We start from the raw sequence: 144,179 nt of genomic DNA on the forward strand, positions 1-144,179 counted from the left end.
TATTCTACTTCTTCATCATATTCTCATTTGTGACAGGCATTCCCGTAGTTGTTATCTATAAAAGTTTGAAGATTACACCTTCCGTTCCGCCTGTCACAAAAGTTACATTTGTCCGCGTTCAGTTTGGCCTGCAGCATCAGGCTTTATCCAGGGGCACCACGAGGAGGAAAGGACTCACCCCCATACACTGCTTAGTCTTCTTCTGCTTATAATTTAGATAATATCTTTTGCTCTGATATTTAGTGTTATGCTTAATGTTCTTCTGCTCTTTGTTCTGCAGCCTCTTGTTCTTCTGCTTCTCGGTCTTCCATGTTGTCAAAGGCACAGCAGGGGGAGCAGAGTGTAGGCCGAAGACTGCACTGGAGGCAGTTTTAGGTCTGTTGTGTCTGCGTGGCATTTGCAGGACACGATGCCGGCTACACAGCAGGGGAACAGCTGGCGTTGCTGAACCCCACTGACACATTAGCGGGTGTTTTTCTCTGTGCAGCTAGCACTTCTGGGCACCAACTGGCGGTGTTAGAGCCCAGGGTCAGCAGGAGGAGCAGAGGAACAGAGTGTAGGCTGAAGCCTACTTTGAGAAAGTTGAACGGGAACCTTTAACCCCCCCCCCAGGCGTTTGTTGCTGAAAGGACCAAATTGTGCATCACAAATGCTGCAAAAGGAAAAGGTGGCTCTTTTAATTATGCTCCTTGCAAACGCGGAACTAAACACTTATAAAATGTGTCCCCTGATACTGTGAAATCGGCCCGGAGGTGGGACTTTCCTTCTTGGTGGGGCGCAGCACCAACGTTATTCCTACCCCCCTTGGCGGCGTGCGGCGCATCCTCAGCATTGTTGGAATCTGTCACCGAGCTGGCGCTGTTATGCTCAACCTCGGTCATGCGCAGTTAGCGCTGCCCATCTTTTGACATCACTTGGTGTCAGGCGAGCTGTGCCTGTGCTTTTGCGCTGCCCTTGATCCCACCTGGCTGTGTAGTCTAATGTAATCCCACTGCTGGCCTCGGATCCATGGGCATGTGCAGTGCATATCCTCGCCTCACACTACCTTCCTTCCAGCTTCTTCAGACTGTGCGGCGTCACGGCCGTGGCATGCTATTAGGGATCAGCTGACGCCGCACATTCTGAAGAAGCCGGAAGGAGGGGAGTGTGAGGTGAGGATATGCACTGCGCATGGCCATGGATCCCAGGCCCGCAGTGAGATTACATTAGACTACACAGCGAGGTGGGATCACGGGCAGCGCGACCGCACAGGCCCAGTCCACCTGATACCAAATGATGTCACAAGACGGGCAGCGCAAACAGCGCATGGCCAAGGTTGAACATAACAGCGCTGGCTCGGTGACAGATTCCAAGAACGCTGAGGAAGCGGCGCACGCCACCAAGGGGGGTAGGTATAACTGTTGTGAATTCTGTTGTCAAGCTCCCTCCTGTGGTCATGAATGGTACTTCGGCTGGTTCTGTCCATGGGCTTCCTCTGGTGGTTGTGAGTGGGGCTGCGGCTTCTGAGTTTCCTTCCACAGGTGACAAGGTTAATTCGTTAGCTGGCTGCTCTATTTAACTCCACTTAGATCATTGCTCCATGCCACCTGTCAATGTTCCAGTATTGGTCTAGTTCGCTCCTGGATCGTTCTTGTGACCTGTCTTCCCAGCAGAAGCTAAGTTCCTGCTTGTTTTCCTTTGTTTGCTATTTTTCTGTCCAGCTTGCTATTTTGATTTTTGTCTTGCTTGCTGGAAGCTCTGGGATGCAGAGGGAGCGCCTCCGCACAGTGAATCGGTGCGGAGGGTCTTTTTGTGCCCTCTGCATGGTCTTTTGTAGTTTGTGTGCTGACCGCAAAGTTACCTTTCCTATCCTCAGTCTGTTCAGTAAGTCGGGCCTCACTTTGCTAAAACTATTTCATCTCTGTGTTTGTAATTTCATCTTATCTCACAGTCATTATATGTGGGGGGCTGCCTTTTCCTTTGGGGAATTTCTTTGAGGCAAGGTAGGCTTTATTTTTCTATCTTCAGGGCTAGCTAGTTCATTAGGCTGTGACGAGTTGCATAGGGAGCGTTAGGAGCAATCCACGGCTATTTCTAGTGTGTGTGATAGGATTAGGGATTGCGGTCAGCAGAGTTCCCACGTCTCAGAGCTTGTTCTATATTATTTGTAACTATCAGGTCATTCTGTGTGCTCTTAACCACCAGGTCCATTATTGTCCTAGCCACCAGGTCACAACAGTACAGGTAGCCCAAAGTAGTAATGCAGCTCAATAGAGGGATAAGAGAAGTTCTGAGACCATTTTGTTTTCTTTGCAGTGTGTTTTTTCTCTCTTTTCCCCTTTACCTCTGGGTGGTTCAGGATACAGGTGTAGATATGGACATTCAAGTTCTGTCCTCTTATATGGATAATCTCACTACAAGGGTACAAAACATTCAAGATTTTGTGGTTCAGAATCCGATGTTAGAGCCTAGAATTCCTATTCCTGATTTGTTTTTTGGGGATAGATCTAAGTTTCTGAATTTCAAAAATAATTGTAAATTGTTTCTTGCTTTGAAACCTCGCTCCTCAGGTTACCCTGTTCAACAAGTGAAAATCATTATTTCTTTGTTACGTGGCGACCCTCAAGACTGGGCATTTTCCCTTGCGCCAGGAGAGTCGGCATTGCGTGATGTTGATGCGTTTTTTCTGGCGCTTGGATTGCTTTATGATGAATTTAATTCAGTGGATCAGGCAGAGAAAATCTTGCTGGCTCTGTGCCAGGGTCAGGATGAGGTAGAGATATATTGTCAGAAGTTTAGGAAGTGGTCTGTACTCACTCAGTGAAATGAATGTGCCCTGGCAGCAATTTTCAGAAAGGGTCTCTCTGAAGCCCTTAAGGATGTCATGGTGGGATTTCCCATGCCTGCTGGTCTGAATGAGTCTATGTCTTTGGCCATTCAGATCGATCGACGCCTGCGTGAGCGTAAAGCTGTGCGCCATTTGGCGGTATTATCTGAGCATAGACCTGAGCCTATGCAATGTGATAGGACTTTGACCAAAGCTGAACGGCAAGAACACAGACGTCGGAATGGGCTGTGTTTTTACTGTGGTGATTCCACTCATGCTATCTCCGATTGTCCTAAGCGCACTAAGCGTTCGCTAGGTCTGCCACCATTGGTATGGTACAGTCGAAATTTCTTTTGTCCGTTACTCTGATCTGCTCTTTGTCATCCTATTCTGTTATGGCATTTGTGGATTCAGGCGCTGCCCTGAATTTGATGGACTTGGAGTTTGCTAGGCGCTGTAGTTTTTTCTTGGAGCCCTTGCAGTATCCTATTCCATTGAGAGGAATTGATGCTACGCCTTTGGCCAAGAATAAGCCTCAGTACTGGACCCAATTGACCATGTGCATGGCTCCTGCACATCAAGAGGATATTCGCTTTTTGGTGTTGCATAATCTGCATGATGTGGTCGTTTTAGGGTTGCCATGGCTACAGGTCCATAATCCAGTATTGGCTTGGAAATCTATGTCTGTGTCCAGCTGGGGTTGTCAGGGGGTACATGGTGATGTTCCATTTTTGTCTATTTCGTCATCCACCCCTTCTGAAGTCCCGGAGATTTTGTCGGATTACCGAGATGTATTTGATGAGCCCAAATCCAGTGCCCTACCTCCTCATAGGGATTGCGATTGTGCTATCGATTTGATTCCTGGTAGTAAGTTTCCTAAGGGCCGACTGTTCAATTTATCTGTGCCAGAACACGCCGCTATGCGGAGTTATATAAAGGAATCCTTGGAGAAGGGTCATATTCGCCCGTCGTCGTCACCATTGGGAGCAGGGTTCTTTTTTGTGGCCAAGAAGGATGGTTCTTTGAGACCTTGTATTGATTACCGCCTTCTTAATAAGATCACAGTCAAATTTCAGTACCCTTTGCCGCTGCTGTCTGATTTATTTGCTCGGATTAAGGGGGCTAGTTGGTTTACCAAGATAGATCTTCGTGGTGCGTATAATCTTGTGCGTATTAAACAGGGCGATGAATGGAAAACAGCATTTAATACGCCCGAGGGTCATTTTGAGTACCTGGTTATGCCATTCGGGCTTTCCAATGCTCCATCAGTATTTCAGTCCTTTATGCATGACATCTTCCGAGAGTACCTGGATAAATTCCTGATTGTATAATTGGATGATATTTTGGTCTTCTCAGATGATTGGGAGTCTCACGTGATGCAGGTCAGAATCGTGTTCCAGGTCCTTCGTGCGAATTCTTTTTTTGTGAAGGGGTCAAAGTGTCTCTTTGGAGTTCAGAAGGTTTCATTTTTGGGTTTCATTTTTTCCCCTTCTACTATCGAGATGGACCCTGTTAAAGTCCAGGCCATTTATGATTGGACTCAGCCGACATCTGTGAAGAGTCTGCAAAAGTTCCTGGGCTTTGCTAATTTTTATCGTCGCTTCATCAGTAATTTTTCTAGTGTTGCTAAACCGTTGACCGATTTAACCAAGAAGGGTGCTGATGTGGTCAATTGGTCTTCTGCGGCTGTGGAAGCTTTTCAGGAGTTGAAGCATCGTTTTTCTTCTGCCCCTGTGTTGTGCTAGCCAGATGTTTCACTCCCGTTTCAGGTCGAGGTTGATGCTTCCGAGATTGGAGCAGGGGCTGTTTTGTCGCAAAGAAGTTCTGATGGCTCGGTGATGAAACCATGTGCCTTCTTTTCTAGAAAGTTTTCGCCTGCTGAGCGCAATTATGATGTTGGCAATCGAGAGTTGTTGGCCATGAAGTGGGCATTCGAGGAGTGGCATCATTGGCTTGAAGGAGCCAAGCATCACGTGGTGGTCTTGACGGATCACAAGAATTTGACTTATCTCGAGTCTGCCAAACGGTTGAATCCTAGACAGGCTCGTTGGTCGGTATTTTTCTCCCGTTTTGATTTTGTGGTTTCGTACCTTCCGGGCTCTAAGAATGTGAAGGCTGATGCCCTGTCAAGGAGTTTTGTGCCCGACTCTCCGGGTGTTCCTGAGCCGGCGGGTATTCTCAAAGAGGGGGTAATTTTGTCTGCCATCTCCCCTGATTTTCGGCGGGTGCTGCAAAAATTTCAGGCTGATAGACCTGACCGTTGCCCAGCGGAGAAACTGTTTGTCCCTGATAAATGGACTAGTAGAGTTATCTCTGAGGTTCATTGTTCGGTGTTGGCTGGTCATCCTGAAATCTTTAGTACCAGAGATTTGGTGGCTAGATCCTTTTGGTGGCCGTCTTTGTCGCGGGATGTGCATTCTTTTGTGCAGTCCTGTGGGACTTGTGCTCGGGCTAAGCCCTGCTGTTCTCGTGCCAGTGGGTTGCTTTTGCCCTTGCCGGTCCCAAAGAGGCCCTGGACGCATATTTCTATGGATTTTATTTCGGATCTCCCTGTCTCTCAAAAGATGTCGGTCATTTGGGTGGTTTGTGATCGCTTCTCTAAGATGGTCCATTTGGTACCCTTGTCTAAATTGCCTTCCTCCTCTGATTTGGTGCCATTGTTTTTCCAGCATGTGGTTCGTTTACATGGCATTCCGGAGAACATCGTTTCGGACAGAGGTTCCCAGTTTGTTTCGAGGTTTTGGCGAGCCTTTTGTGCTAGGATGGGCATTGATTTGTCTTTTTCCTCGGCTTTCCATCCTCAGACAAATGGCCAAACCGAACAAACTAATCAGACTTTGGAAACATATCTGAGATGCTTTGTTTCTGCTGATCAGGATGATTGGGTGTCCTTTTTGCCTTTGGCTGAGTTCGCCCTTAATAATCGAGCCAGCTCGGCTACTTTGGTTTCGCCGTTTTTCTGCAATTCTGGTTTCCATCCTCGTTTCTCTTCAGGGCAGGTTGAGTCTTCGGACTGTCCTGGTGTGGATACTGTGGTGGATAGGTTGCAGCAGATTTGGACAATGTGGTGGACAATTTGACATTTTCTCAGGAGAAGGCTCAACGTTTCGCTAACCGCCGGCGCTGTGTGGGTCCCCGACTTTGTGTTGGGGATTTGGTCACAAGAACGATCCAGGAGTGAACTAGACCAATACTGGAACATTGTCAGGTGGCATGGAGCAATGATCTAGGTGGAGTTAAATAGAGCAGCCAGCTAACGAATTAACCTCGTCACCTGTGGAAGGAACCTCAGAAGCCGCAGCCCCATTCACCACCACCAGAGGAAGCCCATGGACAGAACCAGCCGAAGTACCATTCATGACTACAGGAGGGAGCTTGACAACAGAATTCACAACAGTACCCCCCCTTGAGGAGGGGTCACCGAACCCTCACCAGAGCCCCCAGGACGACCAGGACGAGCCAAATGAAAGGCAAGAACCAGATCGGCAGCATGAACATCGGAGGCAAAGACCCAGGAATTATCTTCCTGACCATAACTCTTCCATTTGACCAGGTACTGGAGTTTCCGTCTCGAAATACGAGAATCCAAAATCTTCTCCACCACATACTCCAACTCCCCCTCAACCAACACCGGGGCAGGAGGATCAACGGATGGAACCACAGGTGCCACGTATCTCCGCAACAATGACCTATGGAATACATTATGGATGGCAAAAGAAGCTGGAAGGGTCAAACGAAACGACACAGGAATGAGAACCTCAGAAATCTTATACGGACCAATGAAACGAGGCTTAAGCTTAGGAGAGGAAACCTTCATAGGAACATAACGAGACGACAACCAAACCAAATCCCCAACACGAAGTCGGGGACCTACACAGCGCCGGCGGTTAGCGAAACGTTGAACCTTCTCCTGGGACAATGTCAAATTGTCCACCACATGAGTCCAAATCTGCTGCAACCTATCCACCACAGTATCTACACCAGGACAGTCCGAAGACTCAACCTGCCCTGAAGAGAAACAAGGATGGAAACCAGAATTGCAGAAAAATGGCGAAACCAAAGTAGCCGAGCTGGCCCGATTATTAAGGGCGAACTCAGCCAAAGGCAAAAAGGACACCCAATCATCCTGATCAGCAGAAACAAAGCATCTCAGATATGTTTCCAAAGTCTGATTAGTTTGTTCGGTTTGGCCATTTGTCTGAGGATGGAAAGCCGAGGAAAAAGAAAAATCAATGCCCATCCTAGCACAAAAGGCTCGCCAAAACCTCGAAACAAACTGGGAACCTCTGTCCGAAACGATGTTCTCCGGAATGCCATGTAAACGAACCACATGCTGGAAAAACAATGGCACCAAATCAGAGGAGGAAGGCAATTTAGACAAGGGTACCAAATGGACCATCTTAGAGAAGCGATCACAAACCACCCAAATGACCGACATCTTTTGAGAGACAGGGAGATCCGAAATAAAATCCATAGAGATATGCGTCCAGGGCCTCTTCGGGACCGGCAAGGGCAAAAGCAACCCACTGGCACGAGAACAGCAGGGCTTAGCCCGATCACAAGTCCCACAGGACTGCACAAAAGAATGCACATCACGCGACAAAGACCGCCACCAAAAGGATCTAGCCACCAAATCTCTGGTACCAAAGATTCCCGGATGACCAGCCAACACCAAACAATGAACCTCAGAGATAACTCTACTAGTCCATTTATCAGGGACAAACAGTTTCTCTGCTGGGCAACGGTCAGGTCTATCAGCCTGAAATTTTTGCAGCACCCGCCGCAAATCAGGGGAGATGGCAGACAAAATTACCCCCTCTTTGAGAATACCCGCCGGCTCAGGAACACCCGGAGAGTCGGGCACAAAACTCCTTGACAGGGTATCAGCCTTCACATTCTTAGAGCCTGGAAGGTACGAAACCACAAAATCAAAACGGGAGAAAAATAGCGACCAACGAGCCTGTCTAGGATTCAACCATTTGGCAGACTCGAGATAAGTCAAATTCTTGTGATCCTTCAAGACCACCACGCGATGCTTGGCTCCTTCAAGCCAATGACGCCACTCCTCGAATGCCCACTTCATGGCCAACAACTCTCGATTGCCAACATCATAATTGCGCTCAGCAGGCGAAAACTTTCTAGAAAAGAAGGCACATGGTTTCATCACCGAGCCATCAGAACTTCTTTGCGACAAAACAGCCCCTGCTCCAATCTCAGAAGCATCAACCTCGACCTGAAACGGAAGCGAAACATCTGGCTGGCACAACACAGGGGCAGAAGAAAAACGACGCTTCAACTCCTGAAAAGCTTCCACAGCCGCAGAAGACCAATTGACCACATCAGCACCCTTCTTGGTCAAATCAGTCAACGGTTTAGCAACACTAGAAAAATTACTGATGAAGCGACGATAAAAATTAGCAAAGCCCAGGAACTTTTGCAGACTCTTCACAGATGTCGGCTGAGTCCAATCATAAATTGCCTGGACTTTAACAGGGTCCATCTCGATAGTAAAAGGGGAAAAAATGAAACCCAAAAATGAAACCTTCTGAACTCCAAAAAGACACTTTGACCCCTTCACAAACAAAGAAACAACGAAGGACCTGGAACACCATTCTGACCTGCTTCACGTGAGACTCCCAATCATCCGAGAAGACCAAAATATCATCCAAATATACAATCAGGAATTTATCTAGGTACTCTCGGAAGATGTCATGCATAAAGGACTGAAGTACTGATGGAGCATTGGAAAGCCCGAATAGCATAACCAGGTACTTAAAATGGCCCTCGGGCGTATTAAATGCTGTTTTCCATTTATCGCCCTGTTAAATACGCACAAGATTATACACACCACGAAGATCTATCTTGGTGAACCAACTAGCCCCCTTAATCCGAGCAAATAAATCAGACAGCAGCGGCAAAGGGTACTGAAATTTGACTGTGATCTTATTAAGAAGGCGGTAATCAATACAAGGTCTCAAAGAACCATCCTTTTTGGCCACAAAAAAGAACCCTGCTCCCAATGGTGACGACGACGGGCGAATATGACCCTTCTCCAAGGATTCCTTTACATAACTCCGCATAGCGGCGTGCTGTGGCACAGATAAATTGAACAGTCGGCCCTTAGGAAACGTACTACCAGGAATCAAATTGATAGCACAATCGCAATCCCTATGAGGAGGTAGGGCACTGGATTTGGGCTCATCAAATACATCTCGGTAATCCGACAAAATCTCCGGGACTTCAGAAGGGGTGGATGACGAAATAGACAAAAATGGAACATCACCATGTACTCCCTGACAACCCCAGCTGGCCACAGACATAGATTTCCAATCCAATACTAGATTATGGACCTGTAGCCATGGCAACCCCAAAACGACCACATCATGCAGATTATGCAACACCAAAAAGCGAATATCCTCCTGATGTGCAGGAGCCATGCACATGGTCAATTGGGTCCAGTACTGAGGCTTATTCTTGGCCAAAGGCGTAGCATCAATTCCTCTCAATGGAATAGGATACTGCAAGGGCTCCAAGAAAAAACCACATCGCCTAGCAAACTCCAAGTCCATCAAATTCAGGGCAGCGCCTGAATCCACAAATGCCATAACAGAATAGGATGACAAAGAGCAGATCAGAGTAACGGACAAAAGAAATTTCGACTGTACCGTACCAATGGTGGCAGATCTAGTGAAACGCTTAGTGCGCTTAGGACAATCGGAGATAGCATGAGTGGAATCACCACAGTAAAAACACAGCACATTCCGACGTCTGTGTTCTTGCCGTTCAGCTCTGGTCAAAGTCCTATCACATTGCATAGGCTCTGGTCTATGCTCAGATAATACCGCCAAATGGTGCACAGCTTTACGCTCACGTAAGCGTCGATCGATCTGAATGGCCAAAGACATAGACTCATTCAGACCAGCAGGCATGGGAAATCCCACAATGACATCCTTAAGGGCTTCAGAGAGACCCTTTCTGAAAATTGCTGCCAGGGCACATTCATTCCACTGAGTGAGTACAGACCACTTCCTAAACTTCTGACAATATATCTCTACCTCATCCTGACCCTGACACAGATCCAGCAAGATTTTCTCTGCCTGATCCACTGAATTAGGTTCATCATAAAGCAATCCGAGCGCCAGAAAAAACGCATCAACATCACGCAATGCCGGATCTCCTGGCGCAAGAGAAAATGCCCAGTCTTGAGGGTCACCACGCAACAAAGAAATAATGATTTTCACTTGTTGAACAGGGTAACCTGAGGAGCGAGGTTTCAAAGCAAGAGACAATTTACAATTATTTTTGAAATTCAGAAACTTAGATCTATCCCCAAAAAACAAATCAGGAATTGGAATTCTAGACTCTAACATTGGATTCTGAACCACAAAATCTTGAATGTTTTGTACCCTTGCAGTGAGATTATCCATACAAGAGGACAGACCTTGAATGTCCATATCTACACCTGTATCCTGAACCACCCAGAGGTAAAGGGGAAAAGAGAGACAAAACACACTGCAAAGAAAAAAAAATGATCTCAGAACTTCTCTTATCCCTATATTGAGATGCATTAGTACTTTGGGCCACCTGTACTGTTATGACCTGGTGGTCATGACAATAATGGACCTGGTGGTTAAGAGCACACGGAATGACCTGATAGTTACTGATAATATAGGACGAGCTCTGAGACGTGGGAACTCTGCTGACCGCAATCCCTAATCCTATCACACACACTAGAAATAGCCGTGGATTGCTCCTAATGCTCCCTATGCAACTCGACACAGCCTAAGGAAATAGCTAGCCCCAAAGATAGAAAAATAAAGCCTACCTTGCCTCAGAGAAATTCCCCAAAGGAAAAGGCAGCCCCCCACATATAATGACTGTGAGTAAAGATGAAAATTACAAACACAGAGATGAAATAGATTTAGCAAAGTGAGGCCCGACTGTTATGATAAAGTAATTCAGTACCATAATGGACAAAGAAGTCAGAGCACATACAGTGACCTGACAATAACCCAAAAACATAGAACGAGCTCTGAGACGTGGGAACTCTGCTGACCGCAATCCCTAATCCTCTCCAACCACACTAGAGGCAGCCGTGGATTGCGCCTAACGCTCCCTATGCAACTCGGCACAGCCTGAGAAACTAGCTAGCCTGAAGATAGAAAATAAGCCTACCTTGCCTCAGAGAAATACCCCAAAGGAAAAGGCAGCCCCCACATATAATGACTGTGAGTTAAGATGAAAAGACAAACGTAGAGATGAAATAGATTTAGCAAAGTGAGGCCCGACTTTCTGAACAGAGCGAGGATAGGAAAGGTAACTTTGCGGTCAACACAAAACCCTACAAAAAACCACGCAAAGGGGGCAAAAAGACCCTCTGTACTGAACTAATGGCACGGAGGTACACCCTCTGCGTCCCAGAGCTTCCAGCACGCAAGAAAAAACAAATAGCAAGCTAGACAGAAAAAAACAGTAATCAAAATAGCAAAAGCGGAACTTAGCTATGCAGAGCAGCAGGCCACAGGAACGATCCAGGAGGAAACAAGTCCAATACTAGAACATTGACTGGAGGCCAGGATCAGAGCACTAGGTGGAGTTAAATAGAGCAGCACCTAACGACATCACCACATCACCTGAGGAAGGAAACTCAGAAGCCGCAGTACCACTCTCCTCCACCAACGGAAGCTCACAGAGAGAATCAGCCGAAGTACCACTTGTGACCACAGGAGGGAGCTCTTCCACAGAATTCACAACAGTACACCACCCTTGAGGAGGGGTCACCGAACCCTCACCAGAGCCCCCAGGACGACCAGGATGAGCCATATGAAAGGCATGAACAAGATCGGGAGCATGGACATCAGAGGCAAAGACCCAGGAATTATCTTCCTGAGCATAACCCTTCCACTTAACCAGATACTGGAGTTTCCGTCTTGAAACACGAGAATCCAAAATCTTCTCCACAATATACTCCAACTCCCCCTCCACCAAAACCGGGGCAGGAGGATCAATAGATGGAACCATAGGTGCCACGTATCTCCGCAACAATGACCCATGGAATACGTTATGTATGGAAAAGGAATCTGGAAGGGTCAGACGAAAAGACACAGGATTAAGAACCTCAGAAATCCTATACGGACCAATGAACCGAGGTTTAAACTTAGGAGAGGAAACCTTCATAGGAATATGACGAGAAGATAACCAAACCAAATCCCCAACACGAAGTCGGGGACCCACACAGCGTCTGCGATTAGCGAAACGTTGAGCCTTCTCCTGGACAAGGTCAAATTGTCCACTACATGAGTCCAAATCTGCTGCAACCTGTCCACCACAGTATCCACACCAGGACAGTCCAAAGACTCAACCTGCCCTGAAGAGAAACGAGGATGGAACCCAGAGTTGCAGAAAAACGGCGAAACCAAGGTAGCCGAGCTGGCCCGATTATTAAGGGCGAACTCAGCCAAAGGCAAAACGGACACCCAGTCATCCTGATCAGCAGAAACAAAGCATCTCAGATATGTTTCCAAGGTCTGATTGGTTCGTTCGGTCTGGCCATTAGTCTGAGGATGGAAAGCCGAGGAAAAAGACAAGTCAATGCCCATCCTTGTTGTGAATTCTGTGGCTGAATTCACTCCTGTGGTCACAAGTGGTACTGCAGCTTCTGAGCTTCCTCCCTCAGGTGTTCTGGTGAGCTCGTTGGCTGCTTTGTTATTTAACTCCGCCTGATTCTGTCTTCCTGGCTCCTTGTCAATGTTCCAGTGTTGGATCTGAGCTTCTGGATCTTTCCTGTGGCCTGCTGCTCTGCTTAGATAAGTGCTTCTTTGCTTTTGTTGCTACTTTTTCTGTCCAGCTTGTCAATTCGTTTTGCTGGAAGCTCTGAGACGCAAAGGGTGTACCGCCGTGCCGTTAGTTCGGCACGGTGGGTCTTTTTGCCCCCTTTGCGTGGTTTTTTGCTTTAGGGTTTTTTGTAGACTGCAAAGTTCTCTTTGCTATCCTCGCTCTATCTAGAATATCGGGCCTCACTTTGCTGAATCTATTTCATCCCTACGTTTGTCTTTTCATCTTGCTAACAGTCATTATATGTGGGGGGCTGCCTTTTCCTTTGGGGTATTTCTCTGAGGCTAGTCAGGCTTGTTTTTCTATCTTCAGGCTAGTCAGCTCCTCAGGCTGTGCCGAGTTGCATAGGTAGTGTCAGGCGCAATCCACAGCTGCCTTTAGTTGTGTTTAGGATAGGTTCAGGTATTGCGGTCTACAGAGATTCCACGTCTCAGAGCTCGTTCTATTGTTTTTGGGTTATTATTAGTGTTGAGCATTCCGATACCGCAAGTATCGGGTATCGGCCGATATTTGCGGTATCGGAATTCCGATACCGAATTCCGATACTTCCCGCGTATCGGATACCGGAATCGGAAGTTCCCAGAATTCAAACTGAACGCAGCAGCCAATGAGGAATGATTGGAAGTGTGGGCACATCCTGTTTAGCATGGTGGGCATGTAAGTACTGGCAAGGCTTGGATTGGCTGCTGAAATGATGTCACTCTGCACTATAAAAAACGCTGCCGCCATTTTGCGCTCACTCTGCTGTGATTTCAGTTAGGGACAGGACGCTGTGTTCTAACTGAGGGCCAGTCGAGCTAGCTAATTGCTTTATTTTCCTTTCCAAAGGCTAATTTAGCAAAACGCTGTGTGTTCTTCACTGTTCACCTTGCTCTTGCCTTGCAGCGCTGTTTTAACAGCGTTCTGCAAGGTCTCTGTGTGTGTGTGTGTGTGCAGCTCACTCTGTAGTCTGTGTGCAGCCATATACCCGGTTGTATTCAGCTCAGGGGGGTTCACACTGCCTCACACAGTTGTCCTTTTTTGCTCTTAGTGCAGCCTGCTGCACATTTTTTCTCAAATTTCCTATTAGTGTTTTTCCACCAGTCTCCAGCTCTATTGTGGAAAAACACTACATAGGATAACCTAGAGGGGGTTTTTGGGCCTTGCAGCGCCGTTTACGGCTGTCTGCACGGTCTCCGTGTGAGCCCAGCTCGCCCTGTAGTCTGTGTGCAGCCATAGCCGGTTGGATTCAGCTCAGGGTTCATTACTGGCTCATACCTTGAGAAAAATTTTACTTTTTTTCAAATAGTGCAGCCTGTTTAAAATTTGAAAAAAAAAAATTCCTATTAGTGTCTTTCCACTCGTATCCAGCTAAATAGTGGAAAAACACTATGTAGGATAACCTAGAGGAGGGTTTTTTGGCCTTGCAGCGCCGTTTACGGCTGTCTGCACGGTCTCCGTGTGAGCCCAGCTCGCCCTGTAGTATGTGTGCAGCCATAGCCGGTTGGATTCAGCTCAGGGTTCGTTACTGGCTCATACCTAGAGAAAAATTTTACTTTTTTTCAAATAGTGCAGCCTGTTTAAAATTTGAAAAACAAAAATTCCTATTAGTGTCTTTCCACTCGTATTCAGCTAAATAGTGGAAAAACACTATATAGGATAACCTAGAGGAGGGTTTTTTGGCCTTGCAGCGCCGTTTACGGCTGTCTGCACGGTCTCTGTGTGAGCGCAGCTCGCCCTGTAGTCTGTGTGCAGCCATAGCCGGTTGGATTCAGCTCAGGGTGTGTTACTGCCTCATACCTTGAAAAACAATTTCCTTTTTTTCAAATAGTGCAGCCAGTTTAAAATTTGAAAAAAAAAAATCCTATTAGTGTCTTTCCACTCGTATCCAGCTAAATAGTGGAAAAACACTATATAGGATAACCTAGAGGAGGTTTTTTTGGCCTTGCAGCGCCGTTGACGGCTGTCTGCACGGTCTCCGTGTGAGCCCAGCTCGCCCTGTAGTCTGTGTGCAGCCATAGCCGGTTGGATTCAGCTCAGGGTGTGTTACTGCCTCATACCTTGAAAAACAATTTCCTTTTTTTCAAATAGTGCAGCCAGTTTAAAATTTGAAAAAAAAAATTCCTATTAGTGTCTTTCCACTCGTATCCAGCTAAATAGTGGAAAAACACTATATAGGATAACCGAGAGGAGGGTTTTTCGGCCTTGCAGCGCCGTTTACGGCTGTCTACACGGTCTCCGTGTGATTTAAACTAGCTCTGTAGCCCGATCTGCACCAAAAAAAAAGTTAAGTTCACCAAACACAACTTAACACTTGTGTAGGCCACATTTGAAAAATAATAAAGTTTAGTCCACAATTTACAACATTAGTGTTTCTTACACCTGTTAGGAGGAGCATTTCAGGAATAAGCACAGTAAGGCCTTAGTACTTTTCTGCTTATCTTTATCTGTCAACCAAGATGAAGAGGGCAGGGAGTAAGGCACGTGGGCGTGGGCGCGGAGCAGGGAGAGGAGCAGGGAGAGGACGTGGTGATTCTGTGCCTGCTGCGGGCGCCGGTGACTCGTCGTCACTCAGTTTCAGCAGGGAACAGTCCTTCATGCGCAGCTTTGTCGGAGAGCGCCGTGCACCGCTGCTACGTGAAGACCAAATTGAAGCCGTTGTTGGGTGGATGGCAGCTAACGCCTCGGCATCGACTTCAGTTAGTGCCACATCCTCTCAGGCACAGAGCACTGGAGAGCAGCCATCTGTCTCTTCACCACCTGCCAAATTGGCCAGGCAGTCAGAGAGCCCAGGACAGGAGCCGTCTCTACTTCTGTTCTCTGAATCTCTTGGCTTGGAAACAGGGGGCCAGCCAAGCAGCATTGGAGAAATGGAAGAAGAGGCAGTGTGCAGTGATGCCCAAAAGCTTTATCTCTCTGACTCTGAAGAGGCAGGTGGGCCAGTGCCTCCGGTGACCACAGCGCAGTACGCATCTGATGATGAAACTCAGGTGCCGCTTTCTGATGCGTACTGTGCTGCCGAGACTACCCAGGAGGAGCAGTTGGTGGCAGAGGGTAGTGGAGATGATGAGGTCCTTGACCCATCGTGGCGTGAGGAACAGGAAGGTGGTGGGAGCAGCTCTGAGGAAGAGCTTCCCCTTACGGGCCAAAGAGGGAGAGGGAGGGGGAAGACTGCGGAGCCTGTAGCCTCCACTTTGGCACCCGTTAGGAGCCTGTCTCTTTCCAAAGCCAAAAAGGGCGCTCCCAAGACTTGCAGTGCCTGGTCCTTTTTTGACACAGTTGCAGATGACATTTGTTTTGTCAAATGCAAGCTGTGTCATCAGAAAGTAAAAAGAGGTAAAAGTGTCAGCAACCTCAATACCACAAATATGTGGAAACATGTGCGGAACAGGCACGCGGTGGAGTTACAGAAACACAGTGAAGACGTAGGCCAACCAACAGCGGCAGCTACCACCTCTTCATCTCGTGTTGCCTCTTCCTCCACTGTTGTCCAGAGACCTAGTGTAATTCCACCCACAGCACCACCTTCCCAGTCATCCTCACACTCCCAGTCTACTCTACAGCCATCGGTAGTCCAGGCATGGGAGAAAAGGCGGGCATTCTCGGCCAACCACCCCCGAGCACAGGCTCTGAATGCAGGCATTGCCAAACTGTTGTCCCTGGAAATGCTCTCGTTCAGGCTGGTGGAGACTGACAGCTTCCGTGACTTGATGGCATTGGCAGTCCCACAGTACAAGGTGCCCAGCCGCTTTTACTTCAGCAGGCAGGCTGTCCCTGCCCTGCACAGGCATGTTGAGGCAAACATAAAACATGCGCTACTGAACGCCGTCAGTAGCAAGGTCCACCTCACCACCGATGCGTGGACCAGTCAGCATGGACAGGGGCGATATGTTTCCCTCACTGCCCATTGGGTTAATGTTGTTGAGCCAGGTACAGATCGTGCGAGTGGCGCAGGACGTGTCCTGCCCACTCCAAGGATTGCAGGAATCCAGTCTGTACGCATCGACTCCTCCTCTTACACCAGTTCCTCTGATTCCTCTCTGCAGGATCCGTCACAGTCCACCTCCACATGGACCCGTGAACGTTTACCTATGACCGACATGAGCACAGCCGTGGCCAAAAGTCAGCAGGCCGTCTTGAAACTAGTTTCATTGGGGCATCGAAGCCACACAGCGCAGGAGCTCTGGAATGCCATCAAGCAGGAGAGCGATGTGTGGTTACTGCCAGCGAATCTCCAGCCAGGCATGGTAGTGTGTGACAATGGCCGAAATCTGGTGGCAGCTTTGGCCCTTGGCAACCTCACTCACATCCCATGTCTGGCACATGTGCTCAATTTGGTTGTGCAGAGTTTTCTGAGGGACTATCCGGATCTTGATGCCCTGCTGCACAAGGTCCGCCTAGAGTGTGCTCACTTGCGGCGTTCCAGCTTGGCCAGATCCCGCATTGCTGCTCTGCAGCGCCGATTCCGCCTTCCGGAACACCGCATCATATGTGACCTACCTACCCGGTGGAATTCCACGTTACATATGTTGGAGCGGTTGTGTGAGCAGCAGCAAGCAGTTATGGAGTACCAGCTGCATCAGGCGCAAAGAAGTCGCAGTCAGCGCCGATCAGACTTCACAACCACAGAGTGGGCCACTATGAAGGACGTCTGAAAGGTTTTGCGTCCTTTTGATTATTCCACGCGGATGGCAAGTGCAGATGATGCACTAGTCAGCATGACTGTCCCCCTTATCTGCCTGCTTCAGCAAACTTTGCAAGGGTTAAGGGATGATGTGGTGGAAGAGGTGGAGGATGAGGAGTCACCTTTTCCATCAGCTTCTGGAGAGTCAGCGCCACGTGGTTCCTCACAAAGGGGTACGCAGGGGCCAATTTGTGAGGAGGATGAGGAGGAGTCAATGGAGGAGGAAGAGCTCCGTCCAGAGGAGGGAGCGACACAATTGTCCAGTGGTCAGTGTGTACAGCGAGGGTGGGGTGATGACGAGCGGGCAGAGATCATGTCTCAAGCAGGGGACAGCGTTTCTGGGCCAGTTGGCACTCTGCAGCACATGGTGGATTTCATGCTGCAGTGCCTGAGAAACGACCGCCGCATCGACCACATTCTCAACATGCCTGATTATTGGGTGTTCACCCTCCTCGATCCTCGCTACCGGGACAACGTCCAAAACCTCATCCCTGCGTTGACCCGGGAGCGTAAATTGCGGGAGTACCACGACACACTGGTGAATTCCATCATCTTCTCCTGTCCAACTGAGAGGAGTGCTGCTAGTGCTTTACAAAGCAGCTCAGTGCGTCGAGGCAGTGGGGGAGGCTCTGCCCAAAGAGGGAGCAGAAGCAGTGCCTCTGCCCAAGGCAAGCCCAGTATGGCACAACTCTGGCACACTTTTGTGTGCCCGCCCCAAATGTCTACACCATCACCGGCGGCTCCAGTCAGCAGGAGGCAACGGTTCCGTCAGATGGTGACAGACTACATGGCTTGCCCTCTTACTGTACTCCCAGACGGCTCTTCCCCGTTCAAGTTTTGGGTCTCTAAGCTGGATACATGGCCAGAGCTAAGCCAGTATGCATTGGAGGTGCTGGCTTGCCCTGCGGCTAGTGTCTTATCGGAACGTGTCTTTAGTGCCGCAGGTGGTGTACTAACAGACCGTCACATGCGACTATCCTCCGATAACGTTGACCGGCTTACTTTCCTGAAAATGAACCAGGCCTGGATCTCGCAGGAATTTGCCACTCCTCTGCCTGATTAAGTAATTGGGTGTCATCCAGGTCTCCTGCTGTGTTCATCTTTCTACCACCTGAACTGCTATTCCTGGGCCCCAACACCGCCAGTTGCGGCTCAGAAGTGCAGGCTGCACAGTAAAAACAGACGACCCAGTGTTATTGGGTTTCAGTAACGTCAGCTGATCCCCAGCTGTGTAGCCGGCAATGTGTCCTGCAACCGCCATGCTGGCACAACAACCTAAATGTAAGGGAACCTGTCCTCCCCCCCCCCCCCCGTCGTTTGTTACTGAAAGAGCCATCTTGTGCAGCAGTAATGCTGCACAAGGAAAAGGTAGCTCTTTTTTTTTAGCTCTTTGCACACGCAGAACTTAACACTTAACACATAAAATGTGTTCACTGATACCGTTATACCGTCCCGGAGCTGGGACTTTCCTTCGTAATGTGACGCAGCACAGCCGTCATTCCTACCCCCTTGGTGCCATGCGCTGCCTCCTCAGCGTTGTTTTAAGCTGTCACGGAGCCTGCGCTGTTCTGTTATCCCTTGGGCATGCCCTATTTGCGCTGCCTGTCTTCTGACATAATTTGGTGTCAGGCTGGCTGCGCCTGTGTGGCCGCGCTGCCCGAGATCCCGCCTCGCAGTGTCTTCTGATTGAGTCACACTGCGGGCCTGGGATCCATGGGCATGCGCAGTGCATATCTTCCCCTCGGGCTCTCGCTCATTTCCCTCCGCCTTCTTTAGACTGTGCGCCGTCAGCTGATCCCTAGCATGCCACGGCCGTGACACCGCACAGTCTGAAGAAGAGGGAAGGAGGGGAGTGAGAGTCGAGGTTATGCACTGTGCATGCCCATGGTTCCAAGGCCCGCAGTGGGATTACGTTAGACGAGACTGCGAGGTGGGATCTGGAGCAGCGTGGACGCACAGGCACTGACAGCCTGACACCAAATTATGTCAGAAGACAGGCAGCGCTAATTGAGCATGGCCAAGGGCTAACAGAACAGCGCAGGCTCCGTGACAGCTTAAAACAACGCTGAGGAGGCAGCGCACGGCATCAAGGGGATAGGAATGACAGCTGTGCTGTGTACCATTACGAAGGAAATTCGCACCTCCGGAACGGTTTAACGGTATAAAGGGACACATTTTTAGTGTTTACTTCGGTGTTTGCAAGGAGCATAATTAAAAGAGCAACCTTTTCCTTTTGCATCCTTAGTGCTGCACAAGATGGCTCTTTCAGCTACAAACGTCTTGGGGGGGGGGGGTTAAAGGTTTCCTTTCAACTTGCTCCAATCAGGCTTCGGCCTACACTCTGTTCCTCTGCTCCTCCTGCTGGCCCTGGGCTCTAACACCGCCAGTTGGTGCCTGGAAGTGCTGTGTGCACAGTCAACAGTCGCTCCTCTGTTATTGGGGTTCAGTAACGTCAGCTGATCCCCAGCTGTGTGTGCGGCAATACCTCCAATCTGCTCCTCCTGCTGTCCCTGGGCTCTAACACCGCCAGTTGGTGCCTGGAAGTGCTGTGTGCACAGTCAACAGTCGCTCCTCTGTTATTGGGGTTCAGTAACGTCAGCTGATCCCCAGCTGTGTGTGCGGCAATACCTCCAATCTGCTCCTCCTGCTGTCCCTGGGCTCTAACACCGCCAGTTGGTGCCTGGAAGTGCTGTGTGCACAGTCAACAGTCGCTCCTCTGTTATTGGGGTTCAGTAACGTCAGCTGATCCCCAGCTGTGTATCCGGCAACGTGTCATGCGACCGCCACGCTGGCACAACTAAAATGTAAGGGGACCTGTCCCCCCCCCCCTAGGCATTTGTTACTGAAAGAGCCACCATGTGCAGCACTAATACTGCACAAGGGAAAGGTCGCTCTTGAAATTATGCTCCTTGCAAATGCTGAACTACACACTCATGTAATGTGTCCCCTCACACCGTCCAACCGTCCCGGAGGTGGGACTTTCCTTTGTAATGTGACGCAGCACAGCCGTCATTGCTACCCCCTTGGCACCGTGCGCTGCCTCCTTAGCGTTGTTTGATTCCGTCATGGACCCTGCGCTGTTATGTTATCCCTTGGCCATGCACAGTTTGCGCTGCCCGTCCTCTGACATCATTTGTTGTCGTCCTGGCTGCGCCTGTGCGTCCACGCTGCCCGAAATCACACCTCGCAGTGTCGTCTAATGTGATCCCACAGTGGGCCTGGTATCCATGGCCATGCGCAGTGCATATACTAGCCTCTCACTCCCCTTCTTCACGCTTCTTCAGACTAGGCGGCGTCAGCTGATCCCTAATAGCATGCCACGGCCGTGACGCCGCACAGTCTGAAGAAGCAGGAAGGAGGTGAGTGAGAGGCGATGATATACACTGCGCATGCCCATGGATCCCTGGCCCGCAGTGGGACTACATTAGATGACACTGCAAGGTTGGATCTCGGGCAGCTTGGACGCACAGGCACTGCCAGCCTGACACCTACATGATGTCAGAAGACGGGCACCGCTAACTGTGCATGGCCAAGGGATAACATTACAGCGCGGGCTCCGTGACAGAACCAAACAACGTTGAGGAGGTGGCGCCCGGCACCAAGGGGGTTGGAATGACGGCTGTGCTGTGTCACATTACAAAGGAAAGTCCCACTTCCGGGATGGTTTGACGGTGTGAGGGGACACATTATATGAGTGTGTACTTCAGCGTTTGCAAGGAGCATAATTTTCGGAGCCACCATTTTCCATGTGCAGTATTACTGCTGTACAAGATGGCTCTTTCAGCAACAAATGCCTGGGGGGGGGGGGTTAAAGGTTCCCTTTCAACTTGCTCCACTGCAGGCTTCGGCCTACACTCTGCTCCTCTTTGATTCCCTGGGTTTCAACACTGTCAGTTGCCACCTGGAAGTGTTGTCTACACAGAAAAAACACTAGGTGATGTGTCAGTGGGGTTCAGCACCGCCAGCTGTTCCCCTGCTGTGTAGTCGGCAACGTGTCCAGCACAAGCCACGCTGGCACAACAGAACAAAAGCTGCCACCAGTGCAGGCTTCGGCCTACACTCTGCTCCTCTCCTCCTCCTGCTGACCCTGGGCTCAAACACCGCTAGTTTTTGCCCGGAAGTGCTAGCTGCACAGAGAAAAACACCAGCCAATGTGTTAGTGGGGTTCAGCAACGCCAGCTGTTCCCCTGCTGTGTAGCCGGCAACGTGACCTGCAAACGCCACGCAGGCACATGAACTGAAATTAAAGGGAACCTGGCCCCACTCCCCCAGGTGTTTCTATGTATAACAGCCACCTAGTACAGCAGTACTGCTGCATTTGTACAAGGTGGCTGACTTTTTCTCCTTGCCCACGTGGAACTCAACACGTACAAAATGTGTCTCATTGAGACCATTCCACTGTCCCTGAGGTGTGACTTTCCTTTCTAATGATACGCAGCACCCCCCTTGGTAGCGTTTCCCGTCTTTTGTCATCATGGTTAGCTGGCTGCGTCTGTGCATCCGCCCTGCTAGAAACAACGCCCCTCGTTGTCATATTTATTTTGTCAGCAAGGGTGTGGTTTATGGGCACGAGCAGTGCATATGTTCGCCTGTCTTAACTCATCTCCTTCCGCCTTCTTCAGACTGTGCGGCCTCCTGGCTGTGGTAGGCGATAAGGGATCAGCTGAGGCCGCCCAGTCTGGAGCAGGTGTAAGGACATGTGTAAGCGGCAAACCTATTTACTGCACAAGGCCACGAATCCCAGCCACGCAGTGTGATTTTTTGAAAACACAATGTGGGTCTGGGATTCATGTCCATCGCTAACCGCAACGGCCGAAATGAAATGAGGTCAGAAGACAGGAAGCGCTCACAGCGCATGGCCAAGGGATCACAATAGCGCAGACTCCTGTACAGCAAATAACAACGCTCAGGAATCTGCGCCCAGTACCTAGGTGCAAATTTTGACACCTGTGCTGCGTCTCCTTAAAAAGACAAGTCACGCCTCCACAACTGTTTGACAGTATAATGGGCTAAATAGTGTACGTGTTTTAGTCAGCGTGTGCAAGGAGCAAAACAAATAGATCAACCTTTTACTTGTGCAGCATTAATGCTGCACAAGGTGTGGCTCTTGTACCTTGCAACACCTGAGGGGGGTTAAAGGTAACCTTTGAAATTGGTTCAACTAGGCTTCGGCCTACACTCTGCTCCTCTCCTGCTGACCCTGGGCTCAAACACCGCTAGTTTTTGCCCGGAACTGCTAGCTGCACAGAGAAAAACACCAGTCAATGTGTTAGTGAGGTTCAGCACCGCCAGCTGTTCCCCTGCTGTGTAGTCGGCATCGTGTCCAGCACAAGCCACGCTGGCACAACTGACCAAAAGCTGCCACCAGTGCAGGCTTCGGCCTACACTCTGCTCCTCTCCTCCTCCTGCTGACCCTGGGCTCAAACACCGCCAGTGTCTGCCCGGAAGTGCTAGCTGCACAGAGAAAAACACCAGCCAATGTGTTAGTGGGGTTCAGCACCGCCAGCTGTTCCCCCGCTGTGTAGCCGGCATCGTGTCCAGCACAAGCCACGCTGGCACAACTGACCAAAAGCTGCCACCAGTGCAGGCTTCGGCCTACACATTGCTCCTCTCCTCCTCCTGCTGACCCTGGGTTCTAACACCGCCAGTTTTTGCCCGGACATGCGAGCTGCACAGAGAAAAACACCAGTCAATGTGTCGGTGGGGTTCAGCACCGCCAGCTGTTCCCCTGCTGTGTAGCTTGCAACGTGACCTGCAAACGCCACGCAGGCACATGAACTGAAATTGAAGGGAGCCTGCCCCCCACCCCCAGGTGTTTCTATGTAAAACAGCCACCTTGTACAGCAGTACTGCTGCATTTGTACAAGGTGGCTGACTTTTTCTCCTTGCCCACGTGGAACTCAACACGTACAAAATGTGTCTCATTGAGACCATTCCACTGTCCCTGAGGTGTGACTTTCCTTTCTAATGATACGCAGCACCACCCTTGTTAGCGCTGCCCGTCTTTTGACATCATTGGTTAGCTGGCTGCGCCTGTGCGTCTGCCCTGCTCGAAACAACGCCCCTCGGTGTCTTATTTTTTTGAACAGCGAGGGTGTGATTGATGGGCATGTGCAGTGCATATGTTTGCCTGTGTTCACTCATCTCCTTCCGCCTTCTTCAGACTGGGTGTCCTCATGGCCGCGGCAGGCGATAAGGGATCAGATGAGGCCGCCCAGTCTGAAGCAGGTGTAAGGACATGTGTGAGCGTCAAACATATTTACTGAACAAGGCCACGAATCCCAGCCACGCAGTGTGATTTTTTGAAAACACACTGTGGGTCTGGGATTCATGTCCATCGCTAACCGTAACGGCCGACATTAAATGAGGTCAGAAGACAGGAAGCGCTCACAGCGCATGGCCAAGGGATCCCAATAGCGCAGACTCCTGTACAGCAAATAACAACGCTCAGGAATCTGCGCACAGCAGCTAGGTGTAAATTTTGACACCTGTGCTGCATCTCCTTAAAAAGACTAGTAGTCACGCCTCCACTACTGTTTGACAGTATAATGGGCTAAATAGTGTACGTGTTTTATTCAGCGTGTGCAAGGAGCAAAATTAAATAGAGCAACCTTTGACTTGTGCATCATTAATGCTGTTCAAGGTGTGGCTCTTGTACCTTGCAACACCTGAGGGGGGGGTTAAAGGTAACCTTTGAAATTGGTTCAACTAGGCTTCGGCCTACACTCTGCTCCTCTCCTCCTCCTGCTGACCCTGGGCTCAAACAACGCCAGTTTCTGCCCGGACATGCTAGCTGCACAGAGAAAAACACCAGCCAATGTGTTAGTGGGGTTCAGCACCGCCAGCTGTTCCCCTGCTGTGTAGTAGGCATCGTGTCCAGCACAAGCCACGCTGGCACAACTGACCAAAAGCTGCCACCAGTGCAGGCTTCGGCCTACACTTTGCTCCTCTCCTCCTCCTGCTGACCCTGGGCTCAAACAACGCCAGTTTCTGCCCGGACATGCTAGGTGCACAGAGAAAAACACCAGCCAATGTGTTAGTGGGGTTCAGCACCGCCAGCTGTTCCCCTGCTGTGTAGTCGGCATCGTGTCCAGCACAAGCCACGCCGGCACACCTGAACAAAAGCTGCCACCAGTGCAGGCTTCGGCCTACACTTTGCTCCTCTCCTCCTCCTGCTGACCCTGGGCTCAAACAACGCCAGTTTCTGCCCGGACATGCTAGCTGCACAGAGAAAACACCAGCCAATGTGTTAGTGGGGTTCAGCACCGCCAGCTGTTCCCCTGCTGTGTAGTCGGCATCGTGTCCAGCACAAGCCACGCTGGCACAACTGACCAAAAGCTGCCACCAGTGCAGGCTTCGGCCTACACTTTGCTCCTCTCCTCCTCCTGCTGACCCTGGGCTCAAACAACGCCAGTTTCTGCCCGGACATGCTAGCTGCACAGAGAAAAACACCAGCCAATGTGTTAGTGGGGTTCAGCACCGCCAGCTGTTCCCCTGCTGTGTAGTCGGCATCGTGTCCAGCACAAGCCACGCTGGCACAACTGACCAAAAGCTGCCACCAGTGCAGGCTTCGGCCTACACTTTGCTCCTCTCCTCCTCCTGCTGACCCTGGGCTCAAGCAACGCCAGTTTCTGCCCGGACATGCTAGCTGCACAGAGAAAAACACCAGCCAATGTGTTAGTGGGGTTCAGCACCGCCAGCTGTTCCCCTGCTGTGTAGTCGGCATCGTGTCCAGCACAAGCCACGCTGGCACAACTGACCAAAAGCTGCCACCAGTGCAGGCTTCGGCCTACACTTTGCTCCTCTCCTCCTCCTGCTGACCCTGGGCTCAAACAACGCCAGTTTCTGCCCGGACATGCTAGCTGCACAGAGAAAAACACCAGCCAATGTGTTAGTGGGGTTCAGCACCGCCAGCTGTTCCCCTGCTGTGTAGCTGGCAACGTGTCCTGCAAACGCCACGCAGGCACATGAACTGAAATTGAAGGGAGCCTGCCCCCCACCCCCCCAGGTGTTTCTATGTATAACAGCCACCTTGTACAGCAGTACTGCTGCATTTGTCCAAGGTGGCTGACTTTTTCTCCTTGCACACGTGGAACTCAACAAGTACAAAATGTGTCTCATTACAGACCATTACAATGTCCCTGAGGTGTGACTTTCCTTTTTAATGACACGCAGCACCCCCATTGTTAGCGCTGCCCGTCTCCTGACATCATTGGTTGGCTGGCTGTGCCTGTGCGTCCCCCCTGCCCGACACAACGTCCCCCGTTGTCTCATATATTTTGACTGCGAGGGTGTGATTGATGGGCACGAGCAGTGCATATGTTCCCCTGTCTTCACTCCCCTCCTTCCGCCTTCTTCTGACTGTGCGGCCTCATGGCCGCGGCATGCGATAAGGGATCAGCTGAGACCGCCCAGTCTGAAGCAGGTGTAAGGACATGTGTGAGCGGCGAACATATTTACTGCACAAGGCCACGAATCCCAGCACCGCAGTGTGACATTAGGAAAAGCCACTGTGGGTCTGGGATTTATGGCCATCGTTAACCGCAACGGCCAACATGAAATGAGGTCATGAGACGGCCTGCACTAACAGGGTATTGCCAAGGGATAACACAAGAGCGCAGTTTCCTGTACTGCAAATAACAACGGTAAGGAATCTGCGCACAGCACCTAGGTGTAAATTTGTACACCTGTGCTGCGTCTCCTTAAAAAGACTAGTAGTCACGCCTCCACTACTGTTTGACAGTATAATGGGCTAAATAGTGTACGTGTTTAATTCAGCGTGTGCAAGGAGCAAAATTAAATAGAGCAACCTTTGACTTGTGCATCATTAATGCTGTTCAAGGTGTGGCTCTTGTACCTTGCAACACCTGAGGGGGGGGTTAAAGGTAACCTTTGAAATTGGTTCAACTAGGCTTCGGCCTACACTCTGCTCCTCTACTCCTCCTGCTGACCCTGGGCTCAAACACCGCTAGTTTTTGCCCGGAACTGCTAGCTGCACAGAGAAAAACACCAGTCAATGTGTTAGTGGGGTTCAGCAACGCCAGCTGTTCCCCTGCTGTGTAGTCGGCAACGTGTCCAGCACAAGCCACGCTGGCACAACAGAACAAAAGCTGCCACCAGTGCAGGCTTCGGCCTACACTTTGCTCCTCTCCTCCTCCTGCTGACCCTGGGCTCAAACAACGCCAGTTTCTGCCCGGACATGCTAGCTGCACAGAGAAAAACACCAGCCAATGTGTTAGTGGGGTTCAGCACCGCCAGCTGTTCCCCTGCTGTGTAGTCGGCATCGTGTCCAGCACAAGCCACGCTGGCACAACTGAACAAAAGCTGCCACCAGTGCAGGCTTCGGCCTACACTTTGCTCCTCTCCTCCTCCTGCTGACCCTGGGCTCAAACAACGCCAGTTTCTGCCCGGACATGCTAGCTGCACAGAGAAAAACACCAGCCAATGTGTTAGTGGGGTTCAGCACCGCCAGCTGTTCCCCTGCTGTGTAGCTGGCAACGTGTCCTGCAAACGCCACGCAGGCACATGAACTGAAATTGAAGGGAGCCTGCCCCCCACCCCCAGGTGTTTCTATGTATAACAGCCACCTTGTACAGCAGTACTGCTGCATTTGTACAAGGTGGCTGACTTTTTGTCCTTGCCCACGTGGAACTCAAAACGTACAAAATGTGTCTCATTGAGACCATTCCACTGTCCCTGAGGTGTGACTTTCCTTTCTAATGATACGCAGCAACCCCCTTGGTAGCGCTTCCCGTCTTCTGACATCATTGGTTGGCTTGTTGCGCCTGTGCGTCCGCCCTGCCTGAAACAATGCTCCTCGTTGTCTTATTTTGACTGCGAGGGTGTGATTGATGGGCACGAGCACTGCATATCTTCACCTGTCTTAACTCATCTCCTTCCGCCTTCTTCAGACTGTGCAGCCTCATGGCCGCGGCATGCGAGAAGGGATCAGCAGAGGCCGCCCAGTCTGAAGCAGGTGTAAGGACGTGTGCGAGCGGCCAAAATATTTACTGCTCAAGGCCACGAATCACAGCACCGCAGTGTGACTTTATGAAAAGGCACTGTGGGTCTGGGATTTATGGCCATCGTTAACCGCACCGGCCAACATGAAATGAGGTCATAAGACGGGCAGCTCTAACAGGGCATTGCGAAGGGATAACACAAGAGCGCAGACTCCTGTACAGCAAATAACAACGCTCAGGAAGCTGCACCAAGCACCAAGGCGTTATTTGGGACACCTGTGCTGCGTCTCCTTAAAAAGCCAAGTCACGCATCCACTACAGTTTGACTGTAGAATGGGCTAAATTGTGTACGTCTTTCATTCAGCGTGTGCAAGTAGACAAATTAATAGAGCAACCTTTCACTTGTGCAGCATTAATACTGCACAAGGTGTGTCTCTTGTACTTTGTAACACCTGAGGGGGGGTTAAAGGTTTCCTTTGAAATTGGTTCAAATAGGCTTCGGCCTACACTCTGCTCCTCTCCTCCTCCTCCTGCTTCAACACGGGCTCTAACATCGCTAGTTTTTGACCGCAAGTGCTAGCTGCACAGAGAAAAACACACGCCATTGTGTTAGTGGGGTTCAGCAACGCCAGCTGTTCCCCCACTGTGTAGCCGGCAAAGTGTCCTGCAAACGCAACGCAGACACAAAGCTGCCTCCAGTGCAGGCTTCGGCCTACACTCTGCTCCCCCTGCTTACCCTTAGCTCCAACACCGCTAGTTGGGGCTCTAGGAAGACAATCTTTAATAGGCAACGCATCTGGGTTCCAGCACCGCCAGCTGGTTCTCGGCAGTGTTCTTGTCACAGGTACTCCCTCGTGCCAAGCCTGGTTTCAGCACCGTCAGCTGTTTCCGGGTTGTGTCAAGCTCACTGAGACGCCTATGCTTGCCCCGTCGTGGTGCGGTCGGGTTAGCCAACTCCAGGGTGCCTCCAGTTTAGGAGCTTCCTATGTGGGCTGCGTGAACTGGTAGTCAAGGCTGGTTCTGTAGTGCCAGTAGGCCCAGCTCCCCCTGTAGGACTGTTGGGGTTCGGTAACTGCGGCTGCCTCGTGGCCTAGCTGTTCTCTCCTCTCCTGTGGGCCTTGGGGTCCACCACCTGGTTCCAGCACCGTCAGCTGGTTCCAGGCCGAGCCTTTGGCTTAGGTGCCTCCTCCTGGGTATCCGAGTTCCGCCAACGTCAGGCGGTCCTTGGTAGTGCTTTTAAGCGCGGGCACCTACAGCTTAGTAACCGGGTTCCAGCACCGCCAGCTGGTCCTCGGTCGTGCCATTGGCTCTTGCACACTGGGGTAACGCATCTGGGTTCCAGCACCGCCAGCTGGTTCTCGGCAGTGTTCTTGTCACAGGTACTCCCTCGTGCCAAGCCTGGTTTCAGCACCGTCAGCTGTTTCCGGGTTGTGTCAAGCTCACTGAGACGCCTATGCTTGCCCCGTCGTGGTGCGGTCGGGTTAGCCAACTCCAGGGTGCCTCCAGTTTAGGAGCTTCCTATGTGGGCTGCGTGAACTGGTAGTCAAGGCTGGTTCTGTAGTGCCAGTAGGCCCAGCTCCCCCTGTAGGACTGTTGGGGTTCGGTAACTGCGGCTGCCTCGCGGCCTAGCTGTTCTCTCCTCTCCTGTGGGCCTTGGGGTCCACCACCTGGTTCCAGCACCGTCAGCTGGTTCCGGGCCGAGCCTTTGGCTTAGGTGCCTCCTCCTGGGTATCCGAGTTCCGCCAACGTCAGGCGGTCCTTGGTAGTGCTTTTAAGCGCGGGCACCTACAGCTTAGTAACCGGGTTCCAGCACCGCCAGCTGGTCCTCGGTCGTGCCATTGGCTCTTGCACACTGGGGCAACGCATCTGGGTTCCAGCACCGCCAGCTGGTTCTCGGCAGTGTTCTTGTCACAGGTACTCCCTCGTGCCAAGCCTGGTTTCAGCACCGTCAGCTGTTTCCGGGTTGTGTCAAGCTCGCTGAGACGCCTATGCTTGCCCCGTCGTGGTGCGGTCGGGTTAGCCAACTCCAGGGTGCCTCCAGTTTAGGAGCTTCCTATGTGGGCTGCGTGAACTGGTAGTCAAGGCTGGTTCTGTAGTGCCAGTAGGCCCAGCTCCCCCTGTAGGACTGTTGGGGTTCGGTAACTGCGGCTGCCTCGCGGCCTAGCTGTTCTCTCCTCTCCTGTGGGCCTTGGGGTCCACCACCTGGTTCCAGCACCGTCAGCTGGTTCCGGGCCGAGCCTTTGGCTTAGGTGCCTCCTCCTGGGTATCCGAGTTCCGCCAACGTCAGGCGGTCCTTGGTAGTGCTTTTAAGCGCGGGCACCTACAGCTTAGTAACCGTGTTCCAGCACCGCCAGCTGGTCCTCGGTCGTGCCATTGGCTCTTGCACACTGGGGCAACGCATCTGGGTTCCAGCACCGCCAGCTGGTTCTCGGCAGTGTTTTTGTCACAGGTACTCCCTCGTGCCAAACCTGGTTTCAGCACCGTCAGCTGTTTCCGGGGTGTGTCAAACTCGCTGAGACGCCTATGTTTGCCCCGTCGTGTTGCAGTCGGGTTAGCCAACTCCAGGGTGCCTCCAGTTTAGGAGCTTCCTATGTGGGCTGCGTGAACTGGTAGTCAAGGCTGGTTCTGTAGTGCCAGTAGGCCCAGCTCCCCCTGTAGGACTGTTGGGGTTCGGTAACTGCGGCTGCCTCGCGGCCTAGCTGTTCTCTCCTCTCCTGTGGGCCTTGGGGTCCACCACCTGGTTCCAGCACCGTCAGCTGGTTCCGGGCCGAGCCTTTGGCTTAGGTGCCTCCTCCTGGGTATCCGAGTTCCGCCAACGTCAGGCGGTCCTTGGTAGTGCTTTTAAGCGCGGGCACCTACAGCTTAGTAACCGTGTTCCAGCACCGCCAGCTGGTCCTCGGTCGTGCCATTGGCTCTTGCACACTGGGGCAACGCATCTGGGTTCCAGCACCGCCAGCTGGTTCTCGGCAATGTTTTTGTCACAGGTACTCCCTCGTGCCAAACCTGGTTTCAGCACCGTCAGCTGTTTCCGGGGTGTGTCAAACTCGCTGAGACGCCTATGTTTGCCCCGTCGTGTTGCAGTCGGGTTAGCCAACTCCAGGGTGCCTCCAGTTTAGGAGCTTCCTATGTGGGCTGCGTGAACTGGTAGTCAAGGCTGGTTCTGTAGTGCCAGTAGGCCCAGCTCCCCCTGTAGGACTGTTGGGGTTCGGTAACTGCGGCTGCCTCGCGGCCTAGCTGTTCTCTCCTCTCCTGTGGGCCTTGGGGTCCACCACCTGGTTCCAGCACCGTCAGCTGGTTCCAGGCCGAGCCTTTGGCTTAGGTGCCTCCTCCTGGGTATCCGAGTTCCGCCAACGTCAGGCGGTCCTTGGTAGTGCTTTTAAGCGCGGGCACCTACAGCTTAGTAACCGGGTTCCAGCACCGCCAGCTGGTCCTCGGTCGTGCCATTGGCTCTTGCACACTGGGGCAACGCATCTGGGTTCCAGCACCGCCAGCTGGTTCTCGGCAGTGTTCTTGTCACAGGTACTCCCTCGTGCCAAGCCTGGTTTCAGCACCGTCAGCTGTTTCCGGGTTGTATTTAAGCTCACTGAGACGCCTATGCTTGCCCCGTCGTGGTGCGGTCGGGTTAGCCAACTCCAGGGTGCCTCCAGTTTAGGAGCTTCCTATGTGGGCTGCGTGAACTGGTAGTCAAGGCTGGTTCTGTAGTGCCAGTAGGCCCAGCTCCCCCTGTAGGACTGTTGGGGTTCGGTAACTGCGGCTGCCTCGCGGCCTAGCTGTTCTCTCCTCTCCTGTGGGCCTTGGGGTCCACCACCTGGTTCCAGCACCGTCAGCTGGTTCCGGGCCGAGCCTTTGGCTTAGGTGCCTCCTCCTGGGTATCCGAGTTCCGCCAACGTCAGGCGGTCCTTGGTAGTGCTTTTAAGCGCGGGCACCTACAGCTTAGTAACCGTGTTCCAGCACCGCCAGCTGGTCCTCGGTCGTGCCATTGGCTCTTGCACACTGGGGCAACGCATCTGGGTTCCAGCACCGCCAGCTGGTTCTCGGCAGTGTTTTTTTCACAGGTACTCCCTCGTGCCAAACCTGCTTTCAGCACCGTCAGCTGTTTCCGGGGTGTGTCAAACTCGCTGAGACGCCTATGTTTGCCCCGTCGTGTTGCAGTCGGGTTAGCCAACTCCAGGGTGCCTCCAGTTTAGGAGCTTCCTATGTGGGCTGCGTGAACTGGTAGTCAAGGCTGGTTCTGTAGTGCCAGTAGGCCCAGCTCCCCCTGTAGGACTGTTGGGGTTCGGTAACTGCGGCTGCCTCGCGGCCTAGCTGTTCTCTCCTCTCCTGTGGGCCTTGGGGTCCACCACCTGGTTCCAGCACCGTCAGCTGGTTCCAGGCCGAGCCTTTGGCTTAGGTGCCTCCTCCTGGGTATCCGAGTTCCGCCAACGTCAGGCGGTCCTTGGTAGTGCTTTTAAGCGCGGGCACCTACAGCTTAGTAACCGGGTTCCAGCACCGCCAGCTGGTCCTCGGTCGTGCCATTGGCTCTTGCACACTGGGGCAACGCATCTGGGTTCCAGCACCGCCAGCTGGTTCTCGGCAGTGTTCTTGTCACAGGTACTCCCTCGTACCAAGCCTGGTTTCAGCACCGTCAGCTGTTTCCGGGTTGTGTCAAGCTCACTGAGACGCCTATGCTTGCCCCGTCGTGGTGCGGTCGGGTTAGCCAACTCCAGGGTGCCTCCAGTTTAGGAGCTTCCTATGTGGGCTGCATGAACTGGTAGTCAAGGCTGGTTCTGTAGTGCCAGTAGGCCCAGCTCCCCCTGTAGGACTGTTGGGGTTCGGTAACTGCGGCTGCCTCGCGGCCTAGCTGTTCTCTCCTCTCCTGTGGGCCTTGGGGTCCACCACCTGGTTCCAGCACCGTCAGCTGGTTCCGGGCCGAGCCTTTGGCTTAGGTGCCTCCTCCTGGGTATCCGAGTTCCGCCAACGTCAGGCGGTCCTTGGTAGTGCTTTTAAGCGCGGGCACCTACAGCTTAGTAACCGTGTTCCAGCACCGCCAGCTGGTCCTCGGTCGTGCCATTGGCTCTTGCACACTGGGGCAACGCATCTGGGTTCCAGCACCGCCAGCTGGTTCTCGGCAGTGTTTGTGTCACAGGTACTCCCTCGTGCCAAACCTGGTTTCAGCACCGTCAGCTGTTTCCGGGGTGTGTCAAACTCGCTGAGACGCCTATGTTTGCCCCGTCGTGGTGCGGTCGGGTTAGCCAACTCCAGGGTGCCTCCAGTTTAGGAGCTTCCTATGTGGGCTGCGTGAACTGGTAGTCAAGGCTGGTTCTGTAGTGCCAGTAGGCCCAGCTCCCCCTGTAGGACTGTTGGGGTTCGGTAACTGCGGCTGCCTCGCGGCCTAGCTGTTCTCTCCTCTCCTGTGGGCCTTGGGGTCCACCACCTGGTTCCAGCACCGTCAGCTGGTTCCGGGCCGAGCCTTTGGCTTAGGTGCCTCCTCCTGGGTATCCGAGTTCCGCCAACGTCATGCGGTCCTTGGTAGTGCTTTTAAGCGCGGGCACCTACAGCTTAGTAACCGTGTTCCAGCACCGCCAGCTGGTCCTCGGTCGTGCCATTGGCTCTTGCACACTGGGGCAACGCATCTGGGTTCCAGCACCGCCAGCTGGTTCTCGGCAGTGTTTTTGTCACAGGTACTCCCTCGTGCCAAACCTGCTTTCAGCACCGTCAGCTGTTTCCGGGGTGTGTCAAACTCGCTGAGACGCCTATGTTTGCCCCGTCGTGTTGCAGTCGGGTTAGCCAACTCCAGGGTGCCTCCAGTTTAGGAGCTTCCTATGTGGGCTGCGTGAACTGGTAGTCAAGGCTGGTTCTGTAGTGCCAGTAGGCCCAGCTCCCCCTGTAGGACTGTTGGGGTTCGGTAACTGCGGCTGCCTCGCGGCCTAGCTGTTCTCTCCTCTCCTGTGGGCCTTGGGGTCCACCACCTGGTTCCAGCACCGTCAGCTGGTTCCAGGCCGAGCCTTTGGCTTAGGTGCCTCCTCCTGGGTATCCGAGTTCCGCCAACGTCAGGCGGTCCTTGGTAGTGCTTTTAAGCGCGGGCACCTACAGCTTAGTAACCGGGTTCCAGCACCGCCAGCTGGTCCTCGGTCGTGCCATTGGCTCTTGCACACTGGGGCAACGCATCTGGGTTCCAGCACCGCCAGCTGGTTCTCGGCAGTGTTCTTGTCACAGGTACTCCCTCGTGCCAAGCCTGGTTTCAGCACCGTCAGCTGTTTCCGGGTTGTGTCAAGCTCACTGAGACGCCTATGCTTGCCCCGTCGTGGTGCGGTCGGGTTAGCCAACTCCAGGGTGCCTCCAGTTTAGGAGCTTCCTATGTGGGCTGCGTGAACTGGTAGTCAAGGCTGGTTCTGTAGTGCCAGTAGGCCCAGCTCCCCCTGTAGGACTGTTGGGGTTCGGTAACTGCGGCTGCCTCGCGGCCTAGCTGTTCTCTCCTCTCCTGTGGGCCTTGGGGTCCACCACCTGGTTCCAGCACCGTCAGCTGGTTCCGGGCCGAGCCTTTGGCTTAGGTGCCTCCTCCTGGGTATCCGAGTTCCGCCAACGTCAGGCGGTCCTTGGTAGTGCTTTTAAGCGCGGGCACCTACAGCTTAGTAACCGTGTTCCAGCACCGCCAGCTGGTCCTCGGTCGTGCCATTGGCTCTTGCACACTGGGGCAACGCATCTGGGTTCCAGCACCGCCAGCTGGTTCTCGGCAGTGTTTGTGTCACAGGTACTCCCTCGTGCCAAACCTGGTTTCAGCACCGTCAGCTGTTTCCGGGGTGTGTCAAACTCGCTGAGACGCCTATGTTTGCCCCGTCGTGGTGCGGTCGGGTTAGCCAACTCCAGGGTGCCTCCAGTTTAGGAGCTTCCTATGTGGGCTGCGTGAACTGGTAGTCAAGGCTGGTTCTGTAGTGCCAGTAGGCCCAGCTCCCCCTGTAGGACTGTTGGGGTTCGGTAACTGCGGCTGCCTCGCGGCCTAGCTGTTCTCTCCTCTCCTGTGGGCCTTGGGGTCCACCACCTGGTTCCAGCACCGTCAGCTGGTTCCGGGCCGAGCCTTTGGCTTAGGTGCCTCCTCCTGGGTATCCGAGTTCCGCCAACGTCATGCGGTCCTTGGTAGTGCTTTTAAGCGCGGGCACCTACAGCTTAGTAACCGTGTTCCAGCACCGCCAGCTGGTCCTCGGTCGTGCCATTGGCTCTTGCACACTGGGGCAACGCATCTGGGTTCCAGCACCGCCAGCTGGTTCTCGGCAGTGTTTTTGTCACAGGTACTCCCTCGTGCCAAACCTGCTTTCAGCACCGTCAGCTGTTTCCGGGGTGTGTCAAACTCGCTGAGACGCCTATGTTTGCCCCGTCGTGTTGCAGTCGGGTTAGCCAACTCCAGGGTGCCTCCAGTTTAGGAGCTTCCTATGTGGGCTGCGTGAACTGGTAGTCAAGGCTGGTTCTGTAGTGCCAGTAGGCCCAGCTCCCCCTGTAGGACTGTTGGGGTTCGGTAACTGCGGCTGCCTCGCGGCCTAGCTGTTCTCTCCTCTCCTGTGGGCCTTGGGGTCCACCACCTGGTTCCAGCACCGTCAGCTGGTTCCAGGCCGAGCCTTTGGCTTAGGTGCCTCCTCCTGGGTATCCGAGTTCCGCCAACGTCAGGCGGTCCTTGGTAGTGCTTTTAAGCGCGGGCACCTACAGCTTAGTAACCGGGTTCCAGCACCGCCAGCTGGTCCTCGGTCGTGCCATTGGCTCTTGCACACTGGGGCAACGCATCTGGGTTCCAGCACCGCCAGCTGGTTCTCGGCAGTGTTCTTGTCACAGGTACTCCCTCGTGCCAAGCCTGGTTTCAGCACCGTCAGCTGTTTCCGGGTTGTGTCAAGCTCACTGAGACGCCTATGCTTGCCCCGTCGTGGTGCGGTCGGGTTAGCCAACTCCAGGGTGCCTCCAGTTTAGGAGCTTCCTATGTGGGCTGCGTGAACTGGTAGTCAAGGCTGGTTCTGTAGTGCCAGTAGGCCCAGCTCCCCCTGTAGGACTGTTGGGGTTTGGTAACTGCGGCTGCCTCGCGGCCTAGCTGTTCTCTCCTCTCCTGTGGGCCTTGGGGTCCACCACCTGGTTCCAGCACCGTCAGCTGGTTCCGGGCCGAGCCTTTGGCTTAGGTGCCTCCTCCTGGGTATCCGAGTTCCGCCAACGTCAGGCGGTCCTTGGTAGTGCTTTTAAGCGCGGGCACCTACAGCTTAGTAACCGTGTTCCAGCACCGCCAGCTGGTCCTCGGTCGTGCCATTGGCTCTTGCACACTGGGGCAACGCATCTGGGTTCCAGCACCGCCAGCTGGTTCTCGGCAGTGTTTGTGTCACAGGTACTCCCTCGTGCCAAACCTGGTTTCAGCACCGTCAGCTGTTTCCGGGGTGTGTCAAACTCGCTGAGACGCCTATGTTTGCCCCGTCGTGTTGCAGTCGGGTTAGCCAACTCCAGGGTGCCTCCAGTTTAGGAGCTTCCTATGTGGGCTGCGTGAACTGGTAGTCAAGGCTGGTTCTGTAGTGCCAGTAGGCCCAGCTCCCCCTGTAGGACTGTTGGGGTTCGGTAACTGCGGCTGCCTCGCGGCCTAGCTGTTCTCTCCTCTCCTGTGGGCCTTGGGGTCCACCACCTGGTTCCAGCACCGTCAGCTGGTTCCGGGCCGAGCCTTTGGCTTAGGTGCCTCCTTCTGGGTATCCGAGTTCCGCCAACGTCAGGCGGTCCTTGGTAGTGCTTTTAAGCGCGGGCACCTACAGCTTAGTAACCGGGTTCCAGCACCGTCAGCTGGTCCTCGGTCGTGCCATTGGCTCTTGCACACTGGGGCAACGCATCTGGGTTCCAGCACCGCCAGCTGGTTCTCGGCAGTGTTCTTGACACAGGTACTCCCTCGTGCCAAGCCTGGTTTCAGCACCGCCACCTGTCTCCGGGTTGTGTCAAGCTCACTGAGACGCCTATGCTTGCCCCGTCGTGTTGCGGTCGGGTTAGCCAACTCCAGGGTGCCTCCAGTTTAGGAGCTTCCTATGTGGGCTGCGTGAACTGGTAGTCAAGGCTGGTTCTGTAGTGCCAGTAGGCCCAGCTCCCCCTGTAGGACTGTTGGGGTTCGGTAACTGCGGCTGCCTCGCGGCCTTGCTGTTCTCTCCTCTCCTGTGGACCTTCAGGTCCACCACCTGGTTCCAGCACCGTCAGCTGGTTCTCGGCAGTGTGTTTTGCTCTTGTACCTTCTGCTCCCCATCCTGGTTCCAGTACCGTCAGCTGGTTCCGGGCAGAGCCTTTGGCTTAGGTGCCTCCTTCTGGGTATCCAAGTTCCACCAACGTCAGGAGGTCCTTGGTAGTGCTTTCGGGCACGGGTACCTCCTGCTTAGTAACCGGGTTCCAGTAAAGTCAGCTGGTCCTCGGTAGTTCCATTGGCTCTTGGACCTTTGGCTACCCATCCGGGTTCCAGTACCGTCAGCTGGTTCTCGGCAGTGTCTTTTGCTCTTGTACCTTCTGCTCCCCATCCTGGTTCCGTACCGTCAGCTGGTTCCGGGCAGAGCCTTTGGCTTAGGTGCCTCCTTCTGGGTATCCGAGTTCCGCCAACGTCAGGCGGTCCTTGGTAGTGCTTTTTAGCACGGGTACCTCCTGCTTAGTAACCGGGTTCCAGTAACGTCAGCTGGTCCTCGGTAGTTCCATAGGCTCTTGAACCTTCGGGTAGCCATCCGAGTTCCAGTTCCATCAGCTGGTTCTTGGCATTTTCTCAGCCTTCTTGTACCTTCTGCTACATTTCCAAGTTGAAGACCCTAAAGTCGACGACCCGGAAGACCACCCCGATGACGACGACGACGACCCGGAAGACCACCCCGATGACGACGACGACGACGGCGGAGACGACGACGGCTGAGACGACGACACTGGAGACGACGACCCTGGAGACGACGACATGGAAGACCGAGAAGCAGAAGAACAAGAGGCTGCAGAACAAAGAGCAGAAGAACATTAAGCATAAGACTTAATATCAGAGCAAAAGATATTATCTAAATTATATGCAGAAGAAGACTAAGCAGTGTATGGGGGTGAGTCCGTTCCTCCTCGTGGTGCCCCTGGATAAAGCCTGATGCTGCAGGCCAAACTGAACGCGGACAAATGTAACTTTTGTGACTGGCAGAACGGAAGGTGTAATCTTCCAACTTTTATAGATAACAACTACGGGAATGCCTGTCACAAATGAGAATATGATGAAGAAGTAGAATAGGAAGAATAATAACAGTGGAATAAAAAGAATATGTAGAATAGGAAGAATAATAATAGTTGAATAAAATGAATATGAAGAATGTAATAAAAAAAAAATAGGTAGAAGATGAAGAAGAAGATGAATAAGGTGAAGAAGAAGTTGATGTCAAAGATGCTGATGATGATGAAGATGAAAGTGTGGGAAAAGTAAAAAAAAAAAAGAAAAAAAAAGAAGGGGAAGGGCGTGGAATAGTGAAACATCAATATCTGACAAAATAAAAAAAAATTTACATACTCAATATCTTTTTCACTCCGAACATCTTAAAAAAAAAAAAAAACATGCTATTCTATTTGATTGGGCTAAACCTCATTGCCTTTAATGTCTCCGCCACCTCCCACAATACATCCTACATTATTCTTAGTTGTTTTCCTTCATGTAGAATGAACCTGCAAGGCAAAAAAAGGGTTTATTTTAATTCCGATATTTTGGTCCCATTGACTTGCATTGGGATCGGGTATCGGTATCGGCGATATCCGATATTTTTTGAATATCGGCCGATCCTATCCGATACCGATACTTTCCGATATCGGAAGGTATCGCTCAACACTAGTTATTATCAGATCACTGTATGTGCTCTGATTGCTGGCACACTGTGTCACTGGATTGCCTTCATAACAGTACAAGGAGCCAACCTAATGATTCTCAATAGAGGGAAAAAAGAAGTTCTGACATCATTTTTTTTTCTCAGCTCTGTGTTCAGTCTTTTTTTTCCCCTAGACATTTGGGTGTTTCAGGACACAGGTGTGGACATGGATATTCAGGGTCTGTGCTCTTCAATGGATAATCTTGTTACTAATGTACAAAGGATTCAAGATACTATTGATCAGAACGTTTCAAACCGCTTCAAATGCTGGTCCCTGATCGGTTAGCACCTTCTCCGGGTACCCATGGGGTCTACAGAAGTACTGCTGGAAGGTTTTGGCAGCTGTCCTAGCTGTTAGATCTTTGACCAGAACGACTACCAGGAATCTGGAGTAGTGGTCCACAATGGTGAGAGCGTAGAGATAACCTGACCGGCTAGGTGTTAGCTTCACGTGATCCAGCGCGACCAACTCGAGCGGCCGTTTGGTGATGATGGGCTGCAAGGGAGCCCGTTGGCTGTCACGATCCTTCCGGCATAGGCTACAGGGGCCACACTCTCGACACCACTTCTCGATGGCTTTCTTCATGCCAATCCAGTAGAACCTCCCACGGAGTAGCCTCTCCAGTTTTCTCCACCTGAAGTGTCCTGCCCCATTGTGGTACGCTCCCAGGACCATTGGCACATCTTGTCTTGGGACTACGATCTGCCATACCAATTCATGAGTGCGTTGGTTGATGCTCCTCCGGCACAGCTTGCCATCGTGGATAAACAGTTTGCCCCTCTCCTTCCACAACTGTAATGCCTCTGGTGGATCATCCGGGCCGGGATGCAAACCTGCCTGCGTCAGGAGCTCTTTCACCCGACGGACCGCAGGGTCGCCATCCTGGTTCTCTGTCCACCCGTGATGGGGCAGGGGATCCAACGGGGCGCCTTGTTGATTCCTGCGCCTGTTCTCCACCTGATGGGAACACTGGGTTGCCTTGGGGCGATGAAAAGCGGGCAGATCTACCTCTTCAAATGCTTCTGGATCCTCCCCCGTTTCAGGCAAGTGAGGCATCCGGGACAATGCATCGACATTCGCATTCTTGTGCCCCGCCCAGTACTTGATGGTGAAATCGTGTGCGTTAGCGGACTATTATCTGTGAAGACGGTGAACTTTGCTGAGGCCAGGTAGTGCTTGAACCTCTCCGCTACGGCCCAAACGACAGCGAGGAATTCCAGCTTAAACTGTAGTTGTCATGGATCCTTTCCATGGGGGCGAAGTTTCCTGCTGGTGTAAGCGATCACTCTTTCCTTGCCCTTCTGGGACAGCACAGCTCCCAGCCCCACATTGCTGGCATCCGTATACAATACAAACGGCTGGTCATATTCAGGGTAGGCTAGTACCTCTTCTCCCGTCAGCGCCGACTTTAAGCAGGTGAACGATTTTTCCAGTCCGTCGTTGCAATCAAACGGGGTATTCTTACCCTTGGGTTTCTTGGGTTGGCCCACCAACAGGTCTTGCAACGGTGCGGCCTTCTTGGTGAAGTCTTTGATAAACCTCCGGTAGTAGCCCACCAACCCGAGGAACTGTTGGACTTCGTGGAGGTTACCGGGCTGCGGCCAGTCCTTTATCACCGTGACTTTGTCAGGGTCTGGGGCCACTCCTTCAGCACTCACCACATGGCCCAGGTACTGCACTTTGGGTTTCAGCAGATGGCATTTGGACGGTTTCACCTTTAAGCCAAAGTTGGACAGAGCTTCAAACACCTCGGCCAGGTGCTTCAAATGGTCTTCATATGTCTTGGAGAAGACAATGACATCGTCCAGATATAGCAGCACGGTCTCAAAATTCTTGTGTCCCAGACAGCACTCCATCATCCTCTGGAACGTCACACAATCCGAAGCGCATGTAGTTGAACTCGCAGAGACCCATCGGCATCGTGAAGGCTGACTTTTACTTGTCCGCCTCTGCCACGGGAACCTACCAGTACCCACTGGTGAGATCTAAGGTAGAGAAGTAGTTAGCAGACTTTAAAGCAGCCAAGGACTCCTCTATCCTAGGCAGGGGATATGCATCCTTATGTGTAATGCGGTTTAGTTGCCTATAATACACACACATCCTCATGGTGCCATCTTTCTTCCTAACAAGAACTAATGGAGCTGCCCAGGGGCTACAGCTCTCTCTCACTACCCCAGCCTCCTTCATCTCTCGTAACATGTCCTTGGCACACTGATAATGAGCTGGGGGTACAGGACGGTATCTCTCTTTTATGGGTGGGTGATCTCCTGTGGGAATACCGTGTTGAATCCCTTTGACCCGCCCGAAATCAAGGGGGTGCATGCTGAATACCCGCTCATACTCGTGAACCACCCTGTAGGCCACCTGTATCTGGTGAGGTGGAGTAGAATCAGTGCCCACATGTAATTCTTGACACCAATCTTTCGATTGCCCTGCAGAGCCCTTGTCCTCCGCCGAATTGGATGGGACCAAGGGCTCGGGTGCCTGTATCACACTGTTATTAACAGTAAACAGCTTGACAAGCATGACATATTTGGTTAGGTGGACTTCTTCCTCCCCACAGTTAAGAACACGTACTGGCACCCTCCCCTTGCGGACGTCAACCACCCCTCTGGCTGTCAGGAGGGTAGGCCTATTATCTGAATACACAGGTTCTACTAGGGCCTGATAGTCCTTGCCCCTGAGACCTATGGCTGCCCAACAACATATTAACATTTCACTCCTGGGGGGTATTGCAATGGGGTTCGAATCACTCACTGTGACCCGGCCAATTTCACCACCAGTCAGCTCCACCAGCTGTCTCCGCATTAGGGCTCTGATTTCTTTCTGCAGGGCACGTTGTTCACTGTAACCAGCTGTTTCTGCTACCTGCTGCAACAAGACAATAACTTCGGCAAGACAATTTTCTATAACGTTAGTACCGATGGTTAGGGTTGAGCGAAACGGGTCGTTCATTTTCAAAAGTCGCCGACTTTTGGCAAAGTCGGGTTTCATGAAACCCGATCCGACCCCTGTGCGGGGTCGGCCATGCGGTACGCGACTTTCGCGCCAAAGTCGCGTTTCAATGACGCGAACAGCTCCATTTCTCAGCCAATGAAGGTGAACGCAGAGTGTGGGCAGCGTGATGACATAGGTCCTGGTCCCCACCATCTTAGAGAAGGGCATTGCAGTGATTGGCTTGCTGTCTGCGGCGTCACAGGGGCTATAAAGGGGCGTTCCCGCCGACCGCCATCTTACTGCTGCTGATCTGAGCTTAGGGAGAGGTTGCTGCCGCTTCGTCAGAAGCAGGGATAGTGTTAGGCAGGGTCCATTAACCACCAAACCGCTTGTGCTGTAGCGACTTCCACTGTCCAACACCACCTTCGGTGTGCAGGGACAGTGGAAGCTACATTTTTTTTTTCTCAGCGCTGTAGCTCATTGGGCTGCCCTAGAAGGCTCCCTGATAGCTGCATTGCTGTGTGTACGCCGCTGTGCAAACCAACTGCTTTTTTCAAAGCACAAATCCTGTTGTTCCTTCCGTTCTGCACAGCTATCTTGTTTGTTTGTCCACACTTTTTATTTAATTTGTGCATCAGTCCACTCCTTATTGCTGCCTGCCATACCTGGCTGAGATTACTGCAGGGAGATAGTAATTGTAGGACAGTCCCTGTTTTTTTTTTTTTTTTTTTTGTGGGAGATTAAGATTGGCATTTCTGCTAGAGTGCCATCCCTGTGTGTGCCATCTCTCACTCAGTGGGCCATAGAAAGGCTATTTATTTTTTTGCTTGATTTGGGTTCTAAAATCTACCTGAAAAAATCACTACATCAATCAGTGGGAGATAAATATTGGCCTCTGGGCTTGTGTGCCACTCCTGACTCCTGTGTGTGCCATCTCTCACTCAGTGGGCCATAGAAAGCCTATTTATTTTTTTGCTTGATTTGGGTTCTAAAATCTACCTGAAAAAATCACTACATCAATCAGTGGGAGAAAAATATTGGCCTCAGGGCTTGTGTGCCACTCCTGACTCCTGTGTGTGCCATCTCTCACTCAGTGGGCCATAGAAAGCCTATTCATTTTTTTGCTTGATTTGGGTTCTAAATCCTACCTGAAAAAATCAATAAATCAATCAGTGGGAGAAAAATATTGGCCTCTGTGCTTGTGTGCCACTCCTGACTCCTGTGTGTGCCATCTCTCACTCAGTGGGCCATAGAAAGCCTATTTATTTTTTTGCTTGATTTGGGTTCTAAAATCTACCTGAAAAAATCACTACATCAATCAGTGGGAGAAAAATATTGGCCTCTGGGCTTGTGTGCCACTCCTGACTCCTGTGTGTGCCATCTCTCACTCAGTGGGGCATAGAAAGCCTTTTTTTTTTTTTTTGGTTTCTAAATTGTCCTTGAAAAAATCATTTTATTTTATTTGGTTTCTAAATTCTTCCTGAAAAAATCATTTTATTTTATTTTGTTTCTAAAGTCTCCCTTAAAAAAAAAAAAACAGTGGGAGATTAATATTGCCCTTTCTGCTTGTGTGCCAGTCTTGACTCCTGGGTGTGGCATCTCTCTCTCTCTCTCAAATTGTGGGCCATAGAAAGCCTATTTATTTTTTTGCTTGATTTGGGTTCCAAAATCTACCTGAAAAAATCAGTACATCAATCAGTGGGAGAACAATATTGGCCTCTGGGCTTGTGTGCCACTCCTGACTCCTGTGTGTGCCATCTCTCACTCAGTGGGGCATAGAAAGCCTTTTTTTTTTTTTTATTTGGTTTCTAAATTGTCCTTGAAAAAATCATTTTATTTTATTTTGTTTCTAAAGTCTCCCTGAAAAAAAAAAAATAAATAAAACAGTGGGAGATTAATATTGCCCTTTCTGCTTGTGTGCCAGTCTTGACTCCTGGGCGTGCCATCACTCTCTCTCTCTCAAATTGAGGGCCATAGAAAGCCTATTTATTTTTTTGCTTGATTTGGGTTCCAAAATGTACCTGAAAAAATCAGTACATCAATCAGTGGGAGAAAAATATTGGCCTCTGGGCTTGTGTGCCACTCCTGACTCCTGTGTGTGCCATCTCTCACTCAGTGGGCCATAGAAAGCCTTTTTTTGTTTTTTTATTTGGTTTCTAAATTGTCCCTGAAAAAATCATTTTATTTTATTTGGTTTCTAAATTCTTCCTGAAAAAATCATTTTATTTTATTTTGTTTCTAAAGTCTCCCTGAAAAAAAAATAGGTGGGAGATTAATATTGCCCTTTCTGCTTGTGTGCCAGTCTTGACTCCTGGGTGTGCCATCTCTCTCTCTCTCTCAAATTGTGGGCCATAGAAAGCCTATTTATTTTTTTGCTTGATTTGGGTTCCAAAATCTACCTGAAAAAATCAGTACATCAATCAGTGGGAGAAAAATATTGGCCTCTGGGCTTGTGTGCCACTCCTGACTCCTGTGTGTGCCATCTCTCACTCAGTGGGCCATAGAAAGCCTTTTTTTGTTTTTTTATTTGGTTTCTAAATTGTCCCTGAAAAAATCATTTTATTTTATTTGGTTTCTAAATTCTTCCTGAAAAAATCATTTTATTTTATTTTGTTTCTAAAGTCTCCCTGAAAAAAATAAAAATAAAACAGTGGGAGATTAATATTGACATTTGTGCTTGAGTGACAGTCCTGCGTGTGTGGCATCTCTGTGATTTGGTGCCACAGAAAACAGTGTGTAACATTGTGCCTGATTTTCCTTGTGGTCTCACCAACCTGTAAAGGGATATTGAAATCATACTGAAGTTATAGGTCACCATGTAAGTTGTTTGACAGCAACAAATAAAGTTACTTTGGTTAAGTTTTTAAAACAATGAGGAAGTCTGGTGCAAGAGGTCGTGGCCGTGGGCGTTCATTGTCAGCTGGTAATGATGGTAGTGGTAGTGGAGCATCAGGTGGTCGTGGGAAAAAAATATTCCACCTAAGTCTGGAGCTGTGGAGCCAGGTTCGTCGTCTGGCTACACAAGGCCTCGAACGCTCTCTTTTCTGGGAGTAGGAAAACCGCTTTTAAAGCCGGAGCAGCAACAGCAAGTTTTGGCTTACCTTGCAGACTCAGCCTCTAGCTCTTTTGCCTCCTCTTCTAAAACTGGTAAATGTAAAAGCAGCGCGTCGCTTGTGGATGTTCACGGTCAGGGACAAGTCGCTTCCTTGTCCTCTTCAGCAAAAACAACAACAAGAGAGAAGGATGCAGCAGGCGACACAACGGGTTACTCTATGGAGCTCTATACACATACCGTCCCTGGCTTAGAAAGTGAAACACTTAACAGGCCATGCCCATCACAAGTAGATTCTGACATGGAGTGCACTGATGCACAGCCACAGCCAGACTACTATGCTGGTCCTTTGACTCAGACCACAACATTGCCCTCTCAGGGTACTGATCCACAATCAGACCCTGATGAGACTATGTTGCCCCGTCACGAACGCTATACCACCGACCGACACGGTGACACAGACGAAGTTGCACACGAGCTAGAAGAGGAGGTAATAGATGACCCAGTTGTTGACCCCAATTGGCAGCCATTGGAGGAACAGGGTGCAGGCGGCAGTAGTTCAGAAGCGGAGGTGGAGGAGGGGCCGCAGCAGGCATCAACATCGCAACAGGTTCCATCTGCCGGGCCCGTATCTGGCCCAAAACGTGTGTCAAAGCCAAAACCTGTTGGAGGACAGCGTGGCCATCCGGTTAAAGCTCAGTCTGCAATCCCTGAAAAGGGATCCGATGCTAGGAAGAGTGCAGTCTGGCATTTTTTTAAACAACATCCAATTGATCAGCGCAAAGTCATCTGTCAAAAATGTTCAACTAGCTTAAGCAGAGGTCAGAATCTGAAAAGTCTCAATACAAGTTGCATGCATAGACATTTAACCACCATGCATTTTCAAGCCTGGACTAACTACCAAACGTCCCTTAAGGTTGTAGCACCCTCGGCCAATGAAGCTAGTCAGCAACGCAACATCCCTTCCGTCACTGTAAGGCCACCATTTTCCGCACCACCGGCAGTATCTGTGCAGGTTTCTTTGCCAGCCAAAAGCAGTCAGGGTCAGGGAATCACCAGTTTTGTAGTAGGAAACACTGCATCTAGGGCACCGGCGGCAACAATACCATCTCCCACAGTCTCTCAGTCTGCCATGTCCACCGGCACACCCGCAAGTTCCACGATTTCCAGCTCTCCAGTCCAGCTCACCCTACATAAGACTCTGGTTAGAAAAAGGAAGTATTTATCCTCGCATCCGCGTACACAGGGTTTTAACGCCCACATAGCTAGACTAATCTCGTTAGAGATGATGCCCTACCGGTTAGTTGAAAGCGAAGCTTTCAAAGCCCTGATGGAGTACGCTGAACCACGCTACGAGCTACCCAGTCAACACTTTTTTTCCAGAAAAGCCATCCCAGCCCTGCACCAGCATGTTAAACAGCGCATCGTCCATGCACTCAGGCAATCTGTGAGTACAAAGGTGCACCTGACTACAGATGCATGGACCAGTAGGCATGGCCAGGGACGTTACGTGTCCATCACGGCACACTGGGTGAATGTGGTGGATGCAGGGTCCACAGGGGACATCAATTTCGGGACAGTTGTGCCTAGCCCACGGTCTAGGAAACAGTTGGCTGTAGGCGTTCGCACCCCCTCCTCCTCGTCCTCCTGCAGAAGCGACAGCTCTTCCACAGACCGCAGTCGGCCAACCACTCCATCGGCAGCTGACACTGTTGCACACCAGTTGTCCCATTATGGGCCAGCTACTGGCAAGCGTCAGCAGGCTGTATTGGCTATGAAGTGTTTGGGCGACAACAGACACACCGCGGAAGTTCTGTCCGAGTTCTTGCAACAAGAAACGCAGTCGTGGCTGGGCACAGTAGATCTTGAGGCAGGCAAGGTAGTGAGTGATAACGGAAGGAATTTCATGGCTGCCATCTCCCTTTCCCAACTGAAACACATTCTTTGCCTGGCTCACACCTTAAACCTGGTGGTGCAGTGCTTATTGAAAACTTATCCTGGGTTCTCCGACCTGCTCCTCAAAGTGCGTGGACTTTGCTCACATATCCGACGTTCGCCTGTACACTCCAGCCGTATGCAGACCTATCAGCGGTCTTTGAACCTTCCCCAGCATCGCCTAATCATAGACGTTGCAACAAGGTGGAACTCAACACTGCACATGCTTCAGAGACTGTGCCAACAGAGGCGGGCTGTTATGTTTTTGTGGGAGGATACACATACACGGGCAGGCAGTAGGATGGCAGACATGGAGTTGTCAGGTGTGCAGTGGTCGAAGATACAAGACATGTGTCAAGTCCTTCAGTATTTTGAGGAATGCACACGGCTGGTTAGTGCAGACAACGCCATAATAAGCATGAGCATCCCCCTAATGTGTCTGCTGATGCAAAGTTTGACGCACATAAAGGATCAGGCGTCTGCACCAGAGGATGAGGAAAGCCTTGATGACAGTCAGCCATTGTCTGGTCAGGGCAGTGTACAGGACGAGGTAGCGGACGAAGAGGAGGTGGAAGATGAGGAGGATGATGGGGATGAGTATATTTTTAATGAGGAAGCTTTCCCGGGGGCACTGGAAATTGGTTGCGTGGCAAGGCCGGGTTCTGGTTTTTTGAGGGACACAAGTGACGTAGATTTGCCTGAAACTGCCCCTCAACCAATCACAACCGCAGATTTGACAACTGGAACTTTGGCCCACATGGCGGATTATGCCTTACGTTTCCTCAAAAGGGACACACGCATTACTAAAATGATGAACGATGACGATTACTGGTTGGCCTGCCTCCTTGATCCACGCTATAAAGGCAAATTGCAAAATATTATGCCACATGAGAACTTGGAACTAATGTTAGCAACCAAACAATCAACTCTTGTTGACCGTTTGCTTCAGGCATTCCCAGCACACAGCGCCCGTGATCGTTCTCACACGAGCCCCAGGGGGCAGCAGACCAGGAGTGCTAGGGGTGCACACATCAGAAGTGGCGTTGGACAGAGGGGTTTTCTGACCAGGTTGTGGAGTGATTTTGCTATGACCGCAGACAGGACAGGTACTGCTGCATCAATTGAAAGTGACAGGAGACATTTGTCCAGTATGGTTACTAACTATTTTTCATCCCTTATCGATGTTCTCCCTCAACCGTCATTCCCATTTGATTACTGGGCATCAAAATTAGACACCTGGCCAGAATTGGCAGAATATGCATTGCAGGAGCTTGCTTGCCCGGCAGCTAGTGTCCTATCAGAAAGAGTATTCAGTGCTGCAGGTTCAATATTAACCGAAAAAAGGACTCATCTGGCTACCCAAAATGTTGATGATCTAACATTCATTAAAATGAACCACAACTGGATTTCGAATTCTTTTGCCCCACCTTGCCCGGCAGACACCTAGCTTTCCTATGAAAAGCTCTTGCCTGTGGACTACTGTGAATTACTTTTCGAATGTCTAATTTGCTGCATCTGATTGTCCAGCATACGACATGTTTACACCTCCCTAAATGGCCAAACTCCCCACACGGGGCCGTGGTATCGTGACTTGGCGCAAGCACCCGTGAGAGTGCTGTTTGTCTGAAGAGGTGGGTGTGCCCGCTTTTGGTCGACGGCACTGCCACTGGGTCCCTCATAGTACAATAAAGTGTCTCTGGCGGTGGTGGTGCGAACCCAACGTCAGACACACTGTTGTAACATGAGGGGCCCTGGGCCTGTACCGCCGGCCACAAGAGAGTTCACCCAACCCCAGGTCAAGCATTGCTCTACCACTTCCACAGTTATCTCTCACACTTCCACCAATGTTTAGTCTATGCGCTGACATCCTTCCATTCCTGCCACTGACAATACCATTGTGTTGACATGTATGATGGTACATAACATAGTCAGGGGCAGTGTCCTCTATTTACCACAGTAAATACTTTGCGCTAAATTAGTAGGTCTGAAACTACGCAGAGGATCCCACCCCTGAACCTAATGATTGCACCCTTTAGTGTTTTCGTTTTGTTTTAATGTGAGACATTCACATTTATTTATTGTTTTGGACTGCTAACTGGCAGACACTCATTACAATCGGCCTCCGCTGACCAGACCACTGCTGCCCGTCTACCCCTGGAACCAATTTTAAATTGCCTACAGCCAGCCCATTTTATTATGTTAGGCCTTCGAAGCCTGTCTGCGGCCTGTTCTTTCAACTACTACTACACTGACCTGTCTACTGCTGCCCGTGTACTCCTGGAACCAATTATAAAGTGCCTACAGCCTGTCCAATTTTATTATGTTAGGCCTTCGAAGCCTGTCTGCGGTCCCTCCTTCCACTACACCTCCACTGACCAGACCACTGCTGCCCGTGTACCCCTGGAACCAATTTTAAATTGCCAACAGCCCTATTTTTTATGTTAGGCCTTCGAAGCCTGTCTGCGGTCCCTCCTTCCACTAGGCCTCCACTGACCATTCTACTGCTGCCCATGTACCCCTAGAACCAATTTTAAATTGCCAACAGCCCTATTTTGTCATGTTAGGCCTTTCGAAGCCTGTCTGCGGTCCCTTTTTTCTACTACTACTACACTGACTAGACCATTGCTGCCCGTGTACCCCTGGAACCAATTTTAAATTGCCTACAGCCCAATTTTAATATGTTAGGCCTTCGAAGCCTGTCTGCGGTCCCTTCTTTCCACTAATCCTCCAGTGACCATTCTACTGCTGCGCGTGTACCCCTGGAACCAATTTTAAATTGCCTGCAGCCCAATTTTTTTTATGTTAGGCCTTCGAAGCCTGTCTGCGGTCCCTTCTTTCTACTACTACTACACTGACCATTCTACTGCTGCCCGTGTACCCCTGGAACCAATTTTAAATTGCCAACAGCCCTATTTAGTTATGTTAGGCCTTCGAAGCCTGTCTGCGGTCCCTTCTTTCTACTACTACTACATTGACCAGACCATTGCTGCCCGTGTACCCCTGGAACCAATTTTAAATTGCCTACAGCCCAATTTTTTTATGTTAGGCCTTCGAAGCCTGCCTGCGGTCCCTCTTTCCACAAGGCCTCCACTGACCATTCTACTGCTGCCCGTGTACCCCTGGAACCAATTTTAAATTGCCCACAGCCAGCCCAATTTTATTTATGTTAGGCCTTCGAAGCCTGTCTGCGGTCCCTCCTTCCACTAGGCCTCCACTGACCATTCTACTGCTGCCCGTGTACCCCTGGAACCAATTTTAAATTGCCAACAGCCCTATTTTGTTATGTTAGGCCTTCGAAGCCTGTCTGCGGTCCCTCCTTTCTACTACTACTACACTGACCAGACCATTGCTGCCCGTGTACCCCTGGAACCAATTTTAAATTGCCAACAGCCCTATTTTTTTATGTGAGGCCTTCGAAGCCTGTCTGCGGTCCCTCCTTCCACTAGGCCTCCACTGACCATTCTACTGCTGCCCGTGTACCCCTGAAACCAATTTTAAATTGCCAACAGCCCTATTTTGTTATGTTAGGCCTTCGAAGCCTGTCTGCAGTCCCTTCTTTCTACTACTACTACACTGACCAGACCATTGCTGCCCGTGTACCCCTGGAACCAATTTTAAATTGCCTACAGCCCAATTTTATTATGTTAGGCCTTCGAAGCCTGTCTGCGGTCCCTTCTTTCCACTAGTCCTCCAGTGACCATTCTACTGCTGCCCGTGTACCCCTGGAACCAATTTTAAATTGCCTGCAGCCCAATTTTTTTTATGTTAGGCCTTCGAAGCCTGTCTGCGGTCCCTTATTTCTACTACTACTACACTGACAAGACCATTGCTGCCCGTGTACCCCTGGAACCAATTTTAAATTGCCTACAGCCCAATTTTTTTATGTTAGGCCTTCGAAGCCTGTCTGCGGTCCCTCCTTCGACTAGGCCTCCACTGACCATTCTACTGCTGCCCGTGTACCCCTGGAACCAATTTTAAATTGCCAACAGCCCTATTTTGTTATGTTAGGCCTTCGAAGCCTGTCTGCGGTCCCTCCTTCCACAAGGCCTCCACTGACCATTCTACTGCTGCCCGTGTACCCCTGGAACCAATTTTAAATTGCCCACAGCCAGCCCAATTTTTTTTATGTTAGGCCTTCGAAGCCTGTCTGCGGTCCCTCCTTCCACTAGGCCTCCACTGACCATTCTACTGCTGCCCGTGTACCCCTGGAACCAATTTTAAATTGCAAACAGCCCAATTTTTTTATGTTAGGCCTTCGAAGCCTGTCTGCGGTCCCTTCTTTCTACTACTACTACACTGACCAGACCATTGCTGCCCGTGTACCCCTGGAACCAATTTTAAATTGCCTACAGCCCAATTTTATTATGTTAGGCCTTCGAAGCCTGTCTGCGGTCCCTTCTTTCCATTAGTCCTCCAGTGACCATTCTACTGCTGCCCGTGTACCCCTGGAACCAATTTTAAATTGCCTGCAGTCCAATTTTTTTATGTTAGGCCTTCGAAGCCTGTCTGCGGTCCCTTATTTCTACTACTACTACACTGACCAGACCATTGCTGCCCGTGTACCCCTGGAACCAATTTTAAATTGCCTACAGCCCAATTTTTTTATGTTAGGCCTTCGTAGCCTGTCTGCGGTCCCTCCTTCGACTAGGCCTCCACTGACCATTCTACTGCTGCCCGTGTACCCCTGGAACCAATTTTAAATTGCCAACAGCCCTATTTTGTTATGTTAGGCCTTCGAAGCCTGTCTGCGGTCCCTTCTTTCTACTACTACTACACTGACCAGACCATTGCTGCCCGTGTACCCCTGGAACCAATTTTAAATTGCCTACAGCCCAATTTTTTTATGCTAGGCCTTCGAAGCCTGTCTGCGGTCCCTCCTTCCACAAGGCCTCCACTGAACATTCTACTGCTGCCCATGTACCCCTGGAACCAAATTTAAATTGCCCACAGCCAGCCCAATTTTTTTTATGTTAGGCCTTCGAAGCCTGTCTGCGGTCCCTCCTTCCACTAGGCCTCCACTGACCATTCTACTGCTGCCCGTGTACCCCTGGAATCAATTTAAATTGCAAACAGCCCAATTTTTTTATGTTAGGCCTTCGAAGCCTGTCTGCGGTCCCTTCTTTCTACTACTACTACACTGACCAGACCATTGCTGCCCGTGTACCCCTGGAACCAATTTTAAATTGCCTACAGCCCAATTTTTTTATGTTAGGCCTTCGAAGCCTGTCTGCGGTCCCTCCTTCCACTAGGCCTCCACTGACCATTCTACTGCTGCCCGTGTACCCCTGGAATCCAATTTTAAATTGCCAACAGCCCTATTTTGTTATGTTAGGCCTTCGAAGCCTGTCTGCGGTCCCTTCTTTCTACTACTACTACACTGACCAGACCATTGCTGCCCGTGTACCCCTGGAACCAATTTTAAATTGCCTACAGCCCAATTTTTTTATGTTAGGCCTTCGAAGCCTGTCTGCGGTCCCTCCTTCCACAAGGCCTCCACTGACCATTCTACTGCTGCCCGTGTACCCCTGGAACCAATTTTAAATTGCCCACAGCCAGCCCAATTTTTTTTATGTTAGGCCTTCGAAGCCTGTCTGCGGTCCCTCCTTCCACTAGGCCTCCACTGACCATTCTACTGCTGCCCGTGTACCCCTGGAACCAATTTTAAATTGCAAACAGCCCAATTTTTTTATGTTAGGCCTTCGAAGCCTGTCTGCGGTCCCTTCTTTCTACTACTACTACACTGACCAGACCATTGCTGCCCGTGTACCCCTGGAACCAATTTTAAATTGCCTACAGCCCAATTTTATTATGTTAGGCCTTTGAAGCCTGTCTGCGGTCCCTTCTTTCCACTAGTCCTCCAGTGACCATTCTACTGCTGCCCGTGTACCCCTGGAACCAATTTTAAATTGCCTGCAGCCCAAATTTTTTTATGTTAGGCCTTCGAAGCCTGTCTGCGGTCCCTTCTTTCTACTACTACTACACTGACCAGACCATTGCTGCCCGTGTACCCCTGGAACCAATTTTAAATTGCCTACAGCCCAATTTTATTATGTTAGGCCTTCGAAGCCTGTCTGTGGTCCCTTCTTTCCACTAGTCCTCCAGTGACCATTCTACTGCTGCCCGTGTACCCCTGGAACCAATTTTAAATTGCCTGCAGCCCAATTTTTTTTATGTTAGGCCTTCGAAGCCTGTCTGCGGTCCCTTATTTCTACTACTACTACACTGACCAGACCATTGCTGCCCGTGTACCCCTGGAACCAATTTTAAATTGCCTACAGCCCAATTTTTTTATGTTAGGCCTTCGAAGCCTGTCTGCGGTCCCTCCTTCGACTAGGCCTCCACTGACCATTCTACTGCTGCCCGTGTACCCCTGGAACCAATTTTAAATTGCCAACAGCCCTATTTTGTTATGTTAGGCCTTCGAAGCCTGTCTGCGGTCCCTTCTTTCTACTACTACTACACTGACCAGACCATTGCTGCCCGTGTACCCCTGGAACCAATTTTAAATTGCCTACAGCCCAATTTTTTTATGTTAGGCCTTCGAAGCCTGTCTGCGGTCCCTCCTTCCACAAGGCCTCCACTGACCATTCTACTGCTGCCCGTGTACCCCTGGAACCAATTTTAAATTGCCCACAGCCAGCCCAATTTTTTTTATGTTAGGCCTTCGAAGCCTGTCTGCGGTCCCTCCTTCCACTAGGCCTCCACTGACCATTCTACTGCTGCCCGTGTACCCCTGGAACCAATTTTAAATTGCAAACAGCCCAATTTTTTTATGTTAGGCCTTCGAAGCCTGTCTGCGGTCCCTTCTTTCTACTACTACTACACTGACCAGACCATTGCTGCCCGTGTACCCCTGGAACCAATTTTAAATTGCCTACAGCCCAATTTTTTTATGTTAGGCCTTCGAAGCCTGTCTGCGGTCCCTCCTTCCACTAGGCCTCCACTGACCATTCTACTGCTGCCCGTGTACCCCTGGAATCCAATTTTAAATTGCCAACAGCCCTATTTTGTTATGTTAGGCCTTCGAAGCCTGTCTGCGGTCCCTTCTTTCTACTACTACTACACTGACCAGACCATTGCTGCCCGTGTACCCCTGGAACCAATTTTAAATTGCCTACAGCCCAATTTTATTATGTTAGGCCTTTGAAGCCTGTCTGCGGTCCCTTCTTTCCACTAGTCCTCCAGTGACCATTCTACTGCTGCCCGTGTACCCCTGGAACCAATTTTAAATTGCCTGCAGCCCAATTTTTTTTATGTTAGGCCTTCGAAGCCTGTCTGCGGTCCCTTCTTTCTACTACTACTACACTGACCAGACCATTGCTGCCCGTGTACCCCTGTAACCAATTTTAAATTGCCTACAGCCCAATTTTTTTATGTTAGGCCTTCGAAGCCTGTCTGCGGTCCTTCCTTCCACTAGGCCTCCACTGACCATTCTACTGCTGCCCGTGTACCCCTGGAACCAATTTTAAATTGCCAACAGCCCTATTTTGTTATGTTAGGCCTTCGAAGCCTGTCTGCGGTCCCTTCTTTCTATTACTACTACACTGACCAGACCATTGCTGCCCGTGTACCCCTGGAACCAATTTTAAATTGCCTACAGCCCAATTTTTTTATGTTAGGCCTTCGAAGCCTGTCTGCGGTCCCTCCTTCCACTAGGCCTCCACTGACCATTCTACTGCTGCCCGTGTACCCCTGGATCCAATTTTAAATTGCCTACAGCCCAATTTTTTTATGTTAGGCCTTCGAAGCCTGTCTGCGGTCCCTCCTTCCACTAGGCCTCCACTGACCATTCTACTGCTGCCCGTGTACCCCTGGAACCAATTTTAAATTGCCTACAGCCCAATTTTTTTATGTTAGGCCTTCGAAGCCTGTCTGCGGTCCCTCCTTCCACTAGGCCTCCACTGACCATTCTACTGCTGCCCGTGTACCCCTGGATCCAATTTTAAATTGCCTACAGCCCAATTTTTTTATGTTAGGCCTTCGAAGCCTGTCTGCGGTCCCTCCTTCCACTAGGCCTCCACTGACCATTCTACTGCTGCCCGTGTACCCCTGGAACCAATTTTAAATTGCCTACAGCCCAATTTTTTTATGTTAGGCCTTCGAAGCCTGTCTGCGGTCCCTCCTTCCACAAGGCCTCCACTGACCATTCTACTGCTGCCCGTGTACCCCTGGAACCAATTTTAAATTGCCAACAGCCCTATTTTGTTATGTTAGGCCTTCGAAGCCTGTCTGCGGTCCCTTCTTTCTACTACTCCTACACTGACCAGACCACTGCTGCCCGTGTACCCCTGGAATCTATTTTTTATTGCATAGAGCATCCTTTTTTTAATAGTAGGCGTACAATGTCTGTCTGCGGTCCACTATTGAAATTGTCCTCCACTGTCCAGAGCAATGCTGCCTGTGTACCCCTGTAACCTTTTTTAAGCTGCAGTGAGCCACATTTTTGGTTTAAGGCCTACTACCTGTGTCTGTCTGCGCCACTCAATTCAGCTGTGTTCCTTTGAAAAAAGCTGAGCGTCAATAGTCTTGTTTTCAGCCTCTAGGAATTTTAAAACTGCATTTGGGGTACAACTTTGGTAGGGCCTACTAACGGTGTCTGCCGCCCCAAGGTGTGCCCCAGGTTTCGTCCACATTGCTTCGGTCTTCCGACTCTCGTTTAGTAGTTGTAGAAATCTACACTGCATTAGGCCTACAAATTGGGTATGGGGTGTAGAGAGATGGTGTGTTACACTCCAAGGTGTTCCCCAGGTTTCGTCCACATTGCTTCGGTCTTCCGACTCTCGTTTAGTAGTTGTAGAAAACTACACTGCATTAGGCCTACAAAATGGGTGTGGGATGTAGAGAGATGGTGTGTTCCACTCCAAGGTGTTCCCCAGGTTTCCTCGCCATTGCTTCGATCTTAATGCTCTCGTTTAGTAGTTGTTGGAAACTACACTGCATTAGCCCTACAAATTGGGTATGGGGTGTAGAGACGGTGTGTTCCACTCCAAGGTGTTCTCCAGGTTGCCTTTCCTGAGCTTCTATCTTCAGGCTCTCATTTAGTAGTTGTTGGAAACTACACTGCATTAGGCCTACAAAATGGGTATGGGGTGTAGAGAGATGGTGTGTTCCACCCCAAGGTGTTCCCCAGGTTTCCTCGCCATTGCTTCAATCTTAATGCTCTCGTTTAGTAGTTGTTGGAAACTACACTGCATTAGGCCTACAAATTGGTTATGGGGTGTAGAGACGGTGTGTTCCACTCCAAGGTGTTCTCCAGGTTGCCTTTCCTGAGCTTCTATCTTCAGGCTCTCATTTAGTAGTTGTTGGAAACTACACTGCATTAGGCCTACAAAATGGGTATGGGGTGTAGAGAGATGGTGTGTTCCACTCCAAAGTGTTCCCCAGGTTTCCTCGCCATTGCTTCGATCTTAATGCTCTCGTTTAGTAGTTGTTGGAAACTATGCTGCATTAGGCCTACAAATTGGGTATGGGGTGTAGAGAGATGGTGTGTTCCACTCCAAGGTGTTCCCCAGGTTTTGTCCACATTGCTTCGGTCTTCCGACTCTCGTTTAGTAGTTGTAGAAAACTACACTGCATTAGGCCTACAAATTGGGTATGGGGTGTAGAGAGATGGTGTGTTACACTCCAAGGTGTTCCCCAGGTTTCCTCTCCATTGCTTCGATGTTCTGGCTCTCGTTTAGTAGTTGTTGGAAACTACACTGCATTAGGCCTACAAATTGGGTATGGGGTGTAGAGAGATGGTGTGTTCCACTCCAAAGTGTTCCCCATGTTTCCTCGCCATTGCTTCGATCTTAATGCTCTCGTTTAGTAGTTGTTGGAAACTACACTGCATTAGGCCTACAAATTGGTTATGGGGTGTAGAGACGGTGTGTTCCACTCCAAGGTGTTCTCCAGGTTGCCTTTCCTGAGCTTCTATCTTCAGGCTCTCGTTTAGTAGTTGTTGGAAACTACACTGCATTAGGCCTACAAAATGGGTATGGGGTGTAGAGAGATGGTGTGTTGCACTCCAAGGTGTTGCCCAGGTTTCCTCGCCATTGCTTCGATCTTAATGGTCTCGTTTAGTAGTTGTTGGAAACTACACTGCATTAGGCCTACAAATTGGGTATGGGGTGTAGAGACGGTGTGTTCCACTCCAAGGTGTTCTCCAGGTTGCCTTTCCTGAGCTTCTATATTCAGGCTCTCGTTTAGTTGTTGTTGGAAACTACACTGCATTAGGCCTACAAAATGGGTATGGGGTGTAGAGAGATGGTGTGTTCCACTCCAAAGTGTTCCCCAGGTTTCCTCGCCATTGCTTCGATCTTAATGCTCTCGTTTAGTAGTTGTTGGAAACTACACTGCATTTGGCCTACAAATTGGGTATGGGGTGTAGAGACGGTGTGTTCCACTCCAAGGTGTTCTCCAGGTTGCCTTTCCTGAGCTTCTATCTTCAGGCTCTTGTTAAATAGTGGTTAAATGGAACAACTGCATTTGGCGTACTAGTTGGTTTGGGGCCTACTAACAGTGTCTGCCGCTCCTTGCTGTTCTCCTGGTTTCCTGTCCTGAAATTCCATTTTCAGGCTCTCGTTAAGTAGTTGTTAATGTTAGACTGCATTTGGCCTACTAGTTGGGTTGGGGCCTACTATCGGTGTCTGCCACTCCTTACTGTTCTCCTCCACAGAACAAAGCTGTGCCGCCTGTTTACTACGGTTGCCAATTTTGAACTGCATTTCGACTACTTACTGATTTGGGCCTACTCTCTGTGTCAGCCTCTCATTCCAGTTGTCCTCCACTGCAATGCCCCCTGGTTAGTCCTGTGTTACCAATTTTGAACTGCATTTAGCCCACTTTATTCTTTGGGCCTATATCTGTGTTTCCTCCTCATCCTGCCCATTGCCCAGCCAGTGATAGATGAGTCTGCTGGTACATTGACCCATAACGCAAAATTCCCCGTGCACGCTACACAGCAAGATTGTGACCCTGCTGAAAGTCAGGTTCCTCTTCCCGCATACCATACCACCTTACACGGGGACAAAGAGGAAGGTGCAGATGAAAGTGCAGGTTCCTTCATCAGGTGGGGGGAGGAATACTAGTTGGCGACGTCACTGGCACAGGGCTTCTCATAGTACGCAAAAGTGTTGCTGACGGTGGGAGGCGCCCCCGCCGTGTAAACACACCGCTGTACTTTGAGGGGCCCTGTGCCAGTGCCAATGCCAACGAGTGGGCCCCCCCTGCTTGCTCAGGATCTCAGCACTTGCAAAGTTGAAATACTTACCTCTCCCTGCTCCACTGCCGTGACGTGTTCCAGATTTTCTGGGCCCACTAATTACTTGAACCAGCCCTACCCCCCACAACATTAGCCAAATGACCCCAATTTCAAATGCCTTCCAATTATTATAAGGTAAATTACGATTGACAAGCTTCTGTAACAAGAATGGATGTTTTTGCCATTAAAATGGGCAGTGTAGGTGTTTTCCTGGCCTCCACTCACTGCCGACTATGCTCCCCCATTGACTTGCATTGGGTTTCGTGTTTCGGGCGATACCCGACTTTTCGCGATAATCGGCCGATTCCACTCGACTCGACTTCTAAGATAGTCGGGTTTCGCGAAACACGACTCGACTCTAAAAAGGTCAAGGTCGCTCAACCCTACCGATGGTCATCATGGGGTTACATTCACGTTGGTCAATATCAACAATGACAATTCCCTGGGCCTTCAATTCTACCCGCCCCACCTTAATGGTATATTATACCCCACTTGCAGCAGTGGCTGACCATTACTAGCTATTATGGTAAAATCATCATCGGGGCCACTGGTGATGTCGGTGTCCTCCAAATAACGTCTATAAAGAATGTAGGGCATAGTTGTCACCTGGGAACCAGTGTCCAGCAAAGCGTTCATGGGGATACCGTCGATCACGATGGGGAGAACTGGTCGCCCTCCGATGTATTTGGCTCTACAATTCTGCGGGCCTGACCGTTCTACTCCTGGGGGTTGGCCCTCTGCCCCAGGGGTTGCTCATTTAAATTACAGTACCTTGCAAGATGGCCCACCTGGTGGCAGCGGCGGCAGATGGGTCGTCCGTCCCGATGAAAGCGATCATCGTCTCTGCCTCTGGTCGACTGGACTCTCCTTGGTCGCTGCCAGGGGATGTCTTCCGGTTTGGAAGCCAACTGGATCTTCTCCTTGGGGGCCTCCTGTAGAGATTGGATGGTCCGGGCAAGGGCAGCAACGCTCCTGGTCAGCTCCTGTATCTGGAGGCGCAGGCCTGCAGAGGAGTCGTCTTCCAAGGTCTGGGCATCGGCCTCGGTGGAAATGGGTACGTTCGGCGCCACCTCCTGTTGGTAAGTGAGGGCTTGATGCCTGGGAAGTGTGGCATGGCTGGGCTGTCGTTCTGGTAGCGCCTGGATGGCTTTATCTTTAAATTGCGCAAAAGTCAGGTCTTGATTCTGCATGGCTAGGAAGTGTAGCTGGGCCCTTTGGTTACTGCACAGGAGCCCCTCGACGAACCGCTCCTTCAGGAGTTTATCTTCATCTTGCATGCTGTTTGGGTCATTTTGCTTGATGGCCCACAGCACCTCCTGAAGATTAAGGGCATAGTCCCGTAAGCTATCCTGCAGCCTCTGCTTGCACCCATAGAACGTCAATTTAATTTCCGTAGCGGTGCGGGTGTCAAAGGTGGTTTTAAGCTTTGCAAATACCTGTTTCACAGTTCTCTTATCCGCAACGGGCCAGTACTTCACTTCCCTCAAAGCTGCTCCAAAGAGTTGGCAGGTTATCATATGAACTTTCTGGGGCTCTGTCAAGGGATAAAACTCGAGCAGGCTACAAATCCCCTCTTTAAAGTCAGTGAACGTCTGGGATTCTCCAGAATATCGTGGGATCCAGGCAGCTCCTGGTAGGTACGGCATAGAGAAGGGCATTATGGCTGTCGTAGCTGCGGCAGTGTCCGGTGGGCTGATGGCAGCGGCAAGCCCTGCGGCATCTAGCGGTGATACCGGGTTTGTGGCTGTGTCCGCCACAGAATCTGGAAGTGCCTCCGAGTCCGCAGCTATGGCCACCACCTCCGCTCCCTCGGGATCCGACATGGCCGTTCCTCCCCTTTGCTAACCTGCCGGGGTCAGGGTTCTTCTTCCGGGATTGGCACTGGGGTCGGGGTTCTTCTCCCAGGATCGGCGCCAGGGTCGGGGTTCTCCCTCCGGGATCGGCGCCGGGGTCGGTACTCTCCTTCTGGGATCGGTACCTCACCGTGTCTCCCCACTCCCCCAGCTGGCTCCACCCACGAAGTTATGGCTCCTCCCTTCGCGCTCCACACGGCGCGGCAATGGCGGATTTTTGACGGCAAATAGGGATACACAGTCTTTGCAACAAGTCACAGTTCAATCACAGTTCCAAGGCACACATGACCTGATTCTTCAGGCTTAAGTAGATCCTGTTCATGATGCCAAATTGGAGTGCCCCCAGATGCAGGGCCACGGGGTACTCGGTACCGGGCCTTCTCTGTCTCAGTCCTGGGGTTGTCACGGTGGCTAGACCCTGTCCGTGACCCTGCTAAGGGGCGTCCAATGAGAGGTGCTGGTGCGTGGTGCAAGACACGAGGAATAACAAGGACACAGGGTTGCAGTCTCTTTACCTTTTAACTGAAGGTTTCGGGATCCGCAATCCAGAGCACTGCTAACAGGGCTGGCTGAGACTGGCTGAGACCGGCCGGTCCGAAGGCACATCCAGAGTTCCTTTTGCAGGTGGAAATCAGTGCCTACCAACTAGCACCTGCATGTTGTAGTTCTTCCCTGCTGAGCATTCGGGATAGTCCTCACAACTTTCGTATCTGTTCTTTCTCTCACCGTCCCCCAGATGATGTGGCTGGGACGCACCCGTATGACAGGTAGGCCTGGAGTTATTCTGGGACCCTAGAGACCCCCCTCTCCCACGATTGCCTCCTATGTCCGCTTAGGTGATTTATGTCGGACAGCCGACCTGTAGTTAACTGTTCTGCTGTCTGAAGCAATGCTTGAAGCCTGTTACTTCCTCGGTGCTCCGGCCACCGGCTACGCGCCTCAGTAGAATGTTGCTGATCTCGGGGCACGACTCCTACTGGCTCTATCTCCTTTGTGCTACGATCTCGCTTCTCACCTCTCCACAATATACTTCGCTTCGTGTCCTTTCTTGGGATGCCGCCGCAAGGTAGTGCAGGCGCGGCTCCGTTACTTTCTGTTCTGTCAGGCCCCTGCCAGGAACCCACCTCTGACAGGTCCTCCCTGGAGCTCTCCCAGGCTACTTCTCTCTAACTTCCTGTCCAACCCCCAGTTTTACCAGAGTGTGAGGTGTGGCCTTGTACATAGTGCCTTTTGCTCCGCCTGGTGGCCGGAGTGTGAAGTGTGATGTGTGACTGTGATACCTGGTCAGGTGAACTCCTTTAGTGCAATCAGACATAACATCACTCCCCTTAGTGGCAGAGTGACATTACTGCAACGATCAGGACTCTGGGTCGCTGCATATTCACTTTTAAATATTTTCCAGGGGTACACAGGCAGCATTGGTGTGGTCAGTGGAGGACTAATGGAAGGAGGGACAGCAGACAGACTTAGTAGACCTAAAATAAAAAAGTAGGCTATATGCACTTTTAAATAGGTTCCAGGTGTACACAGGCAGCATTGGTGTGGTCAGTGGAGGACTATTGGAAGGAGGGACCACAGACAGACTTAGTAGACCTAAAATAAAAATGGAGGCTCTATGCACTTTTAAATAGGATCCAGGGGTACACAGGCAGCATTGGTGTGGTCAGCGGAGGACTATTGGAAGGAGGGACCGCAGACAGTCTTAATAGGCCTAAAATAAAAAAAGGAGGCTCTATGCACTTTTAATTAGGTTCCAGGGGTACACAGGCAGCATTGGTGTGGTCAGTGGAGGACTATTGGAAGGAGGGACCGCAGACAGACTTAGTAGGTTTAAAATAAAAAAAATATGCTCAATGCAGTTTCAATTATCTTGCAGGGGTACACAGGCAGCATTGGTGTGGTCAGCGGAGGACAATTGGAAGGAGTGTCTGACACAGTTAGTACTCCAAAATAATACCTAGATGTAATGTCTCGCAAAAAAAACAAAACACAAAAAAAGGGTGGCATACTTAGGTACAGGGGTGGGCTCCTCTGCTGACTTTCAGACATTGTTATTTGGCAAAGTATTTACTGGTGTACATGTAGGACAGGGCCACTGAATATTTTAAGCAAAAAAAAGGGAAGAAGCCAGCACTGCTTATGGTCAGAAGGCAATAACTGAAGTGCAATTGCACATAAATTCTAACTGTATTTCAAATATGAGACATTTAGCAAACAATTGATCAATGGCCTCCTGAATGTATAAAGAGTATAAAAAATTTTTTTAAAAAAGGACCACATTACATGCAAACTGTACCTGGAGCATTTTCAGAATCACTCCCTTGGTGCCAGGAAAGGCAAGCGCAGGTAAAGGCCGATCAGGTCCAGTGCGGACATTTCAGATCTGGCTTCCACACTGCCAAACCCGCACCAAAGATGATGGGTGAGACAGGCTGAGACACAGGTGCACAATTAACTAGAGCCTGAGGCAGGGCAGGGCTGCTGTGTGTGTGCACAGCAGCCTATCAATCACAGTGAACAAAGAAAGAATGGCGCACATAACCCAGCATGCGTGGCAACAGTGGTGATCAGCCACATACCAATGCAAAGCAAAAAAAGGGAAGAAGCCAGCACTGCTTATGGTCAGAACGCAATAACTGAAGTGCAATTGCACATAAATTCTAACTGTATTTCAAATATGAGACATTTAGCAAACAATTGATCAATTCTTTGAGCTACCCCGCCACTTCACGGCATTCTCATAATTGGGCAGTCCTAATCTACGTATTTTATTTACGTTGTGCCATTATGGCCTCCTGAATGTATAAAGAGTATAAAAAAAAAGGACCACATTACATGCAAACTGTACCTGGAGCACTGAATATTTTAACTAGCATCATACATGTCAACAAATTGGTATTGTCAGTGCCAGGCATTGAAGGATTTCACCGCATAGACTAAACAGTGGTGGAGCAATGAGAGATAATTTTGCAAGTGGTAGAGCACAGTTTGAGCTTGGGGGGCACTCTCTCGTGACCGGTGGTACTGGCCCAGGGCCCCACATGTACCAACGGTGTGTCTGACGTTGGGTGCGCGCCACCACCGCCAGAGACACTTCATTGTACTATGTGGGACCCAGTGTCAGTGCCGTCGACCAAAAGTGGGCACACCCACCTCTTCAGACAAACGGCACTCTCACGGGTGCTTGCTCCAAGTGGCGAGACCACAGCCCCATGGGGGGAGTCAGCCCATTTAGGGAGGTGTAAACATGTCGTATGCTGGACATACAGCAGCTGCAAATTTAGAGTTTGGAACAGTCAGTAAGACAAGTTCAAAAGCAGGACCTTTTTACAGGAAAGCTAGGTGTCAGCCGGGAAAGGTGGGGCAAAATAATTATAAATCCATGAGTGGTTCATTTTAATGAAGGTTAGATCATCAACATTTTGGGTAGCCAGACAAGTCCTTTTTTCGGTCAGTATTGAACCAGCAGCGCTGAATAATCTTTCTGATAGCACACTAGCTGCTGGGCAAGCGAGCTCCTGCAATGCATATTCGGACAATTCAGGCCAGGTGTCTATTTTGGATGCCCAGTAATTAAATGGGAATGACGGGTGAGGGAGAACATCGATAAGGGATGAAAAATAGTTAGTAACCATACTGGACAAATGTTGTCTCCTGTCACTTTGAATTGATGCTGCAGTACCTGTCCTGTCTGCGGTCATTGCGAAATCACTCCACAACCTGGTCAGAAAACCCCTCTGTCCAACGCCACTTCTGATTTGTACACCTCTAACACCTCTGCCCTGTTGCCCCCTGTAGCTCGTGTGAGAACCATCATCGGCGCTGTGTGCTGGGAATGCCTGAATCAAACGGTCAACAAGAGTCAAGGTACCGTCACATTAAGCGACGCTGCAGCGATTCAGACAACGATCCCGATCACTGCAGCGTCGCTGTTTGGTCGCTGGAGAGCTGTTACACAGACAGCTCTCCAGCGACCAACGATGCCGGTCCCCTGGTAACCAGGGTTAACATCGGGTTACTAAGCGCAGGGCCGTGCTTAGTAACCCGATGTTTACCCTGGCTACCAGCGAAAACGTAAAAAAAAAAAACACTACTTACTTCCCTTCCGCTGTCTGTCCCTGGCGCTGTGCTTTCCTGCACTGTCAGCGCCGGCCAGCCGGAAAGCACAGCGGTGACGTCACCGCTGTGCTCTGCTTTCCGGCTGGCCGGCGCTCACAGTGCAGAGAAGCACAGCGCCGGGGACAGACAGCGGAAGGTAAGTATGTAGTGTTTTTTTTTTTTCCACGTTTACGCTGGTAACAGGGTAAACATCGGGTTACTAAGCACGGCCCTGCGCTTAGTAACCCGATGTTTACCCTGGTTACCAGTGAAGACATGGCTGAATCGGCGTCACACACGCCGATTCAGCGATGTCTGCAGGAGGTCCAGCGACGAAATAAAGTTCTGGACTTTCTACTCCGACCAACAATGGCACAGCAGGATCCTGATCGCTGCTGCCTGTCAAACTCAACGATATCGCTAGCCAGGACGCTGCAACGTCACGGATCGCTGGCGATATCATTCAGTGTGACGGTACCTTTACTTGTTTGGTTGCCAATAGTTGTTCAAGGTTCTCATGTGGCATGATATTTTGCAGTTTCCCCTTATAGCATGGATCCAGGAGGCAGGCCAACCAGTAATCGTCATCGGTCATCATTTTTATAATGCGGGGGTCCCTTTTTAGGATACGCAAGGCATAATCCACCATGTGGGCCAATGTTCCAGTTGACATTCACTGCTTGTGCTGGGTTGAGGAGCACTATCGGGCAAATCAACGTCACTTTTCTCCCTCAAAAACCCTGAACCTGGCCTTGCTACGCCACCAGTTTCTATTGCCCCCTGAGAAGCTTCCTCATCCAAAAAATATTCATCCCCATCATCCTCCTCGTCCTCCTCCTTTTCACCCGCCACCTCATCCAGTAGACTTCCCTGACCAGACAATGGCTGACTGTCATCAAGGCTTCCCTCGTCCTCGGCTGCAGGCGCCTGCTCATTTATGTGCGTCAAACTTTGCATCAGCAGACGCATTAGGGGGATGCTCATGCTTATTAAGGCATTGTCTGCACTAACCAGCTGTGTGCATTCCTCAAAACACTGAAGGACTTGACACAGGTCTTGTAGCTTCGACCACTGCACACCTGAAAACTCCATGTCTGCCATCCAACTGCCTGCCCATGTATGTGTATCCTCCCACAAATACATAACAGCATGCCTCTGTTCGCACAGCCTCTGAAGCATGTGCAGTGTGGAGTTCCACCTTGTTGCAACGTCGATGATTAGGCGATGCTGGGGAAGGTTCAAAGATCGCTGATGGTTCTGCATACGGCTGGAGTGTACGGGCGAATGGCGGATGTGCGAGCAAAGTCTGCGCACCTTCAGGAGCAGGTCGGGTAACCCCGGATAACTTTTCAGGAAGCACTGCACCACCAGGTTTAAGGTTTGAGCCATGCAAGGAATGTGTTTCAGTTGTGAAAGGGCTATGGCAGCCATAAAATTCCTTCCGTTATCACTCACTACCTTGCCTGCCTCAAGATGTACACTGCCCAGCCATGACTGAGTTTCTTGCTGCAAGAACTCGGACAGAACTTCCGCGGTGTGTCTGTTGTCGCCCAAACACTTCATTGCCAATACAGCCTGCTGACGCTTGCCACTAGCTGTTCCATAACGGGACACCTCGTGTGCAACAGTGGCAGCTGCGGATGGAGTGGTCGTGCGACTGCGGTGGTTGTAAGTGGCACTTTTGTGAGTTCTGCTCTTGGGCTCCCTCCGGTGGTTTTAAGTGGAATGGCTGCTCCTTGGATTTAGCAGTCTGCAGCTGCTTCCACTGATTGTCTTTCTGCTCGGCTTTTATGCCTGGCTCTTCCCTACAGCCAGTGCCACTGGAGAATTTTGTAAACTCTGTGTGGATTTTTCTAGTTTTTAATACTGACCACACAGTATCCTGTCCTGTACTATCTATCTAGCTAGACTGGCCTCCTTTGCTACATCCTGGTTTCATTCTATGTATGTCTTTTCCCTCTCCACTCACAGTCATTACTTGGGGGGGGCTATCTATCCTTTGGGGATTTTCTCTGAGGCAAGATAGCTTTCCTGTTTCTATATTTAGGGGTAGTTAGTTCTCAGGCTGTGACGAGGTGTCTAGGGAGTGAAAGGAACATCCCACGGCTACTTCTAGTGTTGTGTTGAGCTTAGGAACTGCGGTCAGTACAGGTACCACCTCCTTCAGAGCTCGTCCCATGTTGCTCCTAAACCACCAGTTCATAACAGTACAAGTGGCCCAAAATGATCTAAATGCATCTCAAAAGAAGGAAAAAAAATTCTGAGCCATTTTTTTTTCCGCGCTCTGTTTTGTCTTTTTTTTCCCTCTTGATCTCTGGGTGGTTCAGGATTTTGGCTCTGTCATGGATGTTCAGGGTTTGTTTTCTCGTGTGGATCAACTTTCTGCAAGAGTACAGAGTATCCAAGATTATGTTGTCCAGACTCCGGCTTTGGAGCCTAGAATTCCTACTCCTGATTTGTTTTTTGGGGACAGATCCAAGTTTTTGAACTTTAAAAATAACTGCAAATTGTTTTTTGCTTTGAAACCCCATTCTTCTGGTGATCCCATTCAGCAAGTTAAAATCATCATATCCTTGCTGCGTGGTGACCCTCAGGACTGGGCATTCTCCCTTGAATCAGGGGATCTGGCATTGCTGAATGTAGACGCATTTTTTCAAGCGCTCGGATCATTGTATGACGAACCTAGTTCTGTGGATCATGCAGAAAAAACCCTGTTGGCCCTGTGTCAAGGTCCGGAAGCGGCAGAATTATAATGCCAGAAATTTAGAAAATGGTCTGTGCTCACTAAATAGAATGAGGATGCTCTGGCTGCAATTTTCAGAAAAAGTCTTTCTGAAGCCCTTAAAGATGTTATGGTGGGCTTCCCTACGCCTGCTGGTTTGAGCGAATCTATGTCTCTAGCCATTCAGATTGATCGGCGTCTGCGCAAGCGCAAAGCTGTGCACCATATGGCAGTGTCCTCTGAGCAGAGTCCTGAGCCTATGCAATGTGATAGGATTTTGACCAGAACAGAACGGCAGGATTTCAGACGTCAGAATCGGCTGTGTGTTTACTGTGGTGATTCTGCTCATGTTATTTCTGATTGCCCTAAGCATACTAAGAGGGTCGCTAGGTCTGTTACCATCAGTACTGTACAGCCTAAATTTCTCTTATCTGTGACCCTGATTTGCTCATTGTCGTCCTTTTCTGTCATGGCATTTGTGGATTCAGGCGCTGCCCTGAACTTAATGGACTTAGAATTCGCCAGGCGCTGTGGCTTTTCCTTGCAGCCTTTGCAGAGCCCTATTCCTTTGAGGGGCATTGATGCTACATCATTGGCCAAGGATAAACCTCAGTACTGGACGCAGATGACCATGTACATGGCTCCAGCACATCAGGAAGATTGCCGTTTTCTGGTGTTGCATAACCTGCATGATGTTGTTGTACTGGGTTTTCCATGGTTACAGGAACATAATCCGGTGCTGGATTGGAAAACTATGTCTGTGACTAGTTGGGGTTGTTAAGGGGTACATAGTGACGTTCCTTTGATGTCAATTTCCTCTTCCCCCTCTTCTGAGGTCCCTGAGTTTTTGTCGGATTTCCAGGATGTATTTGATGAGCCCAAGTCCAGTTCCCTTCCACCGCACAGGGACTGTGATTGTGCTATTGACTTGATTCCTGGCTGCAAGTTCCCTAAGGGCCGACTTTTCAATCTGTCTGTGCCAGAGCATGCCGCCATGCGGAGTTATGTTAAGGAGTCTTTGGAGAAGGGGCATATTCGGCCGTCTTCGTCACCCTTGGGAGCGGGTTTCTTTTTTGTTGCTAAGAAGGATGGCTCCTTGAGACCCTGTATAGATTATCGTCTTCTTAATAAGATCACGGTCAAATTCCAATACCCCTTGCCTTTGCTTTCTGATTTGTTTGCTCGGATTAAGGGGGCTAGTTGGTTTACTAAGATTGACCTTCGAGGGGCATATAATCTTGTTCGTATTAAACAGGGTGACGAATGGAAAACTGCATTTAATACGCCCGAAGGCCATTTTGAATACCTTGTGATGCCATTCAAGCTCTCTAATGCTCCATCTGTGTTCCAATCCTTCATGCATGATTTTTTCCGCAATTATCTTGATAAATTCATGGTTGTATATTTGGATGATAATTTGATTTTTTCCAATGATTGGGAGTCTCATGTGAAGCAAGTCAGGATGGTATTCCAGATCCTTTGTGATAATGCTTTATTTGTGAAGGGGTCTAAGTGCCTATTCGGAGTTCAGAAGGTCTCTTTTTTGGGTTTTTGTTTTTTCTCCCTCGTCTATGGAAATGGATCCTATTAAGGTCCAAGCCATTCATGACTGGATTCAACCCACATCTGTGAAGAGCCTTCAGAAATTTTTGGGCTTTGCTAATTTCTATCGCCGTTTCATTGCCAACTTTTCCAGTGTGGTTAAGCCCCTTACTGATTTAACGAAAAAAGGCGTTGATGTGACGAATTGGTCCTCTGCAGCTGTTGAGGCCTTTCGGGAGCTTAAACGCCGATTTACTTCTGCCCCTGTGTTGCGTCAGCCGGATGTTTCTCTTCCTTTTCAGGTTGAGGTTGACGCTTCTGAGATTGGGGCAGGGGCCGTTTTGTCTCAGAGGAATTCTGATGGTTCTTTGATGAAACCGTGTGCTTTTTTTTCCAGAAAGTTTTCGCCTGCGGAGCGCAATTATGACATCGGCAATCGTGAGTTGTTGGCTATGAAGTGGGCATTTGAGGAGTGGCGACATTGGCTTGAGGGAGCCAAGCACCGCGTTGTGGTCTTGACTGATCATAAGAATCTGATTTACCTCGAGTTTTTTGCCTGATTCTCCTGGAGTCCTTGAGCCGGTTGGCATTCTTAAGGAAGGGGTGATTCTTTCTGCCATCTCCCCTGATTTGCGGCGGGTGCTTCAGGAGTTTCAGGCTGATAAGCCTGATCGCTGTCCAGTGGGGAAGCTGTTTGTTCCTGATAGATGGACAAATAGGGTAATTTCTGAGGTTCATTGTTCAGTGTTGGCTGGTCATCCTGGGCTTTTTGGTACCAGAGATTTGGTTGCTAGGTCCTTTTGGTTGCCTTCCTTGTCGCGGGATGTGCGTGCTTTTGTGCAGTCCTGTGGGACTTGCGCCCGGGCCAAGCCTTGCTGTTCCCGCGCTAGTGGGCTGCTTTTGCCTTTGCCTGTCCCTCAGAGGCCCTGGACGCATATTTCCATGGATTTTATTTCGGATCTTCCTGTATCCCAGAAGATGTCTGTTATCTGGGTGGTTTGTGACCGGTTCTCTAAAATGGTCCATCTGGTACCTTTGCCTAAGTTGCCTTCCTCCTCAGATTTGGTTCCATTGTTTTTTCAGCATGTGGTTCGTTTGCATGGCATTCCGGAGAATATTGTGTCTGACAGAAGTTCTCAGTTTGTCTCTAGGTTTTGGCGGGCCTTTTGTGCTAGGATGGGCTTTGATTTGTCTTTTTCTTCGGCATTTCATCCTCAGACAAATGGCCAAACTGAGCGAACTAATCAGACCCTGGAAACCTATTTGAGATGTTTTGTGTCTGCTGATCAGGATGATTGGGTGGCTTTCTTGCCGTTGGCCGAGTTTGCCCTTAATAATAGGGCTAGTTCGGCTACTTTGGTTTCACCTTTCTTTTGTAATTTTGGTTTTCATCCTCGTTTTTCTTCGGGGCAGGTTGAGCCTTCTGATTGTCCTGGTGTGGATTCTGTGGTGGACAGGCTGCAGCAGATTTGGACTCATGTGGTAGACAATTTGACGTAGTCTCAGGAAAAGGCTCAACGTTTTGCTAACCGCCGTCGGTGTGTTGGTCCCCGGCTTCGTGTGGGGGATTTGGTTTGGTTGTCTTCTCGTCATGTTCCTATGAAGGTTTCTTCCCCTAAGTTTAAGCCTCGGTTTATTGGTCCTTATAAGATTTCTCAGTAAAGGGCTTAAACACACTGGAAAAGTTGGCAATGAAACGGCGATAGAAATTAGCAAAGCCCAAAAATTTCTGAAGGCTCTTCACCGATGTGGGTTGAATCCAGTCATGAATGGCTTGGACCTTAACAGGATCCATTTCCATAGATGAGGGGGAAAAAATAAAACCCAAAAAAGAGACCTTCTGAACTCCGAATAGGCACTTAGACCCCTTCACAAACAAAGCATTATCACGAAGGATCTGGAATACCATCCAGACCTGCCTCACATGAGACTCCCAATCATCGGAAAAAATCAAAATATCATCCAAATATACAACCATGAATTTATCAAGATAATTGCGGAAAATATCATACATGAAGAATTGGAACACAGATGGAGCATTAGAGAGCCCGAATGGCATCACAAGGTATTCAAAATGACCTTCGGGCGTATGCAGTCTTTCAATACAAACAGATAGATGCCGCGCTAACATACAAAAATCAATCCTATATAGTACATAATAAATAACTAAAACAAAAGAACAAACAGACCCTCCCCGTGAATGCACAACGTCAGAGGCTCCTTACCCCAGAAACAAATGTTCCCCTCACCGCTGCAGTACCGCACTAGCAGCACAGTCTGTTTCTCAATATATTAGGTGCCAATCCCTTCAGCTTACCTACTTATAAGACTGTCACCGCCACGTGCAAGTCCGCGCTGAGTGTGGGTAGGTGTCCCTCTGCCTTGTATGAATCACCGAGGGTCCTGGCGTGATGCATGCCAAAAAATACTGAGCAGCGTACCTCAGGGAAGCCCCGGCCGGTAGCGTTCCCTGGATACCGCAAACAAACGGCAATGGCCGCTAAGCTCCTCCTACCTAGTGACGTCACCTGCAGTAAGGAGCGCTGGATCGCTCAAAAAAGGGGGGGGGGCGGATTAAACCAACATGTTTCAAAGAGCACCGCTCTTCTTCCTTCCATTCGTCACCCTGTTTAATACAAACAAGATTATATGCCCCTCGAAGGTCAATCTTGGTAAACCAACTAGCCCCCTCAATCCGAGCAAACAAATCAGAAAGCAAAGGCAAGGGGTATTGGAATTTGACCGTGCTCTTATTAAGAAGACGATAATCTATACAGGGTCTCAAGGAGCCATCCTTCTTAGCAACAAAAATGAAACCCGCTCCCAATGGTGACGAAGACGGCCGAATATGCCCCTTCTCCAAAGACTCCTTAACATAACTCCGCATGGCGGCATGCTCTGGCACAGACAGATTGAAAAGTCGGCCCTTAGGGAACTTGCAGCCAGGAATCAAGTCAATAGCACAATCACAGTCCCTGTGCGGTGGAAGGGAACTGGACTTGGGCTCATCAAATACATCCTGGAAATCCGACAAAAACTCAGGGACCTCAGAAGAGGGGGAAGAGGAAATTGACATCAAAGGAACGTCACTATGTACCCCTTAACAACCCCAACTAGTCACAGACATAGTTTTCCAATCCAGCACCGGATTATGTTCCTGTAACCATGGAAAACCCAGTACAACAACATCATGCAGGTTATGCAACACCAGAAAACGGCAATCTTCCTGATGTGCTGGAGCCATGTACATGGTCATCTGCGTCCAGTACTGAGGTTTATCCTTGGCCAATGGTGTAGCATCAATGCCCCTCAAAGGAATAGGGCTCTGCAAAGGCTGCAAGGAAAAGCCACAGCGCCTGGCGAATTCTAAGTCCATTAAGTTCAGGGCAGCGCCTGAATCCACAAATGCCATGACAGAAAAGGACGATAATGAGCAAATCAGGGTCACAGATAAGAGAAATTTAGGCTGTACAGTACTGATGGTAACAGACCTAGCGACCCTCTTAGTACGCTTAGGGCAATCAGAAATAACATGAGCAGAATCACCACAGTAAAAACACAGCCTATTCTGACGTCTGAATTCCTGCCGTTCTGTTCTAGTCAAAATCCTATCACATTGCATAGGCTCAGGACTCTGCTCAGAGGACACTGCCATATGGTGCACAGCTTTGCGCTCGCACAGACGCCGATCAATCTCAATGGCTAGAGCCATAGATTTGCTCAAACCAGCAGGTGCAGGGAAGCCCACCATAACATCTTTAAGGGCTTCAGAAAGACCTTTTCTGAAAATTGCAGCCAGAGCATCCTCATTCCATTTAGTAAACACAGACCATTTTCTAAATTTCTGGCAGTATAATTCTGCTGCTTCCGGACCTTGACACAGGGCCAACAGGGTTTTTTCTGCATGATCCACAGAATTAGGTTCGTCATACAATTATCCCGAGTGCTTGAAAAAATGCATCTACATTCAACAATGCCGGATCCCCTGATTCAAGTGAGAATGCCCAGTCCTGAGGGTCACCACGCAGCAAGGATATGATGATTTTAACTTGCTGAATGGGATCACCAGAAGAAGGGGGTTTCAAAGCAAAAAATAATTTGCAGTTATTTTTAAAGTTCAAAAATTTGGATCTGTCCCGAAAAAACAAATCAGGAGTAGGAATTCTAGGCTCCAAAGCCGGAGTCTGGACAACATAATCTTGGATACTCTGTACTCTTGCAGCAAGTTGATCCACACGAGAAAACAAACCCATGCCAGCACCAAAATCCTGAACCACCCAGAAGTCAAGAGGAAAAAAAAGACAAAACAGAGTGCAAAAAAAAAAATGGCTCAGAATTTTTTTTCCTTCTTTTGAGATGCATTTAATTCATTTTTGGCCACTTGTACTGTTATGATCTGGTGGTTTAGGAGGAACATGGGACGAGCTCTGAAGGAGGTGGTATCTGTACTGACCGCAAACCCTGAACCTAGCAACGCAACTAGAAATAGCCGTGGGGGGTAACTGACACTCCCTAGACCCCTCGGCACAGCCTAAGATCTAACTTCCCCTAAAGATGGAAACAGGAAACCTATCTTGTCTCAGAGAAAATCCCCAAAGGAAAGATAGCCCCCCACAAATATTGACGGTGAGAGGAGGGGAAAATAACATACGCAGAGATGAAATCAGATTTTAGCATAGGAGGCCATACTAGCTAGATAGATAGGACAGGAAAGGATACTGTGCGGTCAGTATAGAAACTACAAAAAATCCACACAGAGTTTACAAAAATCTCCACACCTGACTAAAGGTGTGGAGGGTAAATCTGCTTCCCAGAGCTTCCAGCTAACAGAAATAATCCATACTGACAAGCTGGACAAAACATAGAATGCACAGAAAAATAAGTCCACAACATGTGGACAGGAATGAGCAAAGCCAGGACTTATCTTTGCTGAACTGGTCAGGAAATCAGGGAAATCCAAGCAGAGATGTGAATCCAGCCAGGAAACATTGACAAGTGGCACTGGTTGAAGGGAAGAGCCAGGAATAAAAGCAGAGCAGAAAGACAATTAGTGGAAGCAGCTGCAGACTGCTAAATCCAAGGAGCAGCCATTCCACTTAAAACCACCGGAGGGAGCCGAAGAGCAGAACTCACAAAAGTGCCACTTACAACCACCGGAGGGAGCCCAAGAGCGGAATTCACAACACCTGCCCCGGTGTTGGTTGAGGGAGAGTTGGATAATGAGGTTGAGAAAATTTTGGATTCTCGTTTTTCGAGGCGGAGGCTTCAGTATCTTGTCAAGTGGAAGGGTTATGGCCAGGAGGATAATTCTTGGGTTGTTGCCTCCGATGTCCATGCCGCCGATTTGGTTCGTGCTTTTCACTTGGCTCGTCCTGATCGGCCTGGGGGCTCTGGTGAGGGTTCGGTGACCCCTCCTCAAGGGGGAGTACTGTTGTGAATTCCGCTCTTGGGCTCCCTCCGGTGGTTGTAAGTGGCACTTTTGTGAGTTCTGCTCTTGGGCTCCCTCCGGTGGTTTTAAGTGGATTGGCTGCTCCTTGGATTTAGCAGTCTGCAGCTGCTTCCACTGATTGTCTTTCTGCTCGGCTTTTATGCCTGGCTCTTCCCTTCAGCCAGTGGCACTTGTCAATGTTTCCTGGTTGGATTCACATCTCTGCTTGGATTTCCCTGATATCCTGACCAGTTCAGCAAAGATAAGTCCTTGCTTTGCTCTTTTCTGTCCACATGTTGTGGACTTAATTGTTCTGTACATTCTATGTTTTGTCCAGCTTGTCAGTATGGATTTTTTCAGTTAAGCTGGAAGCTCTGGGAAGCAGATTTACCCTCCACACCATTTGTCAGGTGTGGAGATTTTTGTAAACTTTGTGTGGATTTTTCTAGTTTTTAATACTGACCGCACAGTATCCTGTCCTGTACTATCTATCTAGCTAGACTGGCCTCCTTTGCTACATCCTGGTTTCATTCTATGTATGTCTTTTCCCTCTCCACTCACAGTCATTACTTGTGGGGGGCTATCTATCCTTTGGGGATTTTCTCTGAGGCAAGATAGCTTTCCTGTTTCTATCTTTAGGGGTAGTTAGTTCTCAGGCTGTGGCGAGGTGTCTAGGGAGTGACAGGAACATCCAACGGCTACTTCTAGTGTTGTGTTGAGCTTAGGAACTGCGGTCAGTACAGGTACCACCTCCTTCAGAGCTCGTCCCATGTTGCTCCTAAACCACCAGTTCATAACACTGTCTCCTGTGGACCCTGCATCCACCACATTAACCCAGTGTGCCGTGATGGACACGTAACGCCCCTGGCCATGCCTACTGGCCCATGCATCTGTTGTCAGGTGCACCTTTCTACTCACAGATTGCCTGATTGCATGGACAATGCGGTCTTTTACATACTGGTGGAGGGCTGGGATGGCTTTTCTCGAAAAGAAGTGTCGACTGGGTAGCTCGTAGCGTGTTACAGCGTAGTCCATCAGAGTTTTGAAAGCTTTGCTTTCAACTAACCGGTAGGGCATCATCTCTAACGAGATTAGTCTAGCAATGTGGGCGTTCAAACCCTGTGTACGCGGATGAGAGGATGAGTACTTCCTTTTCCTAACGAGAGTCTCTTGTAGGGTGAGCTGGACTGGAGAGCTGCATATGGTGGAACTAGGGGAGTGCCGGTGGACATGGCAGACTGAGAAAGGGTTGGTGATGGTATTCTTGCTGTTGGCCTACATACAGTGTTTCCTACCAAGAACCTGGTGATTCCCTGACTGCTTTGGCCTTGCGACAAAACCTCCACATTTGCTGCAGGTGGTGTGGTAAATGGTGGGCTTACAGTGAGGGAAGGGATGTAGCGTTGCTGACTAGCTTCATTGTGAGAGGGTGCAACAACGTTAAGGGACGTTTGGTAGTTAGTCCAGGCTTGCAAGTGCATGGTGGTTAAATGTCTAGGCATGCAACTTGTATTTAGATTTTTAACATTCTGACCTCTGCTGAAGGTCCTTGAGCATTTCTTACAGATGACTTTGCACTGATCTTTTGGATCTTGGTTAAAAAAATGCCAGACTGCATTCTTCCTACTATCGGATACCTTTTCAGGCATTGCACACTGAGCTACTTTAACAGGATGGCCACGCTGTCTAACAACTGTTTTTGGTTTTGCCACACGTTTTTGGCCAGATACGGACCTGCTAGATGGAACCTGTTGTGATGTTGATGCCTGCTGCGGCTCCTCCTCCCCCGCTTCAGAGCTACTGCCAGCTGCACCCTGTTCCCCAAATGGTTGCCAATCGGGGTCAACAACTGGGTCATCTATGACCTCCTCTTCTATGTCCTGTGCACCTTCCTCTGTGTGTAAAGAAGCTGCGGAGACACCATCACGTGTTTCTCGATGCAAGCAGTGAATAGCCAGGTCTTTCCCCGGGAAGGAACAACCACGGGAAGGGCAGCATCCTATGAAGGAAAGCCACCTATGCCAAGCATGGTATCCATCCACAGACAGCTGTTTCGGGGTTTTTGCCCCTCATCAGTGTGGAGTAGGAATCTGGCTATTAGGAGCAGTGCCTAGTAAAAAGGCTATAAAGGCACAGATGATTGCAGATTCCTACTCCACATTGATGAGGGGCAAAAACCCCGAAACAGCTGTCTGTGGATGGATACCATGCTTGGCATAGGTGGCTTTCCTTCATAGGATGCTGCCGTTCCCGTGGTTGTTCCTTCCCGGGGAAAGGCCTGGCTATTCACTGCTTGCATCGAGAAACACGTGATGCTGTCTCCGCAGCTTCTTTACATGCATCTGCATATTTCCCATAAGGGATGGGGGCAGTGTTCTGGAATTACTGCGTTGAGAAACACGTGATGGTGTCTCCGCGGTGTTGGATGTTTTGGTCTCCCCGAGGCCAATCATCTGTGCCCTTATAGCCTTTTTACTAGGCACTGCTCCTAATAGCCAGATTCCTACTCCACACTGATGAGGGGCAAAAACCCCGAAACAGCTGTCTGTGGATGGATACCATGCTTGGCATAGGTGGCTTTCCTTCATAGGATGCTGCCCTTTCCGTGGTTGTTCCTTCCTGGGGAAAGGCCTGGCTATTCACTGCTTGCGTCGAGAAACACGTGATGGTGTCTATGCAGCTTCTTTACATGCATCTGCATATTTCCCATAAGGGATGGGGGCAGTGTTCTGGAATCACTGCGTTGAGAAACACGTGATGGTGTCTCCGCGGTGTTGGATGTTTTGGTCTCCCCGAGGCCAATCATCTGTGCCTTTAACACCTTCCTCTGTGTCACCGTGTAAGCCGGTGCTATAGCGTTCGTGACGGGGCTCCATAGTCTCATCAGGGTCAGATTCTGGATCAGTACTGCGAGGGCAATGTTGTGATCTGAGTCAAAGGAACAGCATAATAATCTGGCTGCGGCTGTGCATCTGTGCACTCCATGTCCGATTCATCTTGTAATGGGCATGGCCTGTTAACAATTTCCCTTTCTAACCCAGGAACGGTATGTGTAAAGAGCTCCATGGAGTAACCTGTTGTGTCGACTGACGCATCCTTCTCTGTGGTTCTGGGTGAGGAACACAAGGAAGCGACTTGTCCCTGACCGGGAACATTCACTGACGACGCGCTGCTTTTACATTTTGCACTTTCCGAAGAGGAGGCAAAAGAGCTAGAGAGTCAGCAAGGAAAGCCAAAACTTGTTCCTGCTGCTCCGGCTTTAAAAGTGGTTTTCCTACTCCCAGAAAAGGGAGCGTTCGAGGCCTTGTGTAGCCAGACGATGATGGTGGTTGAACAACTCGAGACTTAGGTGCTATATTGCTTTTCCCACGACCACCTGATGCTCCACCACCACTACCATCATTACCAGCTGGCAATGACCGCCCACGGCCACGACCTCTTCCACCAGACTTCCTCATTCTTGGAAATATGTAACCAAACTAACAAACGGTTTTTGGTACTGTAAAACCAGTTACAAGGTGGACGCAAACTTGTTGGGAATTTAAATCTCCCTTTATAGGTGTGTGAGACTGCAGGGAAAATTAGGCCCACTGTATTACAGTACACAGCTTCAGTGGCAGACAGTGGCTGACAGATATGCCACTAAAAGGACTGACGCAGATGCATACACTGGAAAGAAAAATCTCCCCTTTTTTATATGGAAGACTAGTGAATAAATCTGGCCCACTGTTTTACAGTATAGTTTCTATGGCAGAAAATGACTGACAGATACCACAGACTGGACTGGCACAGATGCACAGATTTGCCAATATTAATCTCCCCTTCTTTTTTATGGGAGACTAGTGAATAAATCTGGCCCACTATATTACAGTATATTTTCTGTGGCAGAAAATGACTGACAGATACCACAGACTGGACTGGCACAAATGCACAGATTTGCCAATATTAATCTCCCCTTTTTTATATGGAACACTAGTGAATAAATCTGGCCCACTGTTTTACAGTATAGTTTCTATGGCAGAAAATGACTGACAGATACCACAGACTGGACTGGCACAGATGCACAGATTTGCCGATATTAATCTCCCCTTCTTTTTCATGGGAGACTAGTGAACAAATCTGGCCCACTGTCTTACAGTATAGTTTCTGTGGCAGAAAAAGACTGGCAGATACCACAGACTGGACTGGCACAGATGCACAGATTTGCCAATATTAATCTCCCCTTCTTTTTTTTTTATGGGAGACTAGTGAATAAATCTGGCCCACTGTTTTACAGTATAGTTTCTGTGGCAGAAAATGACTGACAGATAATACAGACTGGACTGGCACAGATGCACAGATTTGCCAATATTAATCTCCCCTTCTTTTTTTATGGGAGACTAGTGAATAAATCTGGCCCACTGTATTACAGTATATTTTCTGTGGCAGAAAATGACTGACAGATACCACAGACTGGACTGGCACAGATGCACAGATTTGTCAATATTAATCTCCCCTTTTTTATGGGAGACTAGTGAATAAATCTGGCCCACTGTTTTACAGTATTGTTTCTGTGGCTGAGAATGACTGACAGATAACACAGACTGGACTGGCACAGATGCACAGATTTGCCGATATTAATTTCCCCTTCTTTTTTTTATGGGAGATTAGTGAATAAATCTGGCCCACTGTTTTACTGTATAGTTTCTGTGGCAGAAAATGACTGACAGATAACACAGACTGGACTGGCACAGATGCACAGATTTGCCAATATTAATCTCCCCTTCTTTTTTTATGGGAGACTAGTGAATAAATCTGGCCCACTGTTTTACAGTATTGTTTCTGTGGCAGAAAATGACTGACAGATACAATAGACTGGACTGGCACTGTTATGACCTCGTGGTCAGGACAATAATGGACCTGGTGGTTAAGAGCACACGGAATGACCTGATAGTTACTGATAATAAGCACGAGCTCTGGGACGTGGGAACTCTGCTGACCGCAATCCCTAAACCTATCAAACACACTAGAAATAGCCGTGGATTGCGCCTAATGCTCCCTATGCAACTCGGCACAGCCAAAGAAACTAGCTAGCCCTGAAGATAGAAAAATAAAGCCTACCTTGCCTCAGAGAAATTCCCCATAGGAAAAGGCAGCCCCCCACATATAATGACGGTGAGTAAAGATGAAAATACAAACACAGAGATGAAATAGATTTAGCAAAGTGAGGCCCGACTTACTGAACAGACCGAGGATAGGAAAGGTTACTTTGCGGTCAGCACAAAAACCTACAAAAAGACCACGCAGAGGGCGCAAAAAGACCCTCCGCACCGACTCACGGTGCGGAGGCGCTCCCTCTGCGTCCCAGAGCTTCCAGCAAGCAAGACAACAAATTAAATAGCAAGCTGGACAGAAAAATAGAAAACCCAAAAAATACAAGCTGGAACTTAGCTTCTGATGGGAAGACAGGTCACAAGAACGATCCAGGAGTGAACTAGACCAATACTGGAACATTGACAGGTGGCATGGAGCAAAGATCTAAGTGGAGTTAAATAGAGCAGCAGCTAACGAATTAACCTTGTCACCTGTGAAACTCAGAAACACCCACTAGAGGAAGTCCATGGACAGAACCAGCTGAAGTACCACTCATGACCACAGGAGGGAGCCCGACAACAGAATTCACAACAGTACCCCCCCCTTGAGGAGGGGTCACCGAACCCTCACCAGAGCCCCCAGGCCGACCAGGATGAGCCAAATGAAAGGCACGAACCAGATCGGCAGCATGAACATCAGAGGCAAAAACCCAGGAATTATCTTCCTGACCATAACCCTTGTACTTGACCAGGTACTGGAGTTTCCGTCTGAAAACACGAGAATCCAAAATCTTCTCCACCACATACTCCAACTCCCCCTCAACTAACACCGGGGCAGGAGGATCAACGGATGGAACCACAGACGCCACTTATCTCCGCAATAACGACCTATGGAACACATTATGGATGGCAAAAGAAGCAGGAAGGGCCAAACGAAATGACACAGGATTGATAACCTCAGAAATCTTATACGGACCAATGAAACGAGGCTTAAACTTAGGAGAGGAAACCTTCATAGGAACATAACGAGACGACAACCAAACCAAATCCCCAACACGAAGTCGGGGACCCACACAGCACCGGCGGTTAGCGAAACGTTGAGCCTTCTCCTGGGACAATGTCAAATTGTCCACCACATGAGTCCAAATCTGCTGCAACCTATCCACCACAGTATCTACACCAGGACAGTCTGAAGACTCAACCTGCCCTGAAGAGAAACGAGGATGGAAACCAGAATTGCAGAAAAACGGCGAAACCAAAGTAGCCGAGCTGGCCCGATTATTAAGGGCGAACTCAGCCAACGGCAAAAAGGACACCCAATCATCCTGATCAGCAGAAACAAAGCATCTCAGATATGTTTCCAAAGTTTGATTAGTTCGTTCGTTTTGGCCATTTGTCTGAGGATGGAAAGCCGAGGAAAAAGACAAATCAATGCCCATCCTAGCACAAAAGGATCGCCAAAACCTTGAAACAAACTGGGAACCTCTGTCAGAAACGATGTTCTCCTGGATACCATGTAAACGAACCACATGCTGGAAAAATAATGGCACCAAATCAGAGGAGGAAGGCAATTTAGACAAAGGTACCAAATGGACCATCTTAGAAAAGCGATCACAAACCACCCAAATGACCGACATCTTTTGAGAGACGGGGAGATCCGAATTAAAATCCATAGAAATATTCATCCAGGGCCTCTTCGGGACCGGCAAGGGCAAAAGCAACCCACTGGCACGAGAACAGCAGGGCTTAGCCCGAGCACAAGTCCCACAGGACTGCACAAAAGAACGCACATCCCGCGACAAAGATGGCCACCAGAAGGATCTAGCCACCAAATCTCTGGTACCAAAGATTCCAGGATGCCCAGCCAACACTGAACAATGAATCTCAGAGATAACTCTACTAGTCCATCTATCAGGGGCAAACAGTTTCTCCGCTGGGCAACGGTCAGGTCTATCAGTCTGAAATTTTTGCAGCACCCGCTGCAAATCAGGGGAGATGGCAGACAAAATTAACCCCTCTTTGAGAATACCCACCGGCTCAGGAACACCCGGAGAGTCAGGCACAAAACTCTTTGACAGGGCATCAGCCTTCACATTCTTAGAGCCCGGAAGGTACGAAACCACAAAATGAAAAACGGGAGAAAAATAACGACCATCGAGCCTGTCTCGGATTCAACCGTTTGGCAGACTCAAGATAAGTCAAATTCTTGTGATCTGTCAAGACCACCACGCGATGCTGGGCTCCTTCCAGCCAATGACACCACTCCTCGAATGCCCACTTCATGGCCAACAAATCACGATTACCAACATCATAGTTACGCTCAGCAGGCGAAAACTTTCTAGAAAAGAAAGCACATGGCTTCATCACCGAGCCATCAGAACTTCTCTGCGACAAAACAGCCCCTGCTCCAATCTCAGAAGCATCAACCTCAACCTGAAACGGAAGCGAAACAACGCTTCAACTCCTGAAAAGCCTCTACAGCCGCAGAAGACCAATTGACCACATCAGCACGCTTCTTGGTCAAATCAGTCAACGGTTTAGCAACAGTAGAAAAATTAGCGATGAAGCACCGATAAAAATTAGCAAAGCCCAGGAACTTTTGCAGGCTCTTCACAGATGTCGGCTGAGTCCAATCGTAAATGGCCTGGACTTTAACAGGGTCCATCTCGATAGTAGAAGGGGAAAAAATGAACCCCAAAAATGAAACCTTCTGAACACCAAAGAGACACTTTGACCCCTTCACAAACAAGGAATTCGCACGAAGGACCTGGAACACCATTCTGACCTGCTTCACATGAGACTCCCAATCATCCGAAAAGACCAAAATATCATCCAAATACACAATCAGGAATTTATCCAGGTACTCACGGAAGATGTCATGCATAAAGGACTGAAATACTGATGGAGCATTGTAAAGCCCGAATGGCATAACCAGGTACTCAAAATGGCCCTCGGGCGTATTAAATGCTGTTTTCCATTCATCGCCTTGTTTAATACACACAAGATTATACGCCCCTCGAAGATCTATCTTGGTGAACCAACTAGCCCCTTTAATACGAGCAAACAAATCAGACAGCAACGGCAAAGGATACTGAAATTTGACTGTAATTTTATTAAGAAGGCGGTAATCAATACAAGGTCTCAAAGAACCATCCCTCTTGGCCACAAAAAAAAACCCTGCTCCTAACGGTGATGACGACGGGCGAATATGGCCTTTCTCCAAGGAATTCTTTATATAACTCCGCATAGCGGCGTGTTCTGGCACAGATAAATTGAACAATCGGCCCTTAGGAAACTTACTACCAGGAATCAAATTAATTGCACAATCGCAATCCCTATGAGGAGGTAGGGCACTGGCTTTGGGCTCATCAAATACATCCCGATAATCCGACAAAAACTCTGGAACTTCAGAAGGAGTGGAAGACGAAATAGACAAAAATGGAACATCACCATGTACCCCCTGGCAACCCCAGCTGGACACAGACATAGATTTCCAGTCCAATACTGGATTATGAACCTGTAGCCATGGCAACCCCAAAACGACCACATCATGCAGATTATGCAAAACCAGAAAGCGGATATCCTCCTGATGTGCAGGAGCCATGCACATGGTCAATTGGGTCCAATACTGAGGCTTATTCTTGGCCAAAGGCGTAGCATCAATTCCTCTCAATGGAATAGGATACTGCAAGGGCTCCAAGAAAAAACCACAGCGCCTAGCATACTCCAAGTCCATCAAATTCAGGGCAGCGCCTGAATCCACAAATGCCATAACAGAATAGGATGACAAAGAGCAAATCAGAGTAACAGACAATAGAAATTTAGACTGTACCGTACCAATGGTGGCAGACCTAGCGAACCGCTTAGTGCGCTTAGGACAATCGGAGATAGCATGAGTGGAATCACCACAATAAAAACATAGCCCATTCCGACGTCTGTGTTCTTGCCGTTCAGCTCTGGTCAAAGTCCTATCACATTGCATAGGCTCAGGCCCATGCTCAGATAGTACCGCCAAATGGTGCACAGCTTTACGCTCACGCAAGCGTCGATCGATCTGAATGGCCAAGGACATGGACTCATTCAGACCAGCAGGCATGGGAAACCCCACCATGACATCTTTAAGGGCTTCAGAGAGACCCTTTCTGAAGATTGCTGCCAGGGCACATTCATTCCACTGAGTGAGCACAGACCACTTTCGAAACTTCTGACAATATATCTCCGCTTCATCCTGACCCTGACACAGAGCCAGCAAGATTTTCTCTGCCTGATCCACTGAATTAGGCTCGTCATAAAGCAATCCAAGCGCTAGGAAAAACGCATCAACATCACGCAATGCCGGATCTCCTGGCGCAAGGGAAAATGCCCAGTCTTGAGGGTCACCACGTAACAAAGAAATAATGATTTTTACTTGTTGAACAGGGTCACCTGAGGAGCGAGGTTTCAAGGCAAGAAACAATTTACAATTATTTTTTGAAATTCAAGAACTTAGATCTATCACCAAAAAACAAATCAGGAATTGGAATCCTAGGCTCTGACATCGGATTCTGAACCACAAAATCTTGAATGTTTTGTATCCTTGTAGTGAGATTATCCATCCAAGAGGACAGACATTGAATGTCCATGTTTACACCAGTGTCCTGAACCACCCAGAGGTAAAGGGGAAAATAGGGACAAAACACACTGCAAAGAAAAAAAAATGGTCTCAGAACTTCTCTTATCCCTCTATTGAGATGCATTAGTACTTTGGGCCACCTGTACTGTTATGACCTGGTGGTCAGGACAATAATGGACCTGGTGGTTAAGAGCACACAGAATGACCTGATAGTTACTGATAATAAGGACGAGCTCTGGGACGTGGGAACTCTGCTGACCGCAATCCCTAAACCTATCAAACACACTAGAAATAGCCGTGGATTGCGCCTAACGCTCCCTATGCAACTCGGCACAGCCTAAGAAACTAGCTAGCCCTGAAGATAGAAAAATAAAGCCTACCTTGCTTCAGAGAAATTCCCCAAAGGAAAAGGCAGCCCCCCACATATAATGACGGTGAGTAAAGATGAAAATACAAACACAGAGATGAAATAGATTTAGCAAAGTGAGGCCCGACTTACTGAACAGACCGAGGATAGGAAAGGTTACTTTGCGGTCAGCACAAAAACCTACAAAAAGACCACGCAGAGGGCGCAAAAAGACCCTCCGCACCGACTCACGGTGCGGAGGCGCTCCCTCTGCGTCCCAGAGCTTCCAGCAAGCAAGACAACAAATTAAATAGCAAGCTGGACAGAAAAATAGCAAACCCAAGAAATACAAGCTGGAACTTAGCTTCTGATGGGAAGACAGGTCACAAGAACGATCCAGGAGTGAACTAGACCAATACTGGAACATTGACAGGTGGCATGGAGCAAAGATCTAAGTGGAGTTAAATAGAGCAGCAGCTAACGAATTAACCTTGTCAACTGTGAAACTCAGAAACACCCACCAGAGGAAGTCCATGGACAGAACCAGCTGAAGTACCATTCATGACCACAGGAGGGAGCCCGACAACAGAATTCACAACATGGCACAGGTGCACTGATTGGCAATATGAATCTCCCTTTTTAGGTGTGGGACAGTGCAGAAAAATACAGGCCCACTGTTTCACACTACACAGGTTCAAGGCCAGAAAGTGGCTTGAAGATATACAGTATATATTATATATATATATATATATATATATATATATATATATATATATATATATATATACTGTACTACAATTACTATCTCCCTACAGTAATCTCAGAAAAGTATGGCAGGCAGCAATAAAAAGGACTGCTGCACACAAAAGTGTGGACAAACAAACAAGATAGCTGTGCAGAAAGGAAGGAGCAACAGGATTTGTGCTTTGAAAAAAGCAGTTGGTTTGCACAGCAGCGTACAAACAGCAATGCAGCCATCAGGGAGCCTTATAAGGCAGCCTTATTAGCTACAGAGCTGATGCACAGAAATCTAGCCTCCACTGTCCGTGCAAAGAAAAGGTGGTGTTGGACAGTGGAAATCGCTACAGCACAAGCGGTTTGGGGGTTTATATTCCCTGCCTAACGCTATCCCTGCTTCTGAGGAAGTGGCAGCAACCTCTCCCTATGGTCAGATCAGCAGCAGTAAGATGGCGGTCGGCGTGCACGCCCCTTTATAACCCCTGTGACACTGCAGAAAGCAAGCCAATCACTGCCATGCCCTTCTCTAAGATGGTGGGGACCGAGAACTATGTCATCACGCTGCCCACACTCTGCGTCCTCCTGCATTGGCTGAGAAATGGCGCTGAATGCATCATATGAAACGCGACTTTGGCGCGAAGGTCGCCGACCGCTTGGCCGACCCCACACAGGGATCGGGTCAGGTTTCATGAAACCCGACTTTGCCAAAAGTCGGTAGCTTATGAAAATGACCGATCCGTTTCGCTCAACCCTAGTAGTTAGTCCAGGCTTGCAAGTGCATGGTGGTTAAATGTCTACACATGCAACTTGTATTTCCATTTTTCACATTCTGACCTCTGCTGAAGGTCCTTGAGCATTTCTTACAGATGACTTTGCACTGATCATTTGGATCTTGGTTAAAAAATTGCCAGACTGCACTCTTCCTACTATCGGATACCTTTTCAGGCATTGCACTCTGAGCTACTTTAACCGGATGGCCACGCTGTCCTACAACTGTTTTTGGTTTTGACCCATGTTTTTGGCCAGATACGGGCCTGCCTGATGAAAGCTGTTGCAATGTTGATGCCTGCTGCGGCTCCTCCTCCTCCGCTTCAGAGCTACTGCCGTCGGCACCCTGTTCCCCCAATGGCTGCCAATCGGGGTCAACAACTATCACCTCCTCTTCTGTGTCCTGTGCACCTTCCTCTGTGTCACTGTGTAAGCCGGTGCTAGAGCGTTCGGGACGGGGCCCAATATTCTCATCAGGGTCAGATTCTGGCTCAGTACACTGTGAGGGCAATGTTGTGATCTGTGTCAATGGAACAGCATAACAATCTAGCTGTGGCTGTGCATCTGTGCACTCCATGTCCGATTCATCTTGTAATGGGCATGGCCTGTTAACAATTTCCCTTTCTAACCCAGGCACGGTATGTGTAAAGAGCTCCATGGAGTAACCTGTTGTGTCGCCTGACGCATCCTTCTCTGTTGTTCTGGGTGAAGGACACAAGGAAGCAACTTGTTCCTGACCGAGAGCATTCACTGACGATGCACTGCTTTTAAATTTTGCACTTTCCGAAGAGGAGGCGAAAGAGCTAGAGGCAGAGGCAGCAAGGAAAGCCAAGACTTGTAATTGCTGCTCCGGCTTTCAAAGCGGTTTTCCTACTCCCAGAAAAGGGAGCGTTCGAGGCCTTGTGTAGCCAGACGATGACGCTGGCTCAACAACTCGAGACTTAGGTGCTATATTGCTTTTCCCACGACCACCTGATGCTCCACCACCACTACCATCATTACCAGCTGGCAATGACCACCCACGCCCACGACCTATTCCACCAGACTTCCTCATTCTTGGAAAAATGTAACCAAACTAACAAATGTAATATGGTACTGTAAAACCAGTTAGAAGGTGTACGTAAACTTGTTGTGAGTGTATGAATGGCTCATATCCCCCCCTCCTGGATGCATGGCTCATATTCCCCCCCTCCTGTATCCATGGCTAATCTATCAAAGCTCCTGCTCCCATCTTGCATGGCTCGGCTTACTGTCCTCCTTCATCCCCCCGTCCCCTGTCCCCCCGTCCCTCATACTCACCTTTCCCACACCATGCGGCCGCGCCGAACATCCCTCTGGCTCTGTCCCAACTCCCGGCGCAGCACCTTCTTCCTGAGTGAGCGGTCATGTGGTACCGCTCATTAAGGTCATGAATATGCACATATTCATGACCTTAATGAGCGGTACCAGGTGACCGCTCACTCATGACGAGCTGCAGACGATGAGACCAGTCATTGCTGAAGTAGGGTGAGTATGACGTCTTCAAGGAGGGTGGGAGGCAGGAGGGTGGGAGGCAGGTGGGCGGGCGGGCGCTGGGGGGGGCTGGGGGCGGTCGGTCGGGAGATGACCCAGGACTTAAATAAAAAAAAACCTTGCTCAGCTGCCGCCCCTCGCAGCGTCCCGCCCTAGGCACATGCCCTCAAGTGCCTAGTGGCAAATACGGCCCTGCAGCAGAGCCCACATAGTAGTGCATAGCACAGTCCACATAGTAGTATACAGCACAGCCCACATGGTAGTATACAGCAGAGCCCACACAGTAGTATACAGCACAGCCCACATACTAGTATACAGCAGAGCCCACATAGTAGTATATAGCACAGCCTACATAGCAGAATACAGCAGAGCCCACACAGTAGTATACAGCACAGCCCACACAGTAGTATACAGCACTGCCCACACAGTAGTATATAACACAGCTCACATAGTAGTATACAGCAGAGCCTACACAGTAGTATAAAGCACTGCCCACACAGTAGTATATAGTACAGCCCACATAGTAGTATACAGCACAGCCCACACAGTAGTATACAGCAGAGCCCACATAGTAGTATACAGCAGAGCCCACATAGTAGTATACAGCACTGCCCACACAGTAGTATATAGCACAGCCCACACAGTAGTATATAGCACAGCCCACACAGTGGTATATAGCACAGCGCACACAGTAGTATACAGCAGAGCCCACATAGTAGTGTATAGCACAGCCCACATACCAGTATACAGCACAGCCCACACAGTAGTATACAGCACAGCCCACATAGTAGTATACAGCACAGCCCACATAGTAGTATACAGCAGAACCTACACAGTAGTATATAGCACATCTCTCCTCCCCCCTAAAATGGCCCCACAGTCCAGTAAATAAAACACTCCTCACCTCCCCTCGTGCCTGTGGCTGCCACTGCTCTGCCTGGGAAACAGTGAGTGCGCGCACACCCGCAGTGTCAGACGCAGAGCGGGAATGATGGGAGAGGGAGCGTCAGGTGACGCTCTCTCCTCCATCATTGCATTCAACTGTACCGGCGTCATAGATGCCGGTATAGTTGAATGCGGCAGCGGCGGCGCTAGGGGAGGCAGGGTGAGTCAGCGTGCAGCGGCCCACTACTGGCAACGGCCCTACTGGCATTTGCCAGAACTGCCCGATGGCCAGTCCGGCCCTGAGATGATATACAGTAAATCCATGGATTGTGGACCACCAAACCACCCTCATCCTTTGCCCTTAGCAGATGTTCCAATTTGTTGCCCGCCAGGCCACCCTTCCAATTTAAGTCCCTAAATAGAGTCTTGATCCTATAAAATTTACTCTGAGGCAGCCACACTGGATCATTATGCAATATGTATAGGAGCTGAGGCATAAGTATCATTTTGATCAAATTTACTCTTCCTGCAACCAACAGAAATAGCTTCTTCCAGGCCCCAACTGGAACTTCACAAGCATAGGAGTCAGGTTGAGACGCGCATAGAAGTCAGGTTGAGCCGCCCATAGTCCTCTATTTTGCCCGAAACCACGATGCCCAGATATTGAAACTCATGTACCACCCTTAAGGGAACCCCAGGGTCTAGTGTCAGAGGAGCCGCCGCATCCATGGGCAACAACACAGACTTATCCCAATTAATAGATAATCCGGAAAGAGTCCCAAATTTTTTAATGCTGTTCAAAACAGCACCCAAAGACTACTGCACATCTTCCAAGAACGGTAACACATAGTCCGCGTACAGGGCAAGCTTTTCTTCATAGTTTCCGTATCTAAATCCCTTTATGTCCCTATACCTCCGTATCACTGCCACCAAGGGCTCAACTGCAATTGCAAACAAGAGAGGAGACAAGGGGCACCCCTGCCGTGCTCCCCTATACAAAGGGAAATCCCACAAGAGCCCATTTACCCATATCTTGGCTCTTGGAGAGGCATATAACAATTGCACCCAAATTATAAATCTCTCGCCAAAACCCATAGCCTTCATAACTACCCACAAATAACGCCATTCCACACTATCAAAAGCCTTTGCGGCGTCTAAAGACACCACCACCCTCTGAGCAATGTTGTCTGACTTTACCTGCATATTGAGAAACAATCGTCTAAGATTATATGCTGTAGAACTATTGGGCATAAAACCGGACTGTTCCCAGATAAGTAGTGTCATTATCGCCTTGTTAAGACGATTAGCCAACATTTTGGCCAAGATTTTGAGATCTATGGTTAATAATGAGATTAGGCGAGAAGAAGCTGGATCCGTCGGATCCTTACCCTGTTTTGGCAACACTTCAATTATTGCCTCAGGCATGGACCACGAAAACTCACCCTCCACCACACCAGCAGCATACACCTCCAACAAAACGGGAAGCAATACCTACTCTTTACATTTTATTTACACCTCCCCTGGGATACCATCCACCTCTGGGGCTTTAGCATTAGGTATAAAGGCCAGTGCGGCGTCAAGCTCCTCCAAATTAAACGGCTCTTCAAGAAGTCCCTGATCATCCGTACAAAGTCTAGGAAGCTGAACCTCTGCCAGAAAACCATCCACTTCCTCCATCGTTGGTTGTACCCGTGACTTAGAAAGATCTGAATAATACTCCGTCATCACCTCCAAAATTGCCCGCGACCAATATGCTCCGACCCATCCTTTCCCTTCAAAGCAACTATATGTGTGGAGTCTCTCTGTGCCGCCAGTATTGTAGAATGGAGATGACCCGCCTTGTCTACCTCCTCATGCACTACTCTTTAAACTTAGTTTTTCACAAGCATCCATCTGTTTGTTTGGTTTTCCTCCAACACTGATCTGCTTTCTATAAATCAGCATCTCACAAACATGTTGCACTTTGCCCTTTAGACACACACATGCGTCTTTGGTTTGGCAACATATTTTTGACAGGCATTTTTTAGGCCGAGTCAAACACGCGCATCTGTTACACCGATCTTCTGACGGGCATGAAACATATTCTGGTAATTGGTGGTGGCTAAATGACAAATCTTTGTAGGCTGTATCCTGGATATCATACCTCCCATAGCCACCACTGTTATTAATAATGTACGTTCCCATTCCTGTCATCACCATTGCCCTTTTCCTAATCACTTCATCCAACGATTCGTCCGTCATATTTTTACTACAAACCTGCACCTTCCCAGCGGCAACTGTGTTCGAAACCATGTTACAGTTTTGCAAGGTGTTTATGATGGCCGTAAACAATTTTTTGTGAAACATTGCAACCCCCATGGGGAAATGTTTGTCAGCCCATGCACTTAGTGAATGGGCATTACAAGTGTAGGAGACACAATCCTTTACATTGGGGCTTGGTTTTAATGAGGCCTTCAGCAATGTCTTCTCATATTCCACCACTAGAACACCATGGTTCTAGTGTTCCCTGCTGCTACAGAAAGTCATTTTTTGGGAAAGGGTGTCTAGGATCCACATGAACAATTTTTTTTACAAATTAACCACCTATGAGCAAATGCTTGTCAGGCCAGGCACTTCATTACAACTCTAAGAGACCCACACCCCAACATTGGGCCTACTTCTTAACTCTGTCTCCTGCAATGTGTCCTTTACCTGCCTCTAGATCACCAGGGTGAACGTGTTCTGTACTGTTATAGGCCGGTGAATTATGGGCAAGGGGCCTGCAATGGCACTAGTATATTTTTAAAAAAGGTACCCCACATTGTTGAAACCACATCCTTGTTGGCAAAGACTTCATAACATTTGTGTACCTTTAAGAGCTCCCTTAAAAAGCTCCTTTTTGTGTTGCTTGGTTGTTCAGATTGGACACAATGCACTTCATATAAATTTGATAAAGCAATGCTGTTAGTTTGGCTCTGTAGTTCATTACAAATATTTATTTGTCGACTAAATTAGTTTCTCTCCTTGAGAGCGATAACTTTGGCTGCCTCAAATGTACAAATGGCAAATATACAAATGGCGATTTGTACCAAGATTTAAATACTGTATACAGAATGCATTCAGACAATCACATAGCTGCATTTCTTGTAAAACAATTACAGATGTGACAGACAATGCTTATAGTGACAGAATCTTGATTATTCGCTTCACAAACAGTTCTAAGCCTCTATATGTTTGCTGATTGTCATTGTAAAACATTAAAGTTTACTGAAACTATGCCGGTGGTGGTTTGATCGAAATCCTTGTGGCTTTTATTTTCTAGGGGTTTATGGCCCCTCATCTGATGAGTCCATGATATCTCAGTTTCATCCCACCTTGAAAAGTGGCCACTTGAAGGTCTGGGTGAAACTAGAGTTACTACATAGTGTAAATCACTATGTAAAACCAGAGAAACATGACTAAGACAGATGCCAAAACTGGGGTACCTGTACATGTACAGTGTGCTGATACTTTCATAAGTGGGGACGCCCATGCAGTGTAGGTAATCTACCAGGGGTTCTCTGTCTTGGGTGTTGCTTCTCTGATATTCCAGACGGATGATGTTTAAAAGCCTCTCGGTAATGATCTAAGTATACTGTATGTAGTGAATCTTCAGATATACGTATAATCACTATATGTATTTAATCCTTATATGTACTTATTAACCTGTGTATGTTAACATATGCAAAGGTGTATGCACTCACACTATTCAATCATACTATTCCTTGAATTTTGTTGTTAGCAATAAAATTGCATTGTATTGCAAGTATTAGCGTTTTTTAACCCCTTCATGACCCAGCCTATTTTGACCTTAAAGACCTTGCCGTTTTTTGCAATTCTGACCAGTGCCCCTTTATGAGGTAATAACTCAGGAACGCTTCAATGGATCCTAGCGGTTCTGAGATTGTTTTTTCGTGACATATTGGGCTTCATGTTAGTGGTAAATTTAGGTCAATAAATTCTGTGTTTATTTGTGATAAAAACGGAAATTTGGCGAAAATTTTGAAAATTTCGCAATTTTCACATTTTTAATTTTTATTCTGTTAAACCAGAGAGGTATGTGACACAAAATAGTTAATAAATAACATTTCCCACATGTCTTCTTTACATCAGCACAATTTTGGAAACAAAATTTTTTTTTGCTAGGAAGTTATAAGGGTTAAAATTTGACCAGCGATTTCTCATTTTTACAACAAAATTTACAAAACCATTTTTTTTAGGGACCACCTCACATTTGAAGTCAGTTTGAGGGGTCTATATGGCTGAAAATACCAAAAAGTGACACCATTCTAAAAACTGCACCCCTCAAGGTGCACAAAACCACATTCCAGAAGTTTATTAACCCTTCAGGTGCTTCACAACAGCAGAAGCAACATGGAAGGAAAAAATGAACATTTAACTTTTTAGTCACAAAAATGATTTTTCAGCAACAATTTTTGTATTTTCCCAATGGTAAAAGGAGAAACTGAACAACGGAAGTTGTTGTCCAATTTGTCCTGAGTATGCTGATACCTCATATGTGGGAGTAAACCACTGTTTGGGCGCACGGCAGGGCTTGGAAGGGAAGGAGCGCCATTTGACTTTTTGAATGAAAAATTGGCTGCACTCTTTAGCGGACACCATGTCAAGTTTGGAGAGCCCCCGTGTGCCTAAAAATTGGAGCTCCCCCACAAGTGACCCCATTTTGGAAACTAGACGCCCCAAGGAACTTATCTAGATGCATAGTGAGACCTTTAAACCCCCAGGTGCTTCACAAATTGATCCGTAAAAATGAAAAAGTACTATTTTTTCACACAAAAAATTATTTTAGCCTCAATTTTTTCATTTTCACATAGACAACAGGATAAAATGGATCCTAAAATTTGTTTGGCAATTTCTCATGAGCACACCGATACCTTACATGTGGGGGTAAACCACTGTTTGGGCACATGGTAAGGCTCGGAAGGGAAGGAGCGCCATTTGACTTTTTGAATGAAAAATTATCTCCATCGTTAGCGGACACCATGTCGCGTTTGGAGAGACCCTGTGTGCTTAAACATTGGAGCTCCCCCACAAGTGACCCCATTTTGGAAACTGGACTCCCCAAGGAACTTATCTAGATGCTTAGTGAGCACTTTAAACCCTCAGGTGCTTCACAAAGTTCCGTAAAAATGAAAAAGTACTTTTTTTTCACAAAAAATTTCTTTTCGCCTCAATTTTTTCATTTTCACATGGGCAATAGGATAAAATGGATCCTAAAATTTGTTGAGCAATTTCTCCCGAGTACGCTGATACCTCATATGTGGGGGTAAACCACTGTTTGGGCACACGGCAGGGCTCGGAAGGGAAGGCGCGCCTTTTGACTTTTTGAATGGAAAATTAGCTCCAATTGTTAGCGGACACCATGTCGCATTTGGAGAGCCCCTGTGTGCCTATTCAATGGAGCTCCCCCACAAGTGACCCCATTTTGGAAACTAGACCCCACAAGGAACTTATCTAGATGCATACTGAGCACTTTAAACCCCCAGGTGCTTCACAGAAGTTTATAATGCAGGGCCATGAAAATAAAAAATAATTTTTCTTTTCTCAAAAAATGATTTTTTAGCCTGGAATTTCCTATTTTGCCAATGGTAATAGGAGAAATTGGACCATAAATGTTGTTGTCCAGTTTGTCCTGAGTACGCAGATACCCCATATGTGGGGGTAAACCACTGTTTGGGGGCACGGCAGGGCTCAGAAGGGAAGGCATGCCATTTGGCTTTTTAAATGGAAAATTAGCTCCAATTATTAGCGGACACCATGTCGCGTTTGGAGAGCCCCTGTGTGCCTAAACATTGGAGATCCCCCACAAATGACCCCATTTTGGAAACTAGACCCCCAGAGGAACTAATCTAGATGTGTGTTGAGCACTTTGAACCCTCAAGTGCTTCACAGAAGCTTATAACGCAGAGCCATGAAAATAAAAATAAAAAATTCTTTTCTCAAAAATGATTTTTTAGCCCGCAATTTTTTATTTTCCCAAGGGTAACAGGAGAAATTTGACACCAAAAGTTGTTTTCCAGTTTCTCCTGAGTACGTTGATACCCAATATGTGGGGGTAAACCACTGTTTAGGCACATGCTGGGGCTCGGAAGTGAAGTAGTGACGTTTTGAAATGCAGACTTTGATGGAATGCTCTGCGGGCGTCACGTTGCGTTTGCAGAGCCCCTGATGTGGCTAAACAGTAGAAACCCACCACAAGTGACCCCATTTTGGAAACTAGACCCCGAAAGGACCTTATCTAGATGTGAGGTGAGCACTTTGAATCCCCAAGTGCTTCACAGAAGTTCATAACACAGAGCAGTGAAAATAATAAATACGTTTTCTTTCCTCAAAAATAATTTTTTAGCCCAGAATTGTTTATTTTCCCAAGGGTTACAGGAGAAATTGGACCACAAAAGTTGTTGTCCAGTTTCTCCTGAGTAAGCTGATACCCCATGTGTGGGGGTAAACCACTGTTTGGGCACACGTGGGGGCTCAGAAGGGAAGTAGTGACTTTTGAAATGCAGACTTTGATGGAATGGTCTGCGGGCGTCACGTTGCGTTTGCAGAGCCCCTGGTGTGCCTAAACAGTAGAAACCCCACACAAGTGACCCCATTTTGGAAACTAGACCCCCCATGGAACTTATCTAGATATGTGGTGAGCACTTTGAACCCCCAAGTGCTTCACAGACGTTTACAACGCAGAGCCGTGAAAATAAAAAATCATTTTTCTTTCCTCAAAAATGATGCTTTAGCAAGCAATTTTTTATTTTCTCAAGGGTAACAGGAGAAATTGGACCCCAGTAATTGTTGCGCAGTTTGTCCTGAGTATGCTGGTACCCCATATGTGGGGGTAAACCACTGTTTGGGCACACGTCGGGGCTCGGAAGTGAGGGAGCACCATTTGACTTTTTGAATACAAGATTGGCTGGAATCAATGGTGGCGCCATGTTGCGTTTGGAGACCCCCTGATGTGCCTAAACAGTGGAAACCCCTCAATTCTAACTCCAACACACCCCTAAACCTTATCCCAACTGTAGCCGTAACCCTAATCACAACCCTAACCCCAACACACCCGTAACCCCAACACACCCCTAACCCTAACCACAACCCTAATTCCAACCCAACCCTAACCCTAAGGCTATGTGCCAACGTTGCGGATTCGTATGAGATTTTTCAGCACCATTTTTGAAAAATCCGCGGGTAAAAGGCACTGCGTTTTACCTGCGGATTTACCGCGGATTTCCAGTGTTTTTTGTCCGGATTTCACCTGCGGATTCCTATTGAGGAACAGGTGTAAAACGCTGCGGAATCCGCACAAAGAATTGACATGCTGCGGAAAATACAACGCAGCGTTCCCGCGCGGTATTTTCCGCACCATGGGCACAGCGGATTTGGCTTTCCATATGTTTACATGGTACTGTAAACCTGATGGAACACTGCTGCGAATCCGCAGCGGCCAATCCGCACCGTGTGCACATAGCCTAATTCTAAAGGTATGTGCACATGCTGCGGAAAACGCTGCGGATCCGCAGCAGTTTCCTATGAGCTTACAGTTCAATGTAAACCTACGGGAAACAAAAATCGCTGTACACATGCTGCGGAAAAACTGCACGGAAACGCAGCGGTTTACATTCCGCAGCATGTCACTTCTTTCTGCGGATTCCACAGCGGTTTTACAACTGCTCAAATAGAAAATCGCAGTTGTAAAACCGCATTGAAATGCGCAGAAAAAACATGGTAAATCCGCCATAAATCTGCAGCGGTTTAGCACTGCGGATTTATCAAATCCTCTGCGGAAAAATCCGCATAGGACCAGAATACGTGTGCACATCCCGAACCCTAACCCTACCCCTAACCCTACCCCTAACCCTAACCCTACCCCTACCCCTAACCCTACCCCTAACCCTAACCCTACCCCTAACCCTACCCCTAGCCCTAACCCTACCCCTAACCCTACCCCTAACCCTAACCCTAACCCTACCCCTAACCCTAACCCTAGTTCTTACCCCAACCTTAGTGGAAAAAAATATATATATATTTTTTTTATTGTCCCTACCTATGGGGGTGACAAAGGAAGGGGGGGTCATTTACTTTTTTTTTTATTTTGATCACTGAGATATAACCTATCTCAGTGATCAAAATTCACTCTGGAACGAATCTGCCGGCCGGCAGATTCGGCGGGCGCACTGCACATGCGCCTGCCATTTTGGAAGATGGCGGCGCCCAGGAAAGAAGACGGACGGTCCCCGGGAGGCCAGGTAAGTATAAGGGGGGGAGATCAGGGCACAGGGGGGGGCGTCGGAGCACGGGGGGGTGGATCGGAACACGGGGGGGTGGATTGGAGCACGGAGTGGGGGATCGCTGTGCGGGCGGGTGGATCGGAGCACGGGGGGGGATCGCTGTGCGGGGGGGGAGATCGCTGTGCGGGGGGGATCAGAGTGCAGGGGGGTTTGATTGGAGCACGGGGGGTGTGATTGGAGCACGGGGGGAGCGGACAGGAGGACGGGGGAGCGGAGCACAGGACCGAGGGGAGCGGACCACAGATCGGGGGGCTGGGGGGGCGATCGGAGGGGTGGGGTGGGTGCACATTAGTGTTTCCAGCCATGGCCGATGATATTGCAGCATCGGCCATGGCTGGATTGTAATATTTCACCATTTTTTTAGGTGAAATATTACAAATCGCTCTGATTGGCAGTTTCACTTTCAACAGCCAATCAGAGCGATCGTAGCCACGGGGGGGTGAAGCCACCCCCCCTGGGCTAAACTACCACTCCCCCTGTCCCTGCAGATCGGGTGAAATGGGAGTTAACCCTTTCACCCGATCTGCAGGGACGCGATCTTTCCATGACGCATATGCTGCGTCATGGGTCGGAATGGCACCGACTTTCATGACGCAGCGTATGCGTCAAAGGTCGGGAAGGGGTTAAAGCCGTATCTGAACCTTACTGTTAACAACATGGCAAATAAAATTGCCAAATTCTCCTGTAAATATTTGTGCAAATAGGGAACCATCATGCCATTAAAAATTACAAGTGGATTTTCATGGGCCCATCCAGTATGTGGGTTCTGAGGCCTAATGGGGTTTATAAGACTACCCATGCAGCAGGGCTCGCCTTGCCGCCAATATGTAAAACCTAGGAGAACGGGAGTACAAAATGCATATTGGGAAGGGGATTTTCATGGACACATCCATTATGTGGGTTCCAAGGCCTAATGGGTTGCATATGATTGACTATGCAGCAGGGCTGGCCTTCCTGCCAATGTGTCAAACCAAGGAGTACGGGAGTACAAAATGCATATTCGGAAGTGGATTTTCATGGGCACATCCATTATGTGGGTTCCAAGGCCTAATGGGGTGCATATGACTGACTATGCAGAAGGGCTGGCCTTGCTACCAATGTATAAAACAAAGTAGTATGGAGCACACAATGCATATTGTGAAGTGGATTTTCATGGGCACATCCACTATGTCAGTTCCAAGGCCTAATGGGGTGCATATGACTGACTATGCAGCAGTGCTGGCCTTGCCGCCAATGTGTAAAACCTAGGAGAATGGGAGTACAAAATGCATATTTTGAAGAAGATTTTCATGGGCACATCCACTATGTGGGTTCCAATGCCTAATGGGGTGCATATGACTGACTATGCAGCAGGGCTGGCTTTGCCACCAATGTGTAAAACCAAGAAGTATGGGACTACAAAATGCATATTGTGAAGTGATTTTCATGGGCACATCCACTATGTGGGTTCCAAGGCCTAATGGGGTGCATATGACTGACTATGCAGCAGGGCTTGGCTTGCCGCCAATGTGTAAAACCAGGTAGTACGGGAGTACAAAATGCATATTGTGAAGTGGATTTTCATGGGCACATCCACTATGTGGGTTCCAAGGCCTAATGGGGTGCATATGACTATGTAGCAGGGCTCGCCTTCCTGCCAATGTATAAAACAAAGAAGTATGGAGCGCAAAATGCATATTGTGAAGTGGATTTTCCTGAGCCCATCCAGTATGTGAGTTCCAAGGCCTAATGGGGTGCATATGACTATGCAGCAGGGCTCGTCTGCCTGCCAATGTATAAAACAAAGAAGTATGGAGCACAAAATGCATATTGTGAAGTGGATTTTCTTGGGCCCATCCAGTATGTTGGTTCAAAGGCTTATTGGGGTGCATATGAATTGGTAGCAGGGCTGGCCTTGAATTCAATGCAACACTTTTTCAGGAGTCCCCACTGGTCATCTTATGACAGGGGTATTGTGGTGCATCGTAATTCTTGGCAGCCCATCCACTCACAGCAAAGGCTACAACAGCTTAGGAGACCCACTGTTTCATAATGGCCCTTTAAGAAGATTAATGCTGCCTAATGCACCAGTAAAAATAGGTCCTGAGACTTTAAGAGTCCCTCCTTCATAAATTAAACAAGATGGGTCTGCTCATGTGTCACACACCACATGGCCAGCTAGGTGTGTTGTTACAATGACATTTCCCATTGAATGCATTTGTAGTGGTTGAAAGCAATGTTAAAGTTGAAAAAGGCTTCAAAAATGTAGCGTCTGAACTAAGCCTATGTTGGAGAGGAAATTTTCGGTCTGGGGTGAAATATTTGGCCTTACAGGCGGCAAGTCATTAACCTGCAAAGGATGTATCTTGACATATTTCCAAGCAAAACCCGTTTTGGTTTCGTTTTCATGTGTTTTTTGTGGCATCGGGAAAAATAGCATGATTCTTGAAAAAAATTATTAAGGATGTGAACTAGGAGTCAGGAATGCTTCCAGGGGCGATCCACATGAGGTCCCTGTGTCATTTGAGCAGTGTTTCCATCATTTTCAGAAGTTTTTAGACCTTAAAAGGACCCCCGGGGGATCGCGGTAAAAATACTCGGGTCTCCCATAGACTTACATTGGGCTCGTTTTTCTGGCCGAGTACCCGAGTATTCCAATTTGCTCGACCCGAGCAACGAGCACCTGAGCATTTTAGTGCTCGCCCATCACTACCCATTACTTCTCCATACATATGATCTACAGTATTTGAGGGATTTCTCTTGCTACTTTTGTCTTTGTATTTCAACCTCAACGGACGTGGCACTTAGGTGTCATTATCAATATTATACCAATTTCTGTATGTATTTTAATGATCATCCTTGTTTGAATTATTTATTATTAAATTACTATATTTAATTAAATCTTGCTCTGAGATTCACTTCTTCTTGATAATATTTCAATATGTGGCCTGTTTTTTGGTGTTAATTTTCTTTTTACCACAAAACAAAATACTGTATAGACCAAGACTAGCAGACAAAAAAGGCAATGTATGCCTGCAAAGTGAGGATTTTCACACCACAGTTACACCAGGCGTCTGACAGAGATAACAGACTGTTTCAGTATGTGGCCTGTTTTTTGGCTTTAAAGTTTGTTTTACCACAAAATGCTGTATAGACCAACGCTAGCAGACAAATAAAGGCAATGTAAGCCTACAAAGTGAGGACTTTGACACCACAGATACACCAGGGTCCGACGGAGATAACAGACTGCTTCAATATGTGGCCTGTTTTTTTTGTTTAGATTTTTTTACCACAAAATACTGTCTAGACCAAGGCTAGCAGACAAAAAAATGCAATGTATGCCTGCAAAGCGAGGATTTTGACACCATAGATACACTAGGTGTCTGATGGAGATAACAGACTGCTTCAATATGTGGCCTGTTTTTTTTTGTTTAGATTTTTTTACCGCAAAATACTGTCTAGACCAAGGCTAGCAGACAAAAAATGCAATGTATGCCTGCAAAGTGAGGATTTTGACACCACAGTTACTGTACACTAGGCGTCTGATGGAGATAACAGACTGTTTCAATATGTGGCCTGCTTTTTGGTTTTAATTTCTTTTTTACCACAAAATACTGTATAGACCAAGGCTAACAGACAAAAAAGGCAATGTATGCGTGCAAGCTGAGGATTTTGACACCACAGATACACCAGGTGTCTGATGGAGATAACAGACTGTTTCATTACGTGGCCTGTTTTTTTTTGTGTTAAATTTTTTATAACTGCAAAATACTGTTTAGACCAAGGCTAGCAGACAAAAAAAGGCAATGTATGTCTGCAAGCTGAGGATTTTGACACCACAGATACACCAGGTGTCTGATGGAGGTAACAGACTGTTTCAATATGTGGCCTGTTTTTTTGTTTTACTTTTTTTTAACCACAAAATATTGTCGAGACCAAGGCTAGCAGACCAAAAACTGCAATGCATGCTTGAAAAGCAAGAATTTGGAGACCACAGAGAGACCAGGCGTCAGACGGAGATAACAGACTGATCAAAATGTGGGCTTGATTTTTTTGGCCGACCAAAATTGTGTTAAAAAGTAGGCTATACACTAAAAAAACATTGGAGTGCTAAAATTGTTAAATATTTAGTGCAATGATATGCGATGCGTGTGGCATACAAATCACAGTGACAAATATAAGAACTGTAGCTAAATATTTTGGGGCAGCTACAGATCATTTGCTGACCAAACTGTGTCCAAAAATGTTGTAAGACACTCCAAAAAATAATACAGTACCAAAAAAAGGCCAGATTTTTCTGCGCACTCACATCTGATGCCTGGGACAATGTTTTTTGTTTTAAATTGTTAGATTTTCAAGCTCTTGTATTGCAATGACCTGGCTGTAGTCTGCAATGTGACCAAGCAAATAAATGTAAAAAAAGGGGGGCTATGGATTGCTCTTTAATAAAATTAGCAGGTATATGGTGCAAAAAAAAAATTGCCACGGATACCTGCAGCTACGTATATATAAAATACGCAGCAGCAGCAGACAGGAATGTAGCTTTTGGAGTTATGCAGTGAGATTTATATACTCACATACAATGCCTGCATGCCTTGCACTTATGTGAATATCTGCACATAGACTCCCCTACCTACCTAGCACTGCAATCTATGTACCCCCGAATTAGCCCTAAAAAGAACTTTTGGTTTATCATTATTTGTGTATTGAACACTAGTAGACCCACACTAACTAATAAATGTAAGAATCTGACCCTATCTCAGCAGCAGCTCTCCCTACACTAGCTGAGTCAGGAGCAGAATGCTGCGATCAGGACGGTGCCAGGTCTCTTATAGACCTGATGATGCTGTGCGGCCAGCCAATCACTGTAATACCACAACAAAGATGGCTGCGGTATTACAGTGCATGGCAGACAATCCTTGCATGCTGATTGGCACTCTAAAAAGCACCAAAATTAAAAGGAGGAGACCGAGCTCCCGACGAATAATCACGGAAATACTCGGTGCTCGCCGCATACACTTATCATAGTGATACTCAGGCGAGTACCGAGTAGTGGCGAGCACGTTCGCTCATCACTACAGGTAATATAACACAGGTAAAGAGACAAGGGACTGACTAGTCACCTAGTGCTCAAGGTCACAGCAAATGTCTGTGCAAGCTGAAGATGTGGATGAACTCTTTATGCATCAAATGGTCAAGTTCTCCAAAAAATATGACATAGTGGTTATGGGAGATTTCAACTATCCAATGTGAGGCAGTGACCGGTGTTATATGCGAGGGTCGCTTTGTGTCCCCCAGGATGCTCACAGCGAAGTATTGAGGCTGTGGGAGTTTATTGCAGTCACAGGTATAGCTGCAACACTGCAGCCCAAGCCTGCTGAAAAGATGAAGGAAATATTAAGACAGTTGGCCGTTTCCCAAGCATAACAGAAGTTGCAGGAGTTTCAGCAGCAGTAGCAGCAAACCAACAATTTGATTCTGCAATAAATTGTACCTCTGCGTGAAACATTCTCCCCAACGACAACGGTTCGTTCGGAGGCATGGCACAAAGTCGAGTCAGCACTGAGGAAGATGAGTCCTGAGGACACCATCGAGGCTTTCCTCATCGTTATGAAAAAGGGGGCTGTCGAGCTAATACCCAATGCTAATGAACCAAACACAGTGTGGCTGCTGAGCCTGCAGTCACTAAAAGTTACCAAAGTCCCAGGAGCGGCACTTAATTGTTAGTGCCCAAGATGATGATGCTCCCGTGTAGCTGGAGTGCAGCTTTCTGCGGTTAATCTGAGCCTGGGGAGCGTCCTCCCATTCTCAGAGAGCACTCCTGTACCCAAGACTGTGGGCTCCGGCGGTCAGCCTTGGCCGAAGGCGCTGCCGTGTAGTGGCGTGGTGAGAAGGGGACGTGGTTAACAGTGACGTCACCTGCCCATGGAAGACGGACATGTACAAGGGCCAACCCCGACGCATTTCAAGGAAGCTGTCCCACTTTCTCAAGGTTCGCCCCCTGATCACTACGCCACTACACGGCGGCGCCTTTGGCCGAGGCTGACAGCCGGAGCTCACAGACGCAGGTAGAGGAGTGCTCTCTGAGAACGAGAGGATGCTCCCCAGGCTCAGATTAACCGCAGAAAGCAGCACTCCAGCTGCACGGGAGCATCATCATTTTGGGCACTAACAAGTAAGTGCCACTCCTGGGACTTTGGTAACTTTCAGTGACTGCAGGCTCAGCAGCTACACTGTGTTCGGTTCATTAGCATTGGGTATTAGCGCAACAGCCCCCTTTTTCATAACAATTTTTGTTTACAGTCAATTAGGCAGATTTGCACACTCTATCTGCCAGGGTGTCACCAGCTTTTACACGCATTTAGCCAGGTCAGCGCCAGTGTGTGTTTTCAACTTAAACGCTTTCTTCATTATCTTCGAGCTCACTGCAGAGCGGGAGAGCTTGCTGGAGACTCAGTGGGCTGAAGTGGTGGCCCCCTTCTTGACAGGAAATGCCCTACCTGGACCTCAGTCGGTACTATGCACTGGATTATGAAAAGCTGAGAGGAGAGATATTTGCCTGACTGGGAGTTAATACATATGCACGCGCACAACAGGTATTCCAATGGTCTTTTGTGAAGTCGCATCCTGCCAGGTATAAGGCATATAACTTGCTGCAGCTGGTGAAAAAATGGCTCCAGCCTGAGACCTTAACTCCCTTCCAGATGGTAGAGAGGGTGGTGGTCAACCGGCTGGTGAGGGCTCATCCAGCAGCCATACAGCGTTGGGTGGGGCACTCTGGACCAGGTGGTTGGACTAGTTGAGTGGTAGTTGGATCGCCCCCCAAGGGACGTGGGGTACTCTGTACCGGGTCCTTCGGTTTACAGGGGGATGTCACGGTGGCTAACCCGGTCTGTGGCCCTGAGACATCCGTATAAAAAGGAAAGATCTTAAAAGGGATAAAGTTTATGTTTGTGACGCCACCTGTGGTATTCGGTCAGGGTCTGCTTTGTGGGGTCTGGTGTCTCTCATCTTCCATATTCTTGACAATACCCCATACATCAATACTAGACCTAAAGCAGTTTGGATTGTTTGTCTCTCCTCTCTTCCTCCAGACTATAGGACCTTGATTTCCAAGGTCTAGAGTGAAATATCCATAATCAGCAATAGCTTGGGGAGCTATGTCATCTGCTGGTGTAGGTCCACTGTGTTTTATCAAGACCAAAGTCAGCACAGCAGTCTAGCAGGAAATTTTAGAGCACTTCATGCTTCCCTCTGCGGACAAGTTTTTTGGAGATGGAAATGTCATTCTCCAAGGAATTGGCACCTGTCCCCACTGCCAAAAGTACCAATATTTGGTTTAAAAACAACAGTATCACTGTGCTTGATTGACTAGCAAACTCACCTGACCTTAACCCCACAGAGAATCCGTGGGGTATTGTCAAGAGGAAGATGAGAGATACCAGACCCCACAATGCAGACAAGTAACATTTACAATTCTGACCAGTGTTACTTTATTTGGTTATAACCCTTGAATGCTTCAACGGATGTCATTAATTCTGAGAATTTTTTTTTGTGGCATATTATTCTTCACGATAGTGGTACAATTTGTTCAATATGACATGCAATTTGTGAAAAAAGTCAGACATTTGGCAGAAAGTTTGAAAATTTAGCTATTTTCAAATTTTTTATTTTTATACCCATAACCCCTTAACCCCAAAGGGTGGTTTGAACGTTAATGACCGGGCCAATTTTTACAATTCTGACCACTGTCCCTTTATGAGGTTATAAGTCTTCAACGAATCCTAATGATTCTGACATTGTTTTCTGGTGACATATTGTATTTCATGATAGTGGTAAAATTTCTTTGATATTACCTGCGTTTATTTGGGAAAAAAACAGAAATTTGGCGAAAATTTTGAAAATTTCGCAATTTTCCAAATTTGAATTTTTATGCCCTTAAATGAGATATGTCACACAAAATACTTAATAAGTAACATTTCCCACTTGTCTACTTTACATTAGCACAATTTTGGAATGAAATATTTTTTTTTGCTAGTGAGTTATAAGGGTTAAAGTTTCACCAGCAATTTATCATTTTTACAACACCATGTTTTTTTAGGGACCACATCACATTTGAAGTCACTTTGAGGGGTCTATACGATAGAAAATACCCAAATGTGACACCACTCTAAAAATTGCACATCTCAAGGTGCTCAAAACCACATTCAAGAAGTTTATTAACCCTTTAGGTGTTTCACAGGAATTTTTGGAATGTTTAAAAAAAAATGAACATTAAACTTTGTTTCACAAAAAATGTACTTCAGCTTCAATTTGTTTTATTTTACCAAGGGTAACAGGAGAAATTGGACACCAAATTTGTCCTGAGTATGCTGATACCCCATATGTGGGGGTAAACCACTGATTGAGCACATGGCAGAGCTTGGAAGGGAAGGAGCGTCATTTGACTTTTCAATGCAAAATTGACTGGAATTGAGAGAGAACGTCATGTCACGTTTAGAGAGCCCCTGATGTGCCTAAACATTGAAACCCCCCACAAGTGACACTATTTTGGAAAGTAGACCCCCTAAGGAACTTATCTAGATGTGTGGTGAGCACTTTGACCCATCAAGTGCTTCGCTGAAGTTTATAATGTAGAGCCGTAAAAATAAATCATATTTTTTTCACAAAAATGATTTTTTCGCCCACAATTTTTTATTTCCCCAAGGGTTACAGAATAAATTGTACCACAAAGGTTGTTGTGCAATTTGTTCTGAGTAAGCTGATACCCAATATGTGGGGGTAAACCACTGTTTGGGCGCATGGCAGAACTCGGAAGGGAAGGAGCGCCGTTTGACTTTTCAATGCAAAATTGACTGGAATTGAGATAGGATGCCATGTCGCGCTTGGAGAGCCCCTAATGTGCCTAAACAGTGGAACCCCCCCACAAGTGACACCATTTTGGAAAGTAGACCCCCTAAGAAAGTTATCTAGATGTGTTGTGAGAACTGTGAACCCCCAAGTGTTTCACTACAATTTATAACGCAGAGCCGTGAAAATAAAAAATCTTCTTTTTCCACAAAATTATTTTTTAACCCCCAGATTTGTAATTTCCCAATGGTAACAGGAGAAATTGGACACCAAAAGTTGTTGTCCAAATTGTCCTGAGTATGCTGATACCCCATATGTGGTGGGAACCACTGTTTGGGCGCATGGCAGAGCTCGGAAGAGAAGGAGCGCAGTTTGGAATGCAGACTACGATGGATTGGTCTACAGGCGTTACGTTGCATTTGCAGAGCCCTTGATGTACCTAAACAGTAGAAACCCCCCACAAGTGACCTCATATTGGAAACTAGACCCCCCAAGGAACTTATCTAGATGTGTTGTGAGAAATTTGAACCCCCTAAGTGTTTCACTACAGTTTATAACGCAGAGCTGTGAAAATAAAAAATACTTTTTTTTTTCCACAAAAATTATTTTTTAGCTTCTGGTTTTGTATTTTCCCAAGGGTAACAGGAGAAATTGGACCTCAAAAGTTGTCGTCCAGTTTGTCCTGAGTACGCTGATACCACATAAGTTGGGGTAAACCCCTGTTTGGGTGCACAGCAGAGCTCGGAAGGGAAGGAGCACTGTTTTTCTTTTTCAAAGCAGAATTGGCTAGAATTGAGATCGGATGCTCCCGAATTGTAACTGAAACCCTAACCCAAACACACCCCTAACCCTAATCCCAATCCTAACCATAACACCAACTACACCTTAACACGAATATGCCCCTTGCCCTAACCCCAACACACCCCTAACCCTAATCCCAACCGTACCAACACCCCTAACTCCAACACACCCCTAACCCTAATACCAACCATAACCCTAACCACACCCTGTTAGGGCTAGGGGAACGCACCAAATAATTAGAGAAAAGGAATAAGGTGTGTTCGCAGCCCGGGGTCCACCATGCAGAGATGGTACCTGCTGCTAAGCAATGATGGACTATATGGCGGTACAATGAGGATACACACGGATTAGCTTCACCCTGTGTGAATGAAGCAAACCCTGTTGCGTCACAGGACCGCAGTACCGCACGTAACAAAACTAATAATTAAATAGCACGAGAGTGCAAACTGTGCCGTACTGGCGGACGCCACTAACCACCCAGACTTGGGCTAAAGAAGTGCTCTATTGGTGTGTGGCGCCATACTGGCGGTCACAGCAGTAGACGCTGTTTCATGTGTTTAACGCTGTGAGTTCAGCCGGGCGCTAGATTGCAGCCATACACCTTACGCGATCAGTCATACACAAGGGATGGGTTTTTTAAGGAACGACTTGCACTCATCAACACACACACGATTACAATTGTATACTAGCGCATGGCCGTGCGGCAATGCAAACCCTTTATAGCTGCAGTATGTACAAGACATTCCTAAAAGGACCAATGAGAGGCTGCCACAGAAGTTGAGCACCTTCAGGACCTTCCTGGAGGACCAATGGGAACTGCTGCAGTATCTGAGCATGTGACCCTCTATCTCCAACGGGAGATCTTGCCCTGGGCATGCTCAGATGGTGAAAAGCAGGACTTAGTCCCAAAAGCGTCTGCTCGCCGCTGCCCAGCACTGGCTTCAATGGCAGAAGCAGGAAAAGCAGCAGTAACCCTCTGCACAGAGTGAGAATGAGCAAGACGCTGGGACCGACGTTGCTGCTGAGCAGGCTGCACTGCGGCTGATGCACAATGAGAGACCGCAGCAGACATGGTTCGAGATTCCCCCTGTGCAGCGGCGGGAACTCGACTCCTAACATTACCTCCCCTCCTAGGGCCCCCCCCCCTTGGGCCTCGCTACGCTCAAAGTCCGCAATGAGCAGCGGAGCTCGAATGTGCTCTACAGGTTCCCAGGTTCTGTCCTCAGGGCCGTGGCCCTTCCAGTCCACCAGATAGTATTTTTTGCCACGTACTACCTTGCACCCCACGATAGCATTCACCTCGTACTCATCCGCGGACAAACCCGATGTCCCAGCAGAGGACTCAGAAAACCGGGACATATATACGGGTTTTAAGAGGGAAACATGGAAGGTGTCGGTTATACCAAGGTGTGGAGGAATAGCCAAATGGTAGACCACAGGGTTAACCTGTTCCAGAACCTTTAAAGGACCAATGTAGCGAGGCGCAAACTTAGTGGACTCTACTCGCAGCCTGATGTTACGGGCGGAGAGCCACACTAAGTCGCCAGGAGCGAAGGTCGGAGCGGGGCGCTGGTGAGCATCGGCAGAAACCCTCATTCTCCCCTTGGAAGCCCGAATGGCATCCTGTGTGCGGTCCCAAATGTCCCGTGCCTCCACTGCCCAGTCTGCCACCCTGGAATCAGTGGATGACACAGGCATGGGCACAGGGACACACGGATGCTGGCCATAATTAAGGAGAAAAGGAGTCTGCCCAGTGGAATCGGCTACGGCGTTGTTCAGAGCAAATTCTGCCCAAGGTAGCAAAGATGCCCAGTCATCCTGCCTAGCAGAGACAAAATGTCGCAAATATGTCACCAGAGTCTGGTTGGCTCTCTCTACCAACCCATTCGTCTCGGGATGATATGCAGAGGAGAGATTTAGTTCTATGCTGAGTAAACGACAGAGCTCTCTCCAAATCCGAGACACGAACTGGGGACCTCGGTCACTGACAATTTTAGCAGGAATGCCATGTAAATGGAAAATATGTTTAATGAACAACGCCGCCAAGGCCCGTGCAGAAGGTAACCGTGGAAGCGGCACCAAGTGCACCATCTTCGAGAAATGATCGGTGACAACCCAGATAACGGTGCAGTTACGAGACTTTGGTAAGCCCACCACAAAGTCCATCCCGACAATCTCCCAGGGCCTGTCTGCCACCGGCAGGGGGTAAAGTTGCCCAGCAGGCTGTTGCCGAGGAGACCGATTCTTAGCGCAGGAGACACATGCCCAAATATAGTCCCCGACGTCACGGGCCATATGCAGCCACCAGTACGTCCTCACCAAAAGCTCAGATGTCCTCTTGGTCCCAAAATGTCAACCCACTCTGGATGAGTGAGCCCAAGAGAGAACCTCCGGTCACAAATTAGATGGAACGAAAGTCTTGCCTGGGGGCACACACTCTAGCGACACTGGAGCTACAGTTCTCAGGCTCTCAGAAGGGACGATAAGCCGAGGCTCCTCCTCCTCCTCCTCAGATGACACTACGGAGCGAGAGAGAGCGTCGGCATGAGTGTTCTTCTCCCCGGAGAGAAAATGGAGAGTAAAATGGAACCATCTAGCCTGGCGAGAATTCAGCCACTGGGCCGTCTGTAAGGTCACCAAGTTCTTGTGGTCTGTGAACACTTGGAAGGGAAAGCGAGCTCCCTCCAAGAGGTGTCTCCACTCTGAGAAAGCCATCTTCATGGCTAGCAACTCCCTGTCCCCGATGGAATAATTCCTCTCCGCTGGTGAAAAGGTCTTGGAGAAGAAGAAGCAAGGATACTTCCAACCTTGAGCATCCTTTTGAAAGAGGACTGCTCCAGCACCACTGCATGAGGCATCCACCTCCATAATAAATGGCTTATCTACATCGGGACGATGTAGGATGGGAGCGCTAGCGAAGTGTGACTTAATCAAGAGAATGGCCTTGGAGACCTCCTCCGACCACAACTTGGGATTTGCTCCCTTCTTGGTGAGGGCAACCAAGGGAGCTACCAAAGTTGAGAAGTATGGGATGAACTGTCGATAGTAATTAATGAACCCCATAAAGCGTTGGACCGCTTTAAGAGAATGGGGTTCTTGCCAGTCCATCACAGCCTGTAGCTTGGCAGGATCCATAGCCAATCCCTGGGCAGAGATGATATAGCCAAGGAAAGGCAAGGACTCCTGCTCAAACACACACTTCTCCAACTTGGCGTAGAGGGAGTTTGCCCGTAAGAGGTCAAAAACTTTGCGAACATCTCTCTGATGGGAGTCAATATCTGGAGAATAGATGAGAATATCATCCAGATAGACTACGACCGAGGTGGTGAGCATCTCCTGGAAGATGTCGTTCACAAAGTCTTGGAAAACGGCTGGGGCATTACAGAGCCTGAAGGGCATCACCAGATAGTCATAGTGCCCATCCCTGGTGTTAAAAGCCGTCTTCCATTCGTCCCCCTCACGGATGTGAATCAGGTTGTAAGCACCCCGCAGATCTAACTTAGTAAATACCCTTGCTCACCATAGCCTATCAAAAAGCTCAGATATCAGGGGTAGTGGGTATTTATTCTTAATGGTGATGGAGATCCCTGTAGTCTATGCATGGACGTAGTTCTCCATTCTTCTTCTGCACGAAGAAGAAGCCAGCCCCTGCAGGTGACACTTACTTCCTAATGAATCCTCTTGCCAGATTCTCTTGAATGTACAGTGACATTGCCTCCGTCTCCGGGAGAGATAGCGGATAGACTCGACCCCGGGGAGGCTCTGCACCAGGCAAGAGGTCAATAGGACAGTCATAGGGGCGGTAAGGCGGAAGGGTCTCCGCAGCCCTTTTGGAGAACACGTCTGCATAGGACCAATAGTGCTTGGGGAGAGAGGAAAGATCTGCGGGTACCTCTGTAGAAGCAACCTGAATGCACTCCCTCTGACATCTACCCTCATATGATTTACTCCATCCCAAAATTTTCCCTGAGGACCATTCTATATGAGGAGAATGATAGCGAAGCCATGGTATCCCCAACAGGACCTCATCAATTCCCTCAGGAATGACTAATAGGGAGATAATCTCCTGATGTGATGGAGACATAGATTGAGTGAATGGAATGGTCTGATGTGTAATCTGTGAGGGTAGTGTCGACCCATTTACCACTCGTACGGTCACAGGTTTGGCGAGCATCACCAGGGGTATTGCGTGACGCTGGGCAAAAGCAGATGACTAGTGTTGAGCATTCCGATACCGCAAGTATCGGGTATCGGCCGATATTTGCGGTATCAGAATTCCGATACCGATTTCCGATACTCACCGCTTATCGGATACCGGAATCGGAAGTTCCCAGAATTCAAGCTGCACGCAGCAGCCAATGAGGAATGAATGGAAGTGTGGGCACATCCTGTTTAGTATGGTGGGCATGTAACTACTGGCAAGGCTGTGATTGGCTGCTGAAATGATGTCATGATGCACTATAAAAAACGCTTGCCGCCATTTTGCGCTCACTCTGCTGTGATTTCAGTTAGGGACAGGACGCTGTGTTCTAACTGAGGGCCAGTTGAGATAGCGAATTGCTTCATTGCGCTTTTCCCAGGCTAATTTAGCAACCGCTGTGTTCACTGTTCACCTTGCTCTTGCCTTGCAGCGCTGTTTTAACAGCGTTCAGCAAGGTCTCTCTTGTGTGTGTGTGTGTGTGTGTGTGTGTGCAGCTCACTCTGTAGTCTGTGTACAGCCATAGCCGGTTGTATTCAGCTCAGGGGGGGTTCACACTGTCTCATACAGTTCTATCCATTGTCCTTTTTTGCTCATAGTGCAGCCTGCTGCACATTTTTTCTCAAATTTCCTATTAGTGGCTTTCCACCCGTCTCCAGCTAAATTGTGGAAAAACACTACATAGGATAACCTAGAGGAGTGTTTTTGGGCCTTGCAGCGCCGTTTACGGCTGTCTGCACGGTCTTCGTGTGAGTGCAGCTCGCCCTGTAGTCTGTGTGCAGCCACAGCCGGTTGTATTCAGCTCAGAGTTAGTCACTGTCTCATACCGTAAAAAAAAACTTGTCCTTTTTTGCTCATAGTGCAGCCTGCTGCACATTTTTTCTCAAATTTCCTATTAGTGGCTTTCCACCCGTCTCCAGCTAAATTGTGGAAAAACACTACATAGGATAACCTAGAGGAGTGTTTTTGGGCCTTGCAGCGCCGTTTACGGCTGTCTGCACGGTCTCCGTGTGAGTGAAACTCGCTCTGTAGCTCGATCTGCCCCCCCCAAAAAAAGTAAAGTTCACCAAACACCACTTAACACTTGTGTAGGCCACATTTTGTCATTAATAAAGTCTAGTCCACACTTTAGAAAATTAGTGTTTCTTACACCTGTTAGGAGGAGCATTTCAGGAATAAGCACACTAAGGCCTTAATACTTTTCTGCTTATCTTTATCTGTGAACCAAGATGAAGAGGGCAGGGAGTAAGGCACGTGGGCGTGGGCGCGGAGCAGGGAGAGGAGCAGGGAGAGGACGTGGTGATTCTGTACCTGCTGCGTGCACCGGTGACTCATCATCACCCAGTTTTAGCAGGGAACAGTCCTTCATGCGCAGCTTTGTCGGAGAGCGCCGTGCACCGCTGCTGCGTGAAGATCAAATTGAAGCCGTTGTCGGATGGATGGCAGCTAACGCATCGGCATCGACTTCAATTAGTGCCACATCCTCTCAGGCACAGACCACTGAAGACCAGCAATCTGTCTCTTCACCACCTGCCAAATTGGCCAGGCAGTCAGAGAGCCCAGGACAGGAGCCGTCTCTACTTCTGTTCTCTGAATCTCTTGGCTTGGAAACAGGGGGCCAGCCAAGCAGCATTGGAGAAATGGAAGAAGAGGGAGTGTGCAGTGATGCCCAACAGCTTTGTCTCTCTGACTCTGAAGAGGCGGGTGGGCCAGTGTCTCCGGTGACCACAGCACAGTACGCATCTGATGATGAAACTCAGGTGCCGCTTTCTGGTGCGTACTGTGCTGCTGAGACTACCCAGGAGGAGCAGTTGGTGGCAGAGGGTAGTGGAGATGATAAGGTCCTTGACCCATCGTGGCGTGAGGAACAGGAAGGTGGTGGGAGCAGCTCTGAGGAAGAGATTCCCCGAATGGGCCAAAGAGGGAGGGGGAAGACTGCGGAGCCTGTAGCCTCCACTTTGGCACCAGTTAGGAGCCTGTCTCTTCCAAAAGCCAAAAAGGGTGCTCCCAAGACTTGCAGTGCCTGGTCCTTTTTTGACACAGTTGCAGATGACATTTGTTTTGTCAAATGCAAGCTGTGTCATCAGAAAGTAAAAAGAGGTAAAAGTGTCAGCAACCTCAATACCACAAATATGTGGAAACATGTGCGGACCAGGCACGCGGTGGAGTTCCAAAAACACACTGAAGACCTAGGCCAACCAACAGCGGCAGCTACCACCTCTTCAGCTCGTGTTGCCTCTTCCTCCAGCTCACGCACAGCTGGTTCGGCTTCCTCCCAGGATCGCCATGGAAGAACCTCTGGCACTGTTGTCCAGAGACCTAGTGTAATTCCACCCACAGCACCACGTTCCCAGTCATCCTCACACTCCCAGCTTAGTCTACAGCCATCGGTAGTACAGGCATGGGAGAAAAGGCGGGCATTCTCGGAAAACCACCCCCGAGCACAGGCTCTGAATGCAGGCATTGCCAAACTTCTGTCACTGGAAATGCTCTCATTCAGGCTGGTGGAGACTGACAGCTTCCGTGACTTGATGGCATTGGCAGTCCCACAGTACAAGGTGCCCAGCCGCTTTTACTTCAGCAGGCAAGCCGTCCCTGCCCTGCACAAGCATGTGGAGGGACACATAAAACACACGCTACTGAACGCCGTCAGTAGCAAGGTCCACCTCACCACCGATGCGTGGACCAGTCAACATGGACAGGGGCGATACCTTTCCCTCACTGCCCATTGGGTTAATGTTGTTGAGCCAGGTACAGATCGCACGAGTGGCGCAGGACGTATCCTTCCCACTCCAAGGATTGCAGGAATCCAGTCTGTACGCATTGACTCCTCCTCATACACAAGTTCCTCAGAATCATCGCTGCAGGAGCCGTCACAGTCCACCTCCACATGGACCCGTGAACGTTTACCTGTTACGACCGACATGAGCACAGCCATGGCCAAACGGCAACAGGCCATCTTGAAATTAGTTTCTTTGGGGAATCGAAGCCACACAGCGCAGGAGCTCTGGAATGCCATCAAGCAGGAGAGCGATGTGTGGTTTGTGCCAGCGAATCTCCAGCCAGGCATGGTAGTGTGTGACAATGGCCGAAATCTGGTGGCAGCTTTGGCCCTTGGCAACCTCACTCACATCCTATGTCTGGCACATGTGCTCAATTTGGTTGTGCAGAGTTTTCTGAGGGACTATCCGGATCTTGATGCACTGCTGCACAAGGCCCGCCTAGAGTGTGCTCACTTGCGGCGTTCCAGCTTGGCAAGATCCCGCATTGCTGCTCTGCAGCGCCGATTTCGCCTTCTGGAACATCGCATCATATGTGACCTACCTACCAGGTGGAATTCCACGTTACATATGTTGGAGCGGTTGTGTGAGCAGCAGCAAGTAGTAATGGAGTACCAGCTGCATCAGGTGCAAAGAAGTCGCAGTCAGCGCCGATCAGACTTCACAACCACAGAGTGGGCCACTATGAAGGACGTCTGCCAGGTTTTGCGTCCTTTTGATTATTCCACGCGGATGGCAAGTGCAGATGATGCACTAGTCAGCATGACTGTCCCCCTTATCTGCCTGCTTCAACAAACACTGCAAACGTTAAGGGATGATGTTGCGGAAGAGGTGGAGGATGAGGAGTCACCTTTTCCATCAGCTTCTGGACAGTCAGCGCCACGTGGTTCCTCACAAAGGGGTAGGCAGGGGACACTTTGTGAGGAGGATGAGGAGGAGTCAATGGAGGAGGAAGAGCTCCGTCCAGAGGAGGGAGTTACACAATTGTCCAGTAGTCAGTGTGTACAGCGAGGGTGGGGTGACGAAGAGCGGGCAGAGATCATGTCTCAAGCAGGGGATAGCGTTTCTGGTGCCAGTTGGTAGTCTGCAGCACATGGTTGATTTCATGTTGCAGTGCCTGAGAGACGACCGCCGCATCGACCACATTCTCAACATGCCTGATTATTGGGTGTATACCCTCCTCGATCCTCGCTACCGGGGCAACGTCCAAAACCTCATCCCAGCGTTGACCCGGGAGCGTAAAATGCGGGAGTACCACGACACACTGGTGAATTCCATCATCTTCTCCAGTCCAACTGAGAGGAGTGTTGCTAGTGCTTTACAAAGCAGCTCAGTGCGTCGAGGCAGTGGAGGAGGCTCTGCATAAAGAGGGAGCAGAAGCAGTGCCTCTGCCCAAGGCAAGACCAGTATGGCCCAACTGTGGAAAACTTTTGTGTGCCCGCCCCAAATGTCTACACTAGGGTTGAGCGACCTTTACTTTTATAGGATCGGGTCGGGTTTCACGAAACCCGACTTTTTCAAAAGTCGGGTCAAGTGAAATCGGCCGATCCTATAAAAAAGTCGGGGTCGGCCGAAACCCGAAACCCAATGCAGTGCATTGGGTTTCCATGGTTCCCAGGGTCTGAAGGAGCGGAAACTCTCCTTCAGGCCCTGCGATCCATATTTTAGTGTAAAATAAAGAATTAAAATAAAAAATATCGCAATACTTACCCTCTGACGCGCCCTGGTACTAACCGAGAACTTTCCTTCCTTAGAATCAGCCTTCCAGGACCTTGCGGTGACGTCGCGGTGACGTCGCAGCTTGTGATTGGCCGTGCGGCCGCCCATGTGACCGCTCGCGCGACCAATCACAAGCCGAGACGTCACCGAAGGTCCTGGAAGGGCTGATTCTTAGGAAGGAAGGCTGCCGGAAAGAAGCAGGGCGCGTCCGAGGATGAGTATATTCCTATTAGGTATATACTCACCCTCGGACGCGCCCTGCTTCTTTCCGGCAGCCTTCCTTCCTAAGAATCAGCCCTTCCAGGTCCTTCGGTGACGTCGCGGTGACGTCGCGGCTTGTGATTGGTCGCGCGAGCGGTCACATGGGCTGCCGTGCGGCCAATCACAAGCCGCGACGTCACCGCGATGTCACCGCAAGGTCCTGGAAGGCTGATTCTAAGGAAGGAAGGTTCCCGGTTAGTACCAGGGCGCGTCAGAGGGTAAGTATTGCGATATTTTTTATTTTAATTCTTTATTTTACACTTAAATCTGAATTCCGATACCAATTCCCGATATCTTAAACATATCGGGAATCGGTATCGGAATTCCGATTCTAGATTCAAAAGATCGCCGACTTCATGGCCGACCCCACACAGGGGTCGGGTCGGGTTTCATGAAACCCGACCTTGCCAAAAGTCAGTGACTTTTGAATATTTTCGACCCGTTTCGCTCAACCCTAGTCTACACCATCACCGGCGGCTCCAGTCAGCAGGAGGCAACGGTTCCGTCAGATGGTGACAGACTACATGTCTTGCCCTCTTACTGTACTCCCAGACGGCTCTTCCCCGTTCAAGTTTTGGGTCTCTAAGCTGGATACATGGCCAGAGCTAAGCCAGTATGCATTGGAGGTGCTGGCTTGCCCTGCGGATAGTGTCTTATCGGAACGTGTCTTTAGTGCCGCAGGTGGTGTACTAACACACCGTCGCATGCGACTATCCTCCGATAACGTTGACTGGCTTACTTTTCTGAAAATGAACCAGGCCTGGATCTCGCAGGAATTTGCCACTCCTCTGCCTGATTAAGTAATTGGGTGTCCTCCAGGTCTCCTGATGTGTTCATCTTTCTACCACCTGAACTGCAATTCCTGGGCTCCAACACCGCCAGTTGCGGCTCAGAAGTGCAGGCTGCACAGTCAAAACATACAACCCAGTGTTATTGGGTTTCAGTAACGTCAGCTGATCCCCAGCTGTGTAGCCGGCAATGTGTCCTGCGACCGCCACACTGGCACAACAACCTAAATGTAAGTGAACCTGTCCCCCCCGGCGTTTTTGTTACTGAAAGAGCCACCTTGTTCAGCAGTAATGCTGCACAAGGAAAAGGTAGCTCTTTTAGTTTAGCTCCTTGCACACGCAGAACTTAACACTTATAAAATGTGTTCACTGATACCGTTATACCGTCCCGGAGGTGGGACTTTCCTTCGTAATGTGACGCAGCACAGCCGTCATTCCAACCCCCTTGGTGCCGTGCGCTGCCTCCTCAGCATTGTTTTAAGCTGTCACGGAGCCTGCGCTGTTCTGTTATCCCTTGGCCATGCCCAATTTGCGCTGCCTGTCTTCTGACATAATTTGGTGTCAGGCTGGCTGCGCCTGTGCGGCCGCGCTGCCCGAAATCCCACCTCGCAGTGTCGTCTAATGTGATCCCACAGTGGGCCTGGGATCCATGGCCATGCGCAGTGCATATACTCGCCTCTCACTCCCCTTCTTCCCGCTTCTTCAGACCAGGCGGCGTCAGCTGATCCCTAATAGCATGCCACGGCCGTGACGCCGCACAGTCTGAAGAAGCAGGAAGGAGGGGCGTGAGAGGCAATGATATGCACTGTGCATGCCCATGGATCCCAGGCCCGCAGTGGGATTACATTAGATGACACTGCGAGGTTGGATCTCGGGCAGCTTGGACGCACAGACACTGCCAGCCTGACACCCAAATGATGTCAGAAGACGGGCACCGCTAAGTGTGCATGGCCAAGGGATAACATTACAGCGCAGGCTCCGTGACAGAATCAAACAACGCTGAGGAGGCGGCGCACGGCACCAAGGGGGTTGGAATGACGGCTGTGCTGTGTCACATTACAAAGGAAAGACCCACCTCCGGGACGGTTTAACGGTGTGAGGGGACACATTATATGAGTGTGTAGTTCAGCGTTTGCAAGGAGCATAATTTAAAGAGCCACCTTTTTCCTTTTGCAGTGTTACTGCAGTACAAGATGGCTCTTTCAGCAACAAATGCCTGGGGGGAGGGTGTTAAAGGTTCCCTTTCAACTTGCTCCAGTGCAGGCTTCGGCCTACACTCTGCTCCTACTGCAGACCCTGGGCTCTAACACCGCCAGTTGTTGCCCGGAGGTGCTAGCTGCACAGAGAAAAACACCAGCCAATGTGTCAGTGGGGTTCAGCAACGCCAGCTGTTCCCATGCTGTGTAGCCGGCAACGTGTCCAGCACAAGCCACACTGGCACAATAACAGACATTTTCCTGCCTCCAGTGCAGGCTTCGGTCTACACTCTGCTCCTACTGCAGACCCTGGGCTCTAACACCGCCAGTTGTTGCCCGGAAGTGCTAGCTGCACAGAGAAAAACACCAGCCAATGTGTCAGTGGGGTTCAGCAACGCCAGCTGTTCCCCTGCTGTGTAGCTGGCAACGTGTCCAGCACAAGCCACGCTGGCACAACAGACCAAAAGCTGCCAACAGTGCAGGCTTCGGCCTACACTCTGCTCCTCTCCTCCTCCTTCTGATCCTTTGCTCTAACACCGCCAGTTGTTGCCCGGAAGTGCTAGCTGCACAGAGAAAAACACCCGCCAATGTGTCAGTGGGGTTCAGCAACGCCAGCTGTTCCCCTGCTGTGTAGCCGGCAACGTATCCTGCAAATGCCACGCAGGCACCTGAACTGAAATTAAAGAGGGGACCTCCCCCTCCCAGACGTTTCTATGTATAACAGCCACCTTGTACAGCAGTAATGCTGCATTTGTACAAGGTAGCTAACTTTTTCTCCTTGCCCACGTGGAACTCAACACGTACAAAATGTGTCTCATTAGAGACCATTACACTGTCCCTGAGGTGTGACTTTCCTTTCTAATGATACGCAGCACCCCCCTTGGTAGCGCTCCCCGTCTTCTGACATCATTGGTTGGCTGGCTGCGCCTGTGTGTCCGCCCTGCTCGACACAACGCCCCTCATTGTCTGATATATTTTGACAGCGAGGGTGTGATTGATGGGCATGTGAAGTGCATATGTTCGCCTGTCTTCACTCATCTCCTTCCGCCTTCTTCAGACTGTGCGGCCTCATGGCCGCGGCATGCGATAAGGGACCAGCTGAGGCCGCCCAGTCTGAAGCAGGTGTAAGGACATTTGTGAGCGGCGAACATATTTACTGCGCAAGGTTATGAATCGCAGCCCTGCAGTGTGACTTTATGAAAAGACACTGCGGGTCTGGGATTCATGGCCATCGCTAACCGCACCGGCCGACATGAAATGAGGTGAGAAGACAGGCAGCGCTCACAGCTCTTGGCAAAGGGATTACACAAGAGCACAGACTCCTGTACAGCAAATAACAACGCTCTGGAGGCTGCGCCCAGCACCAAAGCGTTATTTTGGACACCTGTGCTGCGTCTCCTTAAAAAGAAAAGTCACGCCTCCACTACAGTTTGACTGTATAATGGGCTAAATTGTGTCGTGTTTCATTCAGCGCGTGCAAGGAGCAAAATTCATAGAGCAACCTTTTACTTGTGCAGCTCTTGTACTTTGTAACAACTGAGGGGGGGGATAAAGGTTACCTTTGAAATTGGTTCAACTAGGCTTCGGCCTACACTCTGTTCCTCCTGCAGACCCTGGGCTCTAATTATGCCAGTTGGAGCCCGGAAGTGCTGGCTACACAGAGAAAAACACCCGCCATTATGTCATTGGGGTTCAGCAAAGCCAGCTGCTCCCCTGCTGTGTAGCCGGCAACGTGTCCTGCAAAAGCCACGCAGACACAAAAATGCCACCAGTGCAGGCTTCGGCCTACACTCTGCTCCTCTCTTCCTCCTGCTGACCCTGGGTTCTAACACCGCCAGTTTTTGCCCGGAAGTGCTAGCTGCACAGAGAAAAACACCAGCCAATGTGTCAGTGGGGTTCAACAACGCCAGCTGTTCCCCTGCTGTGTAGCCGTTTGTATGTATAACAGCCACCTTGTACAGCGGTAATGCTGCATTTGTACAAGGTGGCTCACTTTTTCTCCATGCACACGTCGCACTCAACACGTACAAAATGTGTCTCATTAGAGACCATTACACTGTCCCTGAGGTGTGACTTTCCTTTCTAATGATACGCAGCACCCTCCTTGGGAGCGCTGCCCGTCTTCTGACATCATTGGTTGGCTGGCTGCGCCTGTGCGTCCGCCCTGCTCGACATTACGCCCCTCGTTGTCTGATATATTTTGACAGTGAGGGTGTGATTGATGGGCATGTGCAGTGTATATGTTCGCCTGTCTTCACTCATCTCCTTCCGCCTTCTTCAGACTGTGCGGCCTCATGGCCGCGGCATGCGATAAGGGATCAGCGGAGGCCGCCCAGTCTGAAGCAGGTGTAAGGACATGTGTGAGCGGCGAACATATTTACTGCACAAGGCCATGAATCCAAGCCCCGCAGTGTGAATTTTTGAAAACACACTGTGGGTCTGGGATGCATGGGCATCGCTAAACGCAACGGTCAACATGAAATGAGGTCAGAAGACGGGCAGCGCTAACAGGGCATTGCCAAGGGATAACACAAGAGCGAAGACTCCTGTACAGCTAATAATGACGCTTAGGAGTCTGCGCCCAGCACCTAGGTGTAAACTTTGACACCTGTGCTGCGTCTCCTTAAAAAGGCAAGTCACGCCTCCAATACAGTTTGACTTTATAATAGGCTAAATTGTGTACGTGTTTCATTCAGCGTGTGCAAGGAGCAAAATTCATAGAGCAACCTTTTACTTGTTTGCAACCAATAGCGGACTAAAATTAAATCAACCGCTTGAAGAGATCCATCATAATAAAAACAAGATATCATTATTAATCAATGTTTAAAAAACATACAACAAGGCTACATATGATACAAAAAACAAAGTGTCCGGTGGGAACGGTATCCGGTACTATCAGTATAATACTAGAATATTAAGTATCTATAATAAATATAACTGGAAGCCATATAACAAGGAGATCATGATATGTGACAATAATTAACTGTCATGTATACACAGAGATGAGAACGGAAAAATATACCTATAACCAAGGGGGGGGGTTATTCTCATGCCACCCAAAGTCTCTGCAGTAACCTTGTATCTGTACTCTATGTCTGGTCAGTAACATACACACCACTTCCACTCCCACTATAGCGACCAATAGACAAATCAAACAAATGATAAATAATGTAAAATGCAGAGATAAATGCACCGTTACCTGATCGTACCAAAAACCCGGCTCCCACGAGCGCCCCGACGCGCGTTTCGCCCTAGCTTCTTCCTGCTGGTCTGAATGAGTCTATGTCCTTGGCCATTCAGATCGATCGACGCTTGCGTGAGCGTAAAGCTGTGCACCATTTGGCGGTACTATCTGAGCATGGGCCTGAGCCTATGCAATGTGATAGGACTTTGACCAGAGCTGAATGGCAAGAACACAGACGTCGGAATGGGCTGTGTTTTTACTGTGGTGATTCCACTCATGCTATCTCCGATTGTCCTAAGCGCACTAAGCGGTTCGCTAGGTCTGCCACAATTGGTACGGTACAGTCTAAATTTCTATTGTCTGTTACTCTGATTTGCTCTTTGTCATCCTATTCTGTTATGGCATTTGTGGATTCAGGCGCTGCCCTGAATTTGATGGACTTGGAGTATGCTAGGCGCTGTGGTTTTTTCTTGGAGCCCTTGCAGTATCCTATTCCATTGAGAGGAATTGATGCTACGCCTTTGGCCAAGAATAAGCCTCAGTATTGGACCCAATTGACCATGTGCCATGGCTCCTGCACATCAGGAGGATATCCGCTTTCTAGTGTTGCATAATCTGCATGATGTGGTCGTTTTGGGGTTGCCATGGCTACAGGTTCATAATCCAGTATTGGACTGGAAATCTATGTCTGTGTCCAGCTGGGGTTGCCAGGGGGTTCATGGTGATGTTCCATTTTTGTCTATTTCGTCTTCCACTCCTTCTGAAGTTCCAGAGTTTTTGTCGGATTATCGGGATGTATTTGATGAGCCCAAAGCCAGTGCCCTACCTCCTCATAGGGATTGCGATTGTGCTATTAATTTGATTCCTGGTAGTAAGTTTCCTAAGGGCCGATTGTTCAATTTATCTGTGCCAGAACACGCCGCTATGCGGAGTTATATAAAGGAATCCTTGGAGAAAGGCCATATTCGCCCGTCGTCATCACCGTTAGGAGCAGGGTTTTTTTTGTGGCCAAGAAGGATGGTTCTTTGAGACCTTGTATTGATTACCGCCTTCTTAATAAAATTACAGTCAAATTTCAGTATCCTTTGCCGTTGCTGTCTGATTTGTTTGCTCGTATTAAAGGGGCTAGTTGGTTCACCAAGAGAGATCTTCGAGGGGCGTATAATCTTGTGCATATTAAACAAGGCGATGAATGGAAAACAGCATTTAATACGCCGAAGGGCCATTTTGAGTACCTGGTTATGCCATTCGGGCTTTCCAATGCTCCATCAGTATTTCAGTCCTTTATGCATGACATCTTCCGAGAGTACCTGGATACATATATGCTAGCCACCTTCGGGAGAGACCCAAGTTGGGCTAAATGTAGCGGGACGAAAGGGACCGAAAAGCCCTCTACTTAAAGGAAATACATAGTGGATGCTTTCCTGAAACGGAAAGTACTTGCAAGCAGCATAATACAAAGAATAGCAGGTTTACCCAGAATCCTTTGCAGTAGGCGGAGCTATGCCTACTACGCAAATGCCTACTGCAAAGGATTCTGGGTAAACCTGCTATTCTTTGTATTATGCTGCTTGCAAGTACTTTCCGTTTCAGGAAAGCATCCACTATGTGTTAGGGGTCAAGTTCCTGCTTCTGCTCAGGGGGAATCTCAAACCACCTCCGCTGCGGTCTCCCATTCTTATCCAGTCGCAGTGGAGTATGCTCAGCAAAGACATCGGTCCCAGCGTCTTGCTCATTCTCACTCTGTTGTGAGAGTTACTGCAGCGAGCGGACTTCTCTGGGACTAAGTCCTTGTCTGCACGTACTGAGCATGCCCAGGGTAAGATCTCCCGTTGGAGATCGAGGGTCATGTGCTCAGGCTCTGCAGCACATTCCATTGGTCCTCTTGGCAGGTCTTGGAAGGGCAAAAGTGCTGTAGCCACTTCCTGTGCTGCAACTATATAAACTGCGCATGACCGCACGGCCATGCGCTAGTATTGTCTTACAATTGTTAATGTGTGTATGTTGTGAGTGCAAGTCGTCCTTGGATACCCCTACCCTATTGAATGTCTGTTCGCGGAAGGTGTATGGTTGCTATCTAGCGCCCGACTTATCCTACAGCACGATTCACACATTACAGCGTCCAGTTGCTGTGACCGCCAGTACGGCGCCGTGCACTTCCTCTGTGCTTTCCTTACCCAAGCCTGGGTGGTTAGTGGCGTTCGTCAGTGCGGGACCGCATGCACTCTTGTGCCTTAATTTTGTTATTCAGTTTCCTTACACACCCAGTTGCGGTGTTGTGCCAGCAAGGGTCTAATCGGACTTCAATCCTAGTTGGGGTTGAGTTCGCTGACTACTTGCTCGCGCTTTAGGTGCGGTACCGCGGTCCTGTGACTTAACAGGATTGCTTCTATCACGCTGGGTGAGGTTTAACCCACGCGTGTATACTTTAGTGTACCGCCATATAGTCTGCAAATTGCTAGCAGCAGGTTTTCACCTGCACGGTGGACCCCGGACTGCGAACGCATCTATATCATCTGTCTTGGTGCGTTCCGCCAGTCCTAACACTATGCATTTGCTTTAAGTAGAGGGCTTTTCGGTCCCTTTCGTCCCGCTACATTTAGCCCAACTTGGGTCTCTCCCTAAGGTGGCTAGCATATATGTATCGCTTGCTCACCGAGCCCCACTCCATACAGCCAACCAATTCCAGCCCTGTGCTGATGAGGGCCTAAAGCCCGAAACACGTGTCCACAGGTAGGAATTGGTTGGCTGTGAAAATTTAGAAACTAATCCGCAGCATTGCACGCTTGGCGGTTCCAAGCTCTGTGGATTAGACTGGGGTGGAAAGAGATGATTTGCATAGCTCCGCCTACTGCAAAGGATTCTGGGTAAACTTGCTATTCTTTGTATTATGCTGCTTGCAAGTACTTTCCGTTTCAGGAAAGCATCCACTATGAGAGTACCTGGATAAATTCCTGATTGTGTATTTGGATGATATTTTGGTCTTTTCGGATGATTGGGAGTCTCATGTGAAGCAGGTCAGAATGGTGTTCCAGGTCCTTCGTGCGAATTCCTTGTTTGTGAAGGGGTCAAAGTGTCTCTTTGGAGTTCAGAAGGTTTCATTTTTGGGGTTCAGTTTTTCCCCTTCTACTATCAAGATGGACCCTGTTAAAGTCCAGGCCATTTACGATTGGACTCAGCCGACATCTGTGAAGAGCCTGCAAAAGTTCCTGGGCTTTGCTAATTTTTATCGGCGCTTCATCGCTAATTTTTCTACTGTTGCTAAACCGTTGACTGATTTGACCAAGAAGGGTGCTGATGTGGTCAATTGGTCTTCTGCGGCTGTAGAGGCTTTTCAGGAGCTGAAGCGCCGTTATTCTTCTGCCCCTGTGTTGTGCCAGCCAGATGTTTCGCTTCCGTTTCAGGTTGAGGTTGATGCTTCTGAGATTAGAGCAGGGGCTGTTTTGTCGCAAAGAAGTTCTGAGGGCTCGGTGATGAAGCCATGTGCTTTCTTTTCCAGAAAGTTTTCGCCTGCTGAGCGTAACTATGATGTTGGTAATCGTGAATTGTTGGCCATGAAGTGGGCATTCGAGGAGTGGCGTCATTGGCTGGAAGGAGCCAGGCATCGCGTGGTGGTCTTGACAGATCACAAGAATTTGACTTATCTTGAGTCTGCCAAACGGTTGAATCCGAGACAGGCTCGATGGTCATTATTTTTCTCCCGTTTTGATTTTGTGGTTTCGTACCTTCCGGGCTCTAAGAATGTGAAGGCTGATGCCCTGTCAAGGAGTTTTGTGCCTGACTCTCCGGGTGTTCCTGAGCCGGCGGGTATTCTCAAAGAGGGGGTAATTTTGTCTGCCATCTCCCCTGATTTGCGGCGGGTGCTGCAAAAATTTCAGGCTGATAGACCTGACCGTTGCCCAGCGGAGAAACTGTTTGTCCCTGATAGATGGACTAGTAGAGTTATCTCTGAGATTCATTGTTCAGTGTTGGCTGGGCATCCTGGAATCTTTGGTACCAGAGATTTGGTGGCTAGATCCTTCTGGTGGCCGTCTTTGTCGCGGGATGTGCGTTCTTTTGTGCAGTCCTGTGGGACTTGTGCTCGGGCTAAGCCCTGCTGTTCCCGTGCCAGTGGGTTGCTTTTGCCCTTGCCGGTCCCGAAGAGGCCCTGGACGCATATTTCTATGGATTTTATTTCGGAGCTCCCCATCTCTCAAAAGATGTCGGTCATTTGGGTGGTTTGTGATCGCTTTTCTAAGATGGTCCATTTGGTACCTTTGTCTAAATTGCCTTCCTCCTCTGATTTGGTGCCATTATTTCTCCAGCATGTGGTTCGTTTACATGGTATCCCGGAGAACATCGTTTCTGACAGAGGTTCCCAGTTTGTTTCAAGGTTTTGGCGATCCTTTTGTGCTAGGATGGGCATTGATTTGTCTTTTTCCTCGGCTTTCCATCCTCAGACAAATGGCCAAACCAAACGAACTAATCAAACTTTGGAAACATATCTGAGATGCTTTGTTTCTGCTGATCAGGATGATTGGGTGTCCTTTTTGCCGTTGGCTGAGTTCGCCCTTAATAATCGGGCCAGCTCGGCTACTTTGGTTTCGCCGTTTTTCTGCAATTCTGGTTTCCATCCTCGTTTCTCTTCAGGGCAGGTTGAGTCTTCAGACTGTCCTGGTGTAGATACTGTGGTGGATAGGTTGCAGCAGATTTGGACTCATGCGGTGGACAATTTGACATTGTCCCAGGAGAAGGCTGAACGTTTCGCTAACCGCCGGCGCTGTGTGGGTCCCCGACTTCGTGTTGGGGATTTGGTTTGGTTGTCGTCTTGTTATGTTCCTATGAAGGTTTCCTCTCCTAAGTTTAAGCCTCGTTTCATTGGTCCATATAAGGTTTCTGAGGTTATCAATCCTGTGTCATTTCGTTTGGCCCTTCCTGCTTCTTTTGCCATCCATAATGTGTTCCATAGGTCGTTATTGCGGAGATGCGTGGCGCCTGTGGTTCCATCCGTTGATCCTCCTGCCCAGGTGTTAGTTGAGGGGGAGTTGGAGTATGTGGTGGAGAAGATTTTGGATTCTCGTGCTTCGAGACGGAAACTCCAGTACCTGGTCAAGTGGAAGGGTTATGGTCAGGAAGATAATTCCTGGGTTTTTGCCTCTGATGTTCATGCTGCCGATCTGGTTCGTGCCTTTCATTTGGCTCATCCTGGTCGGCCTGGGGGCTCTGGTGAGGGTTCGGTGACCCCTCCTCAAGGGAAGGTACAGTTGTGAATTCTGTTGTCGGGCTCCCTCCTGTGGTCATGAATGGTACTTCGGCTGGTTCTGTCCATGGACTTCCTCTGGTGGGTGTTTCTGAGTTTCACAGGTGACGAGGTTAATTCGTTAGCTGCTGCTCTATTTAACTCCACATAGATCTTTGCTCCATGCCACCTGTCAATGTTCCAGTATTGGTCTGTTCACTCCTGGATCGTTCTTGTGACCTGTCTTCCCATCAGAAGCTAAGTTCCAGCTTGTATTTCTTTGGTTTGCTATTGTTCTGTCCAGCTTGCTATTTATTTGTTGTCTTGCTTGCTGGAAGCTCTGGGACGCAGAGGGAGCGCCTCCGCACCGTGAGTCGGTGCGGAGGGTCTTTTTGCGCCCTCTGCGTGGTCTTTTTGTAGGTTTTTGTGCTGACCGCAAAGTAACCTTTCCTATCCTCGGTCTGTTCAGTAAGTCGGGCCTCACTTTGCTAAATCTATTTCATCTCTGTGTTTGTATTTTCATCTTTACTCACAGTCATTATATGTGGGGGGCTGCCTTTTCCTTTGGGGAATTTCTCTGAGGCAAGGTAGGCTTTATTTTTCTATCTTCAGGGCTAGCTAGTCTCTTAGGCTGTGCCGAGTTGCATAGGGAGCATTAGGCGCAATCCACGGCTATTTCTAGTGTGTTTGATAGGTTTAGGGATTGCGGTCAGCAGAGTTCCCACGTCCCAGAGCTCGTGCTTATTATCAGTAACTATCAGGTCATTCCGTGTGCTCTTAACCACCAGGTCCATTATTGTCCTGACCACCAGGTCATAACAGTGCCAGTCTAGTCCAGTCCAGTCTATTGTATCTGTCAGGTCATAACACTCCTCCTCCTGCTAACCCTGGGCTCTAACACCGCCAGTTTTTGCCCGGAAGTGCTAGCTGCACAGAGAAAAACACCCGCCATTGTGTCAGTCGGGTTCAGCAACGCCAGCTGTTTCCCTGCTGTGTAGCCGGCAACATGTCCTGCAAAGGCCACGCAGACACAAAGCTGCCACCAGTGCAGGCTTCGGACTACACTCTGCTCCTCTCCTCCTCCTGCTGACCCTGGGCTCTTACACCGCTAGTTGTTGCCGGGAAGTGCTAGCTGCACAGAGTAAAACACCAGCCAATGTGTCAGTGGGGTTCAACAACGCCAGCTGTTCCCCTGCTGTGTAGCCGGCAACGTGTCCTGCAAACGCCACGCAGGCACCTGAACTGAAATTAAAGGGACCCTGCCCCCCCCACAGGCATTTGTATGTATAACAGCCACCTTGTACAGCGGTAATGCTGCATTTGTACAAGGTGGCTAACTTTTTCTCCATGCACACGTCGAACTCAACACGTACAAAATGTGTCTCATTAGAGACCATTACACTGTCCCTGAGGTGTGACTTTCCTTTCTAATGATACGCAGCACCCCCCTTGGTAGCGCTGCCCGTCTTCTGACATCATTGGTTGGCTGGCTGCGCCTGTGCGTCCGCCCTGCTCGACACCACGCCCCTCGTTGTCTGATATAATTTGACAGTGAGGGTGTGATTGATGGGCATGTGCAATGCATATGTTCGCCTGTCTTCACTCATCTCCTTCCGCCTTCTTCAGACTGTGCGGCCTCATGGCCGCGGCATGCGATAAGGGATCAGCTGAGGCCGCCCAGTCTGAAGCAAGTGTAAGGACATGTGTGAGCGGCGAACATATTTACTGCGCAAGGTCATGAATCGCAGCCCTGCAGTGTGACTTTATGAAAAGACACTGCGGGTCTGGGATTCATGGCCATCGCTAACCGCACCGGCCGACATGAAATGAGGTGAGAAGACAGGCAGCGCTCACAGCTCATGGCAAAGGGATTACACAAGAGCCCAGACTCCTGTACAGCAAATAAAAACGCTCAGGAGGCTGCGCCCAGCACCAAGGCGTTATTTTGGACACCTGTGCTGCGTCTCCTTAAAAAGAAAAGTCACGCCTCCACTACAGTTTGACTGTATAATGGGCTAAATTGTGTACGTGTTTCATTCAGTGTGTGCAAGGAGCAAAATTCATAGAGCAACCTTTTACTTGTGCAGCATTAATGCTGCTCAAGGTGTGGCTCTTGTACTTTGTAACACCTGAGGGGGGGGATAAAGATTACCTTTGAAATTGGTTCAACTAGGCTTCGGCCTACACTCTGCTCCTCCTGCAGACCCTGGGCTCTAACTACGCCAGTTGGTGGCCGGAAGTGCTGGCTGCACAGAGAAAAACACCCGCCATTGTGTCAGTGGGGTTCAGCAACGCCAGCTGTTCCCCTGCTGTGTAGCCGGCAACGTGTCCTGCAAACGCCACGCAGGCACCTGAACTGAAATTAAAGGGGACCAAACCCCCCCCCAGGCGTTTCTATGTATAACAGCCACCTTGTACAGCAGTCATGCTGCATTTGTACAAGGTGGCTAACTTTTTCTCCTTGCCCACGTGGAACTCAACATGTACAAAATGTGTCTCATTAGAGACCATTACACTGTCCCTGAGGTGTGACTTTCCTTTCTAATGATACGCAACACCCCCCTTGGTAGCGCTGCCCGTCTTCTGACATCATTGGTTGGCTGGCTGCGCCTGTGCGTCCGCCCTGCTCGACACAACGCCTCTCGGTGTCTTATTTATTTTGACAGCGAGAGTGTGATTGATGGGCATGTGCAGTGCATATGTTCGCCTGTCTTCACTCATCTCCTTCCGCCTTCTTCAGACTGTGTGGCCTCATGGCCGCGGCATGCGATAAGGGATCAGCTGTGGCCGCCCAGTCTGAAGCAGGTGTAAGGACATGTGTAAGCGGCGAACATATTTACTGCGCAAGGTCATGAATCCCAGCCCTGCAGTGTAACTTAATGAAAAGACACTGTGGGTCTGGGATTTATGGCCATCGCTAGCCGCACCGGCCAACATGAAATGAGGTCAGAAGACGGGCAGCGCTAACAGGGCATTGCCACGGGATAACACAAGAGTGCAGACTCCTGTACAGCAAATTACGACGCTTAATAGTCTGCACCCAGCACCTAGGTGTACATTTTGACACCTGTGCTGCGTCTCCTTAAAAAGACAAGTCACGCCTCTACTACAGTTTGACTGTATAATGGGCTAAATTGTGTACGTGTTTCATTCAGCGTGTGCAAGGAGCAAAATTCATAAAGCAACCTATTACTTGTGCAGCATTAATGCTGCACAAGGTGTGGCTCTTCTACTTTGTAACACCTGAGGGGGGGGATAAAGGTTACCTTTGAATTCAGTTCAATTAGGCTTTGGCCTACACTATCCTCCTCCTGCTGCCCCTGGGCTCTAACACCGCCAGTTGGTGCCCGGAAGTGCTGGCTGCACAGAGAAAAACACCCGCCATTGTGTCAGTGGGGTTCAGCAAAGCCAGCTGTTCCCCTGCTGTGTAGCGGGCAACGTGTCCTGCAAACACCACGCAGACACATCGCTGCCACCAGTGCAGGCTTCGGACTACACTCTGCTCCTCTCCTTCTCCTGCTGACCCTGGGCTCTAACACCGCCAGTTGTTGCCCGGAAGTGCTAGCTGCACAGAGAAAAACACCAGCCAATGTGTCAGTGGGGTTCAGCAACGCCAGCTGTTCCCCTGCTGTGTAGCCGGCAACGTGTCCTGCAAACGCCACGCAGGCACCTGAACTGAAATTAAAGGGACCCTGCCCCCCCCCACAGGCGTTTGTATGTATAACAGCCACCTTGTACAGCGGTAATGCTGCATTTGTACAAGGTGGCTCACTTTTTCTCCATGCACACGTCAAACTCAACACGTACAAAATGTGTCTCATTAGAGACCATTACATTGTCCCTGAGGGGTGACTTTCCTTTTTAAATGACACGCAGCACCCCCCTTGGTAGCGCTGGCCGTCTTCCCACATCATTGGTTGTCTGGCTGTGCCTGTGCGTCCGCCCTGGCCGACACAACGCCCCTCGTTGTCTGATATATTTTGACAGCGAGGGTGTGATTGATGGGCATGTGCAGTGCATATGTTCGCCTGTCTTCACTCATCTCCTTCCGCCTTCTTCAGACTGTGCGGCCTCATGGCCGCGGCATGCGATAAGGGATCAGCTGAGGCCGCCCAGTCTGAAGCAGGTGTAAGGACATGTGTGAGCGGCGAACATATTTACTGCACAAGGCCATGAATCCAAGGCCCGCAGTGTGAATTTTTGAAAACACACTGTGGGTCTGGGATTCATGGGCATCGCTAACCGCACCGGCCAACATGAAATGAGGTCAGAAGACGGGCAGCGCTAACAGGGCATTGCCAAGGGATAACACAAGAGCGCAGACTCCTGTACAGCAAATAACGATGCTTAATAGTCTGCGCCCAACAACTAGGTGTAAATTTTGACACCTGTGCTGCGTGTCCTTAAAAAGGCAAGTCACAATTCCAATACAGTTTGACTGTATAATGGGCTAAATTGTGTATGTGTTTCATTCAGCGTGTGCAAGTAGAAAAATTCATAGAGCAACCTTTTACTTGTGCAGCATTAATGCTGCACAAGGTGTGGCTCTTGTAGTTTGTAACACCTGAGGGGGGGTTAAAGGTTACCTTTGAAATTGGTTCTACTAGGCTTCGGCCTACACTCTGCTCCTCCGGCTGGCCCTGGGCTCTAAAACCGCCAGTTGGTGCCCGGAAGTGCTGGCTGCACAGAGAAAAACACCCACCATTGTGTCAGTGGGGTTCAGAAACGCCAGCTGTTCCCCTGCTGTGTAGCCGGCAACGTGTCCTGCAAATGCAACGCGCACACAAAGCTGCCTCAGGTGCAGGCTTCGGCCTACACTCTGCTTCCCCTGCTTATCCTTTGCTCCAACACCGCTAGTTGTGGCTCTAGGAAGACAATCTTGAATAGGTCCAAATCCGGGTTCCAGTACCGTCAGCTGGTTCTCGGCAATGTCTTTGTCACGGGTACTCCCTCCTGCCCAACCTGGTTCCAGCACCATCAGCTGGTTCCGGGTAGTGTCAAGGTCACTTACACGCCTATACGTTGTCCCATCGTGTTGCGGTCGGGTTAGCCAACTCCATGGTGCCTACAGTTTAGGAGCTTCCTATGTGGGCTGCTGGAATTGGCAATCAAGGCTGGTTCTGTAGTGCCAGTAGGCCAAGCTCCCCCTGTACGACTGTTGGTGTTCGGTAACTGCGGCAGCCTCGCGGCCCAGCTGTTGTCTCCTCTCCTGTGGGCCTTCTGGTCCACATCCTGGTTCCAGCACCGTCAGCTGGTTCCGGGCAGAGCCTTTGGCTTAGGTGCCTCCTTCTGGGTATCCATGTTCCGCCAACGCCAGGCGGTCCTTGGTAGTGCTTTTAAGCGCGGGTACCTACAGCTTTGTAACCATGTTCCAGTACCGTCAGCTGGTCCTCGGTAGTGCCATTGGCTCTTGCACAGTTGGCCAATGCATCCGGGTTTCAGTACCTTCAGCTGGTTCTCGGCAGTATCTTTGTCACGGGTACTCCCTCGTGCCCAGCCTGGGTCCAGCACCGTCAGCTGGTTCGCTGGTGGTTAGCACGGGTACCTACAGCTTAGTAACCGGGTTCCAGTAACGTCAGCTGGTCCTCGGTAGTTCCATTGGCTCTTGGACCTTCGGGTAGCCATCCGAGTTCCAGTTCCATCAGCTGGTTCTCGGCATTTTCTCAGCCTTCTTGTACCTTCTGCTACATTTCCAAGTTCAAGACCCTAAAGACGACGACCCGGAAGACCACCCCTAAGATGACGACGACACCAGAGACGACAACCACTGAGATGACGACGACCCTGGAGACGACCCCGATGACGACGACGACGATGGCGGAGACGACGACCCTGGAGACGACGACCCTGGAGACGACGACATGGAAGACCGAAAAACAGAAGAACAAGAGGCTGCAGATAAAAGAGCAGAAGAACATTAAGCATAACACTTAATATCAGAGCAAAAGATATTATCTAAATTATATGCAGAAGAAGAGTAAGCAGTGTATGGGGGTGAGTCCGTTCCTCCTCGTGGTGCCCCTGGATAAAGCCTGATGCTGCAGGCCAAACTGAACGCGGACAAATGTAACTTTTGTGACAGGTAGAACGGAAGGTGTAATCTTCAAACTTTTATAGATAACAACTACGGGAATGCCTGTCACAAATGATAATATGATGAAGAAGTAGAATAGGAAGAATAATAATAGTTGAATAAAATGAATATGGAGAATGTAATAAAAAAAAAATAGGTAGAAGATGAAGAAGAAGATGAATAAGGTGAAGAAGAAGTTGATGTCAAAGATGCTGATGATGATGAAGATGAAAGTGTGGGAAAAGTAAAAAAAAAAGGTGAAGGGCGTGGAATAGTGAAACATCAATATCTGACAAAATAAAAAAAATCTTAACATAGTCAATATCTTTGTAACTCCGAACGTCTTAAAAGAAAATTTAAATTCCTGCTATTCTATTTGATTGGGCTAAACCTCTATGCCTTTAATGTCTCCACCACCTCCCCAAATACATCCTGCATTATTCTTGTTTTCCTTCATGTAGAATGAACCTACAAGGAAAGAAAGGGTTTATTTTAATTCCGATATTTGTGTCCCATTGACTTGCATTGGGATCGGGTATCGGTATCGGCGATATCCGATATTTTTTGAATATCGGCCGATCCAATCCGATACCGATACTTTCCGATATCGGAAGGTATCGCTCAACACTACAGATGACATGAAACTGCCTTCTTCCCCGGAGTCCAGGCAAAGCTCTACCATAAAAGTGGATGTGCCTATAGTTATTGTCCCCTTGAAGGACAATTTAGAGGAAAATGTCTCCGTGTCTAATGTACCTCCTCCAACTACCACTAGTCGCCGACGTTCCCCCGACCGCTGAGAACACTTGGAGGCAACATGTCCTGACTGCCGGCAAACATGACAGACCATAGGTGCACGAGCGGACTGGGACTTAGATCCCACACGCAACGCCTCTATGGCCTCATGTGACTCGGACACCTGGACCGGAGATTCCTGAGGTTTGGCAAAAGTGGGAGCCAGCCGAAACCTCTGCCTACACTGGGCTCGCTCCAACCTTCGCTCGTGAAAACGAACGTCGATGCGGGTTGATATTGTTATGAGCTCCTCCAGTGTGGTGGGAATCTCCCTAGTGGACAAAGCGTCCCTCACATGGTCAGCCAGCCCTCTCCAAAATACCGGGATAAGGGCCTTATCCGACCATTCCAGCTCAGACGCTAATGTCCGGAAGTGGACGGCAAAATGGCTGACCATGGACGAACCCTGAGTCAATGCCAGCAGTTGGAGCGCCGTATCATGGGTGACTTGGGGTCCTAAAAAGACCTGTTTCAGAGTGCTCAAAAACCGAGGAGCACTCTGCACCACATGATCGTCGCGCTCTGTGGGAAAACGTGCAGCCAGGAGCTCGAGGTGTATACCGCACTGGCTCACGAAACCCCAACAGGATTTACTGTCACCAGAGTATTTCTCTGGCAGTGGGAGGTGAGATAAGGTCGGAACAGAGATGGCAGTGGGTAAAGCTGCCGCAGCCACGATAGCTGCCTGAACAGCTATTGTGGTAACATCCACCGCTGAGGTTGCACGCTCGAGAGCCACCAACCTGCCCTCCAGCAGCTGGATGCACCCCTGCAATCACTGTTCGTCCATCATTACTTAGCCAGACCCTGGCGCTAGTATAATGTTAGGGCTAGCGGAACGCACCAAATAATTAGAGAAAAGGAATAAGGTGCGTTCGCAGCCCGGGGTCCACCGTGCAGAGATGGTACCTGCTGCTAAGCAATGACGGACTATATGGCAGGACAATGAGGATACACACGGATTAGCTTCACCCTGTGTGAACGAAGCAAACCCTGTTGCGTCACAGGGCCGCAGTACCGCACGTAACAAAACTAATAATTAAATAGCACGAGAGTGCAAACTGTGCCGTACTGGCGGACGCCACTAACCACCCAGACTTGAGCTAAAGAAGTGCTCTATTGGTGCGTGGCGCCGTACTGGCAGTCACAGCAGTAGATGCTGTTTCGTGTGTTTAACGCTGTCAGTTCAGCCGGGCGCTAGATTGCAGCCATACACCTTACGCGATCAGTCATACACAAGGGATGGTTTTTTTAAGGAACGACTTGCACTCATCAACACACACACGATTACAATTGTATACTAGCGCAGCAGTAACCCTCTGCACAGAGTGAGAATGAGCAAGATGCTGGGACCGATGTCGCTGCTGAGCAGGCTGCACTGCGGCTAATGCAGAATGAGAGACCGCAGCAGACATGGTTCGAGATTCCCCCAGTGCAGCGGTGGGAACTCGACTCCTAACACACCTCTGACCCTAATCCCAACCCTAATTCCAACCGTAAATGTAATCCAAATTTAAAATTTTAGCCCCAACTCTAATCCTAACTTTAGCCCCAACCCTAACCCTAACTGTAGGCCCAACCCTAACTGTAGGCCTAACCCTAACTTTAGCCCCAACCCTTACTTTAGCCCCAATCCTAACCCTAACTTTAGCCCCAACCCTAACCCTAACCCTAATGGGAAAATGGAAATAAATACATTTTTTTAATTTTATTATTTTTCCCTAACTAAGGGGGTGATGAAGTTGATTTACTTTTATAGCGGGTTTTTTAGCTGATTTTTTATGATTGACAGCTGTCACACACTAAAAGACGCTTTTTATTGCAAAAATAGTTTTTACGTCTCCACATTTTGAGAGCTACAATTTTTCCATATTTTGGTCCACAGAGTCATGTGAGGTCTTGTTTTTTGCGGGACGAGTTGACGTTTTTATTGGTACCATTTTCTGGCACGTGACATTTTTTTCATTTTATTCCGATTTTTGTGAGGCAGCATGACCAAAAACCAGTTATTCATTAATTTTTTTTTTTGAAAGGGGGGGGCTTTTATACCTTTCCACGTTTGATAAAATTGATAAAGCAGTTTTGTTTTTCGGGTCAGATTACAGCAATACCTCATTTATATCATTTTTTATGTTTTGGCGCTTTTATACGATAAAAACTATTTTATATAAAAAATTATTATTTTTGCATCACTTTATTTTGAGGACTATAACTTTATTTTTTCGCTGTTGATGCTGTATGGCGGCTCGTTTTTTGCGGGACAAGATGACGTTTTCAGAAGTACAATGGTTATTTATAGCCATCTTTTTGATCGTGTGTCATTCCACTTTTTGTTTGGTGGTATGATAATGTGTTGTTTTTTGCCTCTTTTTTTTTTTAACGGTGTTCACTGAATGGGTTAACTAGTGGGACAGTTTTATAGTTCGGGTCATTATGGACGCGGCGATACTAAATATGTGTACTTTTATTTTTTTTTTTATTAATTAGACAAAGAAATGTATTTATTGGAACAATATATATATTTTTTCTTTATTTGGAAATTTTTTTTTTTTTACACATTAAATATTTTTATTTTTACTTTTTTACATTGCCCCAGGGGGACATCATACTATAGTGTCAGATCGCTGATCTGACACGTTGCAAAGCAGTGTCAGATCAGCGATCTGACAGGCAAGACAGGGAGGATTCCCATCTCCTGATCTGAGCAGGCGCTTGAAAGCCACCACCCTGCAGGACCCGGAAGGCCCCGTGGCCATTTTGGATCCGGGGCCTGCAGGGAGGAGGAGGAAGGAGACCCTCGGAGCAACGAGATCACACGCGTTGCTCCAAGGGTCTCAGGGAAGCACACAGGGGGCCCCCTCCCTGCGCGATGCTTCCCTATGCTGCCGGAATGCTGTGATCTTGTTTGATTGCAGTGTTCGGGGGGTTAATGTGCCGGGAGCAGTCCGTGACCGCTCCTGGCACATAGTGCCATATGTCAGCAGTAAAAATCAGCTCCCCCCGTGAGCGCGGCCGATCGCCTATGACGTACTATCACGTCACTGGGAATTAAGTCCCAGGTCACCTCGACAGGATAGCACGTCATATGGGATAAATGGGTTTAAAGCAGAGTTATGTTGTACAAAATAGTTAATAAATATCAATTTCTCTTGTTAAGAGAAATTTCTCATTTTTCCAACAAAATTTACGTAACCATTATTTTGGAACCACATCACATTTGAATTCACTTTGAGGGGTTTATATGACAGCAAATACGAAAAATTGACCCAATTCTGAAAACACAACCACTGCAAGTGCTCAAAACCACATTCAAGAAGTTTGTTAACCTTTCAGGTGCTTTACAGTAACTGAAGCAATGTGAAAGTAAAAAATGAACAGAACTTTTTTCACAAAAATTTTAATTAGACCCAATTTTTTTACTTTTACAAAGGTTACAGGAGAAAATGCTCCCTAAAATTTACTTTACAATATCTCTTGAGTACGCAGATACCCCATTTATGGAGGAAAACTACTACTACTGTTTGAGCACACGGCAGGGATTGGAAGAGAAGGAGCACCACTTGACTTTTTGAACACAAAATTGGCTGGAACCGAGGACAGACACCATGTCTCATTTGTAGAACCCCTGATGTGCATAATCAGTGGAAACCCACCACAAGTGATGCCATTTTGAAAACTAGACTTAAGAAATGTAAGCAAAAAAAGACAGAAACATAATGATTAAATACCCTGCAGTACTTTAGAAGCACACATATCCGTTATCCCCAAAGACGGGAGAGATGGCAGCCATTGCAGCAACTATCGCCCAATATCTTTATTGAACTCTGATCTAAAACTGTGGGCTAAAATTCTTGCATCTAGGATCAACAGTGTTCCTGAGTGCCTGATACACCCTGATCAAGTGGGTTTTGTCAGAGGTCGTGAAGGGAAAGACAACACACTAAAAATTCTTTTAGCCATATCACATGCCAGACGCTCCGGACCCCGTTGGCTCTCTTATCAACCGATGCCGAGAAGGCCTTTGACAGAGTCAGTTGGCACTACATGGTATGCACTCTACGGAAGTTTAACTTCCCACAACCTCTTATTGATGCCATCATGACTCTGTATTCAGCTCCAACCGCTAGAGTTAGAGTCAACGGGCTGCTTTCGGATCCTTTTGGGATAGGAAATGGAACCAGGCAAGGCTGCCCTCTCTCCCCAACTCTTTTTGTGTTAGTTATGGAGACGTTAGTACAGAGAATAAGACAGGAAGAGTCAATAAAGGGATTAACTGTGGAACACACAGAATTTAAAACAGCTGCTTTTGCAGATGATCTTATGATCTTGATTTCAAATCCTAAATCTGCATTCCCCTCTATCTCGAAAATTCTTGAGGAATTTGGGGTTATCTCCAACTTCAAAGTAAATATGCACAAATCAGAAGACATGAACGTCTCATTGCCAGATGTGGTTGCCCGATATCTCAAAAAGTCTACCCCCTTCAAATGGCTCACAGATAAACTGAAATACCTTGGTGTCTTTATTACTGCAAACCCCTCTACTCTTTACAAACACAATTTTGAACCCCTTTTGGACAATCTCCAAACACTCATTAAAGCCTATGATTTACCATACATTTCATGGATCGGTAGGATAAACATTATCAAATCATACATCCTTCCAAAGATATTCTATCCTATGAACATGATTCCTATACCTCTTCCCAAGACTTTCTTCACAGCAATCAATAAAATAGTCAAAGGGTATGGTTGGAGGGGAAAGAGACCTAGACTCCCATTCAAAATCCTCTCACTCCCGAAAAAGAAAGGAGGACTGGGACTCCCGCATTTTGAGACTTATTACCGGGCAATCCATTTGGCCAGATGGATACATCTGGTCAAACCTAGACTTTCCCCAAAAATCCCTAACCTAGAACTCCTACTACTGGGAGGTGGGGCCGGAAAATACCTCTGGACCTCAGCCGTCCCCCCGCAAAATTCCCTAGAAGGAATAACTAGTAACACACTGTCCATTAGGAGAAAACTGATCCCAAACAACTGGCCACATTGTCTCTTTCTGGATAACATGCCTCTGGGGGTCGCGCCTTGGCTCATTGATCCAAAATACATAGATGCATTTGATCTCTGGGATTCCTTGCCGAACCTCCCAATTTCTCACTTGCTTTCTAATCAAATCAACTGTACAAATAGTTGGCCTTGTGAAGCCAGGAAGCGACCCCGAGATTTTATACAAGTACACCATGTTCAGCACATCATGTCTAAACTCAAGTCTAACATCCAGGACAACACAGACTGGCTCTGGTTGGAACTTATACTCAAACTCAATCCCACACCCACTAAATTAATATCCAAACTATACCATAACTTAATCTCTCCTAATACTAAATTTAAACCTTTATACTTATCCTCTTGGGAGTCTGAGTTAAACATATCTCTCTCCAGTAAGGAATCAGATCAAGTACTAGGACACTCACATGGGTTTTCAAGATGTGTTCTGTTACAGGAGAATGCTTTTAAAGTCCTTTCCAGATGGTATAGAACCCCCGAGTCGCTCTATCACCTAGGCCTCTCAGACTCTCCTCTTTGCTGGAGATGTATGATGTCAAAGGGCTCGTTATCACACATATTCTGGTCATGTCCAGCTATCACAAAATTCTGGAAAGAGGTCTTCAACCGACTTCGCCAAATTGGATAAATAACGCACAATCTAACACCCCAAGAAGTACTACTGTCACTTCCCACGAAGTCATACAAGCCGAAAAAACATGACCTTCTCCCTCTCCTACTAGCCGCGGCCAAACACTTGATCTCCTTACATTGGAGACAAACGAATCCCCCTCATATTGATGAATGGACCAAAAAAGTCCAGGACATCTGTAGGATGGAGGAGTTGTCCAGCTGGGATTCTCATTCTCACGATAAATTCTTCCGGACATGGTTGCCATGGCAAATGTCAAATAGCTCTACTTCACAGCCTTCCACTAGCTATTCTTCTTAGCTACACAAGTTTGTTCTCCTGTGATTTCATCACGATTATTAATACTGCACTGTGATGGGCCCGGGCACTGTTCATTCACCTGGTCAAACTAGTATTATTTGATATTATCCCTAGCACTTCTTTTCCAGTTGGTCGAAATTACCTGACTGTTTCTTGCCGGTTTAAGGTTTTTCTTTTTCTTTTCTACATATTCGTCCTTCTCAGACGACGATTTGTTATTCAGGAATTTCCACTTGACCACTATATCCCCTCCGGTACATACCATCCCCCTTCCCCCCCCCCCCCCTTAATCTATCATTGTTTTTTGTTGTTCTCTGTTCTTGTGTTTATGGGTATTTCTTTTTCTTTTGAATTTTTTGGATTGCATGTCCTGAACTTAAGGCCCCGTCACACATAGCGAGATCGCTAGCGAGATCGCTGCTGAGTCACAAGTTTTGTGATGCAACAGCGATCTCAGTAGCGATCTCGCTATGTGTGACACGTACCAGCGATCAGGCCCCTGCTGTGAGATCGCTGGTTGTGTCGGAATGGCCTGGGCCATTTTTTGATCGTTGAGGTCCCGCTGACATCGCTGAATCGGCGTGTGTGACGCCGATTCAGCGATGTCTTCGCTGGTAACCAGGGTAAACATCGGGTAACTAAGCGCAGGGCCGCGCTTAGTAACCCGATGTTTACCCTGGTTACCATCGTTAAAGTAAAAAAAAACAAACGCTACATACTTACCTACCGCTGTCTGTCCCCGTCACGTCACCGCTCTGCTTTCCGGCCGCTGTGCTCACAGCCAGACCAGAGAAGCAGAGCGCCGGGGACAGACAGCGGTAGGTAAGTATGTAGCGTTTGTTTTTTTTTACTTTAACGATGGTAACCAGGGTAAACATCGGGTTACTAAGCGCGGCCCTGCGCTTAGTTACCCGATGTTTACCCTGGTTACCGGGGACCTCGGGATCGTTGGTCGCTGGAGAGCTGTCTGTGTGACAGCTCTCCAGCGATCAAACAGCGACGCTACAGCGATCCGGATCGTTGTCGGTATCGCTGCAGCGTCGCTATGTGTGACGGGGCCTTTAGACCTAACCTTGCCACCGGAACTTTATGCAAATACCCTTATCTTCGGACACCTCCGGTGAACAATATACTCATTTGTTGCATCTGTACGGTACAGTTTATCCCATTCGCCAGCCTGTAACAGTATGTTTCAGATTCATGTGTCCTACTGTTTTTTTCATGTATTTTGAAATTTTGAAAAAAAAATTAAAAAAAATAAAAATACCCTGCAGTAACTAAATAAATAAATAAAAAGCATAGTGCATGAAAATAATATACATAGTAACACAGAAACATAGTTATGGTTGAAGGAAGACTTTAAGTCCATCTAGTTCAACCCATAGCCTAACCTAACATGCTCTAACATGCCCTAACATACGGTAAGTATTTAACGTGTCTTTTGATCCAAAACATGAAAAAGTCTTATCAGAGCAACTGTAATTGGGACAATCCAAACTCTAATACTAAAAACTTTACCGTTTGCCAAGTGATGGGCATGTAGATGGATGCATGTGAACCTAGATGTGTGGTGAGCACCTTGAACCCCCAGGGGCTTCAGATAAGTTTATAACGTAGAGCAGTAAACATAAAAATCACTTCTTTCCTTTAAAAATGTTCTTTTACCCTGTCTGTTAGGAATCCCCACAGGTATTCAGGCTGTCTAAGGCCATGTTCACACAGTGCGTTTTTTACTGCGGAACCGCCGCGATTTTGCCGCTGCGGCTCCGCAGCTGTTTTCCATGCAGGGTACAGTACACTGTACCCTATGGAAAACAGGAACCACTGTGCACATGATGCGGGAATTAACTAAAAAAGCCGCGCTGAATAGCTGCGGTAAAAAAGAAGTACCATGTCACTTCTTTTTGCGGAACTGCAGCGGTTCTGCACCCATAGACCTCCATTGTGAGGTCAAACCCACAGTAAAACCCGCAGATGAAAAAAATATCTGCGGGTTTTCTGCGGTTTGTGGTGCAGAACCGCTGCAGTGTGGCTGCCCCCCCGTGCCCCAATCCCACCCCCCCCCATGCTCCGATGCCACCCCCCGTGCTCCGACACCCCCCCGTGCCCTCAACTCCCCCCCTTATACTTACCCGGCCTCCCGGTGTCCGTCCGTCTTCTCCCTGGGCGCCGCTATCTTCCAAAATGGCGGGCGCATGCGCAGTGCGCCCGCCGAATCTGCCGGCCGGCAGATTCGTTCCAAAGTGCATTTTGATCACTGAGATATAACCTATCTCAATGATCAAAATAAAAAAAATAGTAAATGACCCCCCCCCCTTTGTCACCCCCATAGGTAGGGACAATAAAAAAATAAAGAATTTTTTTTTTCCACTAAGGTTAGAGTAGGGTTAGGGATAGGGTTAGGGGTAGGGTTAGGGGTAGGGGTAGGGTTAGGGTATTTTCAGCCATTTTAACCCTAAAAAACTTCCTAGAAAACACACAGACTCTGCATAGAAAACTGCATTAAAAAACGCACTAAAAACGCATCAAAAACGCATCAAAAAACGCACCAAAAACGCACCAAAAAAAGGACCTGCGTTTTCTGCCAAGAGCTGCGGTTTTTAGTGCAGAAAAAACAGCAGGGAAATCAGGAACGTGTGAACATGGCCTAACAGCCACAAATCATGCAGCTGCAGGGACACAAATATAATCTACGAGCACGCCCAAGATAATCAGAGAACACCCAAGCATGCTCGGAAATCTCGAGTAACGAGTACACTCTCTCATCACTAGTTATTATGTCACTTTTTACATACATTACACTACTCATCTTGTAGAAGTTGCGTTCCATCCTGTATTATATGCCAGAGCTGCACTCACTATTTTGCTGGTTGAATCACTGCAGACAAACAATTCACATGGGGCTCACCAATAGAATAATGAGTTCACATCCTTAATATATTATTCAATGTAATTTACAACACTATAGTTGAAGCATTGACCATTGTAGATGAAACTTGATTAGACATTTTACAGTCTTAAATTCTTCTAAAATATGAACAAAAAAGAAAAATGGTGAGATGTAAGTCATTAATCCAGCTGAGCTCGGATCAGTAATCTTTACAGAATGGAAGAGCCATTTTTAGGACTCTACTTATACAGGTCCTTCTCAAAAAATTAGCATATAGTGTTAAATTTCATTATTTACCATAATGTAATGATTACAATAAAACTTTCATATATTATAGATTCATTATCCACCAACTGAAATTTGTCAGGTCTTTTATTGTTTTAATACTGATGATTTTGGCATACAACTCCTGATAACCCAAAATGCCTGTCTCAATAAATTAGCATATCAAGAAAAGGTTCTCTAAACGACCTATTACCCTAATCTTCTGAATCAACTAATTAACTCTAAACACATGCAAAAGATACCTGAGGCTTTTATAAACTCCCTGCCTGGTTCATTACTCAAAACCCCCATCATGGGTAAGACAAGCGACCTGACAGATGTCAAGAAGGCCATCATTGACACCCTCAAGCAAGAGGGTAAGACCCAGAAAGAAATTTCTCAACAAATAGGCTGTTCCCAGAGTGCTGTATCAAGGCACCTCAATGGTAAGTCTGTTGGAAGGAAACAATGTGGCAGAAAACGCTGTACAACGAGAAGAGGAGACCGGACCCTGAGGAAGATTGTGGAGAAGGACCGATTCCAGACCTTGGGGAACCTGAGGAAGCAGTGGACTGAGTCTGGTGTGGAAACATCCAGAGCCACCGTGCACAGGCGTGTGCAGGAAATGGGCTACAGGTGCCGAAATGGGCTACAGAGAAGCAGCACTGGACTGTTGGTAAGTGGTCCCAAGTACTTTTTTCTGATGAAAGCAAATTTTGCATGTCATTCGGAAATCAAGGTGCCAGAGTCTGGAGGAAGACTGGGGAGAAGGAAATGCCAAAATGCCTGAAGTCCAGTGTCAAGTACCCACAGTCAGTGATGGTGTGGGGTGCCATGTCAGCTGCTGGTGTTGGTCCACTGTGTTTCATCAAGGGCAGGGTCAATGCAGCTAGCTATCAGGAGATTTTGGAGCACTTCATGCTTCCATCGGCTGAAATGCTTTATGGAGATGAAGATTTCATTTTTCAGCACGACCTGGCACCTGCTCACAGTGCCAAAACCACTGGTAAATGGTTTACTGACCATGGTATTACTGTGCTCAATTGGCCTGCCAACTCTCCTGACCTGAACCCCATAGAGAATCTGTGGGATATTTTGAAGAGAAAGTTGAGAGATGCAAGACCCAACACTCTGGATGAGCTCAAGGCCGCTATTGAAGCATCCTGGGCCTCCATAACATCTCAGCAGTGTCACAGGCTGATTGCCTCCATGCCACGCCGCATTGAAGCAGTCATTTCTGCCAAAGGATTCCCGACCAAGTATTGAGTGCATAACTGAACATTATTATTTGATGGTTTTTTTGTTTGTTATTAAAAAACACTTTTATTTGATTGGATGGGTGAAATATGCTAATTTATTGAGACAGGTTTTTTGGGTTATCAGGAGTTGTATGCCAAAATCATCAGTATTAAAACAATAAAAGACGTGACAAATTTCAGTTGGTGGATAATGAATCTATAATATATGAAAGTTTAATTGTAATCATTACATTATGGTAAATAATGAAATTTAACACTATATGCTAATTTTTTGAGAAGGACCTGTAGTATCAGGATGCTGTAAAGAACCTATTTTTTCCATAATTTCCATGAGATTACAAATTAACCCATGCAAACCAAGTACCAGTGTCATAGATAACTGTGAATAAATTGGAAGCTTTAAGTTCTCAGTGACTAGAGGTATGTAAATGTATTGAAGAAAACAACATGTTCCTTTCTTGATCATTTGCAGGATTTTTTTTTTAATTCTGCTTAGTTTTCCTATTCCTCTACCTTTTTCATTATTCCATGTGGGATTTGATAGTAATCTTTGTGCATTTGAAGTGTAGGACTGCATGTATAAAAGGATATTGACATCGATAGTGCTGTGTATTTGGATGGGAAAGTAAATATCTGCTAGGATTTGGTAGGATTAGAACCAGCTGTTCCTTTCATTCCTAACAAGCCTGGGTTTTTCACGAAGAAGAAAAAACAAACACTTTCAGATAGATTTAGACCTGCTTAACCCCTTTACGACAAATAACGGACAGAGCATGAGCGGTTTCAGTTCCCTCAGTAAGGCATGCTATCCCATCATGATTTTAAACTGTGACTGTGTGTAAACACACAGTGATAGTTCTATGCTGACAGCTGTATCAGTCAGTCAATCTGACTAATCGATAAAAGCATGATCATGCAGGAGTTGCCGAAATATCAGGACCTCCTGCAGGATCACAGCAAAAGCTCGGCGCTGCCTGTGGCCGAGCTCCTGCACTGGCAGCAAGGGACTGTCAGCACCGCCCCTGGCTGTTTAACCCCCTACATGGTGCAATTGCTACATTCAGGAGGCAGGCAGAGGGAGGAAGCCCCACTTGCTCCTGTGTTAGTGGGATTCAGTAACGTCAGCTGCTCCCCTGCTGTGTATCTGGCAATTGCTCCTGCTACCTCCACGCTGACACAACAACAGATATTAAACTGCCTCGATTGCAGGCCTCGGCCTACACTCTGCTTCTCCTGGATTCCCTGGGTTCCAACACCTCCAGTTGCCGCTCGGAAGTGCCATCTGCACAGTCAACACTTGCTGCCATGTTATTGGGTTTCAATAACGTCAGCTGATCCCCAGCTGTGTATCCGGCAATTGCTCCTGCTACCTCCACACTCACACTACTACAGAAATTAAAGGTAACCTGTCCCTTACAGGCCTTTGTAACTGAAAGAGCCACCTTGTGCAGCACTAATGCTTAACACTTATAAAATGTGTCCCCTCATACCGTGAAACCATCCCAGAGGTGGGACTTTCCTTCGTAATGAGACACAGCACAGCCGTCATTCATACCCCCTTGGCGCCATGCGCTGCCTCCTCAGCATTGTTTGAATCTGCCCCGAAGCCTGCGCTGTTATGTTAAACCTTGGGCATGCGCAGTTAGGGTTGCCCGTCTTCTGACATAATTTAGTGTCAGGCTGACTACGCCTGTGAGGCCGTGCTGCCCGAAATCCCACCTCGCTGTGTCTTCTGATTTATTCACACTGCGGGGCTTGGATTCCTGGGCATGCGCAGTGCATATCTTCGCCTCAGGCTCTCACTCATCTCCCTCCGCCTTCTTCAGACTGTGTGGCGTCAGCTGATCCCTGATCGCATGCCACGGCCGTGACGCCACACAGTCTGAAGAGGGCGGAGAGAGATGAGTGAGAGGCAAAGATATGCACTTCACATGCCTATGAATCCCAGCCCCGCAGTGTGAATAAATCAGAAGACACTGCAGGGCGGGATCTCGGGCAGGGCAGCCGCACAGGCGCCGCCAGCCTGACAACAAACGATGTCAGAAGATGGGCAGCGATAACTGCGCATGGCCAAGGGATAACATAACAGCGCTGGCTCCGGGACAGAATCAAACAACGCTGAGGAGGCGGCGCCCGGCGCCAAGGGGGTATGAATGACGGCTGTGCTGCGTCTCTTTAAGAAGGAAAGACCTGCCTCTGGGACGGTTTCACGGTATGAGGGGCCACATTTTATAAGTGTTAACTTCAGCGTGTGCATGGAGCATAATTAAAAGAGCCACCTTTTCCTTGTGCAGCATTAGTGCTGCACAAGGTGGCTCTTTTAGTTGCAAACACCTGGGGGGGTTAAAAGTTCCCTTTCAACTTGCTTCAATTAGGCCTCAGCCTACACTCTGCTTCTCATGTAATCCCTGGGCTCCAACACCGCCAGTTGCTGCTCAGAAGTGTCTTTAGCATGGGTACTCCCTCCTGCCCACGCCAGCTGTTTCCGGGTAGTGTCAACGTCACTTTGCCTCCAATACGTTGTCCTGTCATGTTGCGGTCGGGTTAGCTGACTCTATGGTGCCTGCAGTTTAGGTGCTTCCTATGTGGGCTGCGGGAACTGGCAATCAAGGCTGGTTCCGTAGTGCCAATAGGACAAGCTCCCCCTGAAGGACTGTGGGTTTTTGGTAACTAAGGCCGGCTCGCGGCCCAGCAATTTTTTTTTCTTTGAACCTTCTGCTGCCTGTTGTGAATTCTGTTGTCGGGCTCCCTCCT

Source organism: Ranitomeya imitator, chromosome 3, assembly GCF_032444005.1.
Source record: "Ranitomeya imitator isolate aRanImi1 chromosome 3, aRanImi1.pri, whole genome shotgun sequence".
Lineage (NCBI taxonomy): Eukaryota > Metazoa > Chordata > Amphibia > Anura > Dendrobatidae > Ranitomeya > Ranitomeya imitator.